General features: G+C 41.7%; 10 protein-coding genes across 13 annotated transcripts in view; 8 read left to right on the top strand and 2 right to left on the bottom strand.

Annotated features, from left to right (window-relative positions):
* The window catches only part of top3b (DNA topoisomerase III beta), a 19,246-nt gene extending 3,322 nt beyond the window's left edge, over positions 1-15,924 (bottom strand). Inside the window, exons 1-15 of the mRNA XM_034541922.1 lie at positions 15,655-15,924; positions 11,132-11,263; positions 9,537-9,643; positions 9,361-9,435; positions 8,571-8,767; positions 7,681-7,837; positions 7,480-7,593; positions 6,815-6,905; positions 6,116-6,270; positions 5,296-5,401; positions 4,965-5,111; positions 4,340-4,513; positions 3,664-3,792; positions 3,144-3,293; positions 1,850-1,950 (exon numbers count right to left, since the gene is read on the bottom strand). Of these exons, the coding sequence (XP_034397813.1) occupies positions 1,850-1,950; positions 3,144-3,293; positions 3,664-3,792; positions 4,340-4,513; positions 4,965-5,111; positions 5,296-5,401; positions 6,116-6,270; positions 6,815-6,905; positions 7,480-7,593; positions 7,681-7,837; positions 8,571-8,767; positions 9,361-9,435; positions 9,537-9,643; positions 11,132-11,263; positions 15,655-15,724 (1,905 nt within the window). The 5' untranslated portion in view covers positions 15,725-15,924. The remainder of the gene's footprint in view (positions 1-1,849; positions 1,951-3,143; positions 3,294-3,663; positions 3,793-4,339; positions 4,514-4,964; positions 5,112-5,295; positions 5,402-6,115; positions 6,271-6,814; positions 6,906-7,479; positions 7,594-7,680; positions 7,838-8,570; positions 8,768-9,360; positions 9,436-9,536; positions 9,644-11,131; positions 11,264-15,654) is intronic.
* Positions 15,925-52,830: 36,906 nt separating this feature from the next.
* Positions 52,831-54,619, bottom strand: sdf2l1 (stromal cell-derived factor 2-like 1). The gene is made up of 3 exons (XM_034542458.1): positions 54,358-54,619; positions 53,601-53,797; positions 52,831-53,505 (listed from the first exon to the last, which is right to left on the bottom strand). Exons 1-3 carry the CDS (start codon positions 54,533-54,535, stop codon positions 53,227-53,229), a joined length of 654 nt encoding a protein of 217 aa, XP_034398349.1. The 5' UTR covers positions 54,536-54,619; the 3' UTR covers positions 52,831-53,226.
* A 2,589-nt stretch (positions 54,620-57,208) lies between these two features.
* On the top strand, positions 57,209-67,404 carry marveld2b (MARVEL domain containing 2b). Its single transcript, XM_034540547.1, has 7 exons — positions 57,209-57,282; positions 60,682-61,933; positions 62,105-62,140; positions 62,230-62,408; positions 64,757-64,928; positions 65,081-65,131; positions 66,470-67,404. Exons 2-7 carry the CDS (start codon positions 60,695-60,697, stop codon positions 66,584-66,586), a joined length of 1,794 nt encoding a protein of 597 aa, XP_034396438.1. The 5' UTR covers positions 57,209-57,282; positions 60,682-60,694; the 3' UTR covers positions 66,587-67,404.
* Positions 67,405-67,592: 188 nt separating this feature from the next.
* oclnb (occludin b) lies at positions 67,593-78,549 on the top strand. 2 transcript variants are annotated; one of them, XM_034542606.1, is made up of 9 exons: positions 67,593-68,521; positions 70,931-71,007; positions 72,609-73,293; positions 73,915-74,079; positions 75,568-75,683; positions 76,408-76,512; positions 76,607-76,778; positions 77,484-77,525; positions 77,630-78,549. In XM_034542606.1, exons 2-9 carry the CDS (start codon positions 70,955-70,957, stop codon positions 77,726-77,728), a joined length of 1,437 nt encoding a protein of 478 aa, XP_034398497.1. In that variant the 5' UTR covers positions 67,593-68,521; positions 70,931-70,954; the 3' UTR covers positions 77,729-78,549. The 2 variants fall into 2 exon arrangements, with proteins under 2 accessions (XP_034398497.1, XP_034398496.1); XM_034542605.1 differs by having other exon boundaries at positions 70,928-71,007.
* Positions 78,550-80,182: 1,633 nt separating this feature from the next.
* On the top strand, positions 80,183-88,146 carry gtf2h2 (general transcription factor IIH, polypeptide 2). Of its 3 annotated transcripts, none has more exons than XM_034541477.1 (15): positions 80,183-80,285; positions 80,930-81,001; positions 81,739-81,816; positions 82,171-82,207; positions 82,715-82,801; positions 82,895-82,945; positions 83,849-83,903; positions 84,868-84,973; positions 85,077-85,167; positions 85,372-85,567; positions 86,551-86,614; positions 86,706-86,809; positions 86,967-87,069; positions 87,155-87,194; positions 87,758-88,145. In XM_034541477.1, exons 2-15 carry the CDS (start codon positions 80,946-80,948, stop codon positions 87,866-87,868), a joined length of 1,179 nt encoding a protein of 392 aa, XP_034397368.1. In that variant the 5' UTR covers positions 80,183-80,285; positions 80,930-80,945; the 3' UTR covers positions 87,869-88,145. The 3 variants fall into 3 exon arrangements, with proteins under 3 accessions (XP_034397368.1, XP_034397370.1, XP_034397369.1); XM_034541479.1 differs by having other exon boundaries at positions 80,262-80,311; positions 87,758-88,146; XM_034541478.1 differs by lacking the exon at positions 80,183-80,285 and adding an exon at positions 80,319-80,534 and having other exon boundaries at positions 87,758-88,146.
* A 418-nt stretch (positions 88,147-88,564) lies between these two features.
* Positions 88,565-95,019, top strand: dhfr (dihydrofolate reductase). The gene is made up of 6 exons (XM_034541480.1): positions 88,565-88,771; positions 88,929-88,978; positions 92,779-92,884; positions 93,299-93,422; positions 94,056-94,171; positions 94,898-95,019. Exons 1-6 carry the CDS (start codon positions 88,680-88,682, stop codon positions 94,977-94,979), a joined length of 570 nt encoding a protein of 189 aa, XP_034397371.1. The 5' UTR covers positions 88,565-88,679; the 3' UTR covers positions 94,980-95,019.
* Positions 95,020-97,957: 2,938 nt separating this feature from the next.
* Positions 97,958-99,458, top strand: LOC117736696 (perforin-1-like). Its single transcript, XM_034542201.1, has 2 exons — positions 97,958-98,009; positions 99,058-99,458. The coding sequence occupies exon 2, from the start codon at positions 99,072-99,074 to the stop codon at positions 99,456-99,458; it is 387 nt and encodes a 128-aa protein (XP_034398092.1). The 5' UTR covers positions 97,958-98,009; positions 99,058-99,071.
* A 5,056-nt stretch (positions 99,459-104,514) lies between these two features.
* LOC117736199 (kelch-like protein 10) lies at positions 104,515-107,738 on the top strand. Its single transcript, XM_034541361.1, has 5 exons — positions 104,515-104,663; positions 105,326-105,809; positions 106,272-106,889; positions 107,108-107,257; positions 107,385-107,738. Exons 1-5 carry the CDS (start codon positions 104,515-104,517, stop codon positions 107,736-107,738), a joined length of 1,755 nt encoding a protein of 584 aa, XP_034397252.1.
* Positions 107,739-111,016: 3,278 nt separating this feature from the next.
* fam151b (family with sequence similarity 151 member B) lies at positions 111,017-117,941 on the top strand. Its single transcript, XM_034542195.1, has 5 exons — positions 111,017-111,416; positions 112,208-112,367; positions 112,446-112,660; positions 114,181-114,316; positions 116,585-117,941. The coding sequence occupies exons 1-5, from the start codon at positions 111,296-111,298 to the stop codon at positions 116,715-116,717; spliced, it is 765 nt and encodes a 254-aa protein (XP_034398086.1). The 5' UTR covers positions 111,017-111,295; the 3' UTR covers positions 116,718-117,941.
* An 8,171-nt stretch (positions 117,942-126,112) lies between these two features.
* tcima (transcriptional and immune response regulator a) lies at positions 126,113-127,053 on the top strand. Its single transcript, XM_034542546.1, has one exon. The coding sequence runs from the start codon at positions 126,251-126,253 to the stop codon at positions 126,551-126,553; it is 303 nt and encodes a 100-aa protein (XP_034398437.1). The 5' UTR covers positions 126,113-126,250; the 3' UTR covers positions 126,554-127,053.
* Positions 127,054-143,546: the final 16,493 nt, after the last annotated feature.

The following is a 143,546-nucleotide window of genomic DNA, read 5'->3' as shown; positions in this document are numbered from 1 at the left end:
CTGCTCAACGTCAGTAGAACCAAGGAGCGGATTGTTGATTTTAGAGAAAAGAAGGCGGAGACGAAAAAACACGAACGAACACGACATGTCAATCGCCCCAAAGCCCCGCCCTAAAACATACCTTGCTTTATTGTCAGTTTGACTCTACATGGACCATCATTTACTAAATGAACATCATTCTGTATTAAAGAAGCTTGAAACTAGAGATTGAGACCATAAACTCATGTTTACTGAGGGAATAAATCAAGAGTAGTCATTTATATAGACTTCTATACAACCAGAGGAGTCGCCCCCTGGTGGTCAGTAGAGAGAATGCAGCTTTAACACATGAAGCATAGACTTCTATACAACCAGAGGAGTCGCCCCCTGGTGGTCAGTAGAGAGAATGCAGCTTTAACACATGAAGCATAGACTTCTATACAACCAGAGGAGTCACCCCCTGGTGGTCAGGAGAGAGAATGCAGGTTTAACACATGAAGCAGACTTCTATACAACCAGAGGAGTCGCTCCCTGGTGGTCAGGAGAGAGAATGCAGGTTTAACACATGAAGCAGACTTCTATACAACCAGAGGAATCGCCCCCTGGTCGTCAGTAGAGAGAATGCAGCTTTAACACATGAAGCATAGACTTCTATACAACAAGAGGAGTCGCCCCTGGTGGTCAGGAGAGAGAATGCAGGTTTAACACATGAAGCAGACTTCTATACAACCAGAGGAGTCACCCCCTGGTGGTCAGGAGAGAGAATGGAGCTACCATCCAAGTTACCACCTGCCCATCAGGACTAACTAATCATTTAGACTCATTCCAACAGCCTGCGATGTAGGAATGAGTCTAAATTCGGGGTTAAGTTGCTAAAGGACACATCAACATGGTCTAGCGGAGGCGGGGATCGAACTACCAATCCTCTCCCACTGAACCACAGTTGTCCCTTAATATCTATCCGGTTTGAACAACAACACTACTCAAGACTGCAATCACATTCAACAATGTGAGATATATGAAAAGGTCCGAGATCACTGAAGGCTTCAGCACCCTTGTGTTTTCAAACGCATGATGGGTTATTGTGCGTCGACAAACATGCCAAATTAAATATACAACACAATAAAGGAAAGACATAAATGTATTGCTGAAGCACATGACACCTCCATGTGCTGGATTCACTTCCATGACAGACAAAGTTCCTTGAAACTAAATGAAGCAATCTAAACATGCAAGTTCTTCATCTTACGCAGCTTCCAGAATACTTTGATTCATTCGTGGACTACCTTGGGGTTTCCATCAAAACAGACCACTTAACAGTCAAAAGCAACCCATTACGCATTTATATTCAGATTCAATGACAAAAAGATCTGCAGCCTCATGATTCATTCATGGTTTTAAAAGTGGTTCTGTCAGGCTGAAATGCTAATAAAGGGAACACGTCAGCTTAAGGGTTTTAAAGCTCTTTTTTTAAAGCTGAACTTAGGAGGCCAAAGCACAACAGGAAGTGACATATTCAGCAGGGTTCAACATTAAAGATATTGGACATTTGGATTTCCCCCTTCACAAATTCTTTCATTTCTTCAGTTATCAAATAACAAAGACTGAAGTTATTTATCACGTGTAATCTTTATCCAAGTAAAAAATGTCAGTTTTGCTTAAGCACCTTTCTTCACTTTTTTTAGATTTACTTTGAGCAATTATCATTGCTTGTGATGTTAACTGCACTTTTTAAAAAAAAGTCATATCGTAACCTTTATTTCGCGAGGTAATGTCATTGAGATACTCACATTCTTAATGTCAGACACTCTTGCACTCCAATCTCCACGCATGCTTTCTATAAATGATTAGTTTGGACTCTTCTGCTCACCTGGATGTACTTCATGAAGCGGTGACACTTGCCACAGCGAGACAGGGGCTTCCCGGAGGCAGCAATGGGGGAAAAGGAGACCTCCATCAACTCATCCATGCCTGTAAACACACAGACAGAAAGTGGGAGCTGGATAGGACTGAGCGGAGGAATGTTTGAGGTGTGTGTGTGCGTGCATCACCCTCTTCTACTTGCTAGATATAGTTTAACTTGCAATTACAATGCATGCTCCCTACAGTCCATACAGCTGTGCCACTGTTGCAGCAACATTTCCATTGATTTAAATGAGTTAGTTAAGTTAGTGAATTAGTTAGTGGATTTTGCTTCGAGCACTGTACGAGGGGAAGAGGGACGTACCAGATTATCATCTTATTTGATCAAATGTAGCGCAGCGACACTACAGCCATTTTATACATTGCACGTATATAATGCTGACCTGCCGATATGCATTCAACCCACGCATGATCCGTTCACACGAGTCAGCCGTCACCGTTTGTCACACTAGAGTCCATTCACACATAAACCAGACAACTGGAGTGCAAAATAAGGCTTCAGGAGCCAAAAGGGGGTTTTGTATCGCGTCTACTCTTCAGTCCATATACTCGCACGCCCGATCTTTAAGATTTATTGGAAAAAAAGATCCTTTGAGAATGAGTTGTATAGTAATTAAGAATCCATGCCTAAGTATGTTGGGTATTATACCAGAAGATCAGTTATATATGTTGATCATATGAGTAACGATCACTTTCCACCAATCCAAAACCCCCAAATATTCAAGATATCTTAATCTGAGACAAAGAAAAGCAGCGAATGTAATTCTCCCGGTTCAAGAAGTTGAAACTCTCAATGAAGGACACAGTTGCAGATACACGTTTTGTCAAACGACTAATTGACAACATAGTGTCCTGGTTACAGATTGCCATTTGTCACTTTTGAGTGAAGAAGGGAGGTGTCATGTTGTCCAACACCAAGCGAGAGCAGGGCAAGAAGAGAGGAGAATGGCACGCTGCTGAGGGAGCAACTCTTTGACCACGATGGACAGTGAATGATGACTCTCATCCCTAAAGTATTTGGGTGTAGTTTCTGTTTGTGATATCTTGTTGAACTGAAATGAAGTGAGCTCAGAGGACCTGAGCTGGTTGTCACCAGCACACAGCCAAGAGGATGACGCTGTGGGGATGAGTGAAGCGACAGCGGCACGTTGGTTTAGCATCCCATGATTGTCAACCAAAAGATCCAACATGTGTGATGGAACAGTCATTGGGCTCGTGTGTCAAAGGTGCAGTGAACTTACTGGGGATGGAGTCCACAAAGTAGTGAAACTTCCTCTTGAAGATGTCCAGCGTGTGTTGCAGGACCTGCTGGAAGTTAGCCTTACCCAGGGAGATAAGGGTCAGCTGCTTCTCCACAGCGCTACGTATAGTGGGAAGCACCAGCTCCGCATCTGCAAAGACACACGCAGCCAATCACACATTTACATTCTAATAAAAGGTGGCATATGAATTTGAATGAACTGGACTGGATAGATAGAGATAGAGATGTGTATATAGAGATATATATATATATATATATATATATATATATATATATATATATATATATATATATATATATATATATATATATATATATATGTATGTATGTATGTATGTAAATGATGCATGCATACATACATACATACATACATACATACATACACACACCAGCATCAGTTAACACAGTGAACAAAGATGATTCTGTCCTACAAACCTGCACAGCTATAAATCCCATATACATGTCAGAGAAATGTGCACTAATAATATAAGTCTAATGACCTGTCTTGTAGTAACCATGGACCAGGACAATGCCCAGGTTGGTTGGCTTCAACTTGCGTCCATTCTCAACGGTCACATAGTTCCTCTGGCAGACGTTGTTGATGTGGACAGGAATGCTGGCATCTGTGCCTGAGGACAGACGGCAACATCTGTAAAACGGTTCCTCATCACCAGCATCCCTCTGCAGATCAATGTGGTAATGGAGGTCCTCTTAAAGACGTAGTGCTGAATAAAGACCGTTTTGCATATATGGGTCAGCTGTACGGGGATCACGGGGAGAGTGGTCGTCCCGTAACCACAAGGTAGCCGGTTCGATCCCCGCTCTCCCCATAGTTCATGTTGAAGCGTCCTTGAGCAAGACACTGAACCCCCAGTTGCTTCACTGCAGCCCACTGCTCCTTAATAACTAAGGATCACTAAGCATGCAGAGAAGAATTTCCCTAATGTTGGATCAATAAAGTGTACATTATTATCATTATTATTATTATGTACAAAGGCCAGAAAGCAAATCTAATCACCAATCTAATTACTGGAGGTGTCATTTACATGGATGCATTTTGGTATATTCTCTCACTGCTGTAGATCAAAACTGGAGCGACACATTGAGGCCAACACTCTGCACAAGCTTACGAAACCCTTCAGTAACAAAGAATAGAACAGACGTATAGAGTTATACCAATGCCATGTTTCTCCATGAGGGTGATGAGTTCAGCCTCGGTCAGGTAGTCTGGGGGGCTGGTCTGCTTTTCCACCAGCTTGATCTCGTCCACTGTGAACGTGTCTCCACGCTCACAAACAGGCATGGCCTCTTCCAGAGGAATGCCCTGCCATGGCATCACTACAGTGTAACCTGGGTAGAGAAGTTGCACTTAGCGTGAAGTGGGTTAAACCTAGTCTTTCCTTACTTCTTATTGACTCCTAGCTAGTTTTAAACTTGTGATTTATTAAATCAGGCTAATGTCTTTGCCGGCTAAAACTTTAGTAATATGCCAATCTAACAAACATCTGTGGCCCTGTCCAATCCAAATGATCAACTATGGAAACAGGAAGTCCCTGTAAGACCACAACCTCTTTTAGGAGGGCAAACAAGTATTCAAGCAGTTTAGAAGGAGAAGGGGCGATCAGATTGTGCTAACCTAGCTCAATTACAAAAAATGTTTAAACGTGTAATTTGAGGTATGTTGCTTTATTGTTTTGAAACGTAATTTCTAATCTTCTCGGTTTAAATCACCGTTACGCTTTTATCACATGTTCTTATTTCTTGCAAACAAATGTTGTGGAAGCAGATGGACGGTCTTTACCTGCTGATATCAGGGTTTTGCCACTACACGAGAAGGCCTCTTTGCCAATGTTGAAGTCAATGGTGGTCTGTAGGTATTTGCAGTCCTGACTGACGGTGGCAATGAAATGGCGTGTGATGTAGTCATATAGCCGCCAGCCGTCACTTCCTGTGAATAGCAGAGGAGGAAGAACCGGGGTTAGAGGTTTATCGTGAAGCGGATGTTCCAGTACAAGGTCTCCGACCTTCTAGTGTGTACGAATGACTATTCTTTTCATCTTGCCGGTACTTTTTGATCTCATATGGGACATGTATGATCTATTATCCATTATTTAATTAGTTATATGACTCACCCAGTTCCGCTTCTGAGGCAGCACGCATGGGAGTGATAGGTGGATGGTCTCCGACATCAGCTCCTTTCCTGGGTCGGTTTAAACCAGTTGAAAGCAGAGCCTTCACCTGATGGAGTAAAACGGTTCTTTTAGAAACACATTTATGTTTATCCACAATCAATCGGTTTCTATAAGCATACACCACTGGCCCTGAAAGTATCAGGGCATAAAGCTGATGTATCCTTGTTCACAGTTTGTGTTCCAATTCAGTTCATTTTGTACAGCCCAAATTCACAAATTATCCTCAGAGGGCTTTACAATACGAACAAATGAGACATCCCTGACCTTTGACCTCACATCGGATCAGGAAAAACTCCCCAAAACAGGAAAAAAAAGGGAAGTAACAACACCTTTAATGAATATGATAGAAATGATTCATATAATGTAGTAGGTATGGACTACGATCCAGATAACCACACTCCATGTACACAGAAGGAGGAATAGAGAAGGGGCATCAGCAGGGACCTTTAATGGTAAATGGACCTGTACTCTTTTCTAGTCTTCCGACCACTCAAAGCTCTTTAACATTAGATGACATCATTCACACCCATTCATACACTGATGGGAGGAGCTAAGGTTTCACCTGACCATCAGCAGTAACTAACAAAATGTCTACGGGAGACATTTGGGGTTAAGTGTCTTGCCCAAGGAGACATAGACATGGGCTAGCGGAGCCGGGGATCGAGCCGCCGATCCTCTGATTGAAGGGCGACCCTGCTCACCACTGGTCTGTGTTATACAAAGGCCTAAGCCTAAGACTTGGTCCCACAGTGGGGCTCACCTCCTCTGCCCACATAGGATTGTTGGCCTGCTGCTTCAGTGTTCCCTTCAGGTCAAAGTTCTCTGGGTAGTGGGTTGTTTCAGTCCGTGGGTAGCTGATGTAGCCCTGAATATACAGGCGCTCTGCAATCTGCATGGTATGCTGGGGACCCATGCCTGAGACATCGAAAAGGATCACATGGTTCTCTAAATCTTCATTTATAGTTTAGAATTATAATTCTTTCAAAGACTAAGGCTGAATATTCCACATGTTTCTTAGTCAGCAAATCACATGAAAATAAAACAATCCAACAAGATGATCCTATTAAGAAGTAGAGTGTTTCCTAAGCCTCATGTATCTTGCCATTATATTCAGTGTATCATATGCATTGAAAGATCGGACCTCACTAAATGTGGCACTACTAGAGTCTTAAAAAGTAGGATGGGAGCCAGAGCCTTCAGTTATCAAGCTCCTCTTTTATGGAACCAGCTCTCCGACACCTACTGCAATTATCATTACTATAAGTTGCATTTACTTGACTCTAAAAACACAGACAGTCAATGGACAGAAACATTATCGCCATCTCATTTCTAAAGCAAAAGTGCTTCCCGGTTGGGAGGATATGCTAATTTTCAAGCTATTTGATGACATCACCTTGGGATCTGGAAATTGTGACACACACACACACTAATGGTTAAAGTTGTGTTGATGTGAACATACCTAAGGCAGAGCTGCCCACTCTCAACATCTCCACAGTGTTCAAGGCCTGGGGCCTCTGCTTCACCTTCTCTTTCTTACTCACGGACTCCACCTGTATGAAGAGAGCAGTGACACCGCTTTACATCAGAGTCAATCTATCGGGTGGTGGAAGATGACTTCGTTAGCACTCCCACAAATGCTCTTGTCAAGTTTTGGTTCCAGGTTTAAGTTTCTTTAATATTTGCTGATTTGAAATACAGGAAAAAACACAACGATTAAAAAAATCACATCAAAATAAATGAAAAAAAAAACCAATTATTTCTCTAGAACCTTCTATCCAGTCTACGTCACACTTGCTGGGTGTATTGCTAGGCAACCGAGCACGAGCACTGTTGAAGTTGCTGAAATTTGGACCCGTTGGATATGAACTAACGAGCATGCCCGTGTCTGTGGAGGACTAGTTGTCTGCAGCTGGAGGCCGGATATGCAAGTTACAGTCAAACTGTAATTCACTTCCCCGGCTCAACCAGCGATGCTCCACAATGCTACAAGCAACCGGCCCGCTCCGAACAGGCTCTGCACTAATAAAAGAAATCTCAAATATTGATGTCATTCCAGTAGCATCAGTCAGGTTTTATTTCCCATATTTTCAACCAAATAAAACAATGCATTATTTATTGATGTACCTGCGCCTCCCTGGATGTCTTGGTCAGGTTGACAAACATCTGACCCACATCCCTGTCGAAGACCCTCACCCTGTTCCAGTCCAGTGTCAGTGGGCTGTCCTTTCCTCTGAATACCTGAACAAAACACAGCGTGCCGGTCAATACAGCGCGGAGTGAAGAAGGAGCTGATACCGTCAAGGGGAATGAAACCAGGGGCCGTACCTTTGCCTGGATGACCCAGTACGTCTCGGGTTTAAAGGACTGGATCTTGTCGTGGCGTTCCACACAGAAGCCTAGTGTTGGGGTCTGGCATGGTCCAAATGAGATTAAGGAGGAGTCTAGATTGCCGTACTTACCCTGGAAATATTTGGTCTGGAACCTGAATAATATTTGACCAACAAAGGACAGTTGTAATCAAACTCACAGAGTAGGGAATCTACAACTACTGATAACTGTCTGAGGCTGGAGGGAATTTATGAAATGAAATTAGGGCTGCAACTAACGATTATTTTAATAATCGATTAATCTGTCGATTATTTGTTCGATTCTTTTTAAAATCATTAATTTCCAAACCTTTATTAAAAAAAAAAATGCACAGGTAACAGGTACCGTAAATTCCGGACTATAGAGCGCACCTATCTATAGGCCGCACCTGCACATTTTTAAAAGAAAAAAAGCAATTGTACATAAATAAGATGCACTTGTCTATAAAACGCAGGAAACAAGTTCTCGCACAACGTTACGGGTCTCTCCGATGGTCTTTGCTCTACCGGCTTTTTTTTTCGCTCCGCGCTCAACTCAACTTTTTTTATTTTTTATACTCAAACATCTCCGCGTCTTATTGGGTGGCGTAATAATCGCGCGACAACGAATCGATAATGCAATTCGTTGCCAACTATTTTAATAATCAATTTTATCGATTCGTTGTTGCAGCCCTAAATCAAATATATCAGGATTCTATGCCGCAAGGCTTATTATAGTGTTAACTAACACTTATTTTTGCTCTCTCACTCTCCTCAGACCCGTGCATCTGATGAAATCAAGACTATTGCTTTTGAAGAAAGGTGCAGGGAATGTAGCACAAGGGGCGGTGAGTGGCTGGAGAACGGTACCGGGTGAAGGCACAGCCGATGCGCAGGTCCAGCTCCTGGCGTGCATCCACGGACAGGGCTTCATTGCGGTTGGGCTCTCCAAGGCAGTTCATGGCGTTCCAGATGTCGGTGTCGGTGATGGAGCTGAACTTGGCGCGGTAGACCGTTTGGTCCCTGACGCCCCCCTGGTTCATCACGGGCTGGACAGCATCCAGTACCTGTGAGGCAAGAGAAATAATGGTAGCAAGATGACAATAGAAATGCAGGCACACTTACATATGATCCAAGACCGTATCAACTTAAAGAGTAACTTCATATTTGATTTTTATAGTAGGAAAAACATGCCTGCACTAGCCTCAGTGGGTTGGAAGGTATTGTCTGGATTTGAGTACAGTCAAGTATTAGAAACAAATCTGACGGAATCAATCAGTGGGTAGAAATGAGGTTGAAACATCAACGTTGATTAGATGTCTACGATACGGATGATATTTTACATATTACAGGATTATTTAAGCAATATATTTCAAAAAGGAAATATCCTGCCTTCACCCAGTGTCAGGTGGGATCGGCTCCAGCGCCCCTAAATAGGATAAGCGGTTTTTGGATTATGGAACAGTTATCTAATCTAGACATCTGATAAACTCTGACATTGCAACACAATTTAACCACACTGTTCATGTCTTTTGACCTCCAAATTGAAATGTACTATTCAGACAGAGCTTCTGGTGTGCTTTGTGGGGCTTCATTATCCATAAAACGTATACAGTTCACATGTGAATACCAGCCTTATCCTAAATGGGGCCTGAAGTACCTCAAAGCAGATGTTCTCGCCTTCTTTATCACAGTCCAGCCATAGAACCACGTAGTCACAGCCTCTGGCTTCAACCTGACATGAACACACAGGGACAGGAGGCCGCCGGCTGAGCACACAGAATGCAGTGAGCACCAATGTCTTGTGAAAACCAGTTGCTGGGCAGCCACACTGACCTGGAGGAACTTCACCATGTTGAGTTTGGGGTTGGCCTCCTTCTTTTCTGTGGGGGCCTTGCTAAAGAGTTCAGCAGGGTCCACCTTGTCCCAGTTGTTGTACATGCCTGGAAACAAAAGGTGTTTGTACATTTATGAGGAAACCAAAGAGTTTGGATGCTGAAGAGGTTGAAACCAATATAAGATGTTTTAGAATATATGCATATGATTAAGAAGCTGGAAGATTAGGATGTTGAGGAAGTCATGATTTATGATGCACCGGTCTGTATATGAACACCGTCTTCAAGAGCAACTTAACTCAAGGCAGAAAAGTGTAGGGCCTAAATTCTATATCTCGGTATAATCTTGAAGCACAGACGGTGAAGGTATATTTAATAATACATTTCTTTTTTCCCCCTCTTTAAACGTCAATGTAAATGCTTCTGAAGGAGTCGAGCACTCATTTCAACCGCCCCGCGGTCAATGTAACGTCTTTGTAGACATCATGCAAATTAAAAGAATGCCAAATAAATTGTGTTTTTTATTTATTCATGCATTCTCTATCTTCCAATCATTTCTAGTTCAATGAAGGATCACCAGGACCTGAGGCCAATTTCTCAAAGCTAGATGTTGGTGCGAGACCGTTATCTTAGTGGCTTTTGTTACACACGTATATATTAAAGATCTTGGCATTAGTAGTTTTAATGATGTATCAGAAGCTACTTAGAGCTAGTGTTAGGAGGTCAAACAGGTTTAATTGTGTGGCTGTGACGTTACCGTTGATTACGTTTGTGTAAATGTGACCATTGAGGTGATTGGCCGGTTATGCAGGTCAGTGGTCATGGCTCATCAGCTGACCGGCCCGCTGCATACCGGTGTACTTTCTAGACTTTTTATTCCTTCCTATCTCACTGGTTCAAGTTGCAAGCATCCGTCACCTTTGACCGGGTGGTTTTTCAACAGTAACCCCACCTAACAGTGATGTGCCAATGCTTTTGGAGTGCGACCTGTACACCACTAGTGCAAGGTGAGACATTAAAGCACAGAGTCAGCAAAAACAAGCTGTTCAGGTGCTGTTGGCAGTAGAGGATCAGTCACATGGGACTGATCCCTCGCTCTGCTTAAGGGCACATAACAAGATCCACATCAAGGTGTTAAGTGTACACTGATTTATACTTCACTTTACTGAAACACTATAGGATGTATGTGTGTGTGTGTGTGTGTGCGCGTGCATATGTGTATGTGCGTGTGTATGTATGTGTGCGTGCATAAGTGTATGTGCGTGCATGTGTATGTGCGTGTACGTATGAGGGTATGTGCGTGTATGTATGAGTACGAGTACGTATTTGTGTGTGCATGCATATGCGTGCGTGTATGTATATGTATGCATGTACTGTATGTGTGTGTGTGTATGTATGCGTGTGTATACGTGTATGTATGTATGTGTGTGTGTGTGTGTGTGTCTGTGTGTTACTGCTTTTGGATCAATCCAGTTCAACAGCTCTTTAAGAAAAGCAAACAGAAGTTCTGCATTGTGTGTGTGTGTTACATTTCAATGTTACACACGTTTTGATGTAAATGAGGCGGACCACTATGATTCCATGTTGAATACCCACCGATGAAATCCAGACTCATCACATGTCCACAAACAGAAGTCATCTTAAAGCGAACACTCTGGCCCTGGAAGCTGCCGGGGTATTCGTGCACTGAGCACGCTCCGTTGAGTCCCTTGCGACTTGTACACGTTCCTTAAGGAAGAGGAGAAGAGATGAGGGATACTCAGTCAATAGTCATTTAAAAAGGCTAACTGAAGTTTATGAAATGGAATACAATGGATTAAACTAAAGTGATGAATAGCAGAGGAAATAATATTGCCCCGCTCTCCCCATAGTTCATGTTGAAGTGCCCTTGAGCAAGACACTGAAACCCCAGTGGCTTCACTGCAGCCCACTGCTCCTTAATAACTAAGGATGGATTTGTGGATTATTATGAATGTGTCCTACTAACAAGAGCCTGATTTAACATTATTCCTCAGTGCCATAGAGCTCCATCATTGTTCAAGAGCTATCACACATCAATGAAACATAAAAGACAACAATGTATTTGTGAGCAATGTTTAAAGACGTACATCTTCAATGAGGTTTAGAAGGCTGAGCAACTCAAAGAATCTAAGAAACGTTTGATAAAAAGCATGCACCAGGTTTGTTAACTCATTTTGTATTTGATAGTTTTATCTAATCACAGATCTTTTTTTTTTTTACAAAAGATAAGACTGAATACGGGAGAAAATGTCAAGGTGTGTAAACACAAAAGAATGAGAAACATTAAATATTTAACCATCTAGAACTCGAACGCTGGGTTCACACTGGATGAGGAAAGCGCTGCAATTTTTGGAGAAGAATCAATTTTTTACTAACTGTTGTGTTAATGTTGGCATGTTTTAGGATACACTGAGCACCTCTCTCCTCTTCTCTCTCTCCTTATGGATACATTTACATCTCTCCATTGCACCTTATTAACTCTGCTTCCTCCCCGGAGTCGTTGTGACTTCACGTCTCATAGGGTCCATTGGACCTGGAGGTGTCTGATGCCTGGTGAGCCGGCCTCCCACCTTGGCCCTGCTGATGCCCCGCCCCCTCCTCTCTACCTCCTTCTGTTTCATGGATTGGAGTTCCATTCATACATTGTCATATTCATGTAATGTGTTTATGTAACTTTGTAAATGCTGTTCATCTGTACACATGACATCTATTGCTTCTGTCCATCCGGGGAGAGGGATCCTCCTCTGTTGCTCTCCTGAAGGGTTCTTCCCTTTTTTCCCTGTGAAAGGTTATTTTTTGGCAGTTTTTCCTGATCCGATGTGAGGTCAAAGGTCAGGGATGTCGTATGTGTACAGATTGTAAAGCCCTCTGAGGCAAATTTGTAATTTGTGATATTGGGCTATACAAAATAAACTGAATTGAACTGAATTGAATTGAAATTAATTTTATTTTTGAGATTTAACATACAGTGGTGTGTTGTAATCCTATGCAGGATGGAGAAAAAATTAAATAAAAACTACATAGAATAATGCAACCTGTAATATGCCAATATTAAAGAAGATGTAGTGAGATTAAAGTTGATTTTTATATATATATATATATATATATATATATATTATGGATTTTTGGTCAAACTTCTCAAATGCGCTCAACAACGTAACCATTAAATGACTTCTAAAACTAGAGCCTCCACTGGGTGATGAGTCAGCTGTAGAGTTACCGGAGGTCAGGGTGGTGAGGCAGGAACATGAGTCCTCTAATGGCCGACTGTGTCCCTGTTCTCAGTAAGTGAGGGTACTCCCATAGTTACCTGGGCTCAATGCTACACACTGACGTCATCTCTGAATTAATCTCTCAAGGCTGAATGCTAATGAAGGGAACATGGACACAAACTATTATGATGAGACTCAGAGACCAATATGCCCCCCAAGAGATCCTGGCAAGGACCAGGAACATATAAATAGAGGCAGGTCCAGATACAGGTCGCAGAGCACCCATCACTGACCCCACGGCAATAAGCAGACGCTCCATCCCATCAATCTCCAGTCAGGAACTTCTGCCATGGAACAGGTAAGATACCTGCCTCTATGATTATGATGATGATGATGAATAGACCAGTTATAGTTTTAAAGGATATGTTCACATTTTTCCATCGCACCAATATGCACATTGAAATAGGTATGGCTGTGAGATCCCTTCCTAACACAAGAGATGTGGGACAGAATCTGAGCAGCACATTGCAGTTCATTTAGGTTAGCTGGAGCTAATATAAAAAGATAGAATTTCTTAATAAACCTGTTTAATTGGAATGCGATTAGTTTTTGTACGATAGGACAACATTGTATTTTCAGTGCTAGACAAATTGTCAGAGAAGTGATTAGCAGTAATCTTTGAGGGATCACCACAATGTCTGTACAGACTTTCATGGAAATCCATCCAGTAATTATTGAGATGTTTCAGTTTGGACCAAAGTGGTCGACAGACCAGCCGTCCCGACTGCTGGTATTAAAATAAAAGAATTAGAACTGCAGTAGAGGTGGCAATAAAATCCACCAAACAAGACTCCTGCACTGGTCTGTAAAGGTCAGAGTCCTCACTTTACAATCCTAGTTATTCTCTGTATCCAGCTGTTGCGATTCTTTCTGCTGTGCCTGATGGCCCTCCACCCGTGTCTGGCCATGCCAATGGGAGACCAGTGTGTGGACCAAGCCTTCTGCACATACAGCCTGCAGGACTACTACAGCCAGCTGGTCAACCTGCCCAGCCGCATCAACGAGCGCAGCATTGCAACTTGGACCTACGTGTGAGTATACATGACATGTAGCACGTCGCTCCCAGGTCTGAAGCCAACCTTTTCCACTGAAACATTTTATAAAAAGTAGGCAAAGTAGACATATTGTTTTTATTCTTAATATTGTGAACCTTTGCACAGCCATAAGAATATATATTCCTGCCAAGCTCATAGATAGAGATACTTTATTTATCCCTGAAGGGGAAATCTTTTCGCTACAGCAGTATTTATACATACTGGGCTGGACTAGGCTACATTGTACATATCTTTCCCAAAAAAATAAGGCAATTTGAGATATGTTTATTGTCAATTTCTTCTATTCTATATTTGTGTTTCATGTTTAAGCACCAACACACCAAAGAAATACATTTGAAGAACTCAAAAGCAATGTCTCAATGTTATCCGAGACTGCACTGATCTTTCCTTATTCAAATCGCAAATTAAAACCCACCTGTTCAGAACTGCTTTTAATGTGTGATTGTTTATTTGTTTTTTATTAGGGTCCGAGCGACTCAGAAAGTCCCTATTTGTTTTACCTGTATTTTAGTTATTCTTATTTATTTATTTTTAGCTTTTAGGATGTTATAATTATGTGAAGGGTCTTTGAGTATCATGAAAAGTGCTATATAAATTAAATGCATTATTATTATTATTATTACTCCCTGCTCTTCATCTCTCACCAGGGAGAACATTGACTTGAACCGGGTGCCTCAGGTCATCCATGAGGCCAGCTGCCACACCAGCCACTCCTGCAGGGGACTGGACACTACTTTTGGTCTGGAGACCATCCCTGTGTCCCTGAGGATGCCGGTGCTCAAGAAAAACCCCAGCTGCTTCCCCACCACCAGCTACTCCCTGGACTTTGAGCTCATCACCATAGCCTGTATATGTGCCATCTCCAGGCACAGCTGAACAGACCGCTTTAATGTCTGTTTAGAACCTTGGTGAACACCAAGAGTAAGTGTTTGTTAGGATAGTGCATGACGTAAAGATGATGGTTTCTGGGGAAATAGTCCATTTCACTCATTGTTACCGTTTTCCAGTAGCCATAAAAAAAAAATTTCACCATTCCAGTGTGTGTCGCCTTTATCCTGCCCGCTAATCTTAAAGTAACTCAACCCCAAAGTTGTGGCTGAAGGGCCTGTCCCCGAACACGGCCAGTCACACCTGTCTACCTGGAAATTAAGCAGCCAGACCATGAAGAACTCTGGCGATAGCCATGTGCTTTCCTGTGCTGTGACAAGTGTGTGTGGATGAAGCACAAGTCCTTACAAGTCACTTCTTTGGGTGCTGGTTAGCTAGCTAGCTCGCTAGCTTCCGAGTTCCTTGCTGATTTCGTTAGTTACATTAAATAGAAAAGCACCACATGAACTGCTTGGTCTACATTACTTTAACATACAGTACCGTCAGCTGGCCCCAGATCAGCTGAGAGTCAAATGTTTTAACACATTATGTAGAATTCAAATACCTTGCACTAAAACACTGGGACCTGAATCCATCAGCAACACTCCTACGTACACATTGGTGTTTCAGCAGGGAGGAAACTTACTCTTTAAGTATTCTGTACAAAGGTCTACGATATATTACTTAAGTCAAAGTATTGTTAATTAGAAGAAGTTGTATTAATTACGAGGAAAACTACTTGGTACAAAATGAACATGTCAGTTAAAATGTACACATTACTATGTTACATTCTTTAAAAAGGGAAAGGCTGGGTAAAGAAACCAGTGTATATGATGACGATGTTATACAATAGACATGTTATTACCATGTCAACATATACACATCACAGATACATGCTACCCACCTTTGGACAGGATTTTGGCAATGGACTGCGCCAAGGATGGCTTCTCTGCCACCATCAGAACCGTCCTCATGGTGGAAGAAGGGCGAGCGCGAGCGTTAGCTGACCTGAGAGCGGAACGTTCTCTTCCTCCACCGGACCGAACCACTCCACCGCAAAGAAACTAACGCCGATTTAGCATTACTTTGCTTGCTAACAGAACCGGTTGAGCACGAGAGCGGCCATGACAGTTTACGCGCACGTTTCTTCTTCTTTGGCTTTAGCGGTTGACTCGCGGCTCCAGAGGGCGTCGGCGCCCCCCACTCGTGTGGAGGGCGGGTTGATATCTCCTCTCTCTCACCCGACAACAAAACAAAGACAATAAATGTTAACCACACAAAAAGAATGAAGAGAAAAAGAATCCTCAAATGTATTCATTAGTCTCGCTGACCCTAAATACTGTAGAAGAAGTCTCCAACATTCAAAGTGCATTACTCCTGTGTTTGTTCAATCTCTCTGAGTCCAGTTGTACAACTAGGGAACAACAGAACATGGTCCACAGTTTATTATTATTCACAGACTTCCCACTGACATGATTATGCTGTCCAACAACAGACTGGTGTGTCCATTCCTCAGTCTAGTTAGAATCCTCTCCTCTTTCCTATTTAATTTCGCCCACTAGATCCTGCATTCCCAACCAAGATCTCTTCCTTGACTCCCTTTATTCCATTCGGTCTGCCATGCCTTTTTGATGTGTCCTTTAATCTTCTGACTTAATGTATTTACATTCAAGTTATATTCCTCCCACTCGTCAAAACCCGCCCTTTTCCCCATCACCTCCAACATGAGCAGGGACCCACACACAGTGAACACACAGCAGGGGCGTGTGTAGGATCCCAAGAAAGGGGGGGCTAAGCCCCAAGGGGAGTGTCACCCTTGTGAATGTGTGCCAAACAGCGCGCAGCAAATCTTTCTTGGGGCCCCTGATATCCATTGTTTCTGACAGTTCATACATTGGTTCAATCAGAAAGAGTGGGATTTTGCTCTGTAGTTGATAACACAAGAGACAGAATTTCAGGGTCTTAGTGATATTTTATTTGGACACTATCACTGAGATAAAGATGAACTAGTTCAGTGTAAAATATACCACTCAATGGAAAAAAATATTATAATAATATATATTAATGCAAAGAATAGAGAGATGTCGATAGTTATTTCTGAAGCGGAGCGACGCGAATGAAGCAAAGCGAATAAAGCAAAGCGAATGAAGCAAAGCGAATAAAGCAAAGCGAATGAAGCAAAGTGAATGAAGCAAAGCGAATGAAGCAAAGCGAATGAAGCAAAGCGACGCGAATGAAGCAAAGCGAATGAAGCAAAGCGAATGAAGCAAAGCGAATGAAGCAAAGCGAATGAAGCACAGCGAATAAACCACAAATAGTCGGGCGAGTAAACTCACGCGGTCGTGTGAACGTGGCATTATACTGTGATTCATAGTAGTCTAAAAGAGCTCGCTAAACATAACTTTGTCACTAGCGTCAAATTTGTTTAGTGCCAATCCCGTGAATCTGGCGTATACAAAGTATTGAGTCATAATTCTCGCGGTACCTACGGTTCCTGAAGGCAACGTAGTTGAGGCAGGTCGTCAGCCTTCTCTGTTACGCTGTCGCTCATGACACCACGTCCCTGTAGTTGATACCACGCCCTCCACGCCAGACGTCCTGGCCAAAAGTCTGAACCTGAAAAAAATGATCTGGAAGTGTAAAAAATAAGATTCAAAACTAAAAAATAAAGATCTGCTACTGAAAAATGAAAAAATATATTTTATAAAAATGTAAAAAAAGAACTGAATCAAGATTATATTGAACAAACAAAACCCAACAAAACCTTTCATACACTTATTTTTCTTTCGAATACATTGTTGACTTTTTTCAAAAGAACAAAACGACTGGCCTGGATTAGACTCCATGCTTCTTCCCCTCCTATCCTCCTCTATCACAGACCTGAGTCCTGCATGTGACCGGCTCTCAGTCTTAGTGCTGTTTGAAGTGTGCACGGTGGAGGTGATGCTCAGAGGGGACGCTGCTCCGATACGGTGGGTGGAGCTGCAGATCTTTTTCTAACCCTCTTTCTCTTATGATGGGACAACTGGTGGTTGTCAGAGTCGTCATCATCAGCCATCTTTCTTTTGACAGTTGGTGAGAACCAACTGCTGCTGCTTGAGGTGGACGGAGCTGCATGGTTTCTCCGGATCCTGTTTCTTTCATCATCTTGATGATGAGCACAGTGTCCTCTATAATTTAATGAATAGGAGGTTAACATCAAATATACTTTGTAAACTGACTGATAATGATGTGAGTGATGGTGGCGAGCCTACCTGAGCCATCCATACTGGACCCTTTTTTAACGGATGAGGGGTCTCATTTTCATCATTTTCGTCATGAACCTTTCTTTTCACCCCTGAATTGACTGAACCCGAGGTCTGGGTAGTAGAGCAGGGATGAGGGTTGATGTCTTGTGGCTGGCTTAGGGCGCCTCTCTCAGCAGAAGCAGAAGGAAGGTTCTGCTGGACGGGATGGGGGTTCCCTGAGGATGACTGCTGCAGAGACACACCCACAGCTTTCCCACTGTCAGTAGTCCGGTTCTGACCGAGGTCCATTGTCTCAAAACAAGACCGTACACTGCAAACAAATTACGAATTACATGAATAAACTTCCACATTCAGATAAAGTAAGATAGATGAAGTGTTCTCTTCTACACACATCAATACAAGTTTAATAACTGAAATCTCAACATCGACTTACTAGGAGCTGAGATGGTATCTGCTGACCATGTGGTGCATGCTGGTGAGTTGATGTCAGTCAGCCACTGTCTCTGTCTCAGTCAGTCACTGTCAATCAGTGTCTCAGTCTGTCAGTGTCTGTCAGTCAGTGTCTCTTTTTTATTCAGTCACTGTGAGTCTCTGTCTCAGTCAGTCAGTCTCTGTTAGTCAGTGTCTGTCTGTCAGTGCCTCACTGTCAGTCAGTCACTGTCTCAGTCTGTCTGTCAGTCAGACACTGTCTCAGTCAGTCAGTCACTGTCTCTGTCTCAGTCAGTCACTTACAGTCAGTGTCTGTGAATCAGTCTCTGTTAGTCAGTTTTTGTCTGTCAGTCACCGTCTCTGTCAGTCATTTACTTTCTCTGTCTCAGTCAGTCAGTCACTGTCTTGGTTAGTTAGTCTCTGTCTCATTCAGAGAGTCAGTCTGTCAGTTAGTCAGTCAGTTAGTTAGTCTCTGTCTCAGTCAGTCAGCCAGAGACTGACACAAATTAATTGCAAAACCTCTTACAAAACACGGTCTTAGATAAAGTAGTAGCTTTGAGGTGTCCGGTTGGAGCATATTTATAATTTTAGTTGAGTCAACTGAGCCGCCTTTCTCTGTACCGCCTTTATTCTGCACCGCCTTTATTCTGCTAACATTACTTCTCTTCTCTTTCCGTTATTCCCTTCATAATAAAAGCCCCCGACACATACACCCCGAACACTGTAAACACTGTTTACTTACTTAATATAATAGCTTTCATTTGCTTCATTCGCGTGGGAGAGGATGAGTGGCTTATCGGCATAAAAACAGTTCATTTCCGCCGTCCACCTTGGAAGAAATAGCTACTATTTCTGCTTTGTACATCTACATGAACTTGTGGAAGTCCCACAAACCTCAGAACATCAAACGCCCTCGTTCCTGATATTAATATTATATATTAAATCCGTAGCCGCACACGTACAGCTACAGGAACTGCGTCTGGATAACTGCCACTTCAGACTATCAACTTATCCTCCATAGTTTCTGATTCAACAACGGCGTGACGTCAGTGATAAACTGAGAGGCTTTATCGACACAGCCTCACACACATAATATTGTGAAATTATGAATATAATCATTGAATTGGAGCTGACTTTCTATTAAAATATTCTTTAATATAATGTCCAAAATAATGGTGTTCTTGACTTGTTATATCAAATTGGACAAAACATTGCTTAAATAAGGGTCTATCTCCGTCCTTTTGGGCCGTACGAGCCTCCGTACCGTAACATCATGAATAGAGGTGCATTACATTTCAAGCGGCGGAGTATCCGCGGATGAACACATGACCGCAGCAGAGTGAACACATGGGCCCCAGTGAACGGGGAACGGGAACTGTCGTATTGCGCAAGGCCTCATTTGGACAATCAGTTGTCTCTGTTCAAGGAGCAAAAGCATGGAACTGTCTACCAACAGAATTGAAAATGAAACACAATGTTAATGTTTTTAATAGGGTTATTAAATCATGGTTAAAAGAGAAACAACATTGTTCTCACACCCAGCACCACTGTAAACACACTTGTACTCTGTGTATGTATCTGTGTATGTATTTGTGAATGTATTTGTGTATGTATATGTGTATGTATTTTCTTATTTTCTCTTAAAATTAAAAAAAAAAAAATCCTCAGGTGTTGTGTTAAGTGCTACAAGCACTTAAAACAGTGCATCTAGTTATTGTGCAAACTCTAATGCCTCTGTGATGTCCACATCAAGTCAAGTCAAGTCAATTCAACTTTATTTCAGACACATGGGTCCATATAAAATGAATAAATAAATACTAATTAATCAGAGGGCACCAACACGTATACTGAAGTATTGCCGTTTACAAGTCCCCTGGGATTGAAAGATAGAGAAACATTTGATCCAATGTTCCAAAAACAAGAGAAGAAATAATAAAATTCCTCAACACAGCAGGAAAGGTAAGAACATTACTATTCACAAACATATTCCTAAGGCTTACAATTTAGCTTCTGGTCCTCCTTGGTTTTAGCACTCATGATAACACTCTTTTTAGAGTTGCATGTCATACTGAACACCGTAACATGGGCGGTTGCTCACAGTCAGTGCTACTCAGTCTTCAGTGTTCACCAGAAGGTTAATAATACTATCCCGCAACATACAGCCTTACCCCGTTCGCTTGTAGAAAGGTCTTCTATACAGGTTGAAGAGAGCAGGTGACAGGGCACATGCTGAGCTTGCATGGTTTGATGTGAACAACAACGCTAAATCATTATCACATTTCTTTGACAAACAATTTACCATGATCCATTCAGTCAAACGCTTCCAGGAAACACATGCATATTGTATTTTGAACAGTTCCAATGTGGATTTGACTGAGATGCAGTTCAGATGAATACCTCCATTAGTAACAGTTGTGTATTTCCTGGGGTAAGTGATAGTGGAAGTCAAAACTGCCCGATGTCCTGCTTGTGGCCTGACAGCTGAGCTAAAAAGACCGAATGCAGCCAGAGCTTTATGATGAAAAGGAGTTCTATCCACACCAACGGTTGTAATAATCAGGTGAACCTGTGCATCAGCACCCACGACCACTAAGAGATGTGGCTCCATGACATATGTGGCAATAAACAGCCTCTAGTGAGAGTGCTGAGTTAAGACATGTGTGGACTTTTTACATCGTTGTAAATCTGCTATTGCTCACAATGAGAGTATCAAGGTTCTTAATGATGGAATTGAGAATCAAGAACTTACTGCCAAACTACCCGACTGGTTAAGTACCAGATGGAACCGAAGGGCCACACAACATGGTTACAAGGTTCCCAAGCTATAATTATTGTGTGGCTAACAATGGAAGCTAGTATTGCTTGCAACCATGTATTATGGCAACGTGAACCTGATAAAGCAAGGATCAAGAAGCAAACCACAGTGGCCTCAGAGAACCAAGCCGTAGGTGCCAAGATCTCCACAGCCAACATGTGTGTTCTGTAAGAAATGAGACCAGCTTACATTAAAAGGCCGGTTGCTGACCGAGTCAAGTTCATTCTGTGAGAGACTTGTGCGGTTTGATTGTCTAACAATCAAGCTGCAGTTTGAGGGTCTGAGACACCAGCTCATACGTCCTCCCACCCCTCAAAGTAAGGACAGGAACCAGAGAGAGCACAATCTGAGCCATTGAGTTACAGCAAGGAAAGAAAGCCAACTACAAGACGGCATCAACACAACTAACAGCCCACAGAGTCGTGCAAGACTTCATCACTAGTAACCTCTCAACTCGAGGTCATTCAAGAAAAGAAGTTCTAGCTTAGGCTCTGCTCATCCTTCGTTCTTGATGAAGATATATTATCATACATGTTATTATATTATTAGGTGATTATTATTATTCTGAAGAGATTTCCGTGAAAATATATTGATTTAGTAGGATGTTAATAATATCCGTATTAATACTTGGCTCTCAACAATGCAACCCCCCTATATGTAGTGTATTCCAATACATTCTGTCCACATCCATTTACAGTACATCCTCTGCATTGAACAGATTATTAGAAAAACTGAAGTATACAGTCCAATGTTGAGTGGATGACTGACCTTCCATTAGGCCATGTGTCCGATGGATGGAGAGATGAATGGAAGGGTGGATATGGATTGATGGATAAGTGAGCAGTAATTTTAGTCAGTACATGTTACTAATTGACAGGAAGTAATTGAATGAGAAAAGCACGGTTAATTTTATTTATTCATTCATGAATCTGTTTGCCTGTCCATGAATGCATTTGTACATATAATACATCTGTGATGATAAATTGTATCTATCGCACACATTTCTTTCCTTTCAACTTCTCTTCCTTTAGTTACCCCAATCCTTTCTGTCGTCTTTCACTTCGGTGATTATATTTGTCTAACGCTTTGTACTTATGAGTATACATGTTTACACAGACTTGAAACAATGTGAACCTATCCAGCTATCAATTATAAATCCAACAGTTTGATATTATGATGTGTTTTTGCTGTTGGATAGCAGTCGGATGTTCAGTCTGACTAAGACTGGTGGAAGACTCTTCTTAATCTCTACCACTAGGTGGCGGTACAGGACATGGAACGATGCAGTGCCGGCCCCTTCCTTCATTCATCTACCACAACAACAGAGAACAAACCATGCCTGTCATCAGTAATGAAGATATTTAAACCCATATTTAATCTTTGAACAACCAGAACCTGGATTCTGTTGGTCTGATCTAGAACAGAGATGCCTGCTGCCAGTTCTGGGATTCAGCATTTACAGTCACGGAGATCACGGAGGAACCCATGGACTCTGTCCACCCCTCTGGAGGCTGACAGCTGGAAGAGATGGGGAGGGATATAGAGTCAGATCAGTCTCACCATTCATCAATGCAGACAGAAGGACTCATAAATGACTCTTCGCAAAAAATATTGTAATAATGTAAGATAATGTGAGAGTGTGTTAATGAGAATTTAGATTAGATCATGATGGCCGGTTTGGCACCTTGTATGGCAGCCTCTACCATCAGTGTATGAATGGGACAATGTTGACATATTGAGGTGTGCTCTTTGAGTGGTTGAAAGACTAGAAAGGCTATTTACCATTTACCATTTAGTTGACTAAGGATTCTTAGATTTTTTCCAGTCACAACAGTGACTTCAGGTCGCAAACCTGCAAGATGTCACAAAACCATTGGAAGCATGGACAGCTCTTCTAAATGCATGTGTGAAAACAATCAAGATATGGAGGATGCTTTTTTGTGATCCAAAATCTTCCTGGACTTCAAGTCCCAACTTCCAACAGAGACACTCCCAGAAAAAAGGCAGAGCAGAGGATACTTCCTGGGCTAGCTCAGGAACCGCTGACACAATAATCTGTTCTCTGCAAATCCATCACAGTGTGGTTTGGATGAGCCACCAAACAGGACAGGAACAGACTACATCCCTGCAGAACCTTCAGACCCACAACTTGTTCCAACTTGTTCCTTTTTGCAAGTGCTACAGAGCATTGTACTCAACAACAATCAAAGAGAACAACTGTTTCCTGCTGAAGGCCATCACTCTGATTAACAGTTAACACCAGTCTACTGCCTGTGCCTTACCCTGTAACACCAATCTTCCACCATCCACTTTACCAGTAAATTATATAGTTCATAGTTGACACATCTCAATGTTCTTTATGTCATCATGTATGTATGTATGTTGATGGTTATATTTATATTGATGATATTAACATAACACATATCATGTTATCTATATATGTAAATTGATATTATACATGTATACAGGGTAGTCAAATGTTTATGTTTACCTTTGTTCAGTTATGTCTAATTATTTGTATGTGTACACACTTATTTGCCTGATTCTGATCAAATATGAACGGGTTATCTGTACGGATCAGTCTAGATGGGCTGCATATAGATATGTTTGTATATTAGCAAGTCTGAAAAGTGAAGCCAATGCGGGATTGCATTAAACTTGCAATTATTATTAACTATTCCCTCAGTAAACATTGTAAACATAAGTTCATGGTCTCAATCTCTACAGTTTGATGTTCATTTATTAATGGTACATTTAGAGACCATAAAGCAGGGTATGCTTTAGGGCGGGGCTACTGTGATTGACAGGTCTCTACCACGGCGTTGTCAGGTTTGGTGTTGTCTGTGTTTTAGTTTGAGATCTTTAATCCTTTCACAGAGTTTCCTCAGTTCATGAAGGTTAATTGCGTTCAGTTGTACTTAGCTCCATTCAATTCAATTCAGTTTATTTTGTATAGCCCAAAATCACAAATTTGCCTCAGAGGGCTTTACAATCTGTACACATACGACATCCCTGACCTTTGACCTCACATCGGATCAGGACAAACTCCCCAAAAATAGAAAAAAAACTTTCACAGGGAAAAAAGGGAAGAACCCTTCAGGAGAGCAACAGAGGAGGATCCCTCTCCCCGGATGGACAGAAGAATAGATGTCATGTGACCAGATGAACAGAGTTACAGAGTTACATAAACACATTCAATGTCTCTTCTGCTTCCATAAAAGCAAGATGGCGATGGCAAAATTCCAAATTGTGTAAACTTCTTTTACACAATCTACAGTTGATTAATAATGTTCATGATTAATTGAGATGTCTATGATATTGCCTCTAATGTTCTATTATTGGTCATTATGTCCCATAAATCAGAGAGGTGTAATGATTGTAATGCACAGACATTGAGGTACAGACAGCAGCATTACTAGCTCCTCCTCAGCTCTACATTGTGTCTTTTTTCTAACCACTGCTTCTGTTTGATTCTGTGATTACTGGGATAACACCAGAAGTTCAGCGCGGTGAACTCTGCACTTCCCTCTTTGGCCCTTTACGCTATTGGTGGCTCAGACCTTCACAACACAAAGAAGGACTCCAGTGCGCCGCTGTGAACAGAAAGGTTGACAAGGTCGTCAGCTGTTGGGCTTTCCACCACAGTGTGAGACACGCAGCCCTAAAGTCCAACAGACTGTGGCCAACCAATCCGATCCAGGACCCCAGGGGAGGGCCCACCTTCTCTGCTGTCAGCTTGCTCCGCAGGATGGCGTTGAGCGTACTGGAAGAATCAAAGATCGTTACTCTCTCAGAGTTCAAAGGGTGGATGATTCAAAATCTTGGACTCAGTCCAGGTCCCGCCCCCTCCTGTTGTCTGGCTACCAGTCTGCTTGTTGCTAGTGATACTCGCGCAACTCCACACATCCTTTTCTGCTGAAGAGTTGTTCCAGCTCTCCTTACCATGCGGAATCCTCATCCTTAAGTTCACTCCTAACCTGTCCTTCCAGGCCCTCTTCTTCTCATTCAAAAGGCCCTTTGCGTGTCTTTAAATTCAGGGTTTGATGTTAGGAAACAGCATTATGTCTCTGTTGAAGCAAAATATTAAAACAGTTCCGTTGAACACGTTTTTTTAATCTATGAGCTTAAAGAAATGCTTTCCCTCCAATAAACAGCTGAGGCTCATGGGTAGAGTGGTCGTCCTGCAAGGTAGCCGGTTCCATCCTTGGTCTCTCCACGGTTTGCATGTTGAAGTGTCCTTGAGCAAGGCACTGAACCCCCAGTTTCTTCCCAGCAGCCCATTGCTCCTAAATGGCTAAGGATGGGTTCAATACAGAGACCAACTTGTAACATGATGAAGGCGGGCTGAATGTTTCAACGGGGGAATTCGTTGCAGCAATGGATGCTATCTTTTATCCTTTAGCATTTATTCATCTTTAGCATTATATTTCTTATGCAAAATAGAATTGTCAGTATTGGATGTTTGTCCTCTTTATCAGGACAGATCTGTCTTCTCATTTCTCATGCAGAGCTTTTCTTTTGGACTGGGGCTTCTATTTCTTAATCTCCTGCAGCTCTTTCCACATTCAGGTTTAATTTTGTAGGGATGCAAATATCCAAATCTTCTAGATTCAGGCTCTAGTCTTTTCTTCACCTTCATTGAACATAGGACCAGGTGGAATCCCTTGGAGTCTAAACACCAGCAGATGTTGCATTTCACGGATCCTTTAGAGGGACAAAGTGGTGGAATGTTGCAAATGATATTTAAAAAACATCGAGACAAAATTGGCAGAAGGATCATTTGCCAGATATGGCTTGTGAATTTTGACAGTGTGAGAAAGAGGATGTGTAGATTTTAGGGAGAGAATAGGAAAAGTGAAAGGGAAAAGTGAAAGGGAAAAGATGGTCTTTATCGAACCTTTTCCTAAAAGACAGTAACATGTTTACTGAGAGCAATGAGTCAGTCGGGACTCAAAAGGTGATATGAGCTCAAATGAGTCATCACATCTTCATGCCATGTCATCATTTAGATATTCTTCATCCATGTTGTCCAAAGTTATTATGATAGATTATATTGAAGCATGCCAGAAAAGAGATATTTCCCTACCATTATGTTGACAGAGTTAGATATGCATTTTTATGTTTTATTAATGCTGCTCTTCCACTCTCACCAGATGCATAAATTGTAGCGCTCTGCCTGTATTCTGTATTTATGAATGTATAGTTGTTGTCATGGGGTTAAGAGGTGCCTTGTTAAGAAAGAGTACATCTAACATGCAGTGGGCTATGACCCTTGTTTTAAGGTGGGGGTAGTGAGACATATTCATTTTCTTTTTACCAAGAAATCATCATCAAACATTGTCAAAATCTCTTTTTCTTTGTTGAAAGGTGGGGAGACTCTCTGCATTGTTCCTTTAACATCTGCTGTCTGTCATTGGACATTGTACATTTGATATCGTCCACTAATCAGAAGAACGCGTCTGATCGCTGGCTCCTCCGGGCTGTCTGTCAAAAGGAAATTGCTGGCATCAGACCTGCATGGCAGCCTCTGTAAACAAACAAACAAACATATTTGAGATGCTGCTCTTTACCCCCATTGTTACATTGTACTTCTTTTTTGTAATAGTTTTTTTAATATATTTGTATTGTAATTTGTGGGGTTCTATTTGTGTGGTACTTGTCTATGCTCCAGTACATCAAAGCAAATTCCTTTTGTATGTGAAAACCTACTTGGCAATAAACCGGATTCTGTTGATTGTATGTTGTCATATATCAGTCACTAACCACTGAGAACTGCAGGGATCAATCAGGCTTTTGCTTTTCTGTGTTTGACCTCTTCATGGTATGTGTTTTTTTATGATATTTGTCAAATCTAATTTTGATCAGTGGGAGGAAACTCCTGTGACCTGTGTCAATCCCTGTCACTCACTGGAGTATTGATATAGCTTTGGGATTGTGACAGGATTGTGTGTGTGTGTGTGTGTGTGTGTGTGTGTGTGTGTGTGTGTGTGTGTGTGTGTGTGTGTGTGTGTGTGTGTCAGCCCACCTCCCCTTATTGCTGGGTTCCAGTTCCTGCATTCCAGGATTGTTTGCAGAGTTCTTCCTCTATTGCAATAGACGACCTCTGACCTTTTGGTCCAAGGTGAGCGAGGTATTCTATTCTCTTGTCGGCTGAAAAACTAAGTCCTTCTTTAAACTGATATCAACACAAAAGCCCACGAGGATGTTCACTATTAATCTGAGAATATTGTGGAGATGACTTCACTTAACTTTGACATAATTTGACTGAATATAGGTAGAGCTGCCCCCACCTACATCTCTGCATGCTCGTACACGCTCGCTCATAAATAAAGCTGCTGTTCTATGTAGTGTTGGGATTTGAAGTGCATTTAATCTATTTAAGAGCTATTTCAGTTACCTACATGTTTATGCTGCTTTTTACTTCTTCTGCATTTCACTCCAGAGGGAATTCTTCTCATTTTTATTCCACTACATTTATTTGGGAGCTATAGTTGATTATTATTCATATTTTAAATATAAAACATATCAGTATATAAAATATGAACCATTGTTATGAATGAAACTACCCGACACCAGCTAAAATATTTAGAATGAAAACATGATTGCACCTTAATTTGTCAGTAATAATAATAATAATAAATATAAATCTGTACAATGCAGTTGTCAGCCTCAGCTCACCTGCACCAGCCTCAAGATTACAATGCTGTGGTTTACGTGTTAATATGTCAATAAATTATCCCAAAAGGAACTCAGCATGGAATTACAGTTCACTTTTGATACTGACTGTGAATTAAATATAACATGTATGTATAAATTGTGATTACATCTGCAAAACAGACTAAATTAACTATGTATCTCATCCTATGAGTGTGTATGTCTTTTTAATGTCAAGTATATATCTCTACATATATATATATATATATATATATATATATATATATATGTGTGTGTGTGTGTGTGTGTGTGTGTGTGTGTGTGTGTGTGTAAGATAAACGAGTCTGCAGGACACAGCTCCACATTCCCATGGACTAGAGGAGTAGTGCATTCAACCTTTCCAATGTTTCAACCATTTAACCACAGCCATATATATGGTTAGTTTAATTTAAATAATTTGTTTGATACAGACTGTATTGATAATGATGGTCTTATTATAATTTTGTTTCATGAATTTCATTTAGTTTTCCATTTAAAAAAAATAAAAAGTATAGCATTTTGCAATATAATTTGAATGCCATTTACTCCTGGAAGGCCTTTAATAAAATGTGTTAGGCCTGTAGAAAAGATTCTTTCATAAAACAATTATTCTTTCACTTTGACTAACAAAAGAAAAATAAACAAATAACAGAAATATCTTTATTACACAATGAACCGTTTTGGAATATATCAGATAATTTCATAAATTGTTATGAAATAATCTAAAATACATTTTATTATTTGATTTGTTTCACCCACAGAGGTTAATACATTCGACCTAATATTAGAAAATGGTTTGGGCTAAATAATTTGAACCAGGCTCTTGGCCTTTTGAAATTCGTTAATAATAATTAAATTAGACATATTGACACTAAAACCACCCGCTGTGGAAGCTGTATAGGAATAATTTGTTGACCTTTTATTGTTTTATTCACTGCGGTAATCCTGTCAAGTCCATTAGTTTGGCCTGTCTCGGGCTCCGGTTGATCCAAACTGGTTTAGTCTGTTCGGCTCGCTCCAACATGTGTGGTCCAGCAGCTTCTCGGGTTAACCCTTTCACTGCGGCTGCAGCGCGGCTCCGAGCGGACGCTCACTCACGGACACGCGCACCAAACGAGCAGTTCACGTTGGTTGTGAGAGTTACAACAGACAATGACGCAGAGAGCTATACACTCCCGACGCTGCGTTGCTTAGTCACTCCGCTGAGAAATATAGTCCCTCCGCGGCACAGGTCATTTTGGCATGTTGCTATGGTTACGAGTTCTTATATAACTAAAATGCAGCTAAAATCCCGACAATGATAATACAGTCTTCACAGGTTGCATTCACCTAACATTGGATTAATCTGGACAATTTGAAATTAACATCTCCAATTAATTAGAGGATGTGTTTTATAATATAAGTTCATTGGGACTTTAGAAAGCTGATTTTTTTTAAAACATATATTATGTATACACCTAACAGTGATACTCGCCTAGGTTTCATTTTCTGTCATGTTTAAGAGCAAAATAATTGCGCAGCCCTCTCTCATAAAACATCAATTAATATTTTTTATCTCATACCGTAGTATTCACGGTCAATCTTCTTTCAAATTTGTAATGAAACTGTCCTTTCTCCGACCAGGCTTACCTGACCCTATGGTCTCTCGACTTAATGCAAGTGTAGCCATATTGCCAAATGACCAAATGAATTCTGAGACGCCCAGTATTTACTTTTATTTAACTATGTATTATTTATTTTGGTTTGTACTGACCCATTAAAACTGTGCCGAGAAACCTATTTGCCACGAGACTGGGCTGGAGATGGAAACTGAGCTGAGAAATGGCTATTGTCTCTCATATCCTGGATTTCCTACTTATTCGATAACACACGAATGCAGCACGGGACTCCAACGTTGGGCCCCGCCCCCTGGAATTCCAGAAGGCCTAACCCCGCCCCTCTGCAGGAATACCATTCAAAAACACACTCATATGGGGCAGAAGGGGGGCAGACAGGGAAGGGGGCAGAAAGCCAGGAACGCGTCCAGTAGTTTATGGATTTACATTTCTCATGCAGCTTATTTCTCTGCACTAGAACCGTCACAGATTGCATGTATTGTTTTACACACATATGTAGTGTAAAAATAAACAATACAATAATACACAGTGGGTGATCAAAACGGGATCAAGAACCCACTCAATAAAATAAAGTGATGTCTTTAAAAAAATAAATGAACGATGAAAATTGCCATTAACACCACTACCATTCAGCATGGCCTTATAAGCCAAGTCCAAAAATTTAAAAAAACAATTTAATCCGATTTTCAGACTCATATCCACAACAAATAAACTAACTAACTAAATTAACTGATCTTCAGACATGTAAGCTAAGTGAGACACATCAAAATCAAACACAATTTCTAGATCATTTGTTCACCTGACTATTGGGAATATTGGGTTTATAAAAAGAGACAAAAATATACAATAGAAAATGTCCTGAATCCCACAGCTCATTCTGCGTCTCACCCTGAGGAAGAACAATATTTGAACAAATCCTTTTGATTTAGTTCATTTATTGTGTCGTGAATTAAGTTCAAGAGTTACAGTAAAATCTGTTTCCCATGATCTCCTAAAACTATGGTGTTAATCACTAACATTGGATTTTAATAATTCATGTGGTTGTTTCGCCTTGTGGTCTTTTTAAATAGTCTTCAATAAGAACGGTAACTGTTTTGAGATTCTTTTCTCATAAATGAAGCCAGTTCTCAGTAAGTACTGAGTGCATTAACATGTCATTAACTGTAAAGTCATCACAGGCTATTCCACGTTTCTCTACTTTTCAATTCTTCAATCCTGGTTCATTTTAATGGGTATCAAAAACAAAAGTCTGGGAACCACAGTGTTAACAAATATATTAAAATGTGTCATCAGTCAAGATAAAATGTCACTGCAATTATAATGGCAAGGAAAACATAAATAATTAACATTTATTTGAAGTCTAAATTACGAATTAATAGATGACTAAAATGCAAATAATAGGGTGTCACAGACTAGTTAATCAAGACCAAATGAAGGTTTTTATTAACACCTCCAACTGTCCAACAATCCAAGAAATCCAATTTTTTCCTATAAACTGACCATCTCACAGGGACCAATCGTCTGCAGATTGAGTCATTTTACTTAAATACTTAATGTACATTAACTCTACATTGTTAAATTGGTACTTTTACAAATGTAAAAAATATCAAAATATTTCTTTCACCACTGCTGCTGGATTCCTTAATAACAACTGGTATCATGTTTTGTGTTCCTCGATTCCACAGAATAGTCAACACTTACTCAGAGATGTGCTAACTGGCCTTGAAGAGTCACAGATCCGTTTGGCAGTTGGGATGAAAACACAGAAGAGCTTAATGCACCACATAATACACAGGCCACGATCAGATCATGTTCACATTTAATGAAAGTAACGTTGGCTCAACACAAGCAGCAGCAGTGAACGGTCACGTAGGTGATTTGATTAATTGCTAATTATGCAAGCTGTCAATTACATTCACCCATCCTTTTATGTGTCTTTAAACCCTTCTCTGATAGACTAGTAATGTATACAAGATGGTGCACATGGTCCTCTCTCGGGTCCTGGAACAGGGGAAAAGGGGGCTCGATGTTGGGTACACTTCCAGCAGTGTTTTCCCCAACCTCCCTCCCCCCTTGCACGCTCTTTCTGGGGCTGGCGCCATGCTGCCCAGAGTAACTTGAGTCGCCAAGCACCCACTCAAGTCTCCTCTCCCTCATCCTGACATCTGGCTTCTCTATGGCTGCTGACCTTTGGAGGTCACAGGTCAGATGAAGGGGCAGGGGGGTGGGAGGAGGTTATAGCTAGCAGTTTCTCTTTCAGTGGCAGTGACAAGCTTCCTAAAGGGGAAAGTAGATCATAAATATATTTATTCTTTATAATGTTCACTTTTCAGTTTTATTCTCCTGATTTCCAAATACTACTACTACTACTACTACTACTACTGCAACTTTTGTTACTACTAAGTAGGCTACTTTTAGTTAGCCTACTTCTACAGCTACTACACCTTTCTACTGGTACTGCTACCATTGTTAATAGTGCAAAAGCTACTGCTATCGCTACGGCTTCTGTTATTGTAACTACTACTGCTACTACTGTGATGTCTGTTATTACTACTAGCCTACTAGTGTAACTACTGCTGGTACTACTGTGATGACTATTACTAGTACTGGCCTACTAGTGTAACTACTACTGCTACTACTGTGATGACTGTTATTACTACTAGCCTACTAGTGTAACTACTACTGCTACTACTGTGATGACTGTTATTACTACTAGCCTACTAGTGTAACTACTGCTGCTACTACTGTGATGACTATTACTACTAGTAGCCTACTAGTGTAACTACTACTGCTACTACTGTGATGACTATTACTACTACTAGCCTACTACTGTAACTGCTACTGCTACCACTTTCTACTGCTTTCATTTCTACTGTGCAACATCTTCAGCTACCAATAGTACTACCAATACTGTTACTGCAGCTGCTTCAACTACTGCTGCCACTACTGATACTGGTACATTAGTATAGTTACTACTAATACTATACTCCTACTACATAATATAGAGAAATGTTTACCTCGAAATATTAGTAGCATTTCATTACTCTGTATTAGCAAGTACCAAAAAGTATGCATACTAAATGTGACTGAGGAGCATAAGTGTCTTCCCATTATTGTTATTCTTTTTTGATTTCCCACCTATTTTAAACACCTTATAATTTAGACTGTCCACTGTAGTGGACCACAGAGCCATGTGGTGTGAAAGACACTTTTCTACAGATTCTGGCTGTCGAGTGATATCAAAAAATCTGGCTTGGGAAATGAAAATTAGCCTCTCTGGCTAACAGTTTTACTGTTGATTGGTCCCTGTAAAATAAACAAGTAAAACAAATAAACTTAGAATACTTATAACTTGATTGAAGCAAAAAAAAATCTAAAATGAGTCATCATTCTAAATAGTTTGACTCACTTTTTGTTTTCAAACATGGTGGCATACTTTTGATTAAATTGAATGCATTGTCATTGATTTGTGAATGCTTCCAAAACGTGGAAGACTTGTCAATGTACTGGTAAAGGTACTGCGTTGGAGTCCAGTTTGTACTGGTTTGCCATATCCCAGTAAGACGCTCGAGGCCTAACTAACCCTAACCCAGCACTTGTGCCTAAACTTAACAAATCTGGAAAGTTAACTCTTGGGCTCTAGTGTTTTGCTCAAAGACACTTTGGCAGCAGAGGAATGCTCTCTCAGAATTACCAACAAAGACAACAATGCTGAATAAATAAATGTAAACGAAGTGAAGTAGTGAAGAAAAGAAAACGGGCAGGTGCAAGACCTACTGTGACATTTAGCTCTAAATGTAAACAAATTTACATTTAAGATAAGATAAGATGAAATATTACTTTATTCATCCCCAGGGGGAAATTTCTCGAAGCAGCAGCAAAAATGTTTACATATATACAATACAATACAATAAAATATCAGGGCAGGACATATTACATTTAAGAATTTAAATAATAATGGAAATGAAAATGTAAAAATAAAAATAAAATGAAAGTGTATACAGTGTATCTAAAGTATAAAGTGAAAGCGGTGCAAGGTTTATTGTTGTTCAATTTGAGGAGGATTTGGACAGAGGTGATTTATTGTATAGACTAATTGCAGTAAAGTATTAAAGCTGTCCTTCAAGTGATCTTCTTTTCAAATGTTGTAGAATAGAACTTTCCAGCTGATGAACGCAAACATGACCAGAGTCACATGACCTGCACCAGGGCCAATACACAAACCGCCTTTCATTCTTTCAACTGGGATCGGTTCAGTGTGAACTGACAGTTAAGAATGTTCAGGTATTTTCTCTGCTTCTTCTGACACACATAACACCCAGAATGCTCAGCAGAACCCAGATTTACTACAGAGATGCCATTGTGAGAGGAACATTGTTATGTTTATTTTGACATACACATTTTCCTTAAATACTGGCACTTGGATAAACCATGAAAATACCACGATTCTCTGCTGCTACCTAATTAGTTTTAGATAGCTGTCAAAGGTCATCAGTAGAACCAATTGGGCTAGTTGAGTGTAAAGATCTTACTGGCCAACAAGTCTGGGAAATGGATATTCCAAATATATATATATGTCCATTGTCCAAAGATTCTGGCTGACGACTGGTGATGTGGAGCTCTTACAATGCCGCAACATGTTGACCTCTGAGTTACCTGTTGCACAATGTTCGGTAAAGATTAACCTACTGCTACCTGCACTGACATGTTTGGACCCTGGCCATGCATGACATGGTGTGTGTCTTTCAGCACATTATGGTGCTACGCTTTGTCTAGTTGAATTCATTGTAAAGCTGCAGCCAAAATGGTATGGTTATTGACAATAAAGTGTCGCAACAATGTGTGATGTTACACAGTGCAGAAAAATGTCTAAGAACTTCATATTTAGTGGTCAATAACAGAGATAGGATATCAGAGTTCCAATGCTCCAACAAAGCATGATGTTTTTGAGAGACTGGGTGAGTGGCGGATTTTTTAACTCTAGGAAACATACACATATAAGTTAGATGATCATGAACATGAAAATCATCAAATTTGGAGATAAATGATTTTCACAGGACAGTGATGATATCTGATTGCAGGACTTTTAAACCATCTTAGATTTGGAAGCAGATAGGGGAGCCTGATCAGATTATTAGAATTCAATTCAATTCTGGTTTTTTTTGTATAGCCCAGAATCACAAATTACAAATTTTCCTCAGAGGGCTTTACAATCTGTACACATACGACATCCCTGTCCCAGGACCTCACATCGGATCAGGAAAATCTCCCAAAAAACAGTAAAAACCTTTTCGGGGGAAAAAAAATGAAGGAACCTTCAGGAGAGCAACAGAGGAGGATCCCTCTCCCCGGATGGACAGAAGCAATAGATGTCATGTGTACAGAATGAACAGTGTGTGTTGTTACAACACATTATATGAATATGACAGAAATGATGAATTACCAACAAGGACAACAAAGCTGAACAAATAAATGTAAATGGAGAGACAGGACTGTTATGCACAAGTAGTGGGAAAAAAACCGCTGTTCGCATGAATACTATATAAATATATATTAAACCAACAATAGAATACAAATAAAATATGTATCTACAAGTCAAGTGTAAATAGTAAACAATACAATTACTGCAAGTAAATACATACATATTGAGTGGGTATACAGTATGTTGGGAGATTATGTTCAGTGTGTAGGATTTATATTGACAGTGACATATGCAATAAAGATGATAGATTATAATCTACATGGCAGGAGTGGAGATTGGTGGTTGAGGATTATTGACAAAGTATGCTGATGGTAACTGTTCATCAGATGGCAGCCTGTAAGAAACTGTTCCATTTAATATACATAATCTTGTCATTTTACTGGTGGGAACACACAAGAAAGTGACAATCAGTTTTTCTTTTAAACATATCCAACATCTCAGATAAAAAATGTATCCCAAGGGGCTTTACAATATAGAGTATTGCTCTCTGACTTTTGATTTGGATAAGGAAAAAAAATCCCCTTCTACAAAAAACCTTTAACAGGGAAAGATTGGGAGAAACCTCAGAACGAGCAGAGGAATTAATAGATAATAGATAGACTAATAAAATGACAGTATGGACAATCATTATTATTATAAACATATGATACATGAACAATGGATGTGGGAGGAGTTATCTCATATTGGTTATGTATGTTCTGCCTCTGTTCCTGTACAGATACCTTAAAAGTTGTATGATTTCCATTTGTATAATGTCGTCCCCCGTTGTGTACATGTTTCACAAGTGTATTCTGTATCTCAATACCACAGCACTAGATCATGTGAAAGAGTCAAACATGTTTATTTTTCCATCTAATCTGAAATATCGAATTATTATATAATTTCACATTCCTGTAAAATTCAGCCCGATATTTATAAGGGGATCTAAATAATAATCAAAAAAATGTAATTCAATTGTAGTTAACTTGCTACATTAAATGTTGTTTCTAATGTAGACCCAGACCAAGAGGAATTTAATTTATAGATGTAGTGTATATTCAGTAGAACGTATCCCAGTTAAAGAATAATTATTTGTTAATTTAGATGTATTATTTTACAACATCAACAAATTAAATATATCTATATGGGTTCCTGCTCTAATGCACATGTGGCTCATGTAGGCATTTATACAAATGCTAAGAAAAACTGCATCTTACGTTTGATAAAGAAAATACATTATTTCGATATTTGATTCTGAGGGTATTTATTTCCCGTCCGAACGATACAAGAACGACTTTTTTTAAACACTTCCGGCCATAACTGCCAAAGAGTTGTGTTAATATGTTTTTCAATGTGTAAAATATATGTCAAAAAGATTTCTTGTATTTTGTATTATTTTTTCCCAAAAGGAAATATCGTATTTGACAAACAGTTTGCTTTAAAAACCAACGAACCGAAGTGCAGAGCTGAGCTCTTTCGTGTGATAGCGTCTCAACCTAATCACTTAGCCGTCACGCCCAAATATGGGCATAGCGCTTCCTTCGGCCCCCACATACTTCGCTCCGCGGTGCTACTTCACGCACAAGTGCGCGCGTGCGCGCAGCACTACATCCATAAGCAGTGGGGGACGTGAACACACATTCCTTACATAGCTGCTAACGTACGTCATGGCCGACAGGTTCCTTCTCTCAGTGAGTGGAGGAGGGCGGCCGCCCCGGGGACACTTGGGTGTTCTCATCGCGGCTCCTTGTTCGGTTATCTGAATATTATACAGCCGAGATGAGTTATGGTTACTGGGCAATACAATGTACATTTCCTGCACTGGATTGAACTGGCGCAGAAGTGGGGAGGAGCCCCCCTTCAAGACCCAGCAGGCTTTGGGAATGAAAAAAGGCCAGTGTTTCATATGCATCTAGAGGGCAGGAAATGAATGAGTCTACCTTTATATCACATCCGAACAATAGACAACCTAAGACACCAGCTAAAAAAATGAAATCACCGCATTGAGCCAAGAACGAGAATTCAGTTTGAGCACACGAGAACCTTCTTTGGACACATTCTATCTGCCCGACACCGAACGAGCAGCGTCACACCCTCGGTCCCCGGACCGGGGGAGGGCGGAGGGGAGAAAGGGCTGGCTGCTGTGGAAGTGGCTCTTTTCCGCCGGACAATGACATTATTTCAGCTCCATTGGTCAGGAATGCCAGATTTCACAGGCCGCTGCCCCCCTCCAAGCGTCGACCGCAGCACCTCCGAGCCCCGTCGCCTTTAACCTTTTCCCACCCGGCCCGTCCTCTACCCTGCGCTACTGCGACCCGCGGAGGACCTTCTCCGTCATGAAACCCAATCCTCCATGTGCATCAGGAGGGGCCAACATATTGAGACTGAAGCTTATGGAGTTGCTTTGTTACCTGTATTTTGGAGATTATTTGTGTATGTCTATAAAGTAGTCTATGCGTTAAAAACAATATATGTAAGATGAAGGATGCACTTGTAGCCACTCATGGTTTAATGCACTTATTGTAAGTCGCTTTGGATAAAAGCGTCAGCTAAATGACATGTAATGTAATGTAATGTAGCCATATGCAGGGTTCGGGTGAGGCTCGTGCGTCTCCTTCTGAACGGACTCCTCTCGCTGATCACGTTGATAGTTAATTCCCCTTTGAAGCGCAATAACACTATAAAGCACCTCAAAGGCAGATAATGAGGAATTTGTGAATGGAGGAGAACATTTGTGTTCATTGTTAAAATTAAACCATACAATGACGTCCTCTTGGTATGTGACCAATCCCGAAGGTGATGAGATACATTTTCCACCAATGAGGACAGAGACAAGCGGGGAAACGGACCAATGGCAGGCTGGCATGCAAATAAGGAATTTGTCTCGGCAAGAGCTGAATGTCAACTAGTCAAAGATGGAGTCCAGAGCTGGGAGGCCGTGAGGTTGCCAATGGACGAAACACCGTTTTATAACCGAGGAGCCGTTACACCTCGCGAGCCATAACTGCGGTTGAAATGGACGTATGTGCGGGAGATAGACGGTAAAGCCCCGGGCGCTTTTTCTCACTGAAGTGGGCAACTGCCCCGTTTGCTTCTTCTTCTGTTCGGACCGGCCCTGCCTCCGCCAGGTACCGTACATCAAAACCTGCGGGGAGAGGGCTGCTGCTGCGGGCGGAGATGGCGTGGAGCTCGGAGACAGACGTGGATGTTGGTGGGTCTGATTGGCCGCGGAGAGGTTCCGCGAGCTCTCGTCGCTTAAAACTGTATTGCAGTTATTGTGTGTGTGTGTGTGTGTGCGTGTGTGCATGTGCGAGAGAGCGAGAGGGAGAGAGAGAGAGAAGAGAGAGAGAGAGAGAGGAGCAGAGAGAGAGAAGAGAGAGAGAGAGCGCGCGCGCGTACACGAGTGATAAAGGGAGTGATTGACAGTTGAGTGTCTGTGGGTATTCCTGGCCGCTCAGCAGGCTGCTATCATGGGAGCTCCTCCACAGGCTGCTGGGTGGTCAGGACCCCGCGGGTCCACCAGGGTTCAGGTGGCCCCTGCTCACGGACCAGTGAGCCATTAATGACACCAATCAGAAGCTCGTTCATGCGCCTTTTGCTTCATGTTTGAGATCAACGGGCTTCTGTTAGTGAACCACATAATATATAGACTATATATATATATAAACACATTGTTATGGAGCTGTGCTTTTTCTGTTGTGTTTTGATAAAAGAATGTGTAGGTAGAGCTCCAGCGACAAAGCTATATATGACCGACCCAGCGCGTCTCTCGCCCGGCCCACATGTCCCTGTCTCTGGGCTGCTGGAATGTGTGCTCGCGGTGCTCGCGCTGCAGCGTATTATTACACTGTGCCACATGGAGAACACGAACACTTATGTATTATTGGGTTCTTCGGTTCGGGAAAGCATAGCACTAGTCTGCTCTTTCTGGTTTCCATTGAGACTACCAAAGGGAACCACAAATAGTCCCGCTGGTGGTCTCGTGGCATTCGGTCGGTAACAGTCTGAAACGCCGTGGCGCTTTGATCGCGGAGTGTGTTTTATCCGTTTTGGCAGAGAGAATGAGCACTTTGGCTGATCATAAACTCCTAAACACTGGAAAAAACAAAGCCCCCCTCAGCTTTCTGAACCAGGAGGGGTTCAATTGTTTTGGCTAAAGAGACAGGAACAGTCTGCTACTGAAAGAGGGTTTCTTGCCCTATATATGCTCCTCCAGGCCAAGTCCTGCTCCCTGGATAGGAACCTTTTGGTTGAGTTTGAGTACACGTGTTCTCCTACAGTCCTCGAGCCTCATGCTGACCGGAACTAATTACAGGAAAGGGATGGACCTCCAGAGGGGGCCACAGTACCACTGTCAACCGACATCCCAGTGTCATTATTGTTTTATTTATTTTCACAAGACAAGGGTTGCATAGTGGAACGATTCCTTTTACATTTGTATACATTATTTGCTTTTCTATTTGTGCATTTTACACCATATAGGCTACATTGTGTTCTTAACGTAATAAGCCTGTTTGCTGATTTCACGTCTGCTGGTTTGCATGTGGCTTCCAAGGCGACACTCGTTGTGTGGTGGCAGGCCCATCTCTACAGGCCCCCCCATACAGTCTACAGGCCCCGTCCCATACTGTCTGCAGGGCCCATACGGTCTGCAGGCCCAATACTGTATGCAGGCCCCATACGGTCTGCAGGCCCCATACGGTCTACAGGCCCATACTGTCTGCAGACGCCATTCTGTCGACAGGCCCTATACGGTCTACAGGCCCAATAGGGTCTGTAGGCAACATACTGTCTACAGGCCCTATTCTGTGTACAGGCCACATACGATCTACAGGCCCCATACGGTCTACAGGCCCCATACGGTCTACAGGCCCCATATAATCTACAGGCTCCATACTGTCTACATGCCCCGCCCCATACGGTCTACAGGTCCCATACAGTCTACAGGTCCCATATGTTCTACAGGACCATACTATCTCCATGCCCTGCCCCATACGGTCTACAGGCCCCACACTGTCTAAAGGCCCTGCCCCATACGGTCTACAGGCCCCACACTGTCTAAAGGCCTCGCCCCATACGGTCTACAGGCCCCATACGGTCTACAGGCCTCATAGGGTCTCCAGCGTTGGAGTAGACCCTGTGCGTGCTGTGCTCTGAATAGAAAGTGAACCGATTTGAAGAGCAGCCGTGTTGTCCAAAGCCCTTTTTCTGTTGTACTACTGTGAAATCAGATGAGCAGTGCAATATTAAAAGGGCATTGGCTGACAACACCACCCTCCCTCCCTTCATCCACCCCCCCAACCCCCACACCTCCTCGGCCTCCCACTTCCTCTTTTTACAAATCTTATTTAAACGTGACAAGAAAATAGAATTGCTACCCTGATCTCCCTAACTTGAACAGACGGCGAGCAACAGGATGTAAAGCTATGGCCGTGTCGAAGCTTTAATTTATGTCCGTTTTGTCGCCGTGGTATGCCTCTGGTGTGTGTGTGTGTGGGTGGGTGGTATGGCTGCGGTAGAAGCGCTGTTCACGTTGAGTGTGTGTGCTTCCCAGCTTGCAGAGGTCAGCTGCTTTGACGATGTTGCACTACTGTACCATCCGCTAAAGCAGTGCAATAGTATTGTCATAGCATTGGGCCTTTGCCTCCACCGCGGCAGCAGCACCGCGGCAGCAGCACCGCGGCAGCAGCACCGCGGCAGCAGCACCGCGGCTGTGAACTGGAGAGGAATAGGTGATCGTCACCATGAAGGAGCCTCTGTAGGTTCTATCGTGGAGGCAGCCTCCCTCCCAACCCCCACACTAACGTCCCAGTCCGATGCCACAGGCCATCGTTTAGACCAGAGTGGAGCCATTACCACAACTGCTCTTTGCTGGTGAAGTGTTAGTTCACGGTAATACTTGTCTCGGCAAGAAATATACTTTTTTTTATCCCATTCAAATAGTCAGTTAATGTGAAATACTCTCTTATGAATCGAGTGATTTTATAGGGACATGTGTTGCCAGAAGATGTTCCATTTTATTTTGTAAGTCTAATCAATAATTGGCACACTAATATTTGAAGAGGAGGAATTACTCATCTGATTTTGCTCTATATTATACTGAGGAAAGTGTACTAAAAATGGACTTGCACATTGACACCTATTTGGGGGTTACATTGGGAGCTTGATCACATATAATAGCTTGTTGAACCTTTTTAATTTCATAGATCCACAGACGCAATTAAACGTGGCCTTAATTTAGAAGACAGTCCAGTGTTTAGTGTTGTTCAGGTTACTTCATATGCAGTATCTCTCTTTCTTAGAAACGGTTCTGACTAAAACAATGGATTTAAATTGGCAATTTTAAACGAGTAAAATAAAATAAGTATCCTTTATTTAGTAAACTCCCTCAAGGACCGCTGGAGGTCCCCAGTCCGTAATTTGGGAACCAGTGCCTAAGCCCAGAGGTCCTTATGACAGGAAGAGTGTGTGGCTTTTCTATTCAAACAAGCTGCATTATTAGGCCCTATTTTTCCCTGCGAGATATCGGCCTCATAGACCACGCCTCCTACAAAAAGAACATTTTGTTCACAGAACTTCCGAGGCTTTCTTGTTTTGCATTGAGATCCACGTGAGATACAGTAACTCTCTTTGAGGTCAACTGTCGCAACCTTTCACATGTTTTGTTGTGTTGCTCCATTCTGGCCCACAATGGGAAACCTTTAGATGCTGGATCAGGTTTACCTTAAATTATCCTGCTCAACAAGGCATTTGAAGTGATCAGACTTAACCACAATTAAACTGTCATACATTTTTTTACAAAAGTGATTTATTTTTATTTAACATAGATTTTAATTGAATTTTAATTAGAAATGAGAAAAGAAGTGATATGTTTTTTATCTTGTTTATTTTGTTTGTATGACTGAAATTATGTTTACTACTGCTGATTAATTATCAGAACATACAAACCAGGCTTTTAAAGATATAAACTAGCCTTGGTAAAAAAAATTAAAAAATCTATTTTATGTGAAAAAAACAAGCATCTATTAAAAAAAAAAGAAAGTCCACTTTAGAATAAAGTTTGGTTGCAACTGTGTGAAACCCTCTGGTTTATAGCATATCAATCTTTTATTGGTGAACATATGTTATTTTCCAGGATAAAAAGTGTATGAGCCTGTTAAGGAACGTGTGAGCCTATAGGTTAACAGACATTTTGTTTGGCTGTGCGTGTGTGTGTGGAGCCCAGGGCGCTTTTTTTCTCTCTCTTCCAGTTGGCTTTTGAAAGCATAATTTGTGTGCAGTCTTGAAGAAGTCACGGTGTGGGTGGGAAAAATTGGGTAAGTTTCCTATTTGGGGCAGGTCGTAGGGGGGATGGGGCTCCTTGTGAGGAATGTGGAGGGCAGGGCCGCTCTGGGGGTTACTGCTGTGCTCTGTGTGTGTGCACGCCTTGCAGCATTGCAGCGGTGTAGCATTGCAGCGGTGTAGTCTTGCAGCGTTGCATCCTTGTAGCGTTGCAGCGTTGTAGCGTTGCAGCCTCCTAGCGTTGTAGCGTTTCATCCTTGTAGCGTTGTAGCGTTCAGCCTTCTAGCGTTGCATCCTTGTAGCGTTGTAGCGTTGCAGCCTTCTAGCATTGTAGCATTGCAGCCTTCTAGCCTTGTAGCGTTGCAGCCTTGTAGCGTTGCAGCATTGTAGCGTTGCAGCATTGTAGCGTTGTAGCGTTGCAGCGTTGTAGCGTTGCAGCCTTCTAGCGTTGCATCCTTCTAGCGTTGTAGCATTGCAGCCTTGTAGTGTTGCAGCCTTGTAGCGTTGCAGCATTGTAGCGTTGCAGCATTGTAGCGTTGCAGCATTGTAGTGTTGTACCCTGTAGCGTCATATTCAGCCACTGGTTTCCAAGCGACTGTGGACTTTGCTGTTTGTTGTGTGTCTTGGGGTCACGCGTTGTAGTGAGGGACAGACTGGAGTGGAGAACCACCACAAAGTAAGAAGAGGGTCTTCTTTTTGGCAATAATTTGTGTATTTTCTGATTTATGCTTGGTACATTTAAACATATTTTATGAAGATTATAAAGATCTATTTGTGGGAGAAAAAAAACAAAGCCTCTGTGTATCTATGTAATGTTTTGATTGTACTACTGTTTTTTGTCAATATGATCATTTAGTGGAGGGTCACCTTTCTTATTTGAAGTATTAGATTCAATTCCCTTTCCATGTTAATAACAACATCTAATAATGTAGATCTATCCATAAGTCATAACAAATAGTATTAAGCTTCTACATTAGATTAGAACATTGAACTAAAACCCACATTTCTTTGATATATAGACGGTCATCATTTTGCTCCTAGACTCTGTAGTGCAGCCGTACTGTTCCCATCACATGGACAGTCAAAGCTCCATCAGCGGACTGTGGCGTGGTATCAATGAGAAGCACTAAAACATGCTAAAGAAGGGAGTTGGGATCAGCAGCATGTGGGAGCTTGCCTTTGTCATTGTGCTGGCAGGCAAATACCAGAGCCGACTCTCTATATGAAGTGTAGCCGACAGGGACGGGCCATGGAGGAGGCACTATGTCTGGGCTATAGCGGCACCTGGACCACATTAAAGTGAACAATACGTCAATACAGAACATCATCCACAGACAACTTTCTCTGTTTATGTTGCCCTCTCTTCCATAAACACAACTGTATGTGACTTCCTCCAGCTTTTATGACCTGCAAATATAAATCGTAATGAAGAACTTTTTATGATGAACAAAGCAGGTTTGTGATTTTCCTGTTATTGCTAAGGAATAGTGTACATGTAGTGTGATTAGAGCTAACTTAATTAGTCAATGACTTGATTGGCTAATATGATCAATTAATTATTTAAGAGTTGTTTTTACTTAAGTTGTGCTCCCATATTTAGATTATATGGAACAATTGATTACTTAGAACAAAGTAAAACAAGATATAACAGGCTAGAACAAGAACAGGGGAGAACAAGGTAGAACAAGATAGAACAGGGTAGAACAATGTATAACATGGTATAACAAGGTAGAACACGGTAAAACAAAGTAGAACAGGGTAGAACAATGTATAACATGGTATAACAAGGTAGAACACGGTAAAACAAAGTAGAACAGGGTTAAACAAAGACAGGGTAGAACAGGGTATAACAAGGTAGAACACGGTAAAACAGGGTTAAACAAAGTAGAACAGGGTTAAACAAAGACAGGGTAGAACAGGGTAGAACAAGGTAGAACAGGGTATAACAAGGTAGAACCGGGTTAAACAAAGACAGGGTAGAACAGGGTATAACAAGGTAGAACACGGTAAAACAGGGTTAAACAAAGTAGAACAGGGTTAAACAAAGACAGGGTAGAACAGGGTATAACAAGGTAGAACACGGTAAAACAGGGTTAAACAAAGTAGAACAGGGTTAAACAAAGACAGGGTAGAACAGGGTATAACAAGGTAGAACACGGTAAAACAGGGTTAAACAAAGTAGAACAGGGTAGAACATGGTAGAACAGGGTAAAACAAGGTAGAACAGGGTTAAACAAAGACAGGGTAGAACACGGTAGGACAGGGTAAAACAAGGTAGAACAAAGACAGGGTAGAACAGGGTATAACAAGGTAGAACACAGTAGAACAGGGTAGAACAAGGTAGAACAGGGTAAAACAAGGTAGAACAGGGTTAAACAAAGACAGGGTAGAACATGGTAGAACAGGGTAAAACAAGGTAGAACAGGGTTAAACAAAGACAGGGTAGAACACGGTAGGACAGGGTAGAACAAGGTAGAACACGTAGAACAGGGTAAAACAAGGTAGAACAGGGTTAAACAAAGACAGGGTAGAACATGGTAGAACAGGGTAAAACACGGTAGAACAGGGTTAAACAAAGACAGGGTAGAACATGGTAGAACAGGGTAAAACACGGTAGAACAGGGTTAAACAAAGACAGGGTAGAACACGGTAGGACAGGGTAAAACAAGGTAGAACAAAGACAGGGTAGAACAGGGTAAAACAAGGTAGAACACGGTTAAACAAAGACAGGGTAGAACAGGGTAGAACAAGGTAGAACAGGGTAGAACAAGGTAGAACACGGTAAAACAGGGTTAAACAAAGTAGAACAGGGTTAAACAAAGACAGGGTAGAACAGGGTATAACAAGGTAGAACACGGTAAAATAAGGTAGAACCGGGTTAAACAAAGACAGGGTAGAACACGGTAGAACAGGGTAAAACAAGGTAGAACATGGTATAACAAGGTAGAACACGGTAGAAAAAGGTAAAACAAGGTAGAACAGGGTTAAACAAAGACAGGGTAGAACAGGGTATAACAAGGTAGAACACGGTAAAACAAGGTAGAACCGGGTTAAACAAAGACAGGGTAGAACAGGGTAAAACAAGGTAGAACCGGGTTAAACAAAGACAGGGTAGAACACGGTAGAACAGGGTAAAACAAGGTAGAACAGGGTTAAACAAAGATAGGATAGGACACGATAGAACAGAGGAGAACAAGGACATGGTAGAACAAGTTAGAACAGGGTGTTGCTCTCCTGAAAGCCTTCTTTCTGTTTTTTTGGGAGTTGTTCCTGATCCGATGTGAGGTCCTGGGACAGGGATGTCGTATGTGTACAGATTGTCAAGCCCTCTGAGGATAACTTGTAATTGTGGGCTATACAAAATAAACTGAATTGAATTGAACAAAGTAGAAAAGGGTAAAACAAGGTAGAACATGGTAGAACGTCCTCTGGACTAGTAGCAGGAACAAAGATCATTGAAAGTCACTCTTTGGGTCCAGAATGTTGAGGTGTCTCTACTTTAAGGTCACAACTCTACTAATTATCCGAATGCCTTGCTCATTATTCACATCACCCACCTGGTGAGAGTCAGAAGAAGGACAGGCTGTCTCCACTGCTGCAACCGAATACTACTGTGGAAGTGTCAAGGAGACAGGGTTGATGTGCCGACGGGGTCAGAGGTTGTTTGTGTGAGCTCAGGAATGTGGGATAGCATTGTTGGTTGAAATCAGAAATCTTTTTCAAGTTTTTCAGGAAGAAATGTATGCTAGGATTTGAAATAACATGAACGTTGAATGTATTATTCAATGGATGCGTGTGACTAATTAGATTTGCATTTCCAAAGCTCGATCTCGCCATTTGAGTTGCAGCAGAAGCTGTAAAGAATAATTTTCCACCCCTCAAGTGAGCTTTCTGTGGAGCAGATCAAAGACATGTGCCGAGGCCCCTGACCAGTTCTCAAAGAGCAAAAGGGGGGGGGGGGGAGCAGAGTGGAATTTTTCACGTCTGTTGGCTTTAATGAGGGTCAGAGTGCAGCATTTCTGCCACTGCAAATAATCGACGCTCCTCGGAAGCTCTTTCTGTGTCATGTGACCCAACTGCTTCCTCAACGCTGATGCACGGAAACACGAGGAACGGCAAGATGTCGAGGTAAAGAGAGATAGCATCTCTTGTGTCTCAGCGAGTGGTCGTAAAGAGACATGTTCTTGAATGTATTTACCGGAATAGAAATGGATATTTGACATTATTTGTTATTTGGGTTATTGTGTATTGTATGAACTATGTGCAAATGGGGTTTGGGAAATGTTCAAATCTCACTGGACAACTTTATTTATCAACTTGCTAAGAATTCCAATGAAGCTCCCACGTAACTGATCACATGATTAATCACATGTATGAACAGAAACAAGCATTTACCATATACTGTATCTGCATATTGAAAGGTGAACATTTTTTTCAGAGACACGTTATCCTGCAGAAACGCGTGATTCTAAGTGTCTTTATCTATATGCCATATTGTTTTATCGAGCATTTCTTTTAATAAGGACAATACATTCTACTGTTGATAGATGAGGTACATCAGACGCATCATAATGACAAGTGCAGACCTCAATTTCAGAAAACATACAATCATATTGTTGAAATTCAAGTAGCAGGTCAAAGTACTACATCCAGTAGATATGATTTAGCAATGATACTTTACTTTGTACTCTTTAAATGTGTGAGCATTTCAATTATTATGTTATGTTTGGGCGTGGGAGTCAGAGTAAAGAGGTTGACTTTCATCTTTTGCTAGATGGAGATGTCATTGGGTGACGATGCATGTGTCTTTTCTGTTTCAGAGGGTTTTTATTTTTAATAACTCTTTAAATGTGGGTTTGAGCTGCATGCCACTATTCTTACAATGTGAGCATGAGAAGGACGATGGCGTCCCTTGGTGTGTCCCCCCCCCCCCCACACTTATCTGACGGCTGTGCCCCTCATCAGTGAAGAACATTCCCTATTTTTTCTTTGATTTTGTTGACCGTTAAAAATCCCAATTAGAGGGAATTCCAAATGGAGTTTGAGTAAGACACGAGTGGTTTGTAAGGGTTTTGTAATCGCTTCCTTTAAAACGTTGGCCAAATGGCCTCGTGCCATTCGAAACAGGGAATAATAATCTAGGTAGACGACATCGTTGCCCAATATGGAACCCCCTCTGTGAAGAATGAATGCATGGCAACTTCCTGAGGCTGAAGGTTCAGTCCTCTTCTGGGTCTGTATGTCGTCGTTGACCCTCCTCCCTCTTCTGCCCCCCCCCCCCAGGTCACCCGAGGCCCCAGGCTGAGCAGAGGTCTGCCTCGTCCGTGTTCGCCTCGCAGACGAGACCCTATCAATATTGCCTCTGCTTTCACGAGAATTAACGGAGTAGTGCAATATTGCTTATAGGGTCTTGACTCTGAGGGATGCTCTCCGCCCTCTGGTGTGTTATGCAGCTGATGCCACACAGCTGCTGCTGCTGCTTACGTTGAGTAAAACAAAAAGGGAGTTATCTTATTATTAGATATATCTAAATTGGTTCACCGACATTTTCATGAATAGTTCTCCAATAGAAAGGAGCTCCACTGAAGGGGCTGTGGATAATGCAGGGTTTCTAGAAAGAGGTCATGCTTTTTATGTTGTTGTCATTTTATGTTGTTGTCATCTTTCCAATGCTTGCAGCACCGCGAATACAATTCCAGTTCCACCCGTTGCATCGGGGACAGAAGTGTCAAACCCTGGACAGATAAAAGCATGACGCCACAAGGAAAACGGGTTGGCTCTTTATTGTCTTATGGGTGAACTGGACCGTTACATACTTAGGCCATGAAAAGTCCCACATGTTATGAATTCATTATGTAGGTTTTCTTTAACTGATAGGAAATGCTTTAACTGTTCATTGAAATTGAAAGTATTTTTCATTGTTTCATTTCAAACGTCCTCAAAAAAAGGGAAGAATGTCAACAGCACTTTTATAAGCGGGTTATGAAGGCTAGAAACGGGCCCCTTTCGGGAGCGGCGCTCTTCGTAATTGTATGAATAGTTTTGAATGTAATGATGAACATTTTGGACCTGTTTCCTCCTCTCAGCTTTGTGTGTAACAGGAACCGCGCGGTAGAAACACGACACCTCGTTATCCTCTGTTCATATTTACTCCACATGTGGACCAATGACTTGTACAAGAGCAGAACTCTCAAATCCAGCAACACTAATGAGTGGGACTAGTGAACATGTGTGGTGATCCAGTCTGGAATGTGTGAGTGACCCAGGCCGGCAGCGACAGGAAGCCCTCTGCTCGACACTCTTTCCCTGTTGCACTACTGTGGGAGGCGCAGCAAGCAGTGCAATAATGAAAGGGCATCGGTCAGCCGGGCCACGCCTCTTCCTCCGTCGCCCACGCCGCTCGCTGCCTCTTAACCAAATTCATCTTTCATCAGGAAGATTTCTGCAATAAAGTCAATGAGGAAGTGGTACTTGTGTTTTATTCTGAGCTGGGACATTATGGGATGTGGTGCCAGTTAGAATGGGACGGTAATGAAAGCCCTGAGAAGATAAAAGACAAGGTGGCAGCAGAAAAGAGAGGGTTACAGGATGAGACAATGACGACACAACAGAAGGGATCCAACCACGTGTAAATATGCACAGTGCAGTCCCCTCCAGTGGCCTTTAGACCTGGTCTACGTAGTCCTCATGAAAACGCTTGGCTGTGGACCATCAAGACGCATGCATTATAATCCAAGTCTCATTTCTCCATTATGGAGATATGCTCAATACGTCACACATATTCACTACAACCTCACTATTTAAAACACTTGATGTCCAGTTTATGTTAGTACACTAATCTGTACCTGGTTCAGATGAGGCCGAAGAAAGAACAAGTCCTTCTGATATCAGTGTCCCTTTTCCAAGTAGCATCAACGTATACACAATCTGACACATTATCATAAACATGCTGAAAACATGATTCACTCATGAATAATAGAGTAAAACTTGAACTAGAATATGGTTGAATTAAGTCATTATTTTCTATTTCACTGCCTTGTTTCATCTTCGGATATGAAATAAGAACTAGAGAACACATTGAGCAGGTTGAGCGTGAGCCCCCCCCCCCCCCCCCCCCCCCCCCCTCAGACTCAGGGCTGGAGGAACAGAGGCCAGCACTCCGTTTCCTCCTCAGAGGTGGGTGGTCACATTTACATTTCCTCTGCTCTGCCTGCTGGGACTGAACAGGGCCTGGGGGGCCTGGGAACCTCCCTCTGCACCCCACCCCCACCCTCTGCTACTAAAGCCCCGTGAAAGGTCAGCACCAGTGCACCTTTCCCAGTGAAAAGGAGGGAAAGCTTGATTTCGAAGGCTATCATTTCAAAACACTTTTCCTCAGGGGGAATTACACTGATTCAATACTATTTGATGACAAAAAATCATAGAAATATAAAATATGTATGATATAAAATGTATTCTTCAAATTTAAAAGGATTAATTTCAGGCTATGTTTAGTTTAGTTTATTAACTGGATTTCTATTAGTCACCTCTCAAGCTTTCATCCTCCATATCATATTTCACTTTTGGTCCATCAAGAATCCAACTCAGGTGTCGCGAAAAGCTTATTCTGTTAAATGTCAGATTACATTGAAGAGATTAAAATATAAATGAATAATACGTTTGTAAAATGGGATATCTTGTAATGACTTCTGGGTGGACGGTACAAGTTCTATAAAGAGATAGAAAACAGCTCCGTGTACAACATGATGGAAGGTGTTTTCGTTTAACATTTAATTTAACATTCAAATGAAAAGAAACAGAAAAATAGGGACAAGGCAGAATCATCTTGCCTGTTAAAATGTAACTGTGTGATGGTCGTTCATAACGTCGTTATTAAACAGATCATAACATATGAATGAAGCAGCATGCAGCAGCGTTATGGGATCAAACCGTGTGCAGGTTTCCAAACATCCGGGACTCAAGAGGCCGCGGAGGTCATGCACGCAGCTTGGAGCGACCACCGGAAGAATATGATGATGATGGTGGTGATGATGATGATGATGATGATGGTGGTGATGATGATGATGATGGTGATGGTGGTGATGGTGATGATGATGGTGATGATGGCGGTGTTTGTAATTAACATCCTCCCCGTTCTTTGAGACGTTGTTTGTCTTTTATGGCAATCTGTCGCCACCTGCTGGATGGAAAAGGGAGCAGCAGGCAGCAGAGACACGGGTTCCGTGTTATGTAGTAAATCTATACACACAGTAATATTTGCATTGTTTTAAATGAACAAACCAAAACCCCATACCTTCTGCTGGACCCAGTGCTGCTGAAAACACCTCAGTATCAAGATTACATAGAAAGCTTTTATTAGTTGCGTTGGTATTGTTGTTCAAATGGCACCTATCTTCATACAAAATAGGCTTTAGCATGCAGTTATTTCATATATAAGATGTATTTGTTGAACTAGCAGAAAACACGCTAAATCATGATATATATGGTTATAAAGATATGGAATGACCTATGTCATATAGAAGATATTGGCCATATCGCCCAGTCCTAGTTCCATATTTCATAACACTCATTACATTACACAATATTCTATCACATGCATTAACTAGGTATAGTGAGACTCATTATGTCTGCACATATATGTGCACAGGTGGTGTGATACTCATGTACATAGCTGGTGTTTGTGATCTATTTAATATCTTAATCTGTTGGAGCTATGTAACTATTCGATCTTATGGGTTCTAACATGTGGACTCCCCCTCTAAGGAACACGTCTGAGCTTCTAGTTTACGTGTAGTTTATTGATATCTGTTGGTTTGTTCACTTTATTTCCACTTTGTATCAACAGAGTACATAAGATCAACAATAAAGCAACACAAATGTTTGACTCAAGCTGGTGGAACATATTTATTTAGTTTGGTGGTTATTTGCCGCCACCTGCTGGACAACATCATCCTTTAAATTAGATTACAGTATTTAAACTTGTTTTTAAAATGATAAATAAAGATCAATAATACTAAAGGAATGGTAAATATATTTGAAAATATTACATGAAACCTCTGAGATATTTGTCTGCACAAACTGTATAGCTCAGTGTTTTCATGAGAAAATATATATTGAAGAAATATAGACGTAGAAGAAAAAGTGTTAACCTGAAAACAATCCTAAAGTGAATTATGAGCAGTGGCGGCTAGAGGCCCATGGGGCCTGAGCCCACCTTGAGCCACACAAAATAAAAAATACTAAATTACACAAATTGTCAAAATGTGTGTTTTTGAAATATGGAATATATGTAAAATAGGATATCTGCGCAAAATATATGTTTTTCCTGCACGTCCTCTCCGCCTGTCTGCATGTCTCGGCTGCGCTGGGGCCGAATCGTTTCGGTCCAAAGGGTCTAAGAAGCAGTTTAGCCTATTACTGTTTAAAGATATAAATGAGTGACATACAATTTAGCCAATCAGCGTCCTAAAATAGAAGTTGTTTGGCCCATAAACCACCACTGTGTTGCCAAGTCACTTTGCCCGTTTCCATTCAAACCAAATCAGAACCGTGACCCAAACTTGTGTGAAACCATAAAATACGCAATAGAAAAACCAGCGTAAGCTTTCTATCTGCATCAAATAACCAAAGATAACATGTTAGATAAAGTCGTTATAAAACAAGAAATGCAGTCAGACAAACAAATACACAACTTCCAATGTCAGAGTGGTAACGTCATCAAGGCAAGTAGTTTATTACTAACGACGATTGAATCAACTCGTGTCAATCAAAACAGTTCTCCAATTAACGAGTCAATAATATGACAGAGTGTACACAGTGAATATAATAATATATGGTTTTCACAAAACATTCAAAACCCAGCTAAATGTTGACCATAATTACTATTCTTTATTCCAGCTCAACTTAATCAACGGTCGCCCGGCGGAAACTAACCAAGTGGAAACACGGCCTGCCTGGAGAAAGACGAAGTTCTAATGAGTCAAAACTCATTAGCTGTTATTAGAATGTGACATTACATAGACAGAGTTCAGAAGAGCTTTAGGGACATGTGACACTCTACTGGACTTCCCCCCTTTGCTTGGACTACACAAAATGTGTTCAGGAAAAGCAGACAAATGGCTCAGGAGACTCTGGGGCAAATCCTATTGGACCTGTTGAACTGGTAAAACCGTTGTACTCTGGTACAGCAAAGTACAGCCCGGAGAAGTCTGGTCAGAAGTGGTTTTCATGGAAGACTTGGAGCCCAAAAAAACATTCATCTGCAATGGAAACCAAGCGACTCCCCAGCAGGAGCTGGAAGTGTCTGGCTCTGACAGAAGCTGGAAGGCAGTTTGGCATATCTACTATTTACCTTACTTTCTATGTCCTTAATTGATCAAACTAAATATTAATTTACACACATTAAAACATATTTATATTTTATATAAATATTTTTATATATATATATATATATATATATATATATATATTTAAATATAGTTTTATATATATAAATATAGTTTTATATAAATAAATATGAGGCCAATGTGACAACAGCTTCTTTTTGTCCAACCAACAATCAAAACTTGAAAGACATTTAATTTGCAATGCCATCAAAACAAAGAGATGAAAAAAAGTTTGGTGCTTCGTTTGATGACTGACATTTCCAATTACTAAATATTGTAAAATGTTCTGTCAATTGAAAAAAAACTATCAATCTTTCAACGGGGAAACTACAAATTAAATTTGTTCTCCTTTATGAAACTCTCTAAAGAGAAAATGTATATAAAGACCACATGACAGCCATTGATCTTAATCTTTATGCGTCAGACCACCCTGAGTGTTTCACATGTACTGAGAAGAGCCAGTCCAAGATTCTGCATCATTCACACATGTTTGGTCCAAGAGAGCTTGAAGCCACATGAACAGGGATTCACATCTCCTAGTGACAGTGTCAGAGCTCATCGTGGCGCAGCGGCACCTGGCTGGGCTGGATGAAGACGCCCTCCATGGAGCGCCACCAGTTGTGCTGGTTTGGAGAGCTCATGCCGTGCACCTCACGCTGGCCACGGATGGGGTGGCCGTACTGCTCGCCAGTCACGCTCAGGAAGACGTCGGTGCCCACGTGTTTGAAGCGCACCGCCTCATCGCGCTCCCAGTGATCGCCATCACATTGCACCGTCCACGTGTCCAGGTCGTCCCCCTCGCCGTTCTCTCCGAAGGCGCTGACCTCCTGCAGGTGACACAGATAGCAAGACCCAAACTCTATTGTTGACCAAAAACTATTACGAGCTAACAAGCAGAACCTGGAAGGTGTCAATATCTGACCTGGTTATTGGACAGGGGGGAAATGAAGCTGTGCGTGTGGAGGTTTCGACTGGTCTTCATGTGTGTGATGCGGATGGCCTGACCACACTTGATGGCTGCCCCACGCTGACACGGGCGGTTGGGCTTCCCACGTATCTGCCAGTAACTGTTGGCGTCATCTGCGTTTTCAACTCCAGTTACAGACTGCTGCCCACTGCCTGCACACACACACACGTCAGACCGAGTGGTCAGTGATGGAAACATGGACAACGTCTTCTTTAACCAGTAGACTGGTTAAAGCAGAGGACTTATTTTGAAGAATCGCTAGAAGCTCCCCTCGTGGATGGTCCAGAGAGAGAGAGAGAGACACCTCCAAACCAGACCTGAGGCTTCTGGTGGGGAAATTAGGTTATTGTGGCAGTGTGGGGGAAAAGGAGGGGTAATATAACACATGCTTATCATGATCATAATTATCATCATAGCATGGGGGACTTGCATGAGAACAGAAGATGTCCAAGAATATGTAGAGATTTGTATGAAGAGTATAAAAATAGTAGGCAATGGTCAATTCATCATTCAGAGTGTTGATAATCCAATAAAAACAGAACCTGGTGTCTTCATACAAACAACCTGACGACATTTGCTAGGTGGGAATTATATTTCATGTGCAGTAAACAGTATTTGTTCACCTGGAGTTGTTGTTTGACACAAAAACAATGACTCTTCTACATCCGTGTGGTCGCAGCTAGCTAACATGATGAATGGCTGCCGGGGTTACCTGAGCCGTACTTGACGTCGTGGGAGTGCAGGCGGACGTTGTGTCTGGTGTTGAGCAGTTTGAGCAGTGAGCCGCAGGTCACGTGGCTGAGCTCCGACTCTCTGCCCTCACATTGCGACCACAGCAGCAGGAGCAGCAGGGTCTTGACGAAAGCGTGCACCGCGTGAGTTACCTCCATCTTTGTGCCTCTCTTTGCTCTCAAACCGGCAGACAGTTACAGGAACAGCGGTGTCGGTCCCTTCAAAAGGTACTGCTGATGTCAACCAATCACAGTTTGACAAGTCCTGAAACACGGAAGTACATGGCGACACGTGATAGGTCGTAGTACGTGTACGTGCTGTCACGGGGCGCTTTTCATTGGGCGCCTGCCGAGTCTCTTAAATGACATCCGTTTCCCTCACTTGCGTGTTTTCTTTGCATCTAGGCCCCGCCCACCTGTGATGGGTCCTTTTTAGACATCCATGATGGAGAGGAAACCATGCGAGGAGAGAGGACCTTGTTGTTAGAGAAACGTATGCGCAGACCTGGCCAGAAATGTACGATACCGTGTTTTCATGCATATAGCAAGGTGTACACCAATTACCATACGACAAAAACACAAGAACAGGAGTAGAGCAATCAATCTAAGGTTGACTCCTGTGAGTAAATTAATTGAAACTGAAACTGGAAACTGAAAATGACACAGAAATAGTATGGTCCAATGTGAATAAGCCAATCCTAACAAATAAGATTTGGCCTGGCAAATTGTAAAGCGGTGTTTGCCAAAAACAAGGGTACTCCTTGAGAGGAGGATGTGCAACATGCCCTGGTCCTTCCTGTGGTGACAGTGAACCGCTCCAACACCTTTCTTGGTCATGTCCAGCTGCGAGAGGTGTCTGGTCACTAGTGTCACCATGGCTGCAAGCTTTGTACAGAAACCCTGTTAGTTATGAGGACATAGCTTATGGCAGCTTTCAAAGACATCACTCAGCTGAGGTAATTAAATGGTGGGATATCATTAACTGTGAAAGCAAGAAATGAATGGGTTATGAAAAAATACTGCATCCCACATGGAATTGTTACAAAATCTATGTTGAACATATGTTAGAAGACAGGTCAACAACACAAATGTCACTGTGGAGAGTCCCCCAAATCCCAATATACTTGAATTTCTTTCAGAATGTATAATCAATCTGTTGAAGTGGAAAACTTATTTGGAAAGATATTGTGCACAATGTGTAACAGGAACCTGACAAATGTATTTTCTTGAATGAGCCTTGGAAATTTCACATGTACTTGACTCAATAAACATCTACAAATTTAAAAAAATTGAATTGTTAGAGAAAGGATACGTCACGCCCTACTGTAAAATCCAACTAGACCCATCTTCAAACTTTAGCTGGTCATTAGCGGCCTTGCTGGATTTACCTTGTGGACCAGCTTACTCAAACTGGTTAACTGGTGATAAACTGGGAGACCAGTTTAGTGTAGCTGGTTGGGAGGTGAGCAGCCAGGTTGGAGAAAGGACTGAATGATTATTCGTTAATGGAGTTTAATAGCAAATGGTCTGGAATTTCAAGGATTTATTAACAATCTCAGAAGTAAACAAAAAAGTATATGTATTTGAATACATATACATTTATTAGTTGCATTTCTATTATTTATTATTACTTTTATTATCATTATTATTCTATTACATCCAATGTTGCTGTTATTTTTGATAGTTGTAACTTTTTCATCATCCTACTACTCTCATTATAAGAATAATTTCTGTCGTATGCATTGAATGTGTTGTAACTCTGAAACGCTGTTCATTCTGTACACATGACATATATTGCCTCTGTGGCTCTCTCACTAGCTACAACTCAAAAACTGTTGTTTACTTTACAGATTAATTATACTACTAATTATTCATACATTTCTGTCATATTCATGTAAACGCTGTTCATCTGTACACATGGAATCTATTGCTTCTGTCCATCCGGGGAGAGGGATCCTCCTCTGTTGCTCTCCTGAAGGTTTCTTCCCTTTTTTCCCTGTGAAAGGTTATTTTTGGGGAGTTTTTCCTGATCCGATGTGAGGTCAAAGGTCAGGGATGTCGTATGTGTACAGATTGTAAAGCCCTCTGAGGCAAATTTGTCATTTGTGATATTGGGCTATACAAAATAAACTGAATTGAATTGAATGTAAAGTAATGTGTGCTCTGTTTACCTCTCAATCACCTGCTGCTGTGTCCTACAATGTCAGTTGCTTGGTCAACTTATTGGGAATTTCGTTTTTACAGCTCATCAAATATGATGAGAAAAAACAATGTGTTATTTGTGATGGAATTTCTCCAAAAAGCCACAGCATTTGGTCATATGTGCTTATAGTCTGATGAGACTTAAACTCAATGTATCATCTTTAATTAGGTATTGATGGTGTTATGCACACTCTCCCATTGACTGCCATTCTTAAAAATGTGGTATCTTATACTATACAATATATAAACAAGCTGATTGCATGTGGAAATGTCTTAAATATCCAAGATATTGGAGAATTGGAACAATGCTTGTAGCTGTATGTGGTAGGACAAGAGTATATTAATAATACAATGAAGAAGAAGAGAAAGATTGCTTCCATCAAACACACTGATTAATAAAAGAAACATATTTTACTTTAGATATTACACCAATTGAATGAGCGAATGTTGTCGCCAGTTTCGGAGCGTGGGAAGACGGATGTGAGAGGAGACAGTGAACGCCTCGTGAGACTGGTCAGACTGGCCAGGTGAGTTTCACCGCGGCGCGGATCTGGAATCGGTTTTCTTTCCTGCTAATTAACCCCAGTTAACCCGGAGTTCATAGTGAGGTCTGACCTGGGACCAGTGTGAGTGTGCCGAAGAACAAGGGGAGGGTACCCTGCTACACGTTACACTGCGAAAACTCGACGGAGAATCATCTGCAGGTGAGTCGGCGTCCAAATATTCAATTGTTTCATTTTTTCTTATGATGACAGGAATATAGATTTTAACGTGTAAACGTCGAACAATATAAGTTGACTTGTATATGTCAATATAAAGCGCAGCGCCTGTTTTTTTATTTATAATTGAACATGTTTACTGTGGAAGTGTCTACGTCACATGAAGGGACAACGTTTACTACACGTACCATTTCTACAGGTGCTTTCCCCTTCAGGTAATGTTTGGACTCACAGTAACAGTAGACCGACTATAGCCCCCGGGTTCACGTTCACGTGAAGGCTAGACGGGGCTCAACTAGCACACGGTCACTCTCAGGTCAGGAGGATGTAGTCAAAGGTCTGAGCACCATGTAAGGTCTCCAAACAGGTCCCAGCACCCTAAAAGGTCTGAGCACCATGTAAGGTCTCCAAACAGGTCCCAGCACCCTAAAAGGTCTGAGCACCATGTAAGGTCTCCAAACAGGTCCCTGCACCCTAAAAGGTCTGAGCACCATGTAAGGTCTCCAAACAGGTCTCAGCACCCTAAAAGGGCTGAGCACAGGTCCCAGCACCCTAAAAGGTCTGAGCACCATGTAAGGTCTCCAAACAGGTCTCAGCACCCTAAAAGGGCTGAGCACAGGTCTCAGCACCCTAAAAGGTCTGAGCACCATGTAAGGTCTCCAAACAGGTCTCAGCACCCTAAAAGGGCTGAGCACCATGTAAGGTCTCCAAACAGGTCCCAGCACCCTAACAGGTCTCAGCACCATGTAAGGTCTCCAAACAGGTCCCAGCACCCTAAACGTCCCCCTGACAGTGAATCCTCAGGCCATGGGGATGGCCCACATAGGCCCATTCCCACATTAGTGAGACGCCGGACCCTGATGAGTAGCACACGACTCCTCAATCCTTGGATGGATGGAGGTTGCCGGGCAGAGGGTCATAACCGGTGCCCAGCTAGAGAGAGCTCCTGTGTGTCGCTGAATGTGTGCATTCTACCTGAAAAATAACGTCTTCTGCCTCCAGTTATACATTCACTACAATGTGTTGGATTCATGTTAATGCATATTTAAAGACATTTACATATGTAGGGAAAATACATTGGTGGAAAAAAATAATATATATATATATATCTAACTGAGGGCTTAACATGGTGTGAATAGAAATGGGACAGCACTTTGCTGCAACATACCACGTTAACACGACAACGTAAAAATATATTGTGTACAATTGTGGGTATTTATTTTATACTTTTTACTCCCTGATTTGAAAGTCTTCCAGGCTCTTTCGGCAAATAATCTATTTATTCGTTATGTGGCGTCTGACAATTTCAGCTTCATCCCTGGCGGTTGGAAATATAGTTGGAAGCAAACAAAAAATGGCATGAACATAAAAACAATCTTCAAAGTGGTGAGAAGGCTTACTTTCATATCTTATAATCACCCACAGCATATGTAAAAGCACTCATAAAGACTGCAAGCGCACAACTTCGAGATTGCATTGCAGCACACTGCTCAAGAAGCTGGTCAATGAGATTGATGGTGCTGTTGGATTGCTGCGGGTCCACCCCATTACTACAGGAGTGTGTGATGCTTTTGCATGTGGGGGCCAACACACTTTTATATTTGTTTACTCAGTGAACATGTTGTTTTTGAACGGCTAAACAAACCTATGCAGCCACCACTGCAATCTAATTCTATAACTAGTTTAATATGAATTATATTCATATATTTGTGTCACCTAATATTTATGAGATTTGAATGTCAATGTTATGAATGAAGCTTTGTGTTTGGTACAGTCCTACTTATAAGATAGTTAAAGCTATTTTCTGCTATGAAATGTTATAGACTGGGCTACTTATATTTCAACTGCTCCCAACTCAGCTGTAAGAGTAAAGCTAAAATATTGTCTAATACACCATTAAAGTACAGCTAAGCAACAATTTTACATAATACACATTCTTGTGAGATCTACCCTTGCTTTCGATGGGACAGGGATATTATTAAGAAGGTATTTGTGGACCTGCAATTAAGAATTTGTGGTTGTGGAGTAATAAAAAAAAAATCTGTGACTTCAAATAATCAAACGTTTTACTATTTTCTACAACTACAAATTCCACTGTCACAAGTGTTTGAGTTGTGTACTTGTAGATTGTTTGTACTCCTCCACAAACACAATACAACAGTTACACGTTCTCCAATTCTTCATTGCAGGTGCACAAATACTGTTCTACAAATCACAAACTAAGAAACTCGCATGCTCACATTTTCGCTGCAGTTACTGCAGTGAATATGGCCGCAACACATATTCGCACACCTGTATCAAGTCTTAAACAAGAGAAACACTTTTTTCCCGGGATATTTTTCAAGCACAAACACATGTCAATAACTACAAGTGCTTAGATCTGCCGCTACGAGTCTCAAAGGCTGCTTTTATGCTCACAAATGACAAGCTCTGCACACTCTCACCTTTGCACGATATATCTCGGTGAAATGTGGAGAAAATGTTTGTGTACCTGTAGAGTCAGGGATGGACAGGTAGCACCAGCACCTTGCATGGTAGCTCCTCCCATCAGTGTATGAATGTTAGTTAGTCCTGATGGACAGGTGGCACCTTGCATGGTAGCTCCTCCCATCAGTGGGTGAATGGGTGTGAATGATGACATGTAGTGTTGGAGACCTTTGAGTGGTCAAGAGACTAGAAGAGAGAAATACAAGGACAGTATCTATTTAGCGTTTAGACCAAAAGCTAAAAATAAAGTATTCTCTGCATAGATTTAAGTGTGCAGAATCAATTAAATTAAATTAAATTAATGTTGTATAGCCCAACAATTTGCCTCAGAGGGCTTCTTCGATATCTTGAGCTATATTGAGCTTTTTTGATACTTCGAGCACCATATTTAAGATAAAGCGGGTGAAGCGCTGGTTTATCTGTATTAACTCAGGACTATCTAAAATAATGTTGTGTCGGTCATTTCTTTGAGCAAAGTTCATGTACATAGATAGACAGCTCAGTTGATTTAAGCTTTCATCAACTGATGATGGATATTAATTCTTATGATATTGGAGATTATATGTTAATATTTGTTTTGAACAGGATTTGCATTAGTTTGAGACAAAAAAGAAACTGTCATGTCCCTCAGTCATTTCTGTTCCTACGTTTTTAGGCTGCTTTCAGGAAACCCTGATGGCTTCTTTCCAACCCGCTTGAGTTTGTTGCACCATCAGTCTTTGTTGTGGTGATGTCGCCTTGATCCTAGCTCTCAGCAATGACATTGACGAGTACAATGTTATTATAACCAACATAATGATGTCCAAAATGACGAAAACAAGCTTTGATAACCTGGAATGATCATTTTCAGTCACTGTAGGTCCATGTGTTGACAGTAGACTGTTTTCATCCCCACAGAGTCCAGGTCCCAATGTCTTCAGGAGGGTTTGGTTCTGTCACCAGGTCTGGCCGAGTGCGAGAGATCCCACACTATGACCAGGTCCCTATGGGCTCCTTATGGCAGGACCCAGATTTTCCTATGCCCCCGGAACCGTTGCATAAAATGGCACCAGCTGTAAGCTCGGACCACTTTCCTCCTCCCCCTCTACCTGAACAGCGAGCTGTTGGGCTTACATCCTTGTACCCCCCTAGTGATGATGAGCCAATGGAGGAAGACTGTGATGTCATGGACATTAAGCCAGTCCACCGCTTCATCCCCGTCTCTGTCAAGAACTTTTTCCGTGGCAATAGCGGTAAACGTGGCAGCAAGGTTTGGGCCAATCCCTCCCCTCCACCGCCACCTGTACCTGCTCCATACATCACTGCTCCCTTATCCACTAAGAGCACCAGCTGCCACACCACAACAGGAGTCCCCTGCTCACCCCCCACCTCCGCCCCTCCATCTCCGTCCCTTCTAGGGTCCTATCGGGACCCCTACGGCGGCTCTGGGGGCAGCTACACCTCTCAGAAGGAGCGAGACGCTCTGCTGCTGGGTAGTGAAGCCTTCGACTCTGCATCAGCAGTTCCCACCAATCTCTCGGTCCAGACCTACCTGGAGCGGGTGGAGGAGTACCACCAGCGCTACGCCTACATGAAGTCCTGGGCTGGTCTGCTGAGGATCCTGGGCTGTGTGGAGCTGCTGTTGGGAGCTGCAGTGTTCGCCTGCGTCTGTGCCTATGTTCATAAAGACAACGAGTGGTTCAATATGTATGGATACTCCCAGCCGCAGCTGTTTGGGGGGCTCGGGGGAAGTGCTGGGGGCGGTTCCTACACAGGGCCCAAGACACCTTTTGTCCTTGTGGTGGCTGGTCTTGCATGGATAGTGACTGTTATTCTGGTGGTTCTTGGCATGAGCTTATACTACAGAGCCATCCTCCTAGACTCTTCATGGTGGCCTATCACAGAGTGTTCCATGAACTTGGTCTTGGCGGTGCTGTATTTATCAGCAGGGATCATGTATGTGAGGGACACCACACGAGGGGGGCTATGCAACATGCCGGTCTTTAATAACGGAGTGAATGGGGCATTCTGTCGCACAGAGGCTGGCCAGACGGCAGCCATCGTCTTCCTCTTCATCACCATGGTGCTCTACATCATCAGTGCAGGAGTGTGTCTGAAGCTGTGGAGGCATGAAGCAGCCAGGATGAGGAAGGAGGGGCTGGCGCTTGAGGTCTGAAGCACACGCACACATAGATGAATTGCTCTTCATATTTAGCAAAAATGTTCTTCACTTAACAAAAGAAAGCGTTAGAGCAGCCTCTCTAGGAGGAATGGCTGATAACAGTTTGAACATTGTGACCATCTAAAGATTCACTCTCCTTCTCCTCTTCCCTGAACCTAGATGAAAACTATGGGATCATCAGTCCCGTTGTCCATCGTAAGTATCAAGGATTGGTTTTGTCCGAGCACACATTGGATTGCACACAATGTACATGAACTGAACACATGCCTGTTTACCTACTGTAGCTGGGTCCAGCCTCCAGGCTCTCAGAGCAGACTCCTCTCCCCACTTTCCAGCCAGACATCATGGACTCTACTGACTACTCTGCAGCTGCCCCTCTGGTGGCACTGCAGCCAGAGATTCTCAGAGGTCACATACCAGCTGGACACATCCCCAAACCTGTCATTATCGCCGACTATGTGGCGTGAGTACAACCCTTTTTAGTTACAGTTCTCAAAAATGCATTGCTGTGTTCAGACCCCCTGGATAGGAAGACTCAAAATGCAACCTATTATGTATTTGTAATGTACATATTTGACATACTAATGAATTTAGTATTCTAATCATGTAGTCGTGACCTATAGCGTTCTCCCACTTCAAAGTCGAGTTGCTGCACTCAAATGATGTCCACTGATTTGTTTTTTTTTATTATGATTTTTGTTGTTGCTTCATATTGATGACACTACATGTAACACTGCCTCTGAACTTATATTATCTCTCTCTCTCTCTCTCTCTCTCTCTCTCTCTCTCTCTCTCTCTCTCTCTATATATACAGTATATATATATATATATATATATATATATATATATATATATACTGTATATATATATTTTCTGTGATTCTTAAACAACACATGTGGACCTTGTTTTTATGCAGGTTATAGATAACTTGCTGACTCTAATGGTTTCTATTTCATTTTATATTTGGTTATAGTCTTAGCCTTCTTGCCATATGAGACAACCCTGTTTCATAAACGAGGCTGCGGCTGTCAAGTTCTCCATGGTGTTTGACAGCAATATAGTTCTAGATTATGGAAATGTGGACACTTTAGTCCAATCCCTGAACAAGCACTGCTCCTCAGTGTTGGAGGACGTGGCTCCTCTTCGACAGGTCCCCTACAAGAATCCATACCCATGGATAAGTGAAACTATCCGGAGCCATGAGCGCAAATGTCAAAGGCTGAATGCTTGTCGAACGCCACAAAGCTCAAAGTACTAAAGTCTGTGTACTCAGAGAACCTATAGCTACTCTGAATGACATGATGACGGATGAGACAACTTCTTAGTTCTTGAATCCAATTTGTTAAATTCCAAAGTCCTGTTTGATACTGTAAACTCTCTTGTCTCTCCCAGCCCTCCTATCTTACCCACTTCTCAAACAGTGGCTGCAATAACTTATTTCTTCAATCTTTGTAAATGTTAGGGCAAAAATCTCATCCTCATCCAGTCCACTCACTGGTGATCACTTCTTATCCTTTTGATGAAACCCTCCTTGAGCCCACTTAATGTCCTAGAAAACCCTCAGTTTTAAAGGTTTTTTAACCGCATCAACCTTAGTGCAGTATTTGGAGTGGTTCTCTATCTCTCACACAAAACTTTGTCGGTCTCTGTTGGCCAATCTTGTCTTGTGACCCATTAAGTTCTCCATATACAGGCTGCCAGATTATCAGTAGTTTGAGCAACATTTCACATCTTTGCACCTATTTGTTGATGACAGCTAGTTGCATGTTTCATTCAAACCTTTTGAGCCTCATACAATTCCAATACTGAACGACTGGAACTAGATGGCAAATGATTTTCCAGTTAAATGCTGCTAAAACTGAAGTCATGATTCTTGCTCTCGATAAGCGCTCTGTGCAAGTCAATGCAACCAGATGTTTTTATGGTTGTCCCTTCATGGCAATTTGCAAACTTCCTTCACTCACCCAAACGTGTGTGTGTGTGTGTGTGTGTGTGTGTGTGTGTGTGTGTGTGTGTGTGTGTGTGTGTGTGTGTGTGTGTGTGTGTGTGTGTGTGTGTGTGTGTGTGTGTGTGTGTGTGTGTGTGTGTGTGTGTGTGTGTGTGTGTGTGTGTGTGTGTGTGTGTGTGTGTGTGTGTGTGTGTGTGTGTGTGTGTGTGTGTGTGTGTGGGGCTGTGACGTTACTGTCTGTGCCACTGTGTGCCGAGGTCAAACTTTAAAATGTGATGGGCAAAGAAAATCTGAAATTTGAAGCTGATCACCGGTCATGGCTGATTTTGAGTTGATGACGTTTCTCTGCTTGAACATACTTTTTTCCCTTCTATTTCAGTCATTATGATACAATGAACCAGACTTTAATTTTATTGAACCCATCTCACACAGTATGTCAAACAAGGTTGCTGGTATAGCACGGTGTGTGGAGCCCTCAGTCGATGCGCTATATTTTTATTACAGTCATGAAATACCATGTGCAGAGCCATACCAACATTACATCTATCCTATGACCAAGTATTGTGTTTGTATCGAAAGCCTGACACATTCTGTGCCATATCATTTGGGGCCAAGAGACACAGACAGGCTAGGAAAGTCAAAAAGTATGGGGAGATGGACACATTGCTGGTTTGGGTCACTTCATGGGATTTGTTGACAGTAAGAACAATATTTATATATACTCTAATATTAGATGGATATTCTTTCTAGGGATATTGTCATCCTTAGAATCTTCTGCCAGGAATCTGAGAAACATTCATCCGTAGTTTGAATGTAGCCAGCAGCCCAAGAAAAATATTTTGTCTCTGGTCCTGTTCCCACAGGAAGTACCCCAGCATCCGCTCAGAGGAGGGGAGGGACCAGTACAAGGCTGTATTCAATGACCAGTATGCGGAGTACAAGGAGCTGCATGCTGAGGTTCAGGCCATGGCCAAGAAGTTTGAAGGGATGGACGAGATGATACAGAACCTTCCCACCCGTCCTTCCAGCCAAATGGTACGACACTGACTCCTGTCTACACATCCACCCACACACACACAGATATACACACACACACACAGATATACACACACACACACACACACACACACACACCCACACACACAGGAACACACTTGTGTATATATAACATTCTAATTATGTTTCAGGAAAAAGAGCGGATCGGTGGCCTTTTAATGGAATATCAAAGGAAGAAAGCTGTAAGTATACATCAAAAAATGTAATTAATGATCCCTAACTAAGTGGCCCTTTTTATTACATTACATTACATGTCATTTAGCTGACGCTTTTATCCAAAGCTTTGTGTTATAAATGTGTCGTCTTCGGAGTTCTTTTCTCAGGTTTCATAAAGCTCCTCCAAAGCCACAGAAGAAACTAAACAATTATCCTCCTCATGATGATAAAACTGTCCCCTTTTAAATCAGTAGAACAAATTGATGGAGACCAGTAATGATTCAGCACCTCCTGTTCAAACAGAACACCTGTCTTACAAACAGAGGCTGTGGAGCCGGAAAGAAGGCATTGGCTTAAGCGATGCTATCTAGTTGAATTGTAAGATCCAGGGTTTTGGGGCTTGACAAGGAAAGAAAAGTCATGTAGCTGATTCAATTTTAATATTCATTGTTCTAATATGTCTCTTGACTTCCTCAATTTTATTGGTGTAATGCCCAACCAGTGAAATAGGAAGTGGACATAGTCGTTGTGGCATCACCTATTGTTTTGTAGAGTGCCGATTTGAAGCCTAGGGTTCACCATCTTAGATTAATGCCTGTGCCGTTTACAACTAGTGAACCATATTTGGAATGCAGAGGAGAGATGCCGAGTCATTTTCTATAGACTTCTATAGACAACCAGAGGAGTAGAGCCCTGGTGGTCACTAGAGAGAATGCAGCTTTAACACATGAATCATAGACTTCTATACAACCAGAGGACTAGCGCCCTGGTGGTCACTAGAGAGAATGCAGCTTTAACACATGAAGCATATACTTCTATACAACCAGAGGAGTCGCCCCCTTATGGTCAGGAGAGAGAATGCAGCTTTAACACATGAAGCATAGACTTCTATACAACCAGAGGAGTCGCCCCCTGATGGTCAGTAGAGAGAATGCAGCTTTAACACAAAGCATATACTTCTATACAACCAGAGGAGTAGTGCCCTGGTGGTCACTAGAGAGAATGCAGCTTTAACACATGAAGCATATACTTCTATACAACCAGAGGAGTCACCCCCTGATGGCCAGGAGAGAGAATGCAGCTTTAACACATGAAGCATACTTCTATACAACCAGAGGAGTCGCCCCCTGGTGGTCAGGAGAGAGAATGCAGCTTTAACACATGAAGCATAGACTTCCATACAACCAGAGAAGTCGCCCCCTGGTGGTCAGGAGAGAGAATGCAGCTTTAACACATGAAACATAGACTTCTCTACAACCAGAGGAGTTGCTCCCTGTCAACATGTCCCTGACGTAAAGGAATCCCATGACTAGGAAAGAAAGCAAAACATAAAAGAAAACATGTATTTCTGTTTTTCTTGCCAGGATCCAACGTATTTGGAAAAAAGGGACAGATGTGAGTACCTAAAGAACAAGCTCTCTCATATCAAACAGAAGATTCAGGAGTACAACAAGGTCGTGGACTTAAACAATAGCAACTGAACACTGCAGTTCAAGCTGTCATTAACACGCCTGGAATTCATATCAAGATATGCTTAATGATGCTTGTGTTTGCTGTCAGCAACTATGAAGCAAACCATCAATATTTAAACACACATTGAAATGAACTTTTCATGACCAAACACATTCATTTTAAATGTGACTGTTCCTTTAAGACCAGGTGTAAATGGGATCTCACAGCTGGCTAGCTAGAAACTGCCTGAATAGATGAATCTGATGTAAATAAGGCTGAGTCAATGGTAATGAAGGCTTTGATCCCAGTCATAGTTCTGTAGTAGAAGTTTGTTAGTTTAGCAGTGTATTCTTGATCAGGTCTACTCTCATATGCTGCATGTGTTATAGCTGTTAAGCTGCTTGTTATAATGCTGGTATTGTTTTTTACATTGCATTTCTTCTGTCCAGTTATATCACACTGTGAGGCACAATGAACTGTTACTGAAATCACAATGTTGAATATAACAGAAGTGTGTTTGTTTTTTCATTAGGTTTCATCAATTCTTTTCGTAAACTCACATGTACATTGTTTGATTGATGTTGTGCATGTTATTGTTTTGTATCATATGTCATACTGCTTTACAACCAAGAAGCACCTTTTTATAAACTTGTATTTACATCTTTAGCTGAAGTCCTGTCTGAGTACCTTCTTTCACATCTGCCATTCACTGTTACAGGCCAACAGCTGCCCAAACTCAGTTAGTCCAGGCCAGTGGGACTAAATGAGAGTAGTTAATAAAGTTAAAACGGTACATTTAATCATAATTTAAAAAGAATCTTGTTAGAAATATGAGTTTGCATAACAATCGTGTAACATAAGTACATGTTTTCCCAAGTAAGAATATAGTCTGATTGATAAGTTAATATGTATATGGTAGACCTGGTTAACCATTAGTATGTTCTGGTTTATTCAAGAAATTATAACAATCTTTTTCTGAAATAAGTGTTTTGATTCTTGCTTTATTTAAAATTGTGTTCAACCTTTTTTCTATTAATATAGGCAAAATATTGTAAAAACGAAACACAATAATGACAACCAACGATTCAGAATAGTGGTAGTGCAGTAGCACCCAGGAGGCTGTCTGACTACCGAAGAGGTGTGGACCCTCTCTCTAAGGAGATTGTAATAAAACAAAAACAGGAATACATCCTTTCAACCTAGAATGCCCTGTATGAACTGGACTGCATGCATAACTCCATTTCTGGCTCCATGTCAACGAGCAGCTCTGTCACCCTTCTAAAATGGCTGCTGTCGTGGCTCTTCAGCTTGGAGGACTGGTTTGGTTGTTGTGCTTCTCCCAGTATCGGGTTCAGCAACATGTCCTGCAGATTGTGTTTGGCCGCACGCCGGAGTAGCATGGCAGCCTTTAGTGTCTCAAGTTCATATTTAGCCTATGTTTTAAATTTGAACGAGCAAGTAAGACATCCTTATTTGTCACTCAAAATAAGTATTGACACATCTTTATTATTATTATAAACTAAAGTATACATTTGTTTTCTTTAATGTCTAATAGGATATCTAACAGTTGAACACCAATAATTGACTGTAAAATGTATGGAATCCATAGGCTATTTAGACAATGAAACTAACATATTGTCGGACAAGCTCTGTTTGATTAATTTTGATGAGTGTCAAAGCTGAAGACTAAATAAACAATTCAACTCCAATGTGACGGCGCTTCTTTCTGCCTCTTCCTCGTCGCCGAGTCGTTCTGCAAGCTGAGAGGAGAGAGGACAGGTTCGTCCTGTTCGGGAGGAGCCCACGTGATGAACACCTGTAGGCGTGTCGCATTGTCCTCTGAGCGCGAGGTGGGGCGCGCGCTGGAGCCACGCAGGATGCATCCGCGCGCCTAGTGACTTGTTTACGTTCACCACGTCAGTGACTTACCGTCTTCATCAGGATCACACGGCGCGACACAGCAGGTGGGTCCATTTAAGACTGATTACCGCACTTTGAGTGGGAGGAAGAGAGGGGTGAACTCTTTCCACTGAACTAGACTATTTAACGTTACTCATTCAAGCGTAAGGTGGTAACGACACCAGGTCACGTTCCGCCATTCTTTCTGGGATCTTCAAGCAGTTCGCTTGGTTTTATTTTTACAAATGTCTGTTCTAGCTTTTTTTTCTTGAAATTATTATTTTCAAAGGCTTTCTATCAAATGTGAAACATAGATACTTGATTAATGTCTTTCTTTCCCTGTGTGAAATCCGCTTTGTAACTTTAAATGGTTTTGAATGTAACTATTCCCATCAACTACTAAATAGTATAGTTTCACTGGAAACTTCAATCAGAGGATCGGTGGTTCGATCCCCGGTTCTGCTCTGTCGATGTGTTCTTGGGCAAGACACATCAACCCAACCTGCAGTGTATGCATGTTAGTTAGTCCTGATGGTCAGGTGGCACCTTGCATGGTAGCTCCTCCCATCAGTGTGTGAATGTTAGTTAGTCCTGATGGACAGGTGGCACCTTGCATGGTAGCTCCTCCCATCAGTGTGTGAATGTTAGTTAGTCCTGATGGTCAGGTGGCACCTTGCATGGTAGCTCCTCCCATCAGTGTGTGAATGTTAGTTAGTCCTGATGGACAGGTGGCACCTTGCATGGTAGCTCCTCCCATCAGTGTGTGAATGTTAGTTAGTCCTGATGGACAGGTGGCACCTTGCATGGTAGCTCCTCCCATCAGTGTGTGAATGTTAGTTAATCCTGATGGACAGGTGGCACCTTGCATGGTAGCTCCTCCCATCAGTGTGTGAATGTTAGTTAATCCTGATGGACGGGTGGCACCTTGCATGGTAGCTCCTCCCATCAGTGTATGAATGTTAATAATAACAATGCATTTTATTTGTAAAGCACCTTTCGTCCGAGTGCCACAGAGCCAGTAGATAGTTAAAAACAAACTATAATAGAAAATAAAATAGCTGACAGTGATTTAACACAAAGTAAAAAATGCCTTCCTCAATAAAAAGGTTGTTAGGCCGGTCTTAAAGACTCCAGGGTCTGTGTTGCCCTCATGTGGTCAGGGAGACTGTCCCATAAGCAAAAGGACGGTCTTAAAGACTCCAGGGTCTGTGTTGCCCTCACGTGGTCAGGGAGACTGTCCCATAAGCAAAAGGTCTTAAAGAGTCCAGGGTCTTTGTTGCCCTCATGTGGTCAGGGAGACTGTTCCTCAAGCAAAAGGTCTTAAAGAGTCCAGGGTCTGTGTTGCCCTCACGTGGTCAGGGAGACTGTCCATAAGCAAAAGGCCTTAAAGAGTCCAGGGTCTGTGTTGCCCTCACGTGGTCAGGGAGACTGTCCATAAGCAAAAGGTCTTAAAGAGTCCAGAGTCTGTGTTGCCCTCACGTGGTCAGGGAGACTGTCCCAGAAGCAAAAGGTCAGATCGCCCATGGTGCGGAGCTTGGTGTTCGGGACTCGGAGGAGCGAGCTGTTTGTGGATCTGAGGATGCGGGGGGAGGTTTGAGGAGTAATGAGTTCTTGTAGTTGGCATGTCCTTATTTACAAGGCTTCTTAACGTACTTCCATCTTATCTATGTACGTTAATTCATCAGAAAAATGCTCAAAGCTACCGTCTTCTCTCTGTGACAAATGAGCAAGGCCTCCTCTTGCTATCTGTCCCTAACGTCCGTCTGGAATTGGGAAAAAGGGCTTTTAGGTTTGCTGCTCCTGCAGTTTGGAATCTGCTGCAGACTGATTTGGGTCTACGGGAGCCGGTCTCTTTAGATGGTTTTAAATAGAGATTGAAAGAGTTGGAGGAAGGTTCATCTGGTTGTAGATGTTTTTCTGACTGAGGTATGTGCACCTGTGTGAACTTGGATGTGATGACTTGAAACTTAGTTTTGGTTTTACTAAAGTTGTTATTGTCTGTCACTGTTTTATGTTGTATGTCTGAAACTTTGTTAAATGTGCTTTTGCTGTCTTTGCTGGGACACTCTTGTAAAGGAGATTTTTAATCTCAATGAGGCTTTTCCTGGTTAAATAAATTTAAATAAATAAAAAATCAGTGTATGCATGGGTGTGAATGTTGACGTGTAGTTGGAAGAATAGAAAAGACATATACAAGTACAGTCCATTTAGTCCCAGCTCTGTTCTGTATTTTTTGAAAACAGACAGCTCAGTTTGTGTTCTTACAGTTTGAAGTCTGACAATTAGCATCAGATACCACTGTATTGAGTTTGGTGGGAAATGTGATGGGTGTCACAATGGATGACTGCTGCCTTCTGGCACCACAGGAACGGTAGTTGATCGGGCAGTGGTTTTAATTACACTATAAAGGTCACTTTTCTTATGTTTTTGCAATAACAATACTTGTTTGTTTTTTTGAATTTGTGTTTTAGCAGGGTCAGCTTCAGTTGGATTTCAGTATGCCGAACAAGAAACACAAATCCCCACTGCACAAGCCAAGTGCTGGCAAACAGTAAGTGACCTACATTTCTCCCTCACTACTACACTTTCATCCTCATGTCTCAGCCACTACATATATTTGTACTTTTCAGGGCAGATTCCTCTGTATTAGCTGAGGGTTCCAACATTAGCAGCATTTGTTTAAAGGGACCCCCTGGCCTCACTCCCAACTCGTCAAATGCCGACAGTTGGTCAGTGCTCCGGTGTCTGAATCCGACATTAACTAATTCATGTAAACCCACCCGCATCACTATGAGATAGTCAGAGCAACTGACATAGTATGAAGATTGGATTGTACACACTGGGAGGACAGGAGGGGAGATGGATGGGTCAACAAAACCACAGGACCTTTGTCCAGGAGACGGGTGTATGTGTCCAGTGCAAAACAGTAAACACTGACTCAGCAGTCGGTAGTCATTCGGTATTGACGTGAGTTGGTAGTCAAGTTGGCATCAACCACGATGTTCCTGAACCTGACAAAGTGTTTTTTTTGTTGCCTAAACCTAACTTCTTGGCACATCCAGACCTGATGCTAGGGGGGGGGAACCTTGAGCGTGATGGTTTGAAGCTTAGGGCAAGGGACCAATCATTGGTGACGAGTTGGGAGTGAGAACGTGTTGAAGGGAACAGTGGGACATTTTGGAAATGCCTCTTTTCTGGCTTAGCAAGACAAAACTACTAATCATCAGATCTCTGTGGGGCTCGTATAGAGATACGGTAGATATGGTACATAACATTGCAAACATTGATTGATTATCAAAAAGTCCATTGACAACTATTTTGATAATTGAGTAATTATTTAAATCTATTTTAAAGTGCAAAACATTTCATGCTTCCAGCTCCTCAGATATGAGCATTTGTTGCGTTTCCTTTTTTCCTCTATTTAGGAGATTGAATATCCTTGAATGTTGGACATTTATTCGGACAAAATAAGCATTTTAATGACTTCCCTTCGTGCTCTAGGAAATTGTGATGGACATGCTTCACTATTCTCTGATGGACCATTAATTTAACGACTTAAATCTTCAGATTCCTTGATAATGAACATAGTCTTTTATGTTTAGTATTTTATGTTGTGTGTACGCCAGTGGTGTCCACACACACTATTACCCTGCAGACATGGAATATTCTTTTGAGGGAACATCCTTCTCTTTTAGAGAACCCCCAGGAATGCTGTGTTGTTAAATGACTTTAATTACTCTAAAATATTACTCATATGTTGTGACAAGTGTGTGAAATGACAAGGAAACATTTTTGTTGTACTTAGTTTGCACATTGGAACTATTTATTTACAGTTCTGTACAATAGACAGTAAGAAATCCATTATTTTCTTTATAATTCTTTGTACTGTAAACCATTCTACATTCAGTGTTCAGTGTTGAATGTGTGCATTTCTGGAATATAGAGAGTACAGCAGATGTTTCAATGCGTTGTTCATTCAAAAAAGCTTTCTCAATATTGCTTTTGAGCTGATGATGTTGCGTGTTGTTCCGCGTGGGTTCAGTTCACAAAGCATTCGCATTACTCTCTCTTGAACAAAGTGGCCATGTCCACCACGTAGTTCAGTATCCAAACCGCCGTCTGTTCTGTGAAAACTCTCCTCTTCTCTTGCAGCCATAGCAGCAGACACAAACACAGCGAGTCCAACCCAGTCTTTTCCTACTACCAAGGAGTGAATATGCTTCACTTCTACCGCTGGACTTCACCACCTGGAGTGATGAAGATAATGTGTATCATCATCATCATCATGTGTGTGGCTATGTTTGCCTGCGTGGCCTCCACACTGGCCTGGGACTACGACATGGGCCTCATGGGTATGGGAGGCGGTGCTGGCTTGATGCCAGGTTATGGCAGCTCATACGGTGGCTCATACAGTAGCTCATACGGTAGCTCATACGGGGGCAACACATATGGAGGTGGCGCTGGTGGCTCTGGTGGCTCCTATGGCGGAGGATCAGAAATGAGTCCTGCAGCTGGAAAAGGCTTCCTCATCGCCATCGCCGCCATAACCTTTATAGCTGTGCTCATCATATTTGTGTTGGTTGTTTCGAGGCAAAATGCTGCCCGCTCGCCAAAGTTCTACCTGGCAACCATCATCATCTGTGCCATCTTGGCATTTCTAATGGTCATCGCCACTATTGTGTACCTGGTGGCGGTGAACCCAACAGCCCAGGCGACAGGGTCTGTCTACTACAGCCAGATCCAGCAACTGTGTTCCCAGTATCAGACCCAGACCCAGGCCCAGGGCATCTTCCTCAACCAGTACCTCTATCATTACTGTGTGGTGGAGCCCCAAGAGGTGTGATACGCTTGCTTTTTCACTTTAACATTGCTGAGCATTTGCTAACATATTATTCTGTGTTCTACTATAACTTTCCAAATGTTTCTCTGACCACCCAGACGGTCTTTGGTTTTAATTCAATTCAGTGTGATATATAAACCCAACAGAGAAACTGCAGGTAATCTACCACAGTCAACAACATTTCTCTGTAGCTGACATAATGTTCTCTGTGATGGACTCCTAACAATATTTGGAGGCTCACTAGTCCCGTTCTGAAGCATGGAATTCGATAGCGGACGATAGTTGCTCAAACTTCTCTGTGAATTAGAAGCCAGAACACTGTTTCTTGAGAGACATGTTTCATTTGTGTTTTTCAAATGTCATTTTGGATGCTTTGAGCTTCCTAAACCAAATTATTAACTTCTGTTGTTTGGGTGTAGTGGTATAAGTGTCTTTGTGAGTATTTTGGTGAACTGACCCTTTACCAGGGAGCAAGTGGCTATCCTGTTTTCTCTGTGGACTCGGATCCAGTATTCATAAGTTTGAGTTGTGTGTTAGCTCTGCCAGCCCTGTGACTTACTATTCATGTTGCTGGATGTCATTTCAGCCCACTGACATGGAGTCCTTTTGTTCTTGCAGGCCATAGCTATCGTTCTGGGCTTCCTGGTGTTTGTTGCCCTCATCATCCTGCTGGTGTTTGCAGTCAAGACTCGCACCAACATCAGGCGCTGGGGCCGGGATCGCATACTCTGGGAGGAAGTGAAGGTTGTCAATAATGGTTTCAACAACAGCGTCGGGGAGTGGGTGAGTGTGTGTGTGTGTGTGTGTATGTGTTTGGCATATAAAGGACTTTTTTTGTGTGAGAGCTAAAGACTGGATCAACTAAACGTACCTTTTATTCAACAAACCTAAGACTTCAACTAAGTACATCAGGTAAATTCAACCAATTACAGATTGTCGTTTTAAACTTACCTATGTACCACACTAAATTCCACTAAAGTGCAAACCATAGAACTCACACCATAGAACTCACACAATGTGGCGTTAAATGATGGGTCTGTGAACAACGAACGCTCCAAACAGAACGCAGGACACACAAGTAAGCCGTCATGCGCACGCAAAGTTTATCTCTGGCTAAACTTATCTTTCCATTGTCGTTGTTTGTCTCTTTTACAAGATGTTCCTGATTCGATGTGAGGTCCTGGGACAGGGATGTCGTATGTGTACAGATTGTAAAGCCCTCTGAGGCAAATTTGTGATATTGGACTATACAAAATAAACTGAATTGAATTGAAAGTGTAATCTGTAAAAAGATTTGAGTTGCACAATATATATTACTTCAAGGAACTGGGCACAGCGCGTTACCTACTTGTTGTGGGACATTCTTGGTGTGCGAGTGTGTGTGCATGCGCATGTGTGTGTGTGTGTGTGTGTGTGTGTGTGTGTGTGTGTGTGTGTGTGTGTGTGTGTCAGTCAGAGCGGAATGGTTTCATTTGCAGTTTCTGGGTGTGGTCTGTTAGTTGCCATTCTTAGTTGCAGCATGATGTGTTGTCAGGAGGGTGTGTTCTAAAAATCTAAACTTATCCAACAACCATTAGAAGGAACAACATCTAAACAGCGCTGGAATCCTAATGAGTGGGTGTACAAAAGAATATTAGAACATTCTTCCATTCCCAGTAGTGACATCATCACGGTTTGTGTTTTGAGGGCAGTGACACAAATGAAAGTGTTAACTTCTATACCAGCATAGTTCTCATTCAGGGTGAGAGAAATTTGCCAACAATGCATTCAGCAGTTGTACTTAGAGGCTTCTGTGGATGCTCGTGATGGTATCGGTGATTTTCAGGCGTGCCGGGCGAGTAGAGGAACTGGTTGGTCCTAGTGAATGCTGCATGCATCAAGACTGTTTAGCATATGGAGAGCACAAGGAGCCTCAGGAAAACCGGAGGGAAACGTTGGGCAAGCAAATGAGTTTTAAATGGGTTTCTTTGTAACACAACTTCTCAAAGCAAGCAAAAGAAAACACACCCCATAAGAGTTTCTAACTCTAAAACTGGTGTTATAACTATATAGTTTAGTATATGAATAATTAGAAACAAATAAATATAAAAGCCACAGTCAAATTCAAGAAGGCATGCCAGTAAAATATTTAACTGATCTTTATTTGTGAAAATTGGTTGGTTAAAGTTTTCTAAATTCCACGTTTGATGGAAACTAAGCTTCGAACTATGTCTATCTCTACCGTGTCACGTTTTCGGTCAAACTCGAATGACTGTCTCTCTCTTGTTTCAGGTGAACAATGTGTCTGGTGACCCAGAGGTGCAGGTACATGACCATAATCCCATAATGAGAGGGTCCAGAGAATATGTGGACCAGCTGGACCACAACAAGCCTCTTTACCTTCCAGGGTAAGCTATGCATCCTACTGTGCACCTCCCAAGGGCATTTATTTGAACTTCCCTCATCTTGAAATGAAGCCCAATGAGTTTACTGTAGGTTTCTGTTACTGCAGTCTGCTGGCACTGATTTGAGGTTTTTCTAAGGGACAACAATGCCCATTAAGCAATAGCAAAACAAAATCAAATGGGTCAGAGTAAAACAAGAAGTACATTGTTTATATGAATATTAACACTAAAGAATACGATATACAAAATCCCATCCACAAATCACAAGTATCGCAAAAGTCAAGGTGTGCAGATTTGCCACTTTGCAAGAGAGCACATCTGTAAAGTTAATGTCACATGTCAAAAACACTTTGGGCAAATTTCTGGACATTTTGGACTCAAGGATGAACTGATAATAATTTAATGGTCAAAGGTCAGGGACACTGTGACCTCACATAACACATTTGTTGTCATAGGTCAAGAATGAATATGCTCATTATGCCAATGTGCGAAGGAATACAAGCGCAAGAAAATTCCAATTCAGATTAAATATAAAACGTGACTCGACTGCATTGACAATGTATAGAAACATCCATTGTATAGAAAATATATATGTTCAAATAATGATACAAAATGTCCGTTAATGTAGCGCATCAAGTTGTACGTTGAGGCATATATGCCGATAAAACACTTTGCTACACAGTAATGGCGGTGGAATAAATGGTGAGTCCATCATTCTTTTTTGCAGAGACTCAGACATCAGCAGTTCTGTGGGAGGCCTGCAGCCCAGGCTGAAGGACTATGACGCGGGTGTGGAGTCTGGAGATGACCTGGAGGAGGAGGACTTTCATGTGTGAGTATCCAAATGTATGCAACAGAGGGTCTTACTAGTAAGGGCTATTATCACATAATACATTAACTACATTTCATTCTGTTCTCGTCTGCAGTTTGTTTCCTTCCATTGCGGATGAGCAAGAGCGTCTGAACTACAAACGTGAATTTGACCAGGAACACCAGGAGTACAAGAGCCTGCAGGCTGAGCTGGACAGCATAAACCAGGACCTGGCTGATCTGGGCAGAGAGCTGGACCAGTACCCGGAGGGCAGTCCACAGTTCCTGGTGAGTGTGGCAGGCCAAGTTTGAGTCGGTCTAAGCTTCTTCATAGGACTCGTCTACAATGTATGGTTATGACTACAAATAGAAATAGGTTCAGATCAAGATAAGAAAGGGGTCAGGAAATGAGAACATAACTTATGAAAGTTATTCTTAAACCCCTGGTTTTGAGTTTTGAATATGTTGTACTTTTTTATCTAGAACAATCGACAGGCAAAAGTTAGCCTTAACTACCTTCACCATTTGATTTGTGTTGTTGAGATAAAGCTGAGCTTAGCATTAGCCTACATTTAGTCTAGGTCTCTTATGCTAGATTGGTGGACCATATGGGTTTGTGGCCATACGGGTCTTCATATGCAGAAAGTGTCATGGGAGATATATGACTGGAGCGGGTTGTCCGGCTCCTCCAGTCCTGGCGAAGATCCGGCCACCAGATGCTCGCCGGCGAGCTCCCCTCCTGGGTCTGGCTCCGGGAGGAGGACCCATTTATACTTACTGAATTCCAGTTTCCCCTAATGTTACTGAAAATACAATAACAGTGAAGTAATTGTCAAATTCCGACAACTCTGATTGTGATAATGGCAATTATAAATTCTGCACCGAAACACAGAGTCATCTTTCAGAAACCTTGGTTGTGCATGAACCCAGTTTGAGTGTGAATCTAGGAGGGTGCTTCAGCGTAGCCATTGACCACCATCTTTCTAATCTCAGGATGCCATGGACGAATACACCAGACTGAAGAACCTCAAGAAGGTAAGGGAAATGCAGTGAATCCAGCAGTGTTGTTCTTAACAGTGAATTACAGTCCTCTGAAACTAAAGAATGAGTGGGGTGAATAAAATCGAGTTGTTCTGCAGTCCCCAGACTACCAGGTTAAGAAGAAGAAGTGCAAATATCTCAGGTCCAAACTGTCCCACATCAAAAGAAAGATCAGCGAATACGACCGCCGGCCTTGAACCCCCCCCAGTTCATCACAAACTTCTATGGGATTACTATATTGAACACCTGTTGCCTCTATGTTACATCTCTATAAAGCTAATCAACTGAAATATTTTTTCCCCAGAGCATAAGGGGTGAATAAATATGGAATGGACGTTGTCTTTGATTAATAATTTTACCTCTGTGAGTTTCATGACCAACTATTTCAGCATATTAAACCTTTTACTTTTTTTTGTTAGAAAGTCAGAGATGGGAATTTAGATGGTTTTGTTTCAGTACTTGTGGCTTTTATGTAGCAGTTATTGTGCTTCTTTGATAGTCTTTTTAAAAACATGTCTGACCGTTTTATGAACAATGAAGAAACAGCTACGAGAATATGAAGGAACAGCTAAGATGAGACATGAACATCATTGAGTCACTGACCATCTCTTGTAAATAATTGTTTTTTTCTAGTTCTTAGAAACAATGTCATTGTTTTATTAATACGTTTTTCTGTTCTTTTTGTATAGACTTTTGTCATTATGTGTATTAAAAGGAAAAGCCCAGGTGTAAATACATGATGTCTTGGTACCCTTAAGGTGGGCCGTAAACAATTGTCTTTAATGTTCTGATTGTTATTCAAAAGCAAATGAACAAATCCTCCCACCCAGTCAATATATTTTTATTACGCACATTTTAAATTAATGTAATTCATGCTTGTTGAACTGTTTTAACTTATGTATGCATTATGTGGTTTGGTGTGCAATTACAAAGTTATATCTGTTCTGACTTTTGGAGAAAGCAGGAATGCAAGATTTCAATAAAGAAAAGTAATTATTAATAAACTCATTGTATTACTGTGTTGACTGCTGGCAGACTCGTCATTTTGCACTTTCCTTTAAAGTTTTATAGCGGTTATAAGTCTGCCAAGAACAGACCCGTTGGTGTTTCCTGTAAGCCCAACCGGACTCTCGTGATTCACAGCCCTTCTTAAGATTCAAGTCGGTTTCTGATCAGCTGATCACATCTGGATCAGCTGTCAGTCAGCTTTATCAGCTGGAGAAACTTATGAGGAGTTTGTTTTCTGGACAACAAAAGGACCACTACCAACTTTCACGTGAGGCTAATCGAGTGTCGGGTTTGATGAGTTATATAATTTAAGTTTAACCTGAAACATTGAGCCTAATAAATTAATTCCAGTGTTCAAGAGAAAACCATAATTATATTCTGGGATATTTCATAATGACGTCGCAATCAGAATTGTAAAACATACAAAGCAGAAACATACATACAGCTTAAAAAGACTCAAGGCCGGTGAGGAACATTTTTGCCACCACAAGATTCATTAATTATCCATAGATGCAAGTATGCAGCTAAAATAAAAAGTGAAACCTCAAATGAAACGCACAGTTCAAAACTATATTAACTAACACGCAAACAAGATGTTCATACATATTTACATTTACATATGGGCTACACAGGTGCTGCATTCAGTGGAGAAGAGAACACCAGATCATCTTTCAGTATAAACAGCTGAATTCATCTGAATAATATTACTGTAACAATAGGTGGAACATAATCAGTGTGGGAATCACTTCTGATAGCTTGGCAGCACTATCAAGCATTAATTCTGGAACATTTTCCATATGCTACTCAGACTACGTTACAGGGGATTGGCTGTGTTTTTCCTTTGAGCACCTGCTCATGTAGGCGTGGAGAGAAATGAAGAGACAGACATATTGGCGAAAAACAATCATTAAAATGACAATTCACTGACATACAGGTACCATTAACTAAAGCAGAGGTCTAAACCATCATTAAAGATAATATGCATAAATCCTGGCAAGCATATTGTGACTTGAAGAGTGTCCTCCACAACCTACTGACCGTTAGGAGGTCCGTCTTTCAATCAGGGGGTTGGCGGTTCAATCCCCGCACTAGTCGATGTGTGCTTGAGTCACTTAACCCTGAATTGTTTCCTGTAGCTGCAAGGGGGAATGATGTTAGCACTGTGGATAGAGAGGACCATTGAGGCTGTTCAGACTCCAGTGCATCATTAGACAGCTTACAGTAGACCAGACTTGCAGGAAGGAACAGGAGAGAGGAAACCATCATATAGACTTAGATTGGGACGCACTGGGCTGAACAGTACGCTACAAAGGATAGGGAATCATGGCACAGGCACATGTGACTTGTGGGCAAGAGGAAACAGTGGATTATGTTGCTGTCCACAAAGACAGCTCATTGGAAACCTTCGGGAAGGAAAAGGTACAGCTTAATATAAATAACATATTCTCAAGAAATAAGTGTTGTCAACTACTCTTTCAGTATCTTAGAATGACCTTGTATTATTATTTATTTGTGTTTTATTTATTTGTTTATTAGAATTTTTAATTTTTAATACAAGTATTGGACACCCTGATCCATATTCCTTACCAGTTGGTGGCGGTAATGTGCCAATTAGTTGTTTGCCGACCGCAAATAAACCTCGAAGAAGAAGAAGAAGAAGAAGAAGAAGAAGAAGAAGAAGCGTGTTTCTTTCCGGAAGAAATATCCAGTTGCACCACCTGTTTTTGCATTAAACCGGTGTTCTAGGTACGACTGCTTGTTTCTAATTACCGGTAGCGTAACGTCAGTTGTCTTGTTATGTTTATGAGTGCGATAGAAGGTCGTCATACACACACACACATCAATACATACTAACTAAATGACACATTAACTTGGTTGACATCAGCAGCTTGAATTGACGTTACATCAACAAGCTAACAATACAGCATTGTTAGCTAGCGTTAGCTCGCTGTGTTAAAAGTTGAAGCTCGGTTGTTGTGAGTCACTTTAAGTCACGTGAGTTCGGCTCCTCTGTTTCCTACTGCTATGTCTGAAATAACCAGATGTGCACACTGCTAGTTATGACTTGTGATGCGAGCTAATACTCCTGTTGTGTATCACGCTATTCTCGAATATCCGACAACGTTTTCATCCGGGGTCATGTAACGCTAACTAACTCCATCCGGATTAGTTGAACTCTACTTCAGTCTTTTAGGAGTCAATAACTTCGCGTGTTCTGATATTTTTTGTACAATTGGCGACATGTACATCCTGCTGCTAATCATCTGTCAGGCCAGCAAACAGTCATCTTAATATAACGTTACTGACTGTTTATGGTAACGCGAGAATCTCAAGTGTGAAGACTTGTGTAATGGTGTGGAGGTTCTTATGCTCTAATTGTACTTGAATAGCTGGCCTGCAGACGTCATGGATGAAGAACCAGAGAGAACCAAGCGCTGGGAAGGGGGCTATGAGAGGACATGGTAAGACAATGTTGTTGTTGTTGTTGTTTAGATGGATCCATTTTACATTGGTGCCCTGCAGATGTATAATCAGAAATGAGTAAATCCACATAGGGATACAAACCTTAATACAAGACAAACAGTGAAACAAGAACATCCCATAGGGACGAAGCAGACACGTTTACTAAAGCTGGAGCATTCACTCTCAATCAGTAGAAGCTGAAACTAACGTAAGAGTCCTGAAGTGTATTCCACCTATGAGGGGCATAATAGGAGACTGCAGTTTTATGAACAAGTTTGGTATTGCATATTACTAATACCATATAAGCGATGATGAATAAAATGTTTGCGTAGGAGAAGAAAACTATAGACATGTTCTCAAGTGGTTCTCACCCTGCCTCCTCATAGAGGACTATGATGGGTTCAGCTGCAGTAGTAGGTACTGTACTTCTAACTAACTTTTTTTATTTGAGCCCTTGACTTTCACATTGAACACTAGAATAATACATATTAAGGGTGAAAGAAGTAATACTGACACCAGTGCCAAATAGAAGAGCAACAAGAGTGAGCCAAATATAGAAGCAAAAAAAGTTAACTAAAATAGAAAAAGTAAATTACAACATGATTTAAAAACAAGAGTACACATATAAGAAGTAACACCAGTGCCTGATAGGCGCTAAAATAGAAGAGTACTATTGGCAATGATATATATATATTTGACAGGATTGACATTGTGGGATGGATGTGTTCTCCTACAGGGAGGTGCTGAAGGAGGACGAATCTGGCTCACTAAAAGCCACAGTAGAAGAGATCCTGTTCCAGTCTAAAAGGAAAAGGTGTGTTTGTGTGTGTGTGTGTGTGTGTGTGTGTGTGCATATGCCTATTGTCTGACACACACAAAGAAATGTGAACCTTATTGATTTGATAATTATTTAATCTTAAGATTAACTAACTATTATGACGTAAAGGAGACACGTTTTCTTCTGCGGCACTTTTGAAATGATTTGTCTTCTCATGCTCTTCCTCCTTTGATCAAGACATGTACTACTAGATCGTGTGTGGAACGTTTTCCTGTGGCTGCTTTGTATCTATCTGTAATTTTCAACTCTGTACTGCTCAGTCCTCAGAAGAAATGAGGTAATTCTCCAAAGGTTCCATCAAACTTATCTGCTGCTTTGTTTACCTCGTAGGGTAACAGAGAGCCATGGACAAGTGAGGCTTGGAATGGTGAGTGAGTTCTGCCTCCTTCCTACAGAACCTCACGGCTTCACTTATCTGTATGGTTCTATACATCTAAAAATAGCCACTTACACTTTTGGTCATCATTGTTGTAATTGTTTCGATTTAATTTGAGATCGTATTGTCATATCATATCATAAAGATAAAAAGCATTGAACTAATTCTTATCTTGTGTCACATTATAACTGTTAATATATGTCATGCATGGCACTGCAGCTTGCAATAATAACAAACCAATGTTCACATTACCAATACAATGCACTGCCGCCGATTGGAATACCCAAATCAAATAAGCTTCAGTTGTTAGTGTTGAACTGGTCTGTTGGTGCAGTGCACGGAAATGATTTTGGCATCATAAAACTGTATTGGGGACTACTTTGGACACACTCGGCACAACTTGGGATTAGTGTATTTTGCTATTGGGAAAATAAAATCTAATGTTTAGAATGTATCATTACCCAAAACTTCAAGATGTTAAAGGATGTTGTTCTCTAGATGCGACACCTCCATTTGGTGGTTGACTGTTCGAGAAGTATGGAAGACCAGGACTTGAAACCAAACCGCCTCACCGCTTCTCTAAAGGTACATTGTGGAGCAGACCAATCACACTCCACCAGCAGCCATATGGTCTGAGTAGCTGTAAAGCACCTCCTTCTTTTTTCCTTTCCTCCCCAGCTGATAGAAACTTTTGTCGAGGAATATTTTGACCAAAACCCCATCAGTCAGGTATGTTTATACACTCATGGGTTCTGTGCATGTTTTATACTGAACTGTATTAGGACTTTACGTTTAAATCCAGGACATGGTCAAACCGTACACCCCAGCCCGTTCACTTCGCTCGGCTTCTGCCAATCGGCTTGTAGCTCCTTCACTTCGAGCTAAACACTCAACAAAATCACGACTGTTTGCTGTGCTGGCTCCTCATTGATGGAACGAGCTCCCCATTGACATCAGGACAGCAGAAAGTCTCTACATCTTCCGTCGCAAACTAAAAACACATCTTTTTCGACTATACCTTGAGTAGGTAGCACTTAAATGCCGTAGTAGCACTTAAATGTCCCTTACCGATAGCACTTTGTTGTTTAGCACTTTAGTAGCACTTAAATGGCACTTACGGATAGTACTTTGTAGTTTAAAGTTATTGAAGAAATGTACTTACTTGATTCTTGTTGTTCTGAGTTTGGACTCATGGTTTAATGCACTTATTGTAAGTCGCTTTGGATAAAAGCGTCAGCTAAATGACATGTAATGTAAAAATCCCATCAACTCTTGTTTAGACATGTAACATTCTGATGAGTTTATTGGAGAAAAGGGGTGTAGGTCTGCACCATCATGTTGGGAGTACACAGATATGAAAGGGTTCCCCATTGCTTACACTGGCATATACTTTTGGCCACGGTGCCTGCCTCACAGCTTGTGATGCAGCTTTGTCGTGTGTGTGTGTGTGTGTGTGTGTGTGTATACACAGAGCAGCAGAACAACACGTGTTGGAGACCCATTTGGACCATAGCACTGCTGCTGTCAGTCCCCAATCAGAAACACTTGTTCTGATACAATCATACAATTTCTGCAAACAAGTTTTAAAAAAAACATACTTTTGCAGTGACAACATGTGATGTGTGTCTACAGCTGGGCATCATCACCACGAAGAATAAAAGAGCCGAGAAGCTGACGGACCTGGCAGGTGAGGATCACATAAACTGCACCCCTCAATGTCATACTTAAAGGAGTGTAGTGGAACCAATAGTGAACATGTGTTTGCATGTTATCAATGTTAGGGTTCCACATTGAAACAGAGAAAATAATGTAACATGATAAACCACGTGTCAGAGCTCCACTACATGTAGCATCTGCTCAAACCTTTCACATGTGTCAGACTCCAGTCTGTAACGTTACCTCGTGCAGGCAGACAGAAATCAGCGGGCGGGCATTTGATTTCCATGAGTGGGCTCACATGAATCATAATAGGCAGTGTATTGATCAGGCTGATTACACGGTTATAAGCACATCCTCCCCATCTATAGGTCTGCGTAGCATATGTCTCACAAAGACTGTATTCTATATCCTGGGCAACAACCAAGGTAGGCTGAACTTTCCCTGACCTGGAAACAACATATGTTAAGTCATTGACTGGAAAATATATTTTGCCGGTCAGAGGAAATAGAATCCACCTGGCTGCAGATTAGGAAATGGAACTCAGCCATTTTCTGAGGCACTGCGAAAATGTGGACATGTTTCTGGACAAGCGGTAATACAAGTATAGATGACTTATAATGTTTTGTCATATAAATCAAGCTCTTCTTTTGCCTTCTTATGCACTCTAGCATCTTAGTTACATTCAAAGGATGTTACACGTCTTAAAAGTGCAAGATGAGAGATTGGCATGAGCATTGATTACCTCAACGGCTCTCATTATGGAGACGCCCGAGCGTTGGCTCAGAGCTAATGGAGCTAACAGCTAAAAGTCCACGTAGGCAACACTGTGTGTGCATGGAGGCTCATATTCATTAGGTTTTACTCGTCCGTCTTTGGGGACGGGAACTTATCCACGGCGGGCCCAGGTAGCCTCGGTGGCTGGGCCCGTCCCCCAGCGCCGCCGGGACTGGGTGCAGCTTTAATGTACTGTGATGTATTTTGTTCACCACCAGGAAATCCAAAGAAACACATTGTTGCTCTGAAAAAAGCAGTGGACACTGTGTGTCTAGGCGAGCCGTCCCTATACAACTCTCTCCACCTGGCCATACAGACCCTCAAGTAGGTTCTGCAGTGCTGCGGTCCTATAATTATTATTAGTTATTGTTGTCATTTCTCTACTATTACTGAATGTTGCTGAGCTTATCCCTGTCTTTGTATGAAGGCACATGCCTGGACATACGAGTCGGGAGATCCTGGTTATCCTCAGCAGCCTCACTACATGTGACCCAGCCAACATCTGTGAGCTGATTAAGGTGAAGTCACAAACCCTCCCGTAGGGGTGTATAGTCATTGCCTTGGTTGATATGCAGTTCTGCTGCTAAGCTTACTCGATATCTGGCTTTTCATTGGAGCTTAATGTGAATCTTTCTCCCCTGACATTTCTATTGTCTCTCTCATACTCTAAGAACAATCTGAAACAAATACTGTGATGCATAACTGTGTTCCTCCTTTGTCAGACTCTAAAGTCTCTGAAGGTGAGGGTCTCGGTTATCGGCCTGTCGGCAGAGGTCAGGGTGTGTACGGTACTGACCAGGGAGACGGGCGGCTCGTACCACGTTATCCTGGATGAGAGTCACTTCAAAGAGCTGCTGATGCTACATGTCAAACCCCCTCCAGCCAGCTCCTCATCTGAATGCTCTTTAATACGCATGGGTCAGTATTCAGAAGCTGTTTTCTTCTTCTCCATCTGAGAAGGAAGGATAAGCTACTCGTCTGGTGGTAACATAAGACACGACAGATATCAGACACCAAGTGTTAAATAACAGCACTGGCTATAAGGTTGGCCTAACAAACTGGCATTCTCCTGCCAGGTGTGCCCCAGTCCACATACAGGTATGTGAGCAGGTGTGCCCCAGACCACATACAGGTATGTGAGCAGGTGTGCCCCAGTCCACATACAGGTATGTGAGCAGGTGTGCCCCAGTCCACATACAGGTATGTGAGCAGGTGTGCCCCAGTCCACATACAGGTATGTGAGCAGGTGAGCCCCAGTCCACATACAGGTATGTGAGCAGGTGTGCCCCAGTCCACATACAGGTATGTGAGCAGGTGAGCCCCAGTCCACATACAGGTATGTGAGCAGGTGAGCCCCAGACCACATACAGGTATGTGAGCAGGTGTGCCCCAGTCCACATACAGGTATGTGAGCAGGTGTGCCCCAGACCACATACAGGTATGCGAGCAGGTGTGCCACAGACCACGACAAAACATCTCCAGTGAAATAAAATGATGTTAGATTCAGGTGGACAGGTTGGTCTCTAGAGTGGAGTCAATGTCAGACTGTAGATGGAAACATAGTTGACAATTCTGTGCGCTATCAGGCACGTTTTTATCAATCGCATACACAGAAACAACTTAACTATGCACGCAATTTAGAAAAACAGCATGTTAGCGTGGGATTTCGGACACAGCTCACATATTACATTGTTTTTACTCAAATAGAAATTCTAAATTAACCAGGGGAGCAAAGCCCTTTTGAGAGTAGCCCCTCCCCATTTTCCCTTTGGACAAAGAGGACACAAATGTTTTTTGTTTGTTTCCATAAATTACATTTGTTCTTGCTCCTCATCAAAATGTGAAGATTATTTATAAAAACATCTACTGAGTATTTGTCTCGACCCCACTTGTTTGTTCAGGTTTTCCTCAGCACATCATCGCCTCGCTGACTGACCAGGAAGCCAAGCCTTCATTCAGCATGTCGTAAGTCCAAAGCGCTGCTATTTCAACCTCGTGGTCCGGTCTGTTAGCAGCACGGCACTAAAGTGAGCTGCTCCTGTTGTGTGTCTTCCAGTCATCTGGACAGCAGCAGTGGGGCCGATCTGTCTCTGGGAGGATACTTCTGTCCACAATGCCACGCCAAGTACACAGAGCTTCCTGTGGAGTGTAAAGTCTGTGGTATGTGGAGTGTAAACTCTGTGTGTGTGTGTCACTCTCAGATTAGATGAGACTTGGATCAACTTTTCTTTTTTAGTTCTTTTTGCTGCTTAAAAAGTACTTTGTGTTTAAAAAGCAATAGAAGTACTGCGGCTCTGACCTGTGTGTTGTCTCGAAGGTTTGACTCTGGTGTCGGCACCCCATCTCGCCAGATCCTTCCACCATCTTTTCCCCCTCCAAGCCTTCACAGAGAGTCCTACGGAGCAGCTCCAAAAAGACAGGTGGCGCCCGCGCGTTCACACACACCCACCATCATTCACAGATACCGTGCTGCTGCTAGATAAACCTGTTCTAATTTGGTTTCAGGTTCTGTCAGGCGTGTCAAGGGGAGCTGAAAGATAAAAGTGTAAGTACAGAGGCTGGCTGTACGTCTGGATCTTTAGAGGCCATTAAGACGATGGAACAAAGTTTTCCTTTTAACGGGGTACATGTTTAGTCATCACAAAGTAGTATTCAGCTTGTAAAATACCTTCTGTGACTCTGAAGGAACCGTGTCAATTGTGAGAAAGTAACCCTGATAATGTACAGGTGTCTTAGTTATTTCCAGTGTTATGATCTCTTTATTTGGCATTCTATGCCTTTTATTGGATAGCGACAGTAGAGGGATAGGGAACAAAATATAGGTCTCTGGACCTGTACCAGTAATCTTCCAGCTACAACAGACAGGTCTGCAATACAAACTAGAGGTGTGGAGTTTCTTAGCTATATATTGAGTTGATACAGGAACTGTAGGATCCAGTGTCATTGAGCTGCTGCTTCACTATTCTTTTTTTTAGGTAAACTATGTGAAACTGCAGTCATAAATTGCTAGTTAAAACATCTTCATATTAAGTGTCAAAATGATATACTTGAATGTGTGTATTCCTTGTAACTTGAGTGCGTCCATCCATCTTTATCCTCTCTGTCTAGATATTCAGCTGTCCGTCATGTTGCAGTGTGTTCTGTGTGGAGTGTGACCTCTTCATCCATGACTCGCTGCACTGCTGCCCCTGCTGTATTCACAATCAGAGCAACCCCTGAGGCTGAGAGGCTAACTGGCAGACAGTTGTTGAAGATTTGAATACACTATTGGACAATTTTGGTTTATACATATGGTTTGAAGGTTCAGCAGCTTCTTACTAAAGTTAGGCCAAAGTCTCTGGTTGCTCTGAGCCATGCATCTGAGCCACTGCCCTTCCAGCTGTAAAATAGCACACTGCTTTATTTATGTCAGGAATTATGTGTTGCATTGTTTGTACACACTTTTGTACTACAGTTCTGTTTGTGACACGGTAGTTACAATAAAACATGTTTTCTACTTCTTAAAATGCTTAAATCTCAGAGTTTAATTGAAATAAATGTATTTTAAGTCCCTATCACCGAAGGAGCCAATGGGGATTGAGCCTATGGCCCCAATATTTATAGATTTTTAGTATTATAAACGGGATCTGTGGCAACATATCTGGGGGGGAATCCTGGTATACACTTTTTTTCCCCTCCTCATTCAAAATATTGAACTATGAACACACAATTGGGGGAAATGTAAAGCCTCCAGATTGTGTTCACTGGAATAGAGATTGTAAATCAACCAGGACATACAAGATCCCGAATGATATATTTGAGTTTTCTTTAGCTTGTTAGATTAATATCTGTCGGATAAGAGAGAGGGTAGGTCTCCATCCACACTGCCCTGTTGGTGGCGGTAATGTCCTCTGAAGCTCCTTAGTCAACCGCCATTAAATGAAGAAGAAGAAGAAGAAGAAAAAGGCCGCGAATTGCCACCAGAAGACAGCTACGGCGGCCGTGAGGATCCACAGCTCCGGATACAGAGCGGCGTGTCCGTGGCTCGACCATGTCCCGCATCCTTAACGGTATCGTGGCGGTGTGTCCTGACCTGGGTATCGGGAGCAATGGAAACCTGCCCTGGCATCCCGTTCGGCTCGCGTAAGTCCTGTCGACGGATGCGGAGTGAATGGCGTCTCCATTCAGTGGAGCGCGACCTGAGCTGGTTACACGGGGGAGAAGAGCACGAGACATTGTACAGCCACCTACACATCTATTCACTTTGTAAATAATTAATTGATATGTTCTTCTCTTTTAGTAACGAATTCAAACATTTCCGAAGGATGACAGCGACGCCATCTGTGAAAGGTAACTTCACTTCCGGGTGAAGTTCCGTGATACTCGTAGTTACGCTAATCCAGCAATTAGTAAAGACTGTATTGAAGTTTTAACCCTTTGATACACAAGCTATGCAAACATGGGTCAAAAATGACCTGCATTGACCTCAATATCTTGTTTTTGATTATTTATATGTTCCCTTTCTTAATTTATGAACTAGAATAGTTTTTGTATTTTTACATCAAGTTTAATGAATCAGTGTGATCAGAAAAGAAAAAATACTTTTTTTTCCAATGATTTCGTTAAAAAATATTATTTTTAGTAGTGATTTGGACCAAAGAATTGCACATTTAATATGTGTCACTTTGTCACACACCATACAATCTTGGCCCACTTTCTCTTCACTTGGCCCTCCTGTCTGATGTCCTCAGGCTGGGGGAGTGGCAGAGTTTATTTTTTAACCCACATCTTCTCATTGCCTCTATAATATGCGTGTGGAGGTGGGGCGTGCCCTCCATGCGCCTCTTCATATGTGGCATGACAAGCTCTTTGCTCAGCTCCTTGATGAATAGCCACACTGCACAGTTGGTGGAGGCAATGAGGGCCACCTCCGTGTTCTCTGCTTGCATGTGTAGGTGAGAACCATCTGATCCGTTGTGTCCACTCCTGATGTTGTTTGAGTCCTGGATCACTTCTGGTTTCTTCTTCACACTGTTGTCATCCACTGCTCTGGTGCTCAGGAGGACAACACCGTCCCCTTTTTTCGGCACATAGCTCACCATGATTATGTTGCCACTGAATCCAAATTCAGCGCTATGCTTCTCCCTCGATTTGGATGGCTTCATGACAGGCGCATGTCCGGCTTGTTCCCCACAATGGTCAGGTTCTTCTAAAGGAGCTTGTACATTGGAGTTGTCCACCGTAAACATGTTCCTAAAGGCAAACATTTAAAGATCAAAGGTTCCTATCAAATTCACACTTTCATACATGGGTCATTATTTTAGTTCCAAAAAAAAAATCTATATAGTTTAATGATTACTTTGTAATATTAAATTAATAGATTTAAAAAGATATAGCAAAGAAACACAGCCATGCATGAAATAACATGAAATGAATACGGGTCATTTTGGACCCATGTTGTGCCTTAGAAGGGTAGTGATACAAAAAAGATTTTGATTAAATACGAAAGGACAAATGAAAATAAGAATTTGGTGATGATCGAAAACAAGTTCCTCATGCTGGCTTATCATGTATGGTCCACCTGCAGCATCACTGATGAACCTACATTAGGTTACTGCGAACAAGATTACTTGTAGAACTCAATGGCCTATTTTAAACTTAACATGTGTTTTCAATCTCACTTAATGTCAGGTCTTAACTAGGGTTGCAAAATTCCGGGAATATTCAAAGTTGGAAACTTTCCACGGGAATTAACAGGAATAAACTGGGAATTTTGGGGTAATTTAACTGTATGTACCTTGTCATAAGCAGACATGCAGGCAAACATTTATAATACAACTTTTAAAAATGACATTTTTGACTTTGTTGACATTTTGTGAGTAGAACTTTATTCTTTCATCGAACAACAAAAACATGAACGTTGAATAAAAAAGGTGTATTCCCTATGATCACCACCCCCCAACCCACATTTCTTTTTTTTGGTGTTTTTCCCTGAATCTAAATGCTTTCTTCCTGGACCTCATCAACGTCCTCACTGCTGTAAAAAGTTAGTCTACTATATACAAATAAACTTGGTATTAAAATTAATGGCTTCAGTTTACCAAGTAATCAATATGCTAGGTAATGACAGAGTTGGGAACGTTCTACATGAACTAGTTCAGTTCATAATTCAAAGTTTTGAATTAAGTTCACAGCTCCAAAAAATGAACTAGTTCAGTTATTTTTTTAAAAATATGTTGCGAGCTATAATTGAAATCTCTGTCTGCAATACCGCTCTTGGCCTCTTCACAACTCGGCGCTCTCACACTTGCCAGGCATAGGGCTGAAACGTTCAGACAACACTGATGACAAAGACGTTCAAAAACAACAGAACATTTTATGTTTATGTTTCTGGCAGACAATGTTCCCAACCAGCTGCATTCAGGGTCCAGCTGAGCTAGGCGTGCATAATCTTGTTCTCAACTACATTTAAGCCAAAATTCCCGTGGAAACTTTCCGCTCCTTTGCAACCTTAGTCTTAACCCCTTAAATTAAGTGTATTGTTTACTGTGAAGTAGTCTCAAATTTGCACTCTAAATCCATATCGATAGCAATACATTACAAAAACTGCTCCCTTTCTTATTGTTGTGTAACACTTTATTGTACTAGCTCTATCAGTGAACCCGTACTGGACAAGATAAGATGTACTTTATTGGGACCTTTTGCTTGGGCAGTATTGCTGCACACAGCTGCAGTTGGCCTAAAACAACACATAGCCAACCGATATTACATGTATACTGACTAACATGTCAAATGTTGAGAGATAACAACAAATACATACATAAGCATCATGAAACAGGAAAGAATGGCCAAAGTGATAAAGACAGAATACATGACCAAAATGATTACCTCGTGTCATCATTTCTCCAACTCCGTCCACCACTAATCACATGCCCTCACGTAATGTTTAACCAAGACTCGACTCCCCCACCCAGTAGAAGAAAAAAAGAAGCCTATATTTCTATAATTACACAACATTGGATGAAATGGCATTACGAGAACAGCTGTTTGTGGTGAACATTTAGTGTTGCTGTGAATGTAACAGATAACAAACCTGCTGTTATGAGAACTATTCAGACGGGCCCAAACAGTGAAGAATCGGAGGAGGACGTCTTTCTGCAAATGGAACAGCAGCTGACTTGATGACCTCACCACCTCATGTGTAACTGTAACGCTGTTCATCTGTACACATGCCATCTATTGCTTCTGTCCATCCGGGGAGAGGGATCCTCCTCTGTTGCTCTCCTGAACGTTTCTTCCCTTTTTTCCCTGTGAAAGGTTATTTTTGGGGAGTTTTTCCTGATCCGATGTGAGGTCCTGGGACAGGGATGTTGTATGTGTACAGATTGTAAAGCCCTCTGAGGCAAATTTGTGATATTGGGCTATACAAAATAAACTGAATTCACATTGAATTGAACCACCTCAGCTGTTCTTGCTCTTGAGTTTACTCCGATTCTTCACTGTAAAGTATTTTTACAGTCAAACAAAATATGACAACCCTGCTTTTTTCGTTTTCCTTTAAATACATATTTATACATATACTTGACACATTACAGGTTCACTGCATTACTCACATGGCACAACTCTTTCCTTCTTGCAATCATATACATCATTGTGTGTGTGTGTGTGTGTGTATATATATATATGTATGTATATATATGTATGTATGTATGTATGTGTGTATATATATATATATATATATATATATATATATATATATATATATATATATATATATATAGAGGCTCACTGGTCACGCGAGCAGGAACTCAATCTCTGAATATGTCGGCACATATTCTTAAATTGGCTCAATCTCGACAAACCAACCACAGATGTTACGCTTAAACAACTAACTTCTCGCCTGAAAACATCCACAAAAGTACAGACATCTCGCCATGTATTTATTAATGACTTAGTTTTATGTCCCTGTACTTTGTACTTTTGTAATATGTGAAGTTCTCAAAGTTATTTCTGCATTTCCCACTGTAATACCCCTGCGCCCCACTAGAGGGAGGCGCCCCACAGTTTGAGAACCACTGCTGAACCACTGCTGTAAGAGAACTGAGTCTGATCTGAGAGTTGACGACTAATGAATCAATTCCGTCCTGCAGACAAGCAGAATGTGGTGATCATGGGTAGAAGAACATGGTTTTCCATCCCGGAGAAGAACAGACCTCTGAACAACAGGATCAACATCGTCCTGAGCCGGGCCCTCAAGTATGTGTCTCACCCCGCTAATGCTGCTTCACAGCACTGTGTCAATGGATACGTTATTGTAAAGATGGAAAATCAGGACTAGGTTGTGGTTTTGGCTTTTAGCTTTTAAAGTGTAAAGCTGTACTTTCCCCCCAAACGAGGCAGCTTTAGTAGTCTTTTGATAAATCAAATTTTGGACAGCAAAGTTCCTGATAGCAGTAAGAAAACGTCTCTGACAATTTCCATTAATTAGGTTTACATTAAGAGAGTCTGACCAATGGCTAAGTCCCTTTCAACTTCAGTTTATTGATGTGGAGGCAGTAACAAAACCTGGACAAATAAATCCAGAATGATCTGCATGGAATCATGAACTACGTAATGTTACTTTGTCTCAAGTATTGTTCACTGCAGTGACTTCATATAATCCTCCTCCAGAGCGCCCCCTGCTGGAGCACACCACCTAGCGCCAGACTTTAACTCGGCTCTCAAGCTGGTCGACGTGGAGCTGGCAGACCAGGTGGACCAGGTCTGGGTTATAGGGGGCAGCTCTCTCTACAAGGTACTGCATGGACCATCCCCTGCGCACAAGTTTTGAGATGTTTTAAAATCGGTGTAAAAAAACAATTGACTGTGTTGGGGAATTTTACTTTTTAATTGCTCAGTCTTTGCTGTGTTCACACCAAACGTTTACAAATCGGCATCATTATGTAGTTATTTCAGCATCCCTTTTAATCTGTTTATGTCAATTAAATCCCTGTGTATTCTGGCTTCATACAGCTGTAGTGAACCAGCTGACGTGTGGCTTCATTAATACAGCTCGATGAAATTCACAGATAATGTTATGAACCCAGACCAGGTGGCGTTTAGTTTCCTGGGATATCTCGGACTTCCACAAAATGTACAAAGCAGCAATGGTCATTATTTCTTATATGGTTGATGGCGGAAATATATAATTGGCTTAGTTGATAACGGTTTCCATGGAGACATGGAATGAATGACACAAATAAACACAAGTGATCCCGCAAATAAAGCAAACACAAAACCTCACAAAACCTTGGTGTGAACACAGCATTAAAATGTTACCGTCCAACTGGTTGCAGCTATAAAGGATTAGCTGGATTTACACACACTTCTGCCTACAGCGACCTCTGTTCTTTCTGTAATGATGTTTTGGTTGCGTTGGGCTACCCAGGACTTGATGGAGAGCCCGGGGACCAAGAGACTGTTCGTCACGCAAATCCTGAAGCAATTTGAGTGTGACACGTTCCTCCCTGAAATCCGTCCCGATAGATATCGGCTACTGCCAGAGTAAGATCAGCACACTAGTTCAGCACATTTTAGTGGAAGCTATTCAGAACTGCGTTCACACCGAACGCCAAGCAGCGTCTTTGCGTGAGTAGATTACTGGTGCTGCAAAGGGTGCGACGCAAAATCACGAAAATTTGCCTCATTCGGGTGAAACATTCCCGTGAGCTGTGTCTTTAAAGCCTATCAGCGTTGAGATGTTGGCTCCGAGCCAACGGGTCATCACTCTGGCTGCTGCATGTCGTGTGTGGACAGATTGTAAAGCCCTCTGAGTAACATTTGTATTTTTGGGTTATACAAATTGAATTGAAGCCACGCCTCTCCGCTGAGTAAACTCGCGCAAGTAACGCGGGGCAAACATTCGCTTTGCTTTGGGTGTGAACGCAGCATTAGTCAAATGTAAATATTATTGAGTTATGATAATCTTGTACGAACCAAAGTAAAGGCTGAGCTCTTGGAGCGAGTGGACATCAGACGGCTCAAGAAACTCCAGACAGTTTACCATCTCAACCACTTTATTTGGAGATCACTCTATAAGGGAGTTTACCTGAAATATTGCAAGTAATCCCTCGGAAACTAGTGTGCAGTTAGGTCAAAGGTCAAGCAGGACGTTGGTCTGTAAAGTGAATGCATGTTTACAGCAGACCCCCCCAAAGCCTTGAACCTCTGATCTGACTTTGTGAGGATATACCAGATGGAACTTCCAGTAATGCTGATTTTCTCCCACAGGTTTCCAGGAGTTCCACCAGAGCTCCAGAAGGAGAATGGTATCCAGTACAGATTTGAAGTCTATGAAAGCATTGAGCAATGACGTGAACTATAAAACAATAAAAAAAGCTATTCAAATAACACACAGGTTCATATATTCATGTTTTTATTTTAATGAACAATGGGGAATAACATGTAAATAACTGGTTGCAGCTATAAAGGATTTACACACACTTCTGCCTACAGAGAGCTCTGTTCTTTCTGTAATGAGGTTTTGGTTGCGTTGGGCTACCCAGGACTTGATGGAGAGCCCGGGGACCAAGAGACTGTTCGTCACGCAAATCCTGAAGCAATTTGTCTAGTAGCACACGACCCCCCTGCAGTACCCCGTGGACCCCCTGTTGAAGACCTGCTTTAAAGCAAAGAACATGACAGTCAACAAGCTGCACGTGTAACTAAATGGCTTTTCAGACTCCTGTTAAAAAGACTGTCTGTTCTTCACAAAGGCTTCAAAGTGTCACTGCAGCCAGATGTTAATGTCGCTGGTGAAAGGCTAGATTTTAAATATTTAAGAATTTTTATTGATTCTAATCTCTTTTAAAAAGCAGGTAAAACATGTGACAACAGTTTTACATTTGAGCTTATATATATATATATATATATATATATATATATATATATATATATATATATATATATATATATATATGAATATATATATATATATTCATATATATGAATATATATATATATTCATATATATGAGCTGCAAAACTGTATTTTAATTCAATGATTATCCCCCATCTGACCTGGGCACAACATTAAAATCTATCCATATTCTCCATAAACAAGCTCTAAAAACACTTGATAAAACAACAAAAAAGTCCCCATCACTGCAATATTCTCATCAAACACCATATCTTGAGTTGAGAGAACCTCGTTAAATTCACTGATGTGTGTCTGGTTTTTAAAATGTAACATGGTACGGCTCCGCCTCATACGCAAATAAAGCACGTACACAACATTCCAACATGGCCTGGAGGAATGGCTTGTTGCCAATCAGGTGTGAACATTAATGCCCCGTCTGCCCTGCCTGCTTGTTTGGTGTGTATGTTATGTGCCTCAGTCATGTGCTCATACTACACTTTTCTTTTGCTTCTATGTGAATTAGTGGATACGTTACCGTCTGAGTATCGATGAATCTTAGTTGCATTATGTTATTGGACATTTTGTATTTTTAGGCTGCCTTCAAACAATCTGTCCGGGGTCAGCAGATGATGGACTGGAGCAAAAGATTGCGTATTTGCCTGGATACAGAATTTCTCCTGACTTTCGTCACTTCACTAAGGCTGGAGTGGATCATTATGGACCTGTTCAGGTGAAATGCATATGGCTGGAAGCTCTTGTGTCTATGCTTTATGCAGACATGGATCTTGCTGCTCTGGACCACGGGTCACATCCAGAGAGCTTTCCTACGACAGGGATGTGAGTGGAGCCTCCGCCCTCCTGCATCACACCACCGAGTGGGAATGGTTCTTCAAGATGATCAGAAAGAGACGACCACACAAAGGCTTTCTCCAGTTGTGTGTCAAGTGATGCTACCCCATTACAAAGGAGGGTGATAACACCAACTCCCACTCCTCTGTTCACTATGAAAGGCAAACCAGGAGCTTTTGACAGGACAGACTATTATTGAACCAAAACAGTACATCTCTGCCTGGTTCTGGTTCTGGTTCTGGGTGGATCCAAGAGGATTTAGAGGGGCACAGGTGCAATAAGGAGAAAAGAACTCTTGTTCGAGGAGACGTGGTCTTGACTGGAGAATTGGAAAGGCACATCACAAAATCTTTTGTAAACTTCACAGTAACTTGTGTTTGTGTGGACCAGCTGTAGAAACCCAGCGATTAAGTATTAATCACCTTTTGACCTCCTACCTTGAAGAATATACTAGAATTGGATATCCTAAATGTTATGAATGAGCTTCATATTATCTTTATAGCTATGTCATGGCTTTATGTTTAGTGTGTTTGTGTGTCTCTAGCCATTTAACAATTAAGAGCCGGTGTGTTGCCACCATTACTATATATATATATATATATATATATATATATATATATATATATATATGGCCTGTTGAATTATGGAATTATGAAACCTAAAAGAACAGGCATGTATACTGGCATATATGCTCTGAAATACAAATGTGAAAACAAGGCATAACAAAAAGAAACCATATTGTTGCCCTATCTACGCTTGATTTCTGGTTGTTTTTCGTTTTGTCGCTAATACTTGATGATTCTGACTTTAGTGAACATGTGAGGTAGCCAACATTTCATAAAACAAATGATTTCTTGTTTCTTGTTTTTTAAATGTATTATTACGTCTTTAATTCTTAGCTTGATCACTTGTCCCACTGTGACCTTCTTTTGGGATTATTTCCCACCCCATACATGTGTGTTTGGAAAGATTAGAGATAATAAAGTGAATGGAACACTAATCCAAACAAATCCAGCTGTTACCACATTAAGTGTTCCCACTCTTTTCCTTTGAAGATGATAACACCTCGCCCTGACTGATGGAAAACATATTGAGTCGTAATATTTGGTTTATCAGTATTAGGGACGGTTATGAAATAATAAAAAAAATAAATCTATTGGTTTTGTATTCATGGACACAAATGGTGTTTTTGTTGTTTTGCTCAGCATTAAATCAATGGCAAGTCAATAAGGACCCCTTTTCATGGTTGACACTTTCAATTAATACATACATGTAATTATGTAATGGTCAAATCTGGTAACTTAGTACTACATATCAAACTGGATGGGTTAATGGGTCCAACAAGCACCAGAATGTCCCTCTAGTAATTGTTTCAGTTGAAACAAATTCAAAAGTAAAACATCTTTAAGGAAAATTGTGAAATGTTTGTTCAAATAATTTAGATCTGATTAGGATTATGGAGCTATAGCCCTAACATCATGCACCAATGGGCCAACCAATCCAAAAGCCTAAAAATCCCTGGAGAGTGTTGCATGTTCTTTTTGTGGGAGGATAAGATGAAGCTGATATGAGGCTGGCTGGCCTTTAAAACCATATGAGACGGCGTACAGAGAGAGACGCGGTTTCAAAACGACAGGTAAGACATTATTATTATTCCTTTTATTTTCTTCATCTATGGGCGTAAGCCACTTTTGACCTGTTTATGAAGAGATGTCTACACTCTTTATGGAGCTAATCAGGTCTCATAAACATGCATTGTGCTGCTAATGTTTTCTTACTGCATTACAATGTACACTTCACAGCCTGATGCTATTTTTAATAGGCTGTGGACAAAAGAAAGCCTACCACGACAAAACCGTTGCTAAAGAAAGCGCACACAAACCCCAATGGGGTAAACATAATTTGCATAATTGTATAAATAGAAATGGTGAAAAATAGAAAAGAAAAATGCTGAAAAGAGTTTAAAAAAAACTATGTTGTCCCCAGATTGTTTTGGGTCTTCCCTTTTGCAGAAGACATGTATATTTGTATTATTATTAATTAATTATTGTTGTTTTGTCATATTCTTAATGTTCATATTCTTATTTTTTTTGTTTTGAATGTTTAGTTAGTTTGTCTTTAAAAAAAAAAAAGTCTGAATTCAAAAAGAAAGACTTATGATATGATGATTGTCAGTTGAATATTTTCCTTTGAAGATGATAACACTTCTCCCTGACTCCTAACATGTGGTGTCTGAGCTTCTTTCTTTCAAGGGATTTGGAAGATACTTAGTATTTCTTTTCCATGTAGCCCGATCTACTCTGGTGTTGTTGGTGTAGAGTGATGCTCGGGTTCTCTTCAGACCTGCTGGTAGATGGTTGATTGTCAGCATCTCCCTCCTGGTCAATGCACGAATGTCGGCATTGACCCTATATTCATTTATATTATATACATTTTCACAACAGCATGCCCCTGCGGCACCCGGTGCCCTGCAAACAGCACGTGAGCGGGGCATTTTCACAGGTAGTTTGAACATAATGGTGCACTGTTTAAAAAGCAGACACGATGAGGTCTAAAGGGGGGTAGAGCAGTGCAGTCACAGACATTGTAAGCTACAAATGTGTCATAAGACTAACCCTAAAGGTTGATTCATTGCAGTGTGGATCCATATCTCCTATTAAAATGCTGCGGTTCCTCCTCCACAGCCTCCTGTGAAGCCATGGCCTCCAGATGTGCCCTTCTGTTTTTGGTCCTGTGCAGTCTGAGTCTGGCTGAATCCAAGTTGAAGCTGTTTGACCTGCGGGCCAGCGATCTTCCCAGTGACTTCCTGGGAACCACAGATGGCTTTGTCAAAGTGTTCAGTGGCTCCGCCTCTCTTGGTAAAACATCTGTTCGCAAAAACAACCCAAACCCCTGGTGGGACGAGGAGTTCTCCAATTTCAACTCCCAAGAGAACGAGGTGCTGCGGCTTGAGGTCCATGACAGTGACATCATCTTTGATGACCTGCTGGGAGTCTGCCAGCGTCAGATCAAACTGGGAACACATAAGCATGACTGCTTCCTGAACAAAGGTGGCACCCTCCATTATACCTACACACTTACCTAAGACATTCGTCATGTAGGCCTATAGATGCATTGTTTTCATCCTAATAGTCCCGCAGCTATGATTTGTCATCTTTGTGTCTCCTAATCAATAAACCTTCTTATGGTTTATTGTTTATGTTTCTTAGATTGTCGATAAGAAATAAAGTGTGCTGGAACAATCAAACCTTTGTTTTCAATCATTTTGCATACTATTGTGGGAGTGAAACATATAAAAATGTATTTGACGTCTTCTTTTTGACAGGAAGTTACCACCCTCTAGGGCTGATAGAGTTTAGTTTAAACATTCCTTATGAACATCACACATTTTCACAAGCCAATTATGAGAATAGGGTACATATATGGGAGAGTTGAAACAAAAATAAAATAATTTCTCTTTTTAATACACATTTCCCATATGTTCCTTGTTGAGACACAACAACATTGCTCATACAGGAAGAAATAGGCCACATGAGTAGCAACGCACACCATAGGGGTCACACAGTCTCAGACCTTCTGATCCTCTTTGACTTTATTAGCCACATTTCTTTTCTTCACTTTGGCAGATTTTGAGCAGTTGCTGTGAACTAGAACTCATAACATTGTTAGTCTTGAATCACAGATTTTAAGGCGTTGTTACTTTTGTGGTCAGGGCTGTATTTATCTCTAAAACCATTGTTCTAAACTTCTACTAAACTACGTCGGAGCTCGCATTATAAAAATGGGATGTCTGGAAACAAAGCGTGTCAACGGAGGCTGCACGTGAGCTGGATAAGAGGCGAGCTGTGATACGATTGACGGGAATTTCAGCCAGCCACAATCCACGTTGAGGGTGCCCTCTGGCGGCCACCTGCAGCGGGTATCGTTTGAGTCGTAAGTTAATTTACCTCCCACTTCTTGACAAAAGGAATATCAGCCTTATATAAGCATACAGGCCCACAGATATGTCTGCGTCTCTACCGATTCAATTTATTTTGTATAGCCCAATATCACAAATGACAAATTATCCTCAGAGGGCTTTACAATCTGTACACATACGACATCCCTGTCCCAGGACATTACATTACATGTCATTTAGCTGATGCTTTTATCCAAAGCGACTTACAGTAAGTGCATTCAATTATGAGTACAAACTCAGAACTATTTCTTCAATAAAGTTAGACTACAAAGTGCTATCAGTAAGAGCCATTTAAGTGCTACTATGGCTCTACCTTCCCTATTCAAGGTATAGTCGAAAAAGATGTGTTTTTAGTTTGCGACGGAAGATGTAGAGACTTTCTGCTGTCCTGATGTCAATGGGGAGCTCGTTCCACCATTGAGGAGCCAGGACAGCCAACAGTCGTGATTTTGTTGAGTGTTTAGCTCGAAGTGAAGGAGCTACGAGCCGATTGGCAGAAGCCGAGCGAAGTGAACGAGCTGGGGTGTGAGGTTTGACCATGTCCTGGATGTAGACCGGACCCGATCTGTTCGCAGCACAGTATGCAAGTACCAATGTTTTGAAGTGGATGCGGGCGGCCACCGGTAACCAGTGAAGGTCGCGGAGGAGCGTGTAGTGTGGGTAAATTTCGGGAGGTTGAAGACCAGTCGAGCTGCTGCATTCTGGATGAGCTGTAGAGGTCGAATGGCATTAGCAGGTAGACCTGCCAGGAGAGAGTTGCAATAGTCTAGACACGAGATGATCAGAGCCTGGACCAGAACCTGTGCCGCCTTCTGAGTGAGAAGAGGTCGTATTCTCCTGATGTTGTACAGCATGTACCTACAGGAGCGTGTTATTGCAGTAATGTTGGCAGTCAGGGAGAGTTGACTGTCGAGCGTCACACCGAGGTTCCTGGCAGTCGGAGTCGAAGCCAGCACTGAGTTGTTGAAGTTAATAGTCAGGTCGTGGGTGGGAGAGCCTTTTCCTGGAAGGAGGAGAAGTTCAGTCTTGTCTGGGTTAATTTTCAGGTGGTGTGCGGACATCCACTGAGAGATGTCGGTCAGACAGGCAGAGATTCGTGCTGCTACCTGTGTTTCAGATTGGGGAAACAAGAGGATAAATTGGGTGTCGTCAGCGTAGCTGTGGTAGGTGAAGCCATGCGAGCGAATGACAGAGCCGAGAGAGTTGGTGTACAGAGAGAAGAGAAGAGGACCAAGCACTGAGCCCTGAGGGACTCCAGTAGTCAGAGGACAAGGCTCAGACACAGATCCTCTCCAGGTTACCCGGTAAGAGCGGTCAGTGAGGTAGGATGAGAAGAGTGAGAGTGCGGTGCCTGAGATACCAGGTCCTGGAGGGAGGACATGAGGATCTGGTGGTTCACTGTGTCAAAGGCAGGGAAAAGGTCTAGAAGGATAAGGACAGAGGAGAGAGAGGCTGCTCTAGTGTGAAGGATAAGGACAGAGGAGAGAGAGGCTGCTCTAGCAGTGTGAAGCTGCTCAGAGACAGCAAGGAGGGCAGTCTCTGTTGAGTGGCCTGCCTTGAATCCAGACTGGTGGGGGTCTAGAAGGTTGTTGCTGTGCCGATAGGAGGGGACTTGGTTAAAGATAGCTTGCTCTAGAGTTTTGGTAAGGAAGGTGAGGAGAGAGACAGGTCTGTAGTTATTGACTTCAGATGGGTCGAGAGTGGGTTTCTTCAGGAGAGGGTTGACTCTTGCCTCCTTCAGAGAGTTAGGGAAACGTGTATAGTTCATATGTATTCACACGCGAGTACCTGTCCACAGCCGTACAGAAGTATACACAGTTACCATTCCCCATGAAGAAATATGAGGTTGAATCGTTGTCCCTCTATTCCAGAGTCAATAAACTCAACTGCACTACGAGAGACCAGTTAGATGAAGAAAGGATACCGTTTATTGTTAACAGATGATTAACGACTTTCTACATCAGAATAGTTTATTTGAGGAGTTTCAGTCAGGATTTAGAAAACACCACAGCACAGAGACAGCACTGGTGAAAATTACAAATGACCTCCTAATTGCATCAGATAGGGGACTCATCTCTGTACTGGTCTTGTTAGACCTTAGTGCTGATAAAGGACTCATCTCTGTACTGGTATTATTAGACCTTAGTGCTGATAAAGGACTCATCTCTGTACTGGTATTATTAGACCTTAGTGCTGATAAAGGACTCATCTCTGTACTGGTATTATTAGACCTTAGTGCTGCGTTCGACACCATTGATCATGACATCCTATTACAGAGATTGAATCAGTCGATTGGCATTTCAGGTACCAGACTAAGTTGGTTTAAATCCTATTTATCAGATCGATCTCAATTTGTATTTGTAAACGATGAAGCCTCAATGACCACCAATCGTAATTACGGAGTTCCACAAGGTTCTGTGCTTGGACAAATTTTATTTACCTTATATATGCTTCCTTTGGGCAACATTATCAGGAAAGACTCCATAAACTTTCATTGCTATGCAGATTATACTCAATTATATCTATCGATCAAACCAGAGGAGACCAACCAGCTCGCTAAAATTCAAGAATGTCTTAAAGACATAAAAACATGGATGACCTGCAACTTCCTGATGTTAAACTCAGACAAAACTGAAGTTATTTTACTGGCCCTGAACACCTCAGAGATCAATTATCTGGTGATGTGGTTTCTGTAGATGGCATTGCCCTGGCATCCAACACCACTGTAAAGAATCTCGGCGTTATCTTTGACCGAGACTTGTCCTTTAACTCCCACGTTAAGCAAATCTCAAGGACTGCATTTTTTCATCTACGTAACATTTCAAAAATCAGGCACATCTTGTCCCAAAAAGATGCAGAAAAGCTGGTTCACGCGTTTGTTACTTCCAGACTAGATTACTGCAACTCCTTATTATCAGGCTGCTCTAATAAGTCTCTTAAGTCCCTCCAGTTGATCCAGAATGCTGCAGCTTGTGTACTCACAAAAAAGAGATCACATGACTCCTGTATTAGCTGCTCTGCACTGGCTCCCTGTAAAATCAAGAATCACATTTAAAATTCTTACCCTCACCTACAAAGCCTTGATTGGTGATGCACCATCATATCTTAAGGAGCTTGTAGTACCATATTGCCCCACTAGAGAGCTGTGCTCACTAAATGCGGGGCTACTCGTGGTTCCTAGAGTCCTAAAAAGTAGGATGGGAGCAAGAGCCTTCAGTTATCAAGCTCCTCTTTTATGGAACCAGCTTCCACTTTCAGTCCGGGAGGCAGACACAGTCACCTCATTCAAGAATAGACTTAAGACTTTCCTCTTTAATAGTGCTGATAGTTAGGGCTGGATCAGGTTTGCCCTGGTCCAGCCCCTTGATATGCTGCTATAGGCTTATAGGCTGCTGGGGGATGTTTTAGGATACACTGAGCACCTATCTCCTCTTCTCTCTCTACTTATGGATGAATTTACATCTGTCCATTGCACTTTATTAACTCTGCTTCCTCCCCGGAGTCTTTGTGACTTCACGTCTCATAGGGTCCATTGGACCTGGAGGTGTCTGATGCCTGGTGAACCGGCCTCCCGCGTTGGCCCTGCTGATGCGCCCCGCCCCCCCTCCTCTCTACCTCCTTCTGTTTCATGGATTGGAGTTCCATTCATACATTGTCATATTCATGTAATGTGTTTATGTAACTTTGTAAATGCTGTTCATTCTGTACAGATGACATCTGTTGCACTCCTGAAGGGTTCTTCCCTTTTTTCCCCGTGAAAGGTTATTTTTGGAGAGTTTTTCCTGATCCGATGTGAGGTCCTGGGACAGGGATGTCGTATGTGTACAGATTGTAAAGCCCTCTGAGGGAAATTTGTAATTTGTGATATTGAGCTATACAAAATAAACTGAATCCTGGCATATTGGCTTGTTCACCAGCTCTGCAATGTGGGATGAGGATCTGTCATACACAAAACAAACTAAGTTGCAGCATTAAATAATGCATAACTTAATGCATTAACCTGTCTACAGGTTGAATTGGATGATCTCAGTTGATCATTGATGTAATAAGAATCCATTCAAGAATGAGAATTCTTGCACATTCCAGGAAGTGTGCTCACATTCTCTCCCTGGACTCAATACACCTGTTTAGACTCAAGAGACCAGTCATCAACCAAGAAACTCTCGTGCTCAAGGAAATCAAGATGAGCGACCAGGCCGAATCTTCGCACGAGCGCTCTGTGATTAACGATCTCCGTCTGGAGGGACAATTTTGCGACGCGGTCATCAAAGTGAAGGATGTGGAATTTGAAATCCACAGGGTCATCCTGTGTAAATGCAGCCCCTACTTCCTGTGAGTTGATTATCTGAAACATGTGAATGTATATCCTCCAAATTGGCAGAAAAAAAGGGGTAATAATCTTGTGATTAGTCTCTGAGACTAATCACAATACGTAATGAGTTCATGGAGCATTTGTGAAAGAAAACGAGTTTGACATGAATGAAAAATACCAGGTCATTACAACTAAATATCAACTTCCATGAAATGTTTTACATTGATTGCAGAGTGCAGTTAGCTGCTATTATTATATTATTATTATGTGAACGCTACAGTAGTCTGTCAGTTCCATAGTAATGTGCTTTTAAGCAGATCAGTAAAGTGTAGTAGCATTGAGTATTTTGTGTGTTCAGAAAAGTGACCAGATTAATTTAAGGCAAATCGAGATGGTCGATTCAACACACAAATGGAACAGAGAAGCGGAGATGAATTGAGATCACAAAAGAAAACAAAAATGAAATACAAAATGTAATATCAAATATGTGTGACATTCGCAGGTTACACTCTGAATGATGTCCGGTGGTGAACGTATTGTATAATTGCCCTTTAATGCATAACAGGGTTGTGCGTCGATTCTATTCATGCTTACTAGAAAACATCATTGTTATCAATGAGAGAAGAAAAATCTGACGTCCGTTTCCAACCCTTTGCTTTTTTGTCTCCCCTTAACCCCACAGTGCTCTCTTCCAACGCTGGTCGAATCCAGACAAAAAGGTATTCGCCATAACGGGAACGTCTCCCGACATGATGCGGCTCATCATCGAGTTTGCGTACACCGGCTCCGTTTCGGTGACGGCAGAAAACGTGCAGGAGCTGCTGCTGGCGGCTGATCAGCTCAACGTGATGGACGTCGTGCGGACTTGCTGCGACTTCCTCGGGGAGCAGCTCCGAGCAGAGAACTGCATCGGCATCTTTCGGTTGACCGACGTCGTCTTCTCCGCCGAACTGCAGCACAGGGCCTACCGCTACATGGTCGATCACTTCGAGGAGGTCGCTCACCACGAAGAGTTCCTGCAGCTGCCCCTGCAGCAACTCATCGACATCCTCGACAGAGACGACCTCTACGTGAGAAATGAGAGCGTCGCCTTCGAGGCCGTCCTTCGCTGGATCGACCACGTACCCGAAGAACGGAAAGCACACGTGTTAGTGCTCTTGTCTAAGGTATGATAACCTTCTGTCACTTTGTTTAGACTTACACCTTCAGCATTTGGCCTGTGGTGTTATCCCAATTGCAGTAACAGTCAATTTAACAACCTTAGTTAAATTAAAGTCCCAAGACCAAGTCCAGTTTCAGGATGCTTTCATTAATTTTTTGTGTTTGTGTGACAAACTGTTTTACAAACAAACTTGGTCTTAGCCAATAAAACCTTGTTTCTGCCCTTTCAAATGTTAAAACGCTATATGATAGCATTCTGAAAGGAGACTGGTCAAAACCAACACTACGTTAATCCTGCTATCTAATAGTGTATGTGTATCCAAGCCAGATGTAGCTTATTCCTCAGTTTTTTCATCATCATTCATCCACGGTCCCCTATTAAACATTTCCCCGACTAAAATATATACAGAATGTCACCAGTCCATCAAGTTCAATTTAACGATCCTGTCCCGTTTCTCTCTGTGTAGGTGCGACTGGCCTTGATGAGTATGGACTACATGTGGCTCAAGGTTTTGTCCAATGAGCTGGTGAATACCAACACTGAGTGCCTGACAATGGTCCGGAATGCCCTTGAAGCCATAAGTCACATCAGGACAAGCAGGCCCTATGTTGCTCATCTCAGCAACCCTCTCGCCCGCCCTCGCCTTCCGAACTCCATCCTGTTGGCCATCGGCGGCTGGAGCAGCAACAATCCAACCAACGGCATCGAGGCGTACGACATCCGCGCCGACTACTGGATCAACGTGACAAACAATTGCGAGCGGCCCCGTGCCTCTCACGGCACCGCCGTCCTCAACGGGAGCCTCTACTGCATCGGCGGCTTCGACCGGGAGGAGCATTTCAACAGCGTGCGCAAGTTTGACCTGAGCAATCGCATCTGGCACGAGGCGGCCTCCATGTGCCACCGCCGCTGCTACGTGAGCGTCACCGTGCTGGGCGAATGCATCTATGCCTTGGGAGGCTTTGATGGGTGCACGCGGCTAAGCACCGCCGAGCGCTACAGGCCCGAGGCCAACCAGTGGAGTCTCATCGCGCCGATGCAAGAACACCGGAGCGACGCCAGCAGCACTACGCTGCACAACAAGGTATGATATGACAAGTAATGAGAATGATTTAAAGAAACTTTGGTAAGATAATGCAATGTATTAGATGTTAGAGACCAATACCAATAGTTGGACGATTAGGGCGATTCTTCGATGATGGGAATCATCTTGCGATAGTGTAGAAATATCTCTGTATAATTTATAACCAGTTGAAGCAGGAGAAGTGATTATTTACTTAAAACCCCTCCTATTGTCCTCAGGTTTACATTTGTGGGGGGTTCAATGGGAATGAGTGCCTGCAAACGGCTGAATGTTACATCCCGGAGGCCAACCAGTGGACAATGATCGGTCTAATGAACAGCCGGCGCAGCGGAATTGGCATTGTTGCATATGCAGGTCATGTCTATGCAGTAAGTACACATGAAACGGTGACATGCCAACTTGTGTGAAGTTTGAAGAGATGTATTCAACAGTCAACAGATGAATCAGAAAGAGTTGAGTGTTCTTTTCTTTCACCATATATTTTACTCCCAAAAGGTTGGCGGCTTCGATGGCACCAACCGCCTGTGCAGCGCAGAGGCATACAACCCTGTGAACAACAGCTGGCACACAGTGTCGCCCATGTTGACTCCCCGCACCCACTTCGGCATCGAAGTGCTCGAAGATCGGCTCTTTGTTGTCGGGGGCTTCAACGGCTTCACCACATCCGACAATGTCGAGTGCTACAACGCGACAACTGATGAGTGGACGGAGGCTTGTGACATGGATATTTTACGCAGTGCCCTAAGCTGCTGCGTGGTGTCTGGGCTCCCCAACATCGCCGAGTATGTTGTCCCCCGGGATGCCCTGCCGTTTTTAAACAAGGATGCAAACTCGGACGAACATTCCTGAACTGTGCCCCGTGCCATCATCCACCTGGTTTTAAGACTTAAAACTACAAAAGAGAAATACAATTTCTTTGTGCATTAATCTGCTGTCACTTTCTTTAACTTTTCCGTCAACTGATAAGTTGCATGTTCTGTGAGGAGGATGCGGTGTCCAACCCGCAGACGACAGAGCTGTTAGAGGGCTCATTATAAGCGTCTCTAGTATCATCACCTGAACATAAGAATTGTTGTGTTTCGGGTTTTTAATCACGTTTTCGCATCGACCATCGCAGTTCTCCTACTCGCTTGGCACAGCTTTAAGAAGTTTAACACGGCTGCAATCTGCATCCTCTCCGCTAGCTGTCGGCAAATACACCGAATGCACACACGGCCCTTTAAATACATTGCATTTGTATTTGAATCCCCTAGTTCTGTCAAGTTTGGGACATCTGCTAACCAAGACCTGAACAGACAGGAAGTTCTTTGGTTGATGCTGGAATGGATGGTCTGAGGACGAATTGTTAGGTTTAGGAAAGCCTATTGGTCACATGAAAGACCATCCATTCTAGCATCACCGGGAAAAAAGAAATTCCTTTTTTCACATCATTTCAATTCTCTTTTGTAGTACTCATCGGGTAAAGTATAAAGTCTGTTGTCCTCCTTGAAGGACGCAGCGACCCCAAAGAAAAGTACTTTTTGACCCCTTTCCGGATGATCGGACAGCTCAATGACAGACTTTTACATGATCAAGTTCTTCTTCGTTGACATTCAATTTACTTGACAACTCAGAAATATAAGTCCATATCAGATACAACAATTATAAAATAGATACCAAACGAGGACAACAGCCTCGAAGAAGTAATCAGTCCACATTAATAATACACATTCATGCATTCCATGCTTCCAGAAAACAAGAGGAAAAACTTACTTTGTTCACCCCATTTAGAACTCAGTCTGGCATGAACAATTTAGCTTCTGATCAGGGGCGTTTGTAGGATTGAAAGAAAGGGGAGCGCTAAACCCTGATATCCATTGTTTCCGACAGTTCATAGATTGGCTCAATCAGAATGTGATTTTGCTCTGTAGTTTTGCTTGCATTCAGTATATGATAACACAAGAGACCGAATTTCAGGGTCATAGTGATATATTATGCTCATTTGGACACTATCACTGAGATAAAGATGAATTGTGTAAAATATACCATTCAAAATATACCATTCAATAGAAAAAAATATTATAATAATATATATTAATGCAAAGAATAGAGAGATGGTGATAGTTATTTCTTGTATTCACACTCTCTCTCACTGGGGGACAGTTTCTAACTTCCCTTTCATTTGCCTCAAGTAAAGCTAAATGTAAGCAGGTAACACTCGTTAACTACCGCCACATTCTGTAACTACCAAGGTCCTAGTGCCCGGGGATTATATCATCTTATATCATCCTATGATGATAGGCTATTGGATTGTAATTTGAAGGGGGAGAAAAGATACTAACCTGGACGCACGCACATATTGTCACAGTGTAGCCACAGGAACAGGACCCAAATGCCAACAACGTTGAAAAAGCAACTTTATGCCTTACTCGTGGAATTATTTAACCAGAGGAATCACAAAAAGACAGGACTCACACACGTGATCTAACCAGGACGGACCAACAAAGGGGAAGGAGACAAACAGGGTTTAAATACACAGGGATGGTGCAGGTGATTGGACATAGGAGGAAACAATCAGGGACAGGGCAGACAATCACAGGGACAGGAAGTGCAGGGAAACCGAAGACACGAGAGACGGGGACTTCAAAATAAAATAGGAAACAAGACACACAACTACAGATCCTGACACATATGTAGCATGTTAGAGTTATAAATAATGTGTCCATGTCAATAACAATAGTTTAATTTAATGACGTAAAAAAAAACTAAACATTTTTTTTAACGCCAATAATGCCAAATTATTTTGGGGGGCTGAAGAACATTTTAAAATAGGCCTAATGGCGCCCCTGCCTGCAATCAACCTTTGCTGTTTTGCATTCATTCTGATCACAATCATACCGTAGTTGTCTTGCGGTATGATTGTGTTATGTTGTTAGCCTCAATACCAACTGACATAGCAGACTTAGGATCAACTCTTGGGTTTCAGGTCTTTGGAGTGGAGGATGGCACGAGTGCTGGATCTGAGGTGGTTACAAAATGTGAGTGCTCTTTTTTGTTTTTAATGTTACCTATCATTGTGAATCTGCCTAATTCTGCTCGACATGCATTTGTTGGTGTGTTTTTGTGTACATGTAAAATGTATCTGCAAGATACTGGATTGTGGCTCAGTGTCCCAGTCCCAATCAACGTGTCCTTGCACACTATATTTGTATTTCCCTAAATAATATGTATTATTACCTCACTTAAGTGTTGTTAATTGGCATATCTTGCTTTATTTGAACATTGCCTGGTTTTTATTTACGGTATTTTAATAGTTTTATTTGACATTTTGATGTATTGTTCTACCTTTGGGTTTTACTGGTTTAGAGGTGGTCACGGTTATTTTAATTCAGGGGTGTTAGGTGGGGTTTTCTTTTTGTTCAACTTGTGCGCTGTGTATTATTTATCGTTATGTGAAATCTGTAGACCACTGTAAGATGCCTCCCTGGTTGAATTGGCTGTGGCTCCTCTTCAAGTACATTATGTTTTATTTTATTCAAGGTATTTTCATTGTTTGTATTTTAAAATATTTCATGTTGATCTTGCCTAGAGATACAATTCATTATATCTGTATCATCATTTCCAGTCATATCAGGCTGATAATTCCTGACTGTCAGGTTTGATATGAGTGTCAATTATCCCTGAAACAATTTGCCTAATAAATATACCCCTATGTTCAAAAGACACCATAATCATATTTGAGGGCACAAAATAATGACTTAATCATTAATTAATAAATACAGATGTAAATAAAGAATAAAACATACAAATGAATACAACCAGTAGAAATGGAGACAGGACACAGTATAAATGCAGAATGCAGGCTGTTATTTATGTTTCTGCTCTGACAGTTAATAACTGATAATAACTGTCTTTATTAATGTGTGTACAGTGCACACGTGTGCACATACGACCTCCAGCAAAAGTCTCTCCAGATCAGCTGCTGACGTCAGCAGAGACCGACGTCATGTCACTTTTAGAGGACAGAGACGTCCTTTCCTCTAAAGAGGAGACAGGAAGCGAAGAGAGATGTTTTTTAACAACATCTTTCCTCGTTTCCTCTCTCCTCAAAGGGCGCAAGTGAGGGCATCGTGGACGCAATTAAGAGACTTGAGCTGCACCGATGGATTCGTTCCGGAGGGGGGCAGCAATGCATCGTAATGGAGGCTGTGAAACCCCGGAAGAAGAAGCAGAAGAAGAAGAAGCTCAGTGTTATTAGTAGAAATGAGCTATGAAGAGGATTATTGTGTCTAACTGGCGCAGTACTGCTTTAGTTTTAACCGGATGTTTGATCGTTTTCGTTGTTTGGAACTTCCGGGGTTAACACGTCACGCCGCCTTCTCGGTCTACCGTTAACGGTGCTCGTCTCGGTCCGTTTCGCAAGGAGGATGTCGGACCAGACGCTGGAGTATTTCCTCCGCCTGGGTCGGATCAGGGGGAGGGACGCTGCCGAGGTCCGGTGGTCGCACGCGGTGAACAGCAGCAGCCGACTGGCCGAGGCTCTGACAGGTGGACCCCCGCCGTGACGTCATTACAATATACTGTGCATATAGTGCTTATTGTAGTATTGATGGTAATGAGTATTGTGGTCCTGCTTCCAGGAATTAGTGATGTGCCCAAACTGTCAGTGTGTGGACAAGAGAAAATGACTGTTTTGGTAAAAGAGTTATCCAGTGTGAGGATTTACAGTTTTTTGCAATTTGAAATCATTGTCAATCAAAAATATTTGGGACTGGTCATTGTTTTGTTTTCGACATTTTATCGACCAACAACCGATGAAACGAGAAAGTAATCTGCCTGGACATGCAGACATGCACACACACACATACACACACACACACACACACACACAGATACACACACACACATGCACACAGACAGACATGCACACAGACACACACATCCACACACAGACACACATGCACACAGACAGACACACACACACACATACAGACACACATGCACACAGACAGACACACACACACACATACACAGACAGACACACACAGACACACATGTATTGCACACACACACGGCTCATTTAAGCTGAGGCGCTTGGTCAACATAATACATTTGATTCAGCAGTACAGTCAAAGTGGATTATTGTAGTCAATACAGCAACTGAATCAATTTAACTGGACGTAATATTATACTGAAGCCCTGTTTGAAAGATTTATAACCTGGTTCAGACTGAAATGAACAGGCATGATCACAGTGAGAGACATTTCGACTTTGTGTGGAACCATCCGTTGTCCTCGGTTCCTCATTGACACATTTTAACCACCGACTTTCACCCTTAGGTCCCAATCATATGATTGAGGCTGACGTAATAATCAGAGGTCGTGACCCCAGGGAGCCCATCATGGCACATCCCCCTGACACAGACAGTGATATCACACTGAAAGAGTGGCTGGAAGGAGTGAAAGATTACAACAAGGGGATAAAACTAGATTTCAAAAGGTGAGAGGCATCTTCTATCTGTTAAATGCAACATGTGGTTGTGTGTTATGCCAACACTGCGGTGTGCTCCCCTCTCAGCCTGGAGGCAGTGTCTCCCTCTGTCATCTTGCTGGAAGAGGTGTATCGGCTGAACCGTCCCGTGTGGATCAATGCAGATATCCTCTCTGGTCCTGGGGGACAGGCCAGACCTCTGGAGCCCCAGGCTTTCCTTTCTTCGGTGACAACTCTTCCTCCTCACACCGTGCTTTCGCTTGGCTGGACTACTGGATGGACCGCTGGGACAGAAAACAAAGGTAAAGACCCTTCAGTACTGCTAGCTGTGTTTATGTGGAGGCTTTGTTTCTGCTAATTGTAGAAGAATAAAACAGAGTATTCAAATCCAGTTATAGAGAAGACACACCACACTGTCCATTATACACCCTGGCACACAAAGCCAACAGTTGGCAATCAAGGGACTTGTCAGTACTAAATGGATTTTTGGGGGCAATACCATTATCAGTATTTAAAAAGACTAAAACGCCTGATAACAATATGACAATATATACTGTGGGACAATAGTTCTTGCTATATGTTTTATCCTGAAGTAACTGTTGTCTGGACAGGATGTTTATTGTTCTACCTACCCCCCATGTTTTTGTTGCATTACATAAAGTCTCATTGTGGTATAGAATTGTATGCATGTTTTTATTATTTAACCCTCCTCTCTGCCATAGTTTATATGCATGTATAAGTTTAAGGTCATATCTTTATGTTTCCACACAAAGATTCTATCTGACAGCCCTATAGTCTACTCAAGATTCCTGGGTCTTTATTTCAAGGATCAAAGTTAGCCATCTGCTACGCTAATGCTGCGTTCACACCAAAAGCGGTGCGATTTTTTCGCCCGAGTAGATCCCATGCAAAGTCAATGCACAGACGCGAATGGTTGCGAATGACGCGGCGCACATTTTTAGCCAGAGTGAAATATTTTAAAATGTTGAAATATTGTTGAAATGTTGAAATTTAAAAAAATATATATATATTTTACAGATATTTGAAAATGGTACCTTGCATGGTAGCTCCTCGCAACAGTGTATGAATGGGTGTGAATCATGACGAGTAGAGTTAAAGAGCTTTGAGTGGTCGGAAGACTAGAAAAGAGAATTCAATTCAGTTTATTTTATATATAGCCCAATATCACAAATTACGAACTATCCTCAGAGGGCTTTACAATCTGTACACATACGACATCCCTGTCCCAGGACCTCACATACAAGTACAGTCAATTTATCATTTATATTTGATGATGGATCAGAAAACTACTGGGCATGGAAAGCTTCCCTTGTCCCCCAAATGGCTTGGACCACAGTCGGCAGAGCAGGCCAAATGCATCCATGCAGTCCGCGTTTGTGAGGCAGAGATTGGAGGAATGCTCGGGCTCCGCTGAAATGATTGCAAACGCCAACTTTCTGGAGCTAGGGGACCTGTTGCTAGAGCTGAAGACAGGTAGAAAATATGGATTATTACGCTCTTACCTCAATCCACCCTGTGGAATCAGCCTCATTTCACAGAAACTTCCCTATTACCGTCTGAAGAAATGGATCTCACTTGGCTCTAAATATATGACTGTCAGGTTCAAGCAAAGACACACAGCTTCACTGAACTTACCGTAGGGGTTTCCATCAGGACTGATACAGCTCTGAAACACATCAAACCATCTGTGTCCACCAGAACGACTGTAGGTTTCCTTGGAACATGAAGACAAGCAAAACAACGTAGATAATGTTAGAAGGATGCTTGAAATGTTGATCGGTTTTGTTTGAATGTTTTTCAGGTTACAGCTGGGACATGGTGTGTGCGATGGAGGACATATGTAAACCCCTTAAACATCCAGTCACCTTCCCAGTGCGAGCAGCTCTCCTGGCCCAGTCGTTCTCCCAGCTCTCATGGCTGCTCCAGCAGTCAGACAGGTGATTATTAACACTCATTCACATGAGCAGACCTGGTAACCTGTCTGCATTCTGCATCGCAGGGACGCATCAAAGTACTCTGGTACGAGTTGTTACTTTTAAAGTACGCCTCTTTTTAGGTAATGCTTGAGAGACATGGCATGATTGTTTTGTCTCTTACCATTATTATTATTATTATTATTATTATTATTATTAATATTATTATTATTATTCAATAGCATCGTCTTTCAGTTTGAGAAAATTATGCATTGATTTCATGTTCAGATTTGTTTATGCCTTTCTCCAAAACCCTGTCTTTGCACTGAAATAGAATGAAAGTCAGTTAATATATAAGTATATCAGTGTGTCGACGCTGACTATTTAATAGTCATAAAGTACTTAATACATGTTACATCGTAGTTTATTCGTTGATTAATGTTTTGTATTAAGGCTCTGAATCTTCAAAGTAGCTAATAACTAATATTCTGGCCAAAAGAAGAGATGCTGCTTCTGGCCCTGAGCTCTCCTCCTTCCTGACAGAGCTTGTGACAAAAGGTCGAAGAAGCCCGATCTTGGCATCTGCATGATTTCATCTTATGCTTTCTAGAGGCATCAGTATTCATTTGAGACTGAACATATTATTTCAGTTTGAACAATGACTTTGAGATCAGGTGTTCCTCGGATGTTTCTGAGTGTAACAAATGATATATAGAGCATGATGCTGTTGTCGATATTTTAACATTCAACACGCTGCTTGCCCTGGCCATCTAAACTCTGTTTCGCCAAGTGGTATGCCTCATGCACAAGAGAATAATAAATGTGATCTTTATTATTCGTCTATCTCCAAGGCTGAGCCCATTTTGGCTGCTTAGGTGAGGGTTGGAACGTAGACCCAGTAAATTGAGAGCTTCTCCTTCCGGCTCAGCTCCCTCTTCACCAAGACAGTCCGGTGCAGCGTCTGTTTGACTGCTGCAGCCGCACCGATCCGCCTGTCGCTCTCCCGCTCCTTCTTACCATCACTCGTGAACAAGACCCCGAGATACTTGAACTCCTTCGCTTGGGGTAGGCATTCTGTCCCCACCTGGAGGGAGCAATCCACCGGTTTCCGGCAGTGCACCATGGCCTCAGATTGGGAGGTGTTGACTCTCATCCCTGCCGCTTCGCACTCGGCTGCAAAACGCCCCAGTGAATGCTGGAGGTCACGGTCCGAGGAGGCCAACAGGACCACATCATCTGCAAACAGCAGAGAGGTGATCCGGAGACCCCCGAACCTGACGTTCTCCACCCCCACCTGTTGTGCCTAGATATCCTGTCTGTGAACAGAAAAAAAAAACAGGCAAACCCCTCCTAAAATCTTGCGAGGGTAAAGAGCTGGTCCACTGTTCCACGACCGGTACGAAACCCGCACTGCTCCTCTTGAATCTGAGGTTCGACAAGCGGTCGGAGCCTCCTTTCCAGCACCCTGGCATAAGCTTTCCCCGGGAGGCTGAGCAGTGAGATGCCCCGATCGTTCGAGCACACTCTCCGGTCCCCCTTCTTGAAGATGGGAACCACCACCCCAGTCTGCCAGTCCATGGGCACTGTTCCCGACCCAACATGCAACATTGAAGAGGCGTGTCAGCTAAGACAGCCCAACAATGTCCAGCGCCTTCAGCATCCTCAGGGCGGATCTCATCCTTGCCACCAAGGAGCTTTTTGACAACCATACGTGTTCAATTTTGAACCACGCTTACAATTGGTGACCCTGAACGTTGGTTGTTTGACATGGGTAAAAGATAAAGAGAGGTAATGTCTGTTAAGTTGTTGGCTGAATTCTTCCAAAGGCTCTACCAGGCAGACAATTTTGATCCATGCTTACAATTGGTGCACCCCAAGTCTTCAGGCACTCCAGGGGACATGTTGGTCGGATTTAGCAGTTCCTCAAAGTGCTCTTTCCACCGCCCGACCATGTCCCCTGTCCGGGTCAGCAGCTCCTCGCCCCGGTGAGAACAGCCTGGGGTAGGGTGATCATTTACATATTCAAGAGCTTTTTGGGTGTGAAAGATGTTCACTCGTGAATGTGAGAGGCATTGTATGTGTATGTGCAAAGAAATACAGGTAAATGCTACAGGGCATCTCGCATAGTGATAGTCTTTGTTCAGTTATGGTTGCTATCACTGCTCCTACCAATGGCTTTGAACAGCAGATGACCTTTTGAATGAATAATTATATTCTGACTTATATGTAACATATATGTTAACACCTTTGAGCTATTCATTAAATGCTTGTGCTTGCCCATGTCCTACACAGGTACACCCTAACAGTGTGGACCGGCCAGAGTGACAAGTTCACACTACAGGACTTACTGCCCTACAAAGAAGAACTGGACATCAGTAGGATCTACTATGACCTAGGAGGACTCTCGAACGACAGAGCTCATTAGGACATTGCAAGACAATTACTGACGTTGAATGGCTCTAGTTTCTTGTATGCATTCCTTCGTCGGTACGAGGACCCTAATTACACATTGTTAAACCACGCTGGATTTCTTTTTACAAAAAGTGCGTATTTATCAACTAAATTACATATTTTTGTGGCAGTTAAGCAGGTGAATAGGGAAGACTAATGGAGGATTAGCAGCACCGAGATACACAGAGCAACCTCACAGAAATATTGAGAGATGAAGGGGACCTCAACAATGGATCTGAACACGCCCCGATTTAGACATACAGTTCTCCATATTGTTATTGTCACAGCACATAATATCTTTTTTTAAGGCCTTAAGATGTTTTTTTTATTTTTTTTTATTTTTTATTGTGTAACAATTTTGTTCTATAAGAATGAACTGCAATATTACAGTTTTTCCTATTAATATTGCAGTTAACTCACAATCCATGTCTATGTCACATATAGGGTAACCTACAAATATCTATATATAGTTTATCTGTAACAAAGGCCCATCACTTGTTTGCACTTTACAACATCTCCACCAGAGAGCGCTCTGTTCATTTGAAAGCCACCCAAGTGCAATGAGCCTGTATGAATTTGGTCACATCAGGAGTCTTCAAGTCATTAAAACCGTATTTGATACAACACATGTTTCCGTTCAAAAGTAGACTACATGACCTTCAGAGATGGGCTGATGTTGCTGCTGGATGGCGGGCATTGGAAAGACAACTGGCGTGACAGGGCCTCTGTGGAAAATGGGACTTTATTGACTACACACAAATTACAACAATGTCAATTATGAGGCTGATGGTGACGGTGGACGGTGCAGTCAGTTCCACGCTGCTGGTCTGACCTTGACAATCAGATCCCCCTGCAGGCAAAGATCCATATCACATTACTGCTGTGGAACCGGTTCAAATCCATCTTTTTAATTTGACAGAATTAACTCTTAACAGTCTACTGTTTCAGTCTTAATTCAAAAAACATTTAATCTCAATTATAGATTAATTCAGATCCAATTATTGATCCCAAATACTCGATTTAAGGAGCCTACAAATATGTAAAAGTGTTCCATTGATCCCCCTTTGGGATTAGTTTTTCAAATGTTTAAAAGTCTGCATACTTCCTAAATCCTTGTACCATTCTCAGATAGTTTTTTCTCTGTTCCTTATCTTTAGTGCAATCATTCCTGTATAATAAAACACGAGTCAAAACAGAATATGTGATGTTTCCTTCATATTTTTACTCGATCTTGTCTAGAGAAGTGTTTGAAAATGAAGGCTTGAGACGACACACATGGCGGTTTTTGATTGAAGCCACGTGCTGCTGCCCAAACTGCACCATGATGCCTGCACTGCATTCCTCCAGACCGCAACCATGTACTTCAATGCAAAAGTATGAACCTCGTGATTCTATAAGTATTACAGTGTCTGCATGCTGAGCGGTTCCCCAATGCTATAAAGAATTAGGAGTGACTGTTGGTCTAATTCCTGCATTTCCCCCGTTGTCCTCCAACCTCCCTTCACCACCCACACCTCCCTCTTCTCCTTTGTGTTGTTGTTGTTGTTGTTGTCACATATTCTATAACACCTTTCATGTGAGATCTAGAGGCCGAAGCTCAAAGAATAGATTTACTTTGCTTTCCCCATTCTTCTTAGCAGCTTGCTCTGTTGTCTACCGAGGACATACTGTAATACACAAGAACCTAGTGGTGAGTTAACTCATCCACATGACTGATTTCTCCTACTGAGACCGGTTTGAACCAGCCTGAAGCTGAAACTAGCCACGCTCTCAGTTCCTCACCCGAGCTACCACAGTAAGCGCCATTAAACTTCCCTGAGCTCAGAATTTCCAATTAATAGACTTTTTCTTAATCTGTCTAGTTTCATTTCCTTATTCAACACTGAAAGAACCCATACGTAGCATGCTTTTGTTATTCTATCTTAAAAAAAAATACACACCATATAATCCTTGCATTTGAGCAAATGGTTTTGTTGTGCTGCCCAGAAACTATGATCGTCTGGAACAATCTCTTAAAACTACCCCCGACCCTCTCTGTCTCAGCAACAGTCTAATAGTATTACCAGAAGTGTTGTTCACACCTTTTAAAAAAAGGGATGAGTCAGTTTCATGGTTCCCGTTTGTCTGATTTGGGTTAAACGACACGGCCAACAAGTGCCAACAAGGTACCTTTCATGTAATTTAGACATGTTTTTGAAGTTGTTTTTTGTTCTACTATCTTACTTTAAAGTAAATAATCTTTGTATGTATGTGTGTTGTGTGTGTGTGTGTGTGTGTGTGTGTGTGTTGTGAATGTCGATCCAAGTACATGTGTGTCGAAGTTTGTGCAGCAGGTTTTACAGGCCGTGGGATCTCCATTTCACCTTTGCTGCTGGATTGGCCATGTTCCATACGGGCACTGCACTAGTTTTTCAAAATAATAACAGAAATGACAGTAGGAGGTTCAGAAGGGCAAAATGAGTCCTAACAGTTTCTTCTGAGAAAACTGTTCTATCTGAAGAAAATCATAGTTTGGTCAGAGCATCTAAATGAGCATTTTGTTCAACAATTCAAGCCAACATGATCAGAAATAGCTAATTTTTTGGAAATACAGATATTTGCTTACTTGCAAAGCATTGGTTGAGAAGATTGATATCACTCTTGTATCTGAGAGTGGTACCAATTGTGTCCTTTTCTTGACAAGGAAGTGAGCATATTTTCCAAAAGGTCAAACTGTTCCTGTATATTTTAACACCTGTGTATGGAACATGTTGCAGAAGAATACTTATGCTGGAACTGGGTAATTCTGAGCAACCAATTCATTTCTGTTAGTCTTTGTCAAGCGTGACATTTTCTTTCAAAGGGTGTATTGTCTCAGATATATCAAGACTTCTTGTTCATCAGTTCAGACTTGCTTGTTCCTCCCTCCGGACTCTGTGATATGACCTTGCCCTCCCGCCACGATGAACAATGGGCCTACTTTCGACAGGCTCCAGCACTTTCCTTTACACGGCGCTGGACCAAACCCCATCAATTCATGTGGTTCTCTGCCGTACTTAACTTAATGTGGGGTCAGCATATTTGACCATCTCACATCCGTCCATTTATGTAGTTGTTGACAAGTACGAGACTGGTTGTGCTGGAAATGTCCCAGTGTCTGTGAATTCACCAACTAAAACGGATGGATTTGATTAATACATGAAAGCATAAAGGCTAAGGGGTTAACATGTTAGGAGAATATGAACTTAGAATTTAGTTTGTTTGTTTCAATTATGTATTTTACAAACCAAACTGTGTCTGAAACATTGTGCGTATAGAGCATACAGATGAGCAAATTAACTCTTAATTTTGGAATATCAAATATATCATAATTATACTGTCACCGTTTCCACTTCCAGGTCACCCAGGCTCCATTGAGATAGTTTCTGCCTTCAGTATAACAGGATGTTACATTGCCTCAACACTGAGTCACTGCCTGTTTGTTGGTGCAGTGTTATGGTGACCCAGTCAAGCTAGCATTATCCTCCCTGTACCTCCACCTCCACCCATTACGTCTCTTGTTGCCCCCAGTGTATTGTCAGTATTGACAGTAGATATCTGAGCTCCTGCTAAGCTGTCACCAGCAGCACATCTAGTGTTACCTCACACATGGGTGGAGAACACTTGCTGAGCCTGCAGACTATAGCATTGCGCAGTAAAGTGTTCTCCACCCATGTGTGATAAACAGAAACTGTAACATTGTATCTGGGCCTGTGGGTTTATAGTTGTTTTGGTCTCCATGCTGATCTCAGGTATGAACTGATGAGGGTATTCCTGTTGAGTAAATAGTACTTGATCCGTAACAGTCAAGCCTGTGCAAGAATGTGACCATGTTTTGCATAAATCACTAAATTAAAACACACTGCACTTAGCTGGATTTTACATGTTGAAGAGAATTAGTTCAGACCAGAAGAACTTAAAAACAAGATGTAGAGTCTACGACCACACGGCTCTGTTTCTTCAGCATAGTGGCACAGGGGCGACTGTGGCTCAGTGGTGAGCGAGGTCGTCCTTCAATCAGAGGATCGGCGGCGCGCTAGCCCATATCGATGTGTCCTTCAAGACACTTAACCCCACATTGCTCCCGTAGCTGTGCCTACGGTGTGTGTGTGTGTGTGTGTGTGTGTGTGTGTGTGTGTGTGTGTGTGAATGTTATTTAGTCCTGATGGGCAGGTGGCATCTTGCATGGTAGCTCCTCCCATCAGTGTATGAATGTTAGTTAGTCCTGATGGACAGGTGGCACCTTGCATGGTAGCTCCTCCCATCAGTGTGTGAATGTTAGTTAGTCCTGATGGACAGGTGGCACCTTCCATGGTAGCTCCTCCCATCAGGGTATGAATGGGGGTGAATGGATGAATAATGTAATGTAGTGTTAAAGCGCTTTCAGTGGTCGCAAGACTAGAAAAGCACTATACAAGTACAGGTTTAATTACCATTACCACTTTAAGGTACATGCTAATGTAAGTATGCTCACATTCTCACAGCGATTACGCTCATTTATGATGTTTAGTAATATCTACGAGGATCACCATCTTAGTTAACCATGTTAGCATAGTTTTGTTATACATACAAGTATTGGTCGAATTCTAATTTGGCCCGAATGCTTAGGATGAAAAGTTAAGACCCCCCAAACGTCATTAGTATCTAGTCTCAAGGGACCTTCTATATTTTAAGGAAATTCTATGGACATTTTTATTAAATAGTTTGGTTCCTCGTCTGAGGTACATGAATGTCAGGACGAACATGTTGTGAAAATAGTAGTTAAGTTTTTCCCCATAATAAGTAGAAACCTTGAACTGCTCATGGCACAAGGGAAAATCCTGATGAGCATGTTATCAAAGTCCTCTTATGGGGAATATGACTGTTTAATATGTCTGTTTAAACAGATTTAGTCCAATTGTTGTTGAGATATTTTAGTCTGCACCAAAGTGCTGGGCCGACCGATTGCATTGCCCCCCATGAAAATGGTTGGAGTAGATGTTGTGAAGCAATTATCTCCGTACAGGAACAGTAATCATACAGAACAATAATAACAATAACAATGTGCAAGACAACAACAAACAGCTAACCGCCTTGTAGACTAATTTTAATTTTATTTATACTGTACTTACCTGGAATAGTTAAGGTGGACCTTAATATGATCTACCTGATCCAGTATGGCCTGGACATGCAAACACAGTTCAGGATCCTTAACATTGCCTGGACATATGTCCAGTAGATATTTGTCCATATGCCCAGTGGACATATGACATATGTCCAGTAGATATTTGTCCATATGCCCAGTGGACATATGACATATGTCCAGTAGATATTTGTCCATATGCCCAGTGGACATATGACATATGTCCAGTAGATATTTGTCCATATGCCCAGTGGACATATGACATATGTCCAGTAGATATTTGTCCATATGCCCAGTGGACATATGACATATGTCCAGTAGATATTTGTCCATATGCCCAGTAAACATATGGACATATGTCCAGTAGATATTTGTCCATATGCCCAGTAAACATATGGACATATGTCCAGTAGACATATGTGGTGCAGTCTGCTGTGAACTAAGCAACAGTACCCTGATTGAGCCGGTTCAGTGTAATGGAGCCTTATCCTGATGGGTTCAGCGTCATTTAATTTTCATGCACAGACCAGTCCGCATGTTTGTGTGTGTGTGTGTGTGTGTGTGTGTGTGTGTGTGTGTGTGTGTGTGTGTGAGGTCTGGTCCTTATTGGCTGAACTGGGTGCCCTTCTCTCAAAATGCCCTTGATAATGCAACAAAATTCTCTAAAAATACACGACAGCCACAGTTCCTACTGGACGTGTCTTGTTCCTGCGGAGAGACACCCATGAGTAGCTGTGTTCTCTGTCCCTGTAATGCACAAACATGTCCTCTCCCCACATTACCTTTCCTTCCTGTTCCATCAGCAGCCAAACAGACATGTTGGGTGTTGCTGCCAGCGCCATATTCTTGGAAGGTCAGATATATACTGAATGAATGACATACATTCTTGTCCTGTAACCACAAAGTATGTGACTCATTAATTATCATTAATTACCAGTGCATGCCATTGGGCGTTGCTTCTGTTTACCGGTATTGAATGTGTAATACCTCCAACGCAGAGTTTCTCTTAAATTGTATTTATACTGTACTTACCTGGAATAGTTAAGGTGGACCAGTATATTTCCTTACCATGAATCAGTGTTCCTCATAATCCTAATGAGGGCACTATATGACATTCAGAGCATGAATATAGCAACAAACAACTATAAGATATAGAGGAGTGATGTCTACCTGAGCAGAGAGAGTCTCTCTCCTTCTGTGTGTGTTGTTATCAGAGCTTCTCCTTGCTTTGTTGACATAGCCGAGCCGGCCATGCATGCGTTTAGTGCACATTTGTGCATGTGAGCATGCCATATTTGATATCTATGGGCTGCTCTCATTTGCAGTTACAGCAGATAATGCCATAAGCTGCACCCAACCTCCAGTTCCTCCTCTGGTGAACACTCTTAGCATTGTCAACTTGTTTGCTGTTGGAGAACGTAGTTAAAATCCCGAGCTTTTGAGTTATTTCCCAATGCCTCAAACATAATTATGGAAGCTGTAATCATACATACCTTACTGGATTGATATATCTGGCCTCTGTCGCCTAAACATAAAACAGGAATCAGAGAGCCAATCCAACAACCAAGCACTTCCATAATTTTGAGCCAGAAGAGAGTGGCATCAATCTTATCATCTAACTCGCGGCAAAAAAGTTCACAAACATAGTTCCCAAGATTTCCAACTATTCCTTTTAGCACAGTAAAATGCAACACAGGGCTATTCGCCATAAATGTATCAATTGTCAAGGCAGACACTGTCTTTTTGACCCCTGGACTATTCTGCTTTCAGGTGTTTTATTTTGAAAAGCAGTTCCAGGAGTTAAGAAGTGTTTAGTTTTGTTATGACTCTGAGGCACCACTATGACTTTCTGAGAACACCATAATACCTGCTAGAATTGGATAAAGAATAAAGAACATAAACAGTTCAGGGAACTGTTTTGAAATAACTTATCAACGAGGTCTAACAGGACTTCCATTATTGATATCGGCTGAATGATTGATTCCACAGCTTCATATAAAATAACGCGCTCTGTAAAACTATTTATGTCTGACTAACCGGTGCATAATACAAGCTCCCTGGTGTGTCCCATATTGTGGGTTTACGACACGTGAAATCAGTCTGAAGCATTTCAAAATCCATTGTTTATTTTCATCTTGAAAGATTAGATTAGATGTGGGGTAACACCTTCCTGTAGCTCTAGACAGCTAAACACCAGAAACAAACACTTTGGATGCGCATTCACAGACATGTACTATTTATTGCCTTAAGTACAGTACAATCGTAAAGAATGGCGATAAGGAGGTCGTCTCAGCCAAATGAGTCTAAATCGACTGTGTTACATAATCAATAGGACTCCTAAAACGTATCTCAATGTGTCCTTTTCTTATCTGTGACCTGGACTCTTTTTAAGGGACATTTGGGAGTGTGGTTATTTCATCAAAGCCAAAGGTTAAACATCTGCCTAAGGAACCTGAACTTTAAGGTGACATGAGGAAGTGAATCTGCTGTCTCAGGAGAGACAAGTCCATGCCATGGGGGGAAAAGATGACAGAACTTTGTCCACCCGGTTAAACTTAGCCTCCCTTTGGTTATGATAAGCATGAATGCTTGGTGTGGACAGGAGAATGGGGTCAGCAGCTCAAGGCTCCAGTGTTCATCTACCTGCCTCTTGTCTGACATGCAGCGGGGACAACTTTAGGGTCATAAATATGTGGTTTCCACCAGCCAACACCTTTTCATTGTCTCTCTTCAGTTATAACCAGCTCAAGAGAGACAGGTATCTGTGGCGACACATTGTTCTGAAAGACCTGGGGGGAAAAAGCTGCAGCAGCCGAACTGGGTATTGTTTCACCTCAGACTCAGAGGATCTTTGCTTTATTGTTCGACTCAGCATAAAATGCCACATGCCGGGCATACTGCGCATGGACTTCATTGTGCAGACTTCTGGGGGGAAACGATAAACTTCCTGGGCTACTCATGGCCATTGCCCCTGCCTTTGACTTCCATATAAGGGACTGGGCTGTTGTCACACTTGTCGAAGGGACAGCTTTTTTTTTTAGGAGAGCACGAGAATTACACAAGCACGAGACTGACATTTGCTGTTGTTTATCACGAGAGTTGCCTCTCAAGGGGGAACGCCTTGCAGCCTTATCAACACAGATCACGGGTCAACTGCACTTGTAAACAGAACTCAAAACGCAAACAATATTTTCAGCACTGCTAACTTAAAAAGGGAGACGTTACCGTCTGTAGCAGTTACAGAACAATAGAAAAACCCACACTAAACCACTAAATAATGCTCAAAACCTCCAGTAAATGTCACATTTGAAAATAGAAGGCAGTCTGAACGCAGTAGGTGCTTTAAAAAGCAATATTCTAACATATAGGACTGCAGATTACATTTACTTCAGAGCTCCAGCCAGTGGAAATGTCCCATTTTAGAACACAGATTAACTATATTATTCATCTTTTTCTTGAATTTCTGAACTTGCTCCAGGCCTAAAATAACAAATCAAAAGATACAAATGAGAAAACGAGCCTTGGTTGTCATATCTGTGTTACAAACATGTTAGATCCATTAAACAAATATATAACATTTCATACATTATATATATTATTGTGTATGTCTTCTTTCTGTTGTTTCAGTATGTTAACCCATACTGTACTAGCATTTGTGATGCTTTACACTTCCACTCCGCTACCATTCAGGCGCACACATTGTCCTTCTCACTCCACTAGTTTGGATATTTACTACTTTGTAGATTAACAAAATACTCAATGAGTTTATTCAAATGCTTGAGCCACCCAAGAGTAGGCCTTTAGCAAAACTGCAACAGTAAAGGTCTTTCTTCTGCATAAAGAGTTTGATCATAGGTACATTTTGTTCATAATGCATGGGTATCTTTATGGTATTTAAGTAGATTTTAATGCCAGTGATAGATACTACTTTTAATTTAGTTTTGATTGATTTATAGTTGAGTGTCAAGCATTTTGTTATAGCTGGATAACAGAGTGAAACTGGATAAATAATTAATGCATTTTGAATAGTGAAATTAAACGGTATATTGCGTTTTATATCAGAGCCCCTCTATAATATCTCCGTGCGCTATTTGTTTACCGGTCAGGGACAGGAAGGGAACATGGTTTCATCAGTCAGTCTGGCGCGCGCAGGGAACAGACTGATGACGTCACGTGGAAGTGCTTCCGGCAGAGTGGACCGCCCACAGCAGCGCTATAAATACTCGGCTCTGCTCTACGCCGTTCACTCGCTCAAGCCTTACGCCGCTCCGGTCACAGTGCGCTACCTAACAGCTCCTCCTTACCGAGTTGGGGGGCACCTTTGGGGCAGAGCAACACGCGAGAACCGACGGAGAAACAAAGACAAGATGTCGGCCTACGTTTCCTCCGAGTGCCGCCGCGTCAGCCCCTCCGTTCGCGGAAACTCGTTCGACACGGCGCACCGCAAGAAGGCTGTCGCGAACATTTTCGAGAACGTCAACCAGGACGCGCTGATGCGGCTCTTCCAGAAAACGGGCGACATGAAGGCGGAGGAGAGAGTGAGGAGCATATTCTCCTACACCCTGGACCCGGAGCAGACGGCTCGTGCGCTGATGGCTCTGAAGCAGAGGAAGAAGGATAAGTTTCTCCAGATCGCGGGCATGGTGCGGCAGCTGCTCAAAATACGTTGACTGTGTTTGAACAGTTGTTTTTCCCCCCCCACCACCCGTGTGTGAGCCGAATGTGAAAACACTCCCAATATGACTGGGTTACCGCCGAGATGCGCACCACTTTTCGCCTGGGAAGGGGCGTTAGGTGCGGAGGAGAACGCGCCGTGGACGCGCGGAGACCGTCCTCCCCGGAAGGGATGGAGCGCGATGAACTAACTGGGAATATGGAGGGCTCGCACGGCCTGATTCCATCAATGCATTCCTCTGGATGCCGGACTGAAGCAGCCCCACGAACCAGGTGCACATCACTGCCGTGACGGTGGTGCACGGCTGCAGTCTGAGACTCTCTGGTGCTGAAGAAGCTGCCACATGACTGCCTGTCCTGAACACTTGCCTTGTCTCTCAGCATCACTTTGTTATATGAACACTTAGTGGCCACTAATGTGCTTTTGTTACACAATGATTTGCATTTCTGATGTGTACATTTGTTTAAAATAAATTTAATTTTATACAAAATGTGATACCTTGTTTGTCCTTATTACAGAAGTACTTTACGTGATTGGTCATCACATCAGGTGGTATGATGATCCTGTTTTAATTATGGCAGATTAAGCTGAGGCTGAATATTTAGGTGCATCTCATTGGCATCAGTCAGGTGGCAAACTATGAGGGGGGAAAAAAACTAAAGAAAAAGAATCCCATCTTCATGAGTCTTAAGCGCAGTGTAGGTTTACAGCATAAATGTGAAACTACCTTCTAATTCTGGACATTTTTTGATCCAAAATTAAATCACTTGTCAACGGGATTTAAAAAATGAAAATAAGCATCGTCTGTCCAACAGCCGTGACCTTTCTAGTCATAAATAAGACACTAAGGTCAAAAGAATCACAATATAAATGGTGTTAGTCTTGACTTCATGCCTGTGACGTTTGGTCTAGACGAATATACTACACAGAAGTTTAACAGCTGTTGTGTTGAGTCACATAATCAAGGATTACATTCCTAAACACAAATAAAATAGGCATGATGAATACATTTATGCCTATATTGTTGTGCAATCTGACGCAGCAGACAGCGGAATAGAGTTACCCATGAAAGAGAAGGTTGGTTATCGTCATTGGGTTTCCCTCACAGCTTTGTGTGTGCCTCATCAGACCAGTGCAAACCAGTTTAGCCCTGTTTGGGCTGGGAAGGTGGGGGCTGGACTGCTTTCTCTGCACAACATGTTTGTACTGGAGTCTGTTTAATCATCCCTGCTCTGGCGATAAGAACCTGACTAAAGCATCAGACGATCAGGCTTCCCTGCCTTACTCTGATTCTTCACTCTGGATGAGCATATATCATCAAACATCTACATTTCAAAACCGTTGCGGTGTAGTGTTTCCTCGGTGACTGGGTGTGTATGAGGTTTTAGATGCAGACACACAGACCACTTGGGTGGATGCCTGCTTATCTGATTGCTTCAGTTGCTCTTCTGGCTCAAACCAGTTCCCTGCAGGTTGTTGTGCATGAAAACCTCTTCATGTGGGCACTCCTCACATGTTACAAGATATGGGAAGCTCCAGTGTCAGTCACATCGCCTGTGACTGGTGATAACAATAGTGTTTTTGGGGCCGACGCCAGAAACAAATGACTTGATGCCCAGACGCTCACACAATTTAAATAAAATATTTACTGTTGCTCATAGACCATTTTTTGAGATGAGGTAGAAAAGGCTTTTCTGTCATGAAATCAAATGTATGTAAAAGGTATAGAATAATCAAAGTAACAGTGTGTATTTCCTTCAAATACATGCCAGTTAAATCATTACGTTTTTTATGACCAGAATGAAGCTAATCTCTGCTTCCAATCATTGTGCTAAACTAAGCTGCTTGTGTTGTATTAATATGTATTGTACTGACAGACACAAGAGTGGTATCAACCTCAATCTCACGGCAAGAATGCGAATAAGCGTATTTCCCAATATGTGAAATTATTGCTTTAAAAGGAGTTATGTCTCAATTTTGTTTTAAAGGAAAAACAATCATTTCATATATTTTTCAACATGTTCCTTTATTTAAATAATAATCTTCAGCCACGGTCAAAGAGGTCACAGTTCACCCACTTTTTGATCTACCACTTCACCACAGTTTGTCAATCGTGTCTATTTGTGCTCTTTTATCTCTCAGCTGTCCCTTTGGTTTGGCTTGTGTGTCTCACACCAGGCTGCTTTATTGGCCCCCTTTTTCCATGCAGGGCTATCTAATTGTTAAGAGGGAGAACAGCTAAATATTCAAGGCAATTGTCTTTGCTGTGTTGGCAGCTGTGCGCAAGCAGACCTATCCTCTCCCACCCTCTTCCTGCCTTTCATCTGCCTTAGAAATAGTGAATGCTTTGATGTCAACAGACACTGTGGCAGACAGCCTTGAAGCCTTGAGGACAGTAAGGTTCAATATTCTTCTACTCATAGACTCTAGCAGTGAGGGTTTGATAAAGAAAGACAACGGCAAGTTGGAGAGGAGCTGGATCAGTGATTACCGCACAGGGAGTGGCAGTCAACCCGATTCCAGTGCAAACCGGTTCAAACCAAGGTCTGTGATGAGGAACTAAGCATGAGCTGTACACAGGTTTAGGATTAGTCAGCTTTTGGCTGGAAGATCCTGCTGTAAAATCAACAGCCCTCTATACACGTCAGTGTCCTGTTTGATAAAACAGTGTGGGCTGTCTCACATTAACAAAAGGCTCCCTTTGATTCTATATTAAGCTTGTTATTTCTCAGAAAACAAGCCCACTGCTGCATCTTTCCGGAAAAAAAGGCATCAGAGTGTGATCCAAAAGGGAGCAATGGACCTTTGCGGTCCATTTTTTCGTCTGTGCACTTTGTAAATTGTATATCCATCTTGTTTCTACGTGTTTTGGGAGCTTAAAAGGGATACATATGGGAGAGGGATCCTCCTCTGTTGCTCTCCTGAAGGTTTCTTTTCTGTTTCTTTGGGAGATTCTCCTGATCCGATGTGAGGTCAAAGATCAGGGATGTCGCATGTGTACAGATTGTACAGCCTTCTGATGTAAATTTGGAATTTGTGATTTTGGGCTATACAAAATAAACTGAAATGCTGCCTTGAAGCAGAACAGTGACGTAAACTAAAGTTGGAAAATGTGCAGTTTGGCAGTTACTTAATTCACATATACTTTGTGCTCTTTCACTTCATCCATATTTGACTTTCTCCTGTCAAAATGTGTTTTGGCAGCTTAACAGTTCATGGAATTGGTAGATATGCTGTTTAGAGGCAGTTCAATCAGGAGAGACTAGTCAGATAGAGAAAAGATCATTGTTTATTATTAACAGATAAACTGTATGTGATGAAGTCTTGACAGGTCCTTTGGAGTTTGGACTTTACAGGGAGATTGTAATTGAGGGCCGTCTGTCTCCACGAGCAACAAGATAAATCCCCAAAAAGGATCAAAATAAACCACAGCCTAATATTCCCTTACTTACCAAGCGGGAATGAACGATGAATGACAGAAACTTGAGGTTAAGTTATTAGAATCTGTGATTTACCATAAATGAGGTAAACATGAACAAAAGTGCTGCAATGAGCAGAGCATCTATGAGATCTACTTTTTAAAATCTTTGCCAGCAATGGCTTGATACATTGCCTCGCCGTGTTCCGACCAATGCTGACATCTGTTTGGGTTGTCCGCGTGGACGACAGCGACAACAACAGGAGCAGCTAACACCATCAGCGCCGGGTCTGTTAGCGGCGGCTCGTCCTCAGCCCGGATCCACTGCAAGTCGGCCTGCACAACTCCCCTGTGGGAGCTGTCAACGCAGACCAACCCTGACAAAACCCAGGAATTCAGCTCTGAAGAAACTCAGGACAAGAATCTTCAGGACATTGAACCACGCCAAGTTAGTACAGGACCCTCGTTCTAAACCTAGAGAGTTGTTATGTGGTCACTTGAACATCCGTAGCATGGTACCCAAACGTGAGCAAATTGAACATTTACTTGACAACTCAAATTTAGACATCTTAGGCTTATCTGAAACTTGGCTCTTAAGCTCCTCACCTGAGGCAGCCGTCCTTATACCTGGTTATAATGTGTTTAGGCAGGATAGGGCCATGGGAAGGGGTGGGAGGGTCCTACTATATGTTAAAGATACTATAAAATGCAGCCAATTTATATCCCCCAGTGAAGTTAACATTGAGTCTGTTGGCGTGAAAATCTCCCTATCTGATGAAATGTCTTGTGTTTTATTATGTCTGTACCAAAAAAGATTTCTATGACCGACTAAAAGCCCTCCTAAATCGCCATGCAGACCATACTGAAGCAATTGTAATCGGGGATTTTAATATCAACTGGGATGTGAAGAAAGACAGAAACATTTCAACCTATCCTAGCTGATTGAAAAAACCACCAGGTTAACTAACCACTCCCAAACTAGAATTGATTTGCTGTTTTCAAACAGACCTGAAAGAATTGTAGCCATAACCTTCTCACAGATCTCTCGGATCACGGATGCAATTCAAGTCACGTTTCTCCAACTGCTTTTCAAAACCAGTTCATTCCACGCCCTGTTATGAATTCATACCAAAAAACCAGCAACATAACTATAGCGGCAGCCCTACACAAATACAACTGGGCCAAATTACTGACATGTATGAACCCTGGGAGTGGTGGTGATCTGTTTAACAGGTCAGTCAAAGAGATTATGGCCCCTTTCATCAGTAGAGGGAGACATAAGGTGAAGAAGGGTAACTCCGGGGGGGACCGACAGATTAAAATTTACAACGAGCAGAAATAAAGTTACTCAGACGTTACGTAAGGCTAAAGCCAACTTTTTCCTTGAAATCATCGCAAATGCACAAGGTAACGGAAAGATTATCTGGCAAAACATTAACAAATTGGTTGGCCGTAAATGCAAACAGGACAAGGAACTAGAGCTCTCTATAAATAACTCTCTAGTGAGGGATCCCATCACTCTGGCTACTAGTCTAAACCACTTTTTTTGGGAGTCAGTGGATGAGATAGCCAAGCTCTTCTCCTCTCCTGAATACAGTGAGAGCCCGGTCAACTCTATCCAACCTGTCTTTAAGATCACTGAAATAACTGACTCAGAGGTAGCCAAACGCATTAGTGGTATGAGAAGCTCCAAAGCCAAGGACGTATTTGGCTTTAACGCCAACTTTTATAAAGAACATAAGGACTCCTTGGTCCAACCCGTAACTCATCTGGTCAACCTATCCCTCAAACATGCAGTGGTCCCCTCAGCCTGGAAGGTGGCGGTGGTAACCCCAATCTTCAAGTCTGGGTAAAAATCAGACATGTCTATCTACAGACCAATTTGCATCTTACCGATAATATCAAAAATAGCAGAGAAATGGGTTGCCCAACTTCTTGTGGAGCATCTCAGCAAAGACCATCCCCTGTTGCATCCTATGCAGTTTGGTTTTCGTGCCCACCACTCGACTGACACGGCCCTGTGCGTCCTCATTGAAAAGATCAAGGGTCTGTTGGACAGGAATGCATGTGTCGGTGTTATCTTTATAGATCTCAAGAGAGCTTTCGACACTGTAGATCACCAAATCCTACTGTCCAGGTTAACCCATTCTCTTAACTTGTTCAAATCATACTTATCCAACAGAAAACAATCTGTTACTGTAGATGGTGCTAGGTCTCCCTGTCTTGAATGTCCTGTAGGTGTTCCTCAAGGGTCGGTCCTTGGGCCGCGTTTATTTTCCCTATTTATTAACACACTACCCAGAATATACATACACAGATGTACGCGGTTGATGCTGTAATCTTTACATCAGCTAAAAACAACCAAGAAGCTTTATACATCCTATCATCTGCTATGTCTGATGTCCAGGCTTGGCTCACTAAATCCTGCTTCCTGTTGAATGCTACAAAAACTGTATGTATGATTTTCTCCAAACGTGCCCAAAAAATAACACACTGGAACATATTTGTAAAGGGAACAGAGCTAGACTTAGTAACCAAGTTTAAGTACCTAGTAATTTTAGACTCCACCAATGAGCCATGTCAAAAAGGTAGCGACCTACATCAAATTCAACCTACTAAACTTCAGGCACATCAGAAACAGTTTGACAGAGAACACAGTAGGACACTCCTACATTCGATGATCTTCGCACATTTAGTGTACTGTCTGACCAGCTGGTCACTCACTGTCTGACCAGCTGGTCACTCACGTGCACAACAACACTCAAACCCATAGAATCTCTGTATAAGAGAGCACTCAAAGTCTTTGACAAGAAACCGCAAACCCATCATCACTGCCACATCCTGAACAAACACAAGTGTTTAACTTTCAACAACCTTATCAGCCTTAAAGAAGCCAGCATCATTTACAAAGCCCTAAATGGTCTGGCACCTCCTCCGCTGAACAAGTACATCAAACAGAGACCTGTCTGCGGCCCTGCGACTAGAGTCACCAGAGCCTCCACATCCCACAGAGGGGCACCACCTTTGGTCAGAAGGTTCTGTCTGTCAAAGGCGGCACCCTCTGGAACACATTACATCCTCTGGAACACATTACCATCGTCTGTTAGGGAGTGCCCAACCTGCACTTTTAAAAAGCACATGAAGGGATGGCTGTTGTCCACCCAAACTTGTGCACATAGATAGTTTAACCTGGGTTAGCAGTATTAGTACTGTCATGGATATGTGATGTAATAATGTTATATGAATGAATGAAACCGTGAATGTGCACATTAATTAATGCCCTTATGTGCAATTTATCTGTGCACAATATGATGAATGTGAAATGTCTTCCCTACTCTTCTCTTGTTTCTTTTATGTTTGTCATATATATACATATATGAGCTTCTTTTTTATCCAATGTTAACTTTTTATTACTATTATTATTACTGTTATTACTATTACTGTTGTGTATTGGCAGCTTTTCTCTAGGACACTCATCCTGTACATTCTGGCAGGTGGACAGGCAATGGAAATCAGCCTTGCGGCTGTAATTGGGTACATTTACATTTTAATTTAAAGTGTTTATTAATGTACATTGTCCCTCTCGAACAAATAAAAACTTGAAACTTGAAACTTGCAATGTGTGGCTCTAGCTAGCAATAGCTAATGGTCAGCGGTGACCTACATAGCAAAAGTTTAAGCTGAATCTATGTGGCCAGTGTGGAATATTGAATTAATAGATTACCTGCTCCTTTTAATGAATCATATATCACACATAAGACATTGAACAGATTTAACTAAAAGAGGTCAGCAGTGACCTGAGAATTAATAATGCAATATCTCGGACTCCTACTTCAATATACGCGATGTCACGTCTTAGAAAATGATGATTGTGAGCAATTCCAAAAGCGATGAAAAATACAAGAATATAAACCATTAGAAAAGAATAGAATGGATGTGGCACTACTTACCAGATACGGCGATATGATTGATGTGACACCACATACAAGATCAATAATATGAGCAATGCGTAAAATGTGATGAAAATGGCACGTAATTGCAGTAATAATTAGCAAAATGGTTTTCAGTAAATGGAGAAAAGAATAATCCTTGAATATGTAGAAATAGAATACCTGGATGTGAATAATTAGCTGAATACATGATTAGTGATTAGAATTATATATTAATCAGATAAATGAGGCAGGTAAATAATGAGTGAGCATACGTAAGAAGTGATTGGCAGATGTATGAGAAATAAATTAGGTGCTTATGCGAAAGTATGGTCTTCCGACTGAACTTACACTATAACTATATTTACTTGAGGAAAATCACTTATACTGTGTTGGGTCATATTATCAGGATTTGAGTGTTTCTCCTGTCGAAACATGTTTTGCAAGCTTAAAGTGAAATAAATGGTGCTTTTAGGCAGTATGGTGATGGTGAAAATCTGCTGTTTAGAGGCAGTTACTTGAAGAAAAAAAAATCACATGTACTGTGTTGTCTTTCAGATTATGAAGTTTTGAGTGTTTGTAGAGCAGAAATGTGTTTCGAGACCTTAACGCATCTCAGCTCTAATAGAACAAGTTTCATTTCTTTTATTTGAATCCAAGGAGTCTCCTTTAGATGAATCTGCTGACTCATCCGTAACAGGTTCCTACAGCTTGATCCAGTCATTACTGGATCAAATGTTGCTGAATGAAATAAGTGTGTCTGTCAGATCTTTTATATTCCTCAAGCACTCTTTCGTCATTCTGAATGACAATGTTGCCTCCTGTAGTTTGTGTTTGAAACTTTAGTGCAAAGCACTGACCTATTTTCAAAACAGCTGGTCGACTGGACAGACAGAGCAAAGGTCAAGGGGTTATGATTATGTAAGACATAATACAGGAAGAGGGTCGATGGTGCGAGAAAAAGAAGAATGCAGGAAAAGAATTTCCTTTGAAGCGCCGGCCTGTCTGACTCACAGCTTTTCCCACAGGAGCCCCATGTGTCTAGTGGCATCATCCGGATAAGCTCAGGATGGAAATATAAAAGAAACTGACTGAAACACATTCCTCAGTATCAAAGGATTCCTGGAACTTGGCACATTTGCTTTTTCTGATTGTCTTTGTGCAGATGTCATTTTTCTCTGGAGTCTAAGGACTCTCTTTATGGTTCTCTGAATGAGTCAGTGTATTGTGCATACTTGTCCGTGCTCTGGTGTCACTGGACTCCTTCGGAGGGGACTGCTGCCACCTGGACGGCACTCACAGGGGGACCATGACGCTTCATCCACATCCCAAGTGAAACATCCCAAACATCATGGCTGCTCTGGGCTCAACACTGTTTGCAACAGAGCTCCTTCTTGTCACTGCGGCTGACTGTCGTTTTGACAAACATAGACTGAATGCCAATGATGACTCCAGACTATTGGTTAGAACATATTTGTATAAATAATATATATGGTGCTGTTGTTTCAGGGAAAAGGGAAAAGTTTCTATGTGGTCTGGTTGCAAGATTTTAATTTCTTCCTCTGAAAACTGGTCATGCTCTCTCCGTCTTTAAATGTACTTGATGTTGTTAGGACGATCTTTAAACAGTGTTATTCCTCTGAATGTGCACTGTGGGTCCTCCACTGTCTAAATACAACTCTGTTTGTATGGAGAAAAGAGGAATAGGAGCCTGTAACGGACAAATCAAGTGAAACTAAAACAAGTTCGGCAGAATGTATGTACTCCAACTCAAGTGTGTCTGGCACATTCCTCAAAGTGCTGTCACACACCTTTGTGAATCTGTGCTAGCGAGCCATTGGAAATAATGGCTTTCAGAGCGCAGTGTTACTGTTGTCACCTTTTGTTTGCTTGGCTGCTTGAGAACCAGGTGTTTTTCAGTTGAGCTCAGCCCCAAAGCCAATACAACATTCACTAATCAGCGGTCTGATTGGAATGTAATCAAGTGGCTGAAAAGGATCACCAGTGATTAGCCTCCAGATCATTCACAGTCAGACTTGAATGTTAATAATATATTGCATGGCAACTGTTAAACTGCTAGTGGCAGGGGATCAAAGTTATTACAATATGTATGTAAAATGTCACGGCAAACAGTTGATGCGATATTTCGGCCTGGAGCCAAGTGGTCCGACCAAGTGAACATCCGACATGGCCATCTCTGACACACACCGCTAGCGTGGCTTGAACGCTCAAATAATAACGCAACACTGTTGCCCGTGCTCGGATGGGGAAGCCTGCACGTGACAACTCTTTTGTTTGCCACCTAGAACATTTGCACTTGGCAAACTTGCCAACATTTTGGAAAAGGAACAGGAAAGCTGCCATCTGTCAGAAGACACTCGCTCACCAGCTCTGAATCTTGTTCTGGCATGCATTCGATGTAATGTCAAGCATCAAGCAGGTATACATTTCTGACAAAATAGTGAGGGGATTTTTGATCGGGATGCCTTACAATATTATGACGATCACCAGCTGGCTATGCAGGTTCATATTTCAAACATTGTTCTACTTGAATTTGAGGTAAATGAAAGAAACGGGCTTATTAATCCTGAGCACCTTGTAGAAGTGGTGATGTGTAAGTAGAGAGTGAGTAATCCACAGGGCTGAATCTGCTATGAAATATGTATCACCTTTAGTAACCTCTACCATTGTAGCCGTCTCCCAGGCAGGACAGTCTGTTCTTTAAGTTCATGTGAGATGAGTCCCTGGAGTTACAGCAGAGTCATGTCCAGGGCTTGGTCAGGATGGGGGCCTCTATTGTTCACATTTGTCTCTATCAATGTGTGTCTGTATGTTGTGTAAGTATTTGTGTGCGTGTGTAGATGTGTGTGTGTGTGTTCATTTTAGGCAGCTCTGGAGAAAAGCCCTTTCCTGTGTGGCGCTGGGCGGCCGGGCCCTGCAGACATGCTGTCTCGCTTCAGTTCCACCACAAGGCCTTACCATTGTTCTGCCCCTGACTCCCTTTGTCCTGTACAGTCTGCCACCCCCCCTAACCCTGTCCTCCTACACCTCCGCCCTCCTCTCCTGTCTCTTGCCCTGCAGGTGCTGCTGATCCATGACCCAGAAAAGGAGGAAGTGCAGGCCTAAAACAATAGCAGAATCCCATAACCCTGTAAGCAATGAAAAGGCTGGAAAAAAAGAATGTATATATACATATATATAGATATATATATGTATATATACATAAATTAATAATATATATATATGTATATATTTATAATATGTATACATAATTTAATATATATATATATATATTTATATATATATCATAAATAGACTGTATATATAATATATATATAATATATATATAACATTTATATTTATAAATATATTCAGCCTTTTTTGTGTGTATATATACATAAATTAATAATATATATATATATATATATATTTATAATATATATACATAAATTAATAATATATATATATATATATATATATATATATATATATTTATATGTATTATAAATATACTGTATATATATAATATATAATATAAATATATAATATATTTATGTATATATATATATATATATATATATATATATATATATATATATATATATAACATTTATATTTATAAATATATTCAGCCTTTTTTTTGCCAACAGGGTTATGGGATTCTCCCTTTGACCTGGGTGGTACTTGTGGTACTTGTATTGACTAATAACCATAAATAATAATAATTTATTCCACAGACATTATTTCACATTTCAGTAGATTTATATTATCATAGATAATGAGGAATTAAACTAATAGTCTAACTAAACAGCCTGTCTCAGCACATATTGGAAAGGAAGGGAAACACCATGTCTGAGGCTGCCCGTCGTACACAGGAAGTGCAATAAATGGATGATGTAATGAATGGAGGCAGTGCAAAGGGTTGGCACTATCTCAGCAATCCTTCGATGATAACAACCATATTGAACACCAACGTTACAATACAGATCAAAGTGCACATTTGACCTGTGCTAGTCTGCTAAAATATATAACAGGGCAATGAGTACATCTCGGCTGCAGTACGGTCATTTGGAATTCTGAAGACAATTATGAAGGCTTTCTTTGAAGCGTTAATTGTAATGTAAGATTATCCCTGAGCATTCACAATTATACTAACAACAATACACACCCACAGTCTCGGACACTTACAATTAAAAAAGTATTAAATAGTGAGGACTTTTTGTTGAATTTCATTTAGAATATTTGTCATGTTCACTCAAATTAGTTTGGCAACCACGAGATTGCTCAACTGTACATTTCACTAAACAACAACAGGTCATTTGTTGTGCATCAAGTTGCAATAAGCTCTGGACTGCACTGTGAGGGGACAGAGATCGATGTTCAACCCTTTAAAAAAAAAAAGATGCTCTCACATTGTTCGTGATTGTGAAAAGTATCTGAATGAAATGTGGAAAACTATGCAGCAGAGAAGGAAAACGGGGGACGGGCGGAAGAAGGCTCGAAATGCTCCACATGAACGTGTTACGCCTTAACTCAGCAACCTGCAGCAATACACATTTGAAGATAAAAATGCAGCAAGAAGACTGATTGTCGGCCTGTCTGAAACAAAACAACAACAACAACAACAACAACAACAACAATATATATAGAAGTAACTAAATATATTTACTGCAGGTAATGTTCATCAACCCCAAAAAAGGGGAATACAAAGAATGCTTCATCTGTAGTGGGGGTCAACAGAGCAATATAGACTTAGCACAGGCAGTCTGTTCATACTGCTCTCAGACGAACGCACACTTTCACACTTCAGACATCAGCCTGACACAGGAAGTTGAAAGGAAACCGATAAAACTTCATCGCTCTGTTTGCAGATCCATATCCGAGTGGTCAGACGTCAGGTGTTACTCCAGTGGGAGAACTAAGACGTAGTTTGTCTGCTACCGTCACACTTTGTTTATGCTCTACGCGAGTGCTTATGTCTTAAACAGCTGTTGGGGGCATTTCATCACGGCATGCAACATAATAGATATTCCAGTGATTTCCAAACGGACAATGCACTTTGTTTCCTCGCAATATGCTTTGCATCATTTGAATTTCCTCTAGTTATCTAGCAATAAATATCTGCTCTGCAATCTTAAACTTTGTAATGCACATTTCACCATTAGTGTTTTAGACACAATGGCTCCGAGTGGCCTGAGCCCGAACCCGTTGGATTTCAGAATGACTTTTGTCCTGAGGTTGATTGACCAATTGTTTCAGCAATGCTTAATTGAAGTAAAAGTCAAAGGATGTGTCATAGGTATCTGTAAGGTTTCTTCCCTTTTTTCCCTATCAAAGGTTATTTTTGGGGAGTTTTTCCTGATTCGATGTGAGGTCAAAGGTCAGGGATGTCGTATGTGTACAGATTGTAAAGCCCTCTGAGGCAAATTTCTAATTTGTGATATTGGGCTATACAAAATAAACTGAATTGAAAAATTGAATTGAATTGAATTGTTCAAAACTTCAAGAACTTTTCAAGATGTTATAATCACACATCATATTTTTGTAATTAACAGTTATCTTTTCTTCTTCTTGTCTCTCCCGATTGAAATATGACCATGGAAGAGTACAAGCTGTAAACACATGGTTTACATTGTGATTTGAAACAAATCCTTGTAGTTAGGATAAGATCATGGTTTGGGTTCAAATAAGTATGTTTGTTACATAACCAACGTCACATTTAGGATAAGATCAAGAGACAAATTAAACCGCTAAAAGTGAACCAAAACAGTAAAGTTTCAGGTCGAAAAACAAAACAATGAGCTGAGAGAAGCTGAAATGCTTCCGAAGCATCAAGCTGAGAGGGAACTTTGAGTTGGGTGATAATTGTCTGTGGGTTCATCATCATTACAAGAAACATCTTTCACATACAATCAGTCATGTGACCCTTGCTTTAAACTCAGCTATGCTGTCATCGTAATGAAAAAAATTAATTGTAAATATTGGCAAAAAGTAATCGGAACCTCACTAATATAATATATATATTTTGTCCTCCCTCCTCCGTTCTGTTCTTCAGCAGCTGAAGAGCAGAACGATGGCCAAAGTGCAAAACCTCCCATCTGCAAAATGATTCTGGAAAAGTATTTTTTGTATTTTGTATTTTGTATTATGTATCTGGTATTCCTAACAAATAGAATTCTGCAAGAGAAACAACAAGGTTTTATTAGTATTCTCTTTTTTTCAAATAGGAGGTGTTGCCCTTCGGCCATCGAGATGTGAGAAGCTGTATTCATCTTGGTCCATAATTACAGATCACTTTGATAATCAGAGTGGAGGGAGGCAGTCGGTAGCTATTGGTGGGCGATTAGATCTCTTAATCTGACTACTGATGTGCAGCAGAGATGAAGGCTTTGGCCACATGATCGGTACGACTGGTACAGCGAGAGGGAGAGGTGCTTATTGAGTCACTACTGGGTGAGGTCATACTCATAAAGCACACCGGTATTGGCCTTTACAATATTCCTCCTTACTTCCTGCTGCAACAGTAAAGAGGAAACCTCCAGAGAACAACTACAAAACTAGAAAGAAAATGCAAAGGAATTATGAACATATTACTTAATGTTTAGTGTCACAACTATAGTGATGCCATGCAGTTCATGTACAGAGTTTGAAATATGCTCAATCAAACATAAACAGTGGGAAAAATGCACTTGGGAGTGTTAGAGAGGGTCGTCACAATAACACACCATCCAACATTCATGTTCCAATGAAGAAAACATCTTTCAAAGTGAATATAAAAATAAATGATAGTAAAAAACACATCTGGTACCCTAATCTTATATACAATAGGACTTCTGTAGACCTGCTAAAATAAGTCCCTTGAGGTCTTTCTCTTGCAAATGTTGACATTTTGCTTACTTTATTAAAAAGTATTGAGGATAGATTACTGTAAAATCTCAGAATTTTTTCTCTCATTTGTCCAGTATTCAAATGTACTTTGTTGTGTTGCTCTAAAGCAAATGTGAGCATGCTTAGACGTTAAATTATATGATGAAACCTGTTAATATTATACTTGCTAAACATCAACACACTAGCATTAGCATTGTGAGCATGTTAGTATTTATCTCAATGCCCTGCTATGCCTCACAGTACCACGAGTAGAGCTTTACACTCTTAGTATTTATATTGTGTTTTTATTTTGTACATGATTTAATTAAATCTGTTTCCCTTTGTCTTACATTGTGTGTTATGTTCCATAAATAGTAGGTACGTTGTCTCTATTATGTTTGACCCCACATTTTCTCCTCTCAGTATTTGCAAAGTAACAATAGATTTAAATCATGCATAAAATAAGTCTAACAAATACAAATCAGCGGACCTCATACAAAAGCCTTTCCAGTGAAACCCAGCCAATCAGAAAGTGGGCTGAGGAACAGGAGGCTTTTAGGTTGCGGAGAGAGAGCTTTTATGCTGTTTCAGCATAATCACTGCAGTGAGTAACCAATATCTGCCTCCGTGTGGCTCGCTGCCTCAGAACTGGTTTCAAACCTGTTCAGATTAACCCTGTTGAATCAAGTCAGAGGGAGCTGGTTTATCCAGGCAGCCTGGCACCTCCAGTAAAGCCTTTAAGCAGATCAGCTGTCAGCTGGCCAGAACATACGCACCCCACCATACACCAAACAGTAACCTTTACTCAGCAGGCTGCATTGTGTGTTCCCCTGGAAAGCTTCATTTTGATTGCATTGTTCCTTTAGTTAGTGTTCAGGCCCATGCCAACGCACTTATAAAAATGGACACTTCCCTCTTGGTGTACGTAGCGACACGCAGGAGACTAGAACAGCTTTTTGCATCAATATCGAGGCTGAGAGATCAAATTTATTATCGAATGAACGGCTCCATACTGCAGAAGATGAAGGAGTTATGTACTTCCACTCAGAGTTACAGTGCCAACAACTGTGGCAAGTATTATTGCCAACCATTATTGCCAATGAGTCAGTCATTCGTCCAAGCTGAGAGTTATGTCACATATTTGGAGATCAGCTTCTCCAGGAAGCAGTTCAAAGGTCATGTGCAGGTATAGGCTGCTGAGTGCCATTGCATTGATTTTAGCATTACTTTGCCCAAATAATGCTTCGAAGGATTGCAACTAGACTTTCTTCATATACAAACTTTTTATACCATAATTCTGTGTCTGTAATCACCTCTCTAATCCCAGCAACCAGGAGCTTTGGCTGGTGTAACAATGACCTGAATCTAAATATTGTAAATTAGAGACGACAAGAGAAAATGGACTGCTTGCAATTGAATGAAAGACAAGGTGTGGAAGATCAGTGTGGCTTTCTTTGCGTGGCGGTGGACTCACCAGGAGCAGCTTAAACTGCTGAGACACTTTTGATTTTGCGTGCAAAATGGAAGACGTTTCCTTCGCTCTGTGCAAAGTTCTGAGTATCAGTGATCTGCGTCAGGACGGCAGGAGAGCACTGAAAGGTCGTTACAACCCGCTGTGTGCGTCATCAATATTAGAACTCTTTTCAGACATCCCTTTAACGCAGATAGCTTTAGATTACAATTTGAAAACTCATATTGTTATAATTGATACAGTGTATACATTTTGTATTTTTTATTGATATTTTTATTTTATTTTCCTTTATAATTTCAATTCTTAAATGTAATATGCCCTGCTATGTTTATTTTATTATACTGTATTGTATATATTGTAAACATGCTTGCTGGTGCAACAAAGACATTTCCCCCTGGGGATTAATAAAGTATATCTAATCTAATCTAATGTGGTTTGTATGCATCAGCACTGAAAGAAAATAACTTTTCTAAAAACAGTGTCATTTTGTGACTCTCTCTACTCTTATTTACGTCACAGTGACTTTGTAGTCACACCTGTAGTAAGGTGGTGAGCTTCAGTGTGGAAGCGAAGCAGAGACCACCATCTAGTGTCAAAAGAGTGTTACAGGTTCATTTACTCAGTTATTCCCTCTGCTACCTTTAAAGTCACTGTATAAATAATTAGCTAATGTTTAAAGTTAGTCATCACGCAACAATAATGTCTCCAGGTGAAGTTCAATCAAACATAGATACGTGACCCTGTATTTGTGTCTTTGTGGATCCTTCGTACTACTTAAGGTCTCACTGACACTAGTCATGGTCAGACATATTCAATAAGATACACTCTACTGTCACACATAAAATAAATAATGATGAATGTCATACATGTATAATTAAGAGCCACATTTCTCATTTCAGATCCTTGTATTTTTGTTATAGTATATTCAGTGTATTAACTTCTTTTAGTTTTTGTAAATACAAAACCCTTTACCACTTCTATATTAGGGCAGGTAGAGCGGTACCAAACAGTGTTTTGATCATACGCAGCTGTTCTTTGTTTAGTCAAGCTGTTGTACAAATATATACTTTGCTTTGTTGGAGTTGGATTTATCATAGTAGACTAGCAGCATCGATTATATCTAAAATGTTTAATTATATCTAAAGAATTCAAGTAAAAATGAACTTGTCCAGTAACAGATTCAAATCCGTCGACGTACGTCTGTGAAGTTGACGGATCCCATTCATTCCTATGGAGAGCAAGAGAGCCGGCCACCAGTTGACTTCACCATGTCTACGTTTGCATAACCACAACCTTCAACCTT

Source organism: Cyclopterus lumpus, chromosome 9, assembly GCF_009769545.1.
Source record: "Cyclopterus lumpus isolate fCycLum1 chromosome 9, fCycLum1.pri, whole genome shotgun sequence".
NCBI lineage: Eukaryota > Metazoa > Chordata > Actinopteri > Perciformes > Cyclopteridae > Cyclopterus > Cyclopterus lumpus.
The sequence above is the reverse complement of the archived record's forward strand: the minus strand, read 5'-3'. Positions and strand labels throughout refer to the sequence as shown.

Excerpts from the sequence above, each read along its gene's own strand:
- sdf2l1 (XM_034542458.1), bottom strand. The coding sequence starts at position 54,535 with ATGGAGGTAACTCACGCGGTGCACGCTTTCGTCAAGACCCTGCTGCTC. Across the intron at positions 53,798-54,357 it reads CGACGTCAAGTACGGCTCAG|GCAGTGGGCAGCAGTCTGTA; the intron begins GTAACCCCGGCA and ends GTGTGTGTGCAG. Across the intron at positions 53,506-53,600 it reads CCCCCCTGTCCAATAACCAG|GAGGTCAGCGCCTTCGGAGA; the intron begins GTCAGATATTGA and ends TGTCACCTGCAG.
- marveld2b (XM_034540547.1), top strand. The coding sequence starts at position 60,695 with ATGTCTTCAGGAGGGTTTGGTTCTGTCACCAGGTCTGGCCGAGTGCGA. Across the intron at positions 61,934-62,104 it reads AGGAGGGGCTGGCGCTTGAG|ATGAAAACTATGGGATCATC; the intron begins GTCTGAAGCACA and ends CCCTGAACCTAG. Across the intron at positions 64,929-65,080 it reads CCCGTCCTTCCAGCCAAATG|GAAAAAGAGCGGATCGGTGG; the intron begins GTACGACACTGA and ends ATTATGTTTCAG.
- oclnb (XM_034542606.1), top strand. The coding sequence starts at position 70,955 with ATGCCGAACAAGAAACACAAATCCCCACTGCACAAGCCAAGTGCTGGC. Across the intron at positions 74,080-75,567 it reads ACAACAGCGTCGGGGAGTGG|GTGAACAATGTGTCTGGTGA; the intron begins GTGAGTGTGTGT and ends CTCTTGTTTCAG. Across the intron at positions 76,779-77,483 it reads AGGGCAGTCCACAGTTCCTG|GATGCCATGGACGAATACAC; the intron begins GTGAGTGTGGCA and ends TTCTAATCTCAG.
- gtf2h2 (XM_034541479.1), top strand. The coding sequence starts at position 80,946 with ATGGATGAAGAACCAGAGAGAACCAAGCGCTGGGAAGGGGGCTATGAG. Across the intron at positions 83,904-84,867 it reads GAAGCTGACGGACCTGGCAG|GAAATCCAAAGAAACACATT; the intron begins GTGAGGATCACA and ends GTTCACCACCAG. Across the intron at positions 87,195-87,757 it reads GGGAGCTGAAAGATAAAAGT|ATATTCAGCTGTCCGTCATG; the intron begins GTAAGTACAGAG and ends CTCTCTGTCTAG.
- dhfr (XM_034541480.1), top strand. The coding sequence starts at position 88,680 with ATGTCCCGCATCCTTAACGGTATCGTGGCGGTGTGTCCTGACCTGGGT. Across the intron at positions 93,423-94,055 it reads GGGGCAGCTCTCTCTACAAG|GACTTGATGGAGAGCCCGGG; the intron begins GTACTGCATGGA and ends TGGGCTACCCAG. Across the intron at positions 94,172-94,897 it reads AGATATCGGCTACTGCCAGA|GTTTCCAGGAGTTCCACCAG; the intron begins GTAAGATCAGCA and ends TTTCTCCCACAG.
- LOC117736696 (XM_034542201.1), top strand. The coding sequence starts at position 99,072 with ATGGCCTCCAGATGTGCCCTTCTGTTTTTGGTCCTGTGCAGTCTGAGT.
- LOC117736199 (XM_034541361.1), top strand. The coding sequence starts at position 104,515 with ATGAGCGACCAGGCCGAATCTTCGCACGAGCGCTCTGTGATTAACGAT. Across the intron at positions 106,890-107,107 it reads GCACTACGCTGCACAACAAG|GTTTACATTTGTGGGGGGTT; the intron begins GTATGATATGAC and ends TATTGTCCTCAG. Across the intron at positions 107,258-107,384 it reads ATGCAGGTCATGTCTATGCA|GTTGGCGGCTTCGATGGCAC; the intron begins GTAAGTACACAT and ends TACTCCCAAAAG.
- fam151b (XM_034542195.1), top strand. The coding sequence starts at position 111,296 with ATGTCGGACCAGACGCTGGAGTATTTCCTCCGCCTGGGTCGGATCAGG. Across the intron at positions 111,417-112,207 it reads ACTGGCCGAGGCTCTGACAG|GTCCCAATCATATGATTGAG; the intron begins GTGGACCCCCGC and ends TTTCACCCTTAG. Across the intron at positions 112,661-114,180 it reads CGCTGGGACAGAAAACAAAG|GTTACAGCTGGGACATGGTG; the intron begins GTAAAGACCCTT and ends AATGTTTTTCAG.
- tcima (XM_034542546.1), top strand. The coding sequence starts at position 126,251 with ATGTCGGCCTACGTTTCCTCCGAGTGCCGCCGCGTCAGCCCCTCCGTT.